At 43.6% G+C, this 144,179-nt stretch overlaps 1 long non-coding RNA gene across 1 annotated transcript; it reads right to left on the reverse strand.

Moving 5' to 3' along the window:
- Positions 1 to 57,605: 57,605 nt before the first annotated feature.
- Positions 57,606 to 110,545, reverse strand: LOC144766684 (uncharacterized). The gene is made up of 3 exons (XR_013597879.1): positions 110,411 to 110,545; positions 96,023 to 96,150; positions 57,606 to 57,874 (listed from the first exon to the last, which is right to left on the reverse strand). It is a non-coding gene; the product is annotated as an uncharacterized LOC144766684 (long non-coding RNA).
- Between the last annotated feature and the right edge of the window lie 33,634 nt (positions 110,546 to 144,179).

Here is a 144,179-nt window from a genome sequence, read left to right on the forward strand (position 1 = left end):
TAACCAAATATAGAGAGTATGATCACACTTACCAGAACCTCAGTAAAGAAAGCCATCGACCTCAGCACCAGGCGCCACAACCTAAGCAGAAGCACAGGTTTTGTGCTTATGAGGCTGATGTATCATGTTGGACCGACTGTAAGGCCATCAGCTGTGGTCAAAATAGTGTGTTTTTTTTTTATTAGCTGCTGAAAAGAGTGCAAAATATGGTGCCATTGCCTTCTTGAAACCACTGCCTCCCTTCAATACCGCCTAAAAGCAAAGTATTGGCGACAAAGGGACTGCCTGGGTCTATACCTGTGTGATTTCATTGATGTGCTGAAAAAAGCAAATTGTAAAAAAAACATCAAATATCTGAGAATTTAGCAGATGACGGCATAAACAAAGTGATAAAGAAAATGCCACAAGCAATGTTCCCTCTAATGTTGTTCTGTCGTTCCTCTGTGTGCAGCAAAGAAGGGTGTCTGTGCACCCCAGCCAAGGTTGCGTGTTCCGACATGCAACAAATCCTTAGGCAACCAAATGCTGTTTATAAGCTACAAAGTGCTTAATGTGTGCTTTGATTTGTTTCCAATTTCCCTTTTAGTCACTATAGGAAGGCAAACATATTTAAATTCATTTGTAGGCTGATCTGATACCTCTAGCAGTCGCTGGACTTGAACAATGGAATATTTAAGATCCACAAGTGTGGAATCCATTGAAGCAATGACATAACTTCATTACTTGTTCTAATTCAGAAAATCTCAAGCTCTGGTACACCCTCTAGGAATGAATAAGGATAATCAACAATTGTCTAGATCACAAAAAAGCAAAAAACAACTGGCTGCTCCCTAGCAAAATGTCCATCAGGAGCAGATAACAAGATTTAACAGGATGTATAAGCAGCCTGAGATGTTATTTCTCACTCACATTCACTTTTTCATGGCTAAATAGTTGCCGATCACAGACAGTAACCACCCTGTCTGTCACTGCAGCTGATCAAACACTACTTGGCCTCAAGTTCTGCCTTTGGTCTAACATGGTGACAATAAAGATTGGTGAAAATAAAAACCTTTCAACACATCCTAATTGATTCCAAAGATTCCTGAAATCACGAAATTGTGGTTTTCTTTTCAACATATACATAGTCTAATATTGTACACTGTTTACAATGGGTAGGTGAACTGTTCTTAGGATGTTGTCGCTTCAAGAATCTCACTGGTTGTTTACTCACACTGTTTAATACAGGACTTTGCCAGAATGTCAGGAGTAGCAGAAGTAACATTACACACCATTTCACCATAATTACATCATACAAAGTGATATTACTTAAGTTATAAATTAATAAATACATTAAAGCTCAATAAATCAACAATGGTTGAGGTAAAAGAGTTGCAGGAGGTATGATTCTAACTCTACATTACGCAGTGAAGCTTGATACTGTACTTTTAGCTTGAGAAAGGCTATAAATGAGCATATTCCTTAGATTAAAAATAAACACTTTCCAGACACACTGTGTTTGTTTCTCAAGCACATTTGCTACATGCTGGGCACACTGATTGAGCATTGGATGCTTTCTAACTCATTCTTATTTATTGTTAAACAGACACACAGCAACAGCCCCTCTCAGATTGTGTGTAATGTGCAAACCAATGGCCATTTCATTGATATTGTTATCTCTGTATAATGCACAATTAATGCACAATCAACATTAGAATCAGGCATTATGCTGGGGCACAGCTATTAATTACGATACCAATTCACTTGCATGTCCTGCTTAGAGGTTTTAACATTATAATGCATGGCCCCACAAGCAAAGGGCGATCTTGCATTTTGCAATAAAATGAAGATAGAACTACCTACATCACAAGCGCAACTATGAACTGGCCTATAGGGCAATCCGAAAGTCCCCGAAGGGCTGGTCAGACAGGTCATTGTTTGGGCCAGTCTTTTGGGCCTGCTTTATGGTGTGGTGGTCGACTTTTTGCCAATGATTTTCCTGATATCAAAAACCATTGCCTGCAGCAAGCTCACATCCATACAGTCTGCTATGCCTTGCAAAACACTTATACAGCATGCCCTAAAAGTTTATCAACTGCCTTAATTCATGAACATGGGTCACAGTTTTAGCTCAGCTCTATTTTCTGTCCCAGTCCAACCCTGAGAGAACCCACCCTTGGTATCGGAAACAAAAATGGCTTTACTTTTAACATCAAACCAATGCTGCTTGAAATACAAATACAATATTGCTGCTTCTATAACTGCCCCATACATCTAAGAAAACTCTAACCCTTTTCTCCTGTGATGTTCTCATTCTTTTTAATGTTTTGGCAGTTAAATACCTTCAGTTATCTTGCATGTAGTCCCTCATTCAGGAAATAAAATTATATTTTTGAAATATATTACTGTTTGCTCTCCCAAAAGCTAACAATATAAACACATACAGTAAAAAAATAATAAGAGGGAGCATGATTGAAATGGCTACAAAGACAGTCTGCACACAGAGGAATGGTTGGGATGTGTTTCAAGTTAGCATTTCACCAGATAATTAGAAGGCTCCCTGCCCTCCCTACTCTTTGTACTGTGTGCGGGTCGCTGACACCTAAGTCAAGGGCAGGGACACTGGAATTATGTGATTGTGCGGCAGATGTGTTTTTTTAACATATTTTGGAATTGCTGCATTTGTCACAATCCATCATCCGCTGCATAATCTGGACTTTTTAACATAAAAAATACGTTTCTAGCTGAAATATTTCGAAAGTTACTAAAAACGCATCAACACACATTGCTGTGCAGTGGAAGGACTGGTCACCTTTCTGTTGCCTATTGCTAAATGTGAGTGTTAAACTGCTACTAATGAGGTGTTAACAAGTGTAAAAGTAACAAATGAATGAGGTAATACTATCACAAAATGTGCAGCAGTATGCCACATAATTTAGCTGTTTGTGCCGTATAATTTAGTCAACTCTGCTGCATGATTTGTCCCCCACCTGTGGCATATTTCCAGTGGCCCTACCAGGAGTTACATTAACACTTTGCTCAGTCCTTCCCATTCAGTGAAGCTCTTTATATTCTTCAGCAGCATCTAAGCGCTTCAGTGCCCTGCTGGGGTTTGGGTAGGCTTCATAAATAACGTCCCATATAATTTCTAGGTAATGTGCTTTCTTTGTGCAGGATTCATGATGGACTGCAGCAAGGGTAACCATCAGGTCTGTTTTCTACAAGGACCATTGTTTTTTTTAAAGTGCCGGCTAGTACAAACATAAGTGAAATCACTTAAAGCCAGTATTTTCTGTCCTTTTCTGTACAACTTCAAATAGAAAATATAAACATAAACACTTTTCAATGTGTTCCAGGCAGAGTTAACAATCCCTTACAAATAATTCAGGTAAACAAAGGCAGAAAAGCCATGTTTCTAATGAGTATATTCAAATTTGTTTACAGTCCTATTTAGTATCATGGCCATACCTTTGCAAACTCTAAAACAGCAAATGGCTGGTATTTTTCTTGTTGAAAGGTGTTGACCCTAACTGCAGCTGCTTATTGCCAACAGCCCTGTTAATATACGCTGCCACTTCACAGCTCTGTTCCTTTCAATGTCTTCTGAAAATAGGATATTTTGTGTTACAGGCCATGCAGATGTGGCAGGAGATAGACCTTGCCTAAGACCCTCTGTGCAGGACCCTTGTGCTAATAGTAAAACAGGCAGTGTAAGTTAAATACACTTGCTGGGTCTCTAGGCACCCTACATATGTGTTCTGCATGCCCAGGCTATTGTGCAGGTTTCTCCCACCACCAGAGTTTGAGCGCCAAGAGAAACACTGCCTTCCATACTGATCGTCATTCTAAAAGACAAGCTTCTAGCAATAGGCAAGCTCTCTCCTAATGCCTTCAATGATCTGCGAGCTTTCAGATGAATTCTGGGCGCTTGGTGAAGGCTATGTGCGTGCGCAACAAGGTGATGAAGTGACGTACCGTCAAATCAAAGAAGTATCAAATACCAAGTTCAATCCAATGTCAAATGTTGACTACAAAAGGTGACCTGCACTAGATCGAACGCTGAGGGAGGAGCTTCGCGCCAAAAACGCTGCTGCCGCTGCTACTGACCAGCGTCCCCGGGAGCTGTTGTTGGAGCCGTTGCTGCAACCGGGAAACTGCCGAGGCCGCAGGAAACCGCTGAGGAATCCGCCGAGGGGGCGCTGCGGGGGTCAGAGCGCTCGGACTGCTCGGGTCGCTCTGATCATCTTGTATGACACTAAGACCCCTAACGCCTTCACACGATCTGCAGGCTGCGAGCGCTGGGGCGCTGGGGTGCTGGAGCCCGCAGCAAGGCGTCACAGAAAAGCTGTTGGAAGCCAGGAACTACGGAGGGTGCTACTGTGAAAACTAAGGTGCAGGTGCAGCTGTGAGCCACTGAGAGCTACTGGGAGACGGGAACCAGCAGCAGTGAGAGTCCTGCATACACCTGAGTTCTCTGGCTTCTGGCTTCTGATACTTGAACTCATGAGCGCTTAAAGCTTGAAGCGCTTGAAGCGCTTGAAGTCTGCTTGAAGTTTGCGACCCGGGTTGGGTTGGGTCGAGTTGAGTGTTTCCCGCGATTAAAGTTCCTACCTGTGAGTACCAGAGGGAGCACTCATTTTTCCTGCGCTTTTTGCTTTGTTATTGGGCTGATACTTTGCCGCAACCTCCCCGCCGCCGCCGCAGTCCGCTCCATCCCCTGTGGCCGCTGAGTGCGTGGGAGGGTGCTTGCCACCGGGACTGCAAGGACTACAGGTCCCAGCCTGCAGTGCGGCCGGAAGCCGCCACCTGAGGAATCGTGCCAGGAGGCATTGCAAATTGGACTCCACTCTGCGTCGTGGGAGCGCCCGGGAAAAGGGGAGGCCGGGTAGGGCCACCCCACTGACATGTACTCCACGACGAGGATTGTGTGTAAAATATCTCCTAGACCTTTGCGGTTATTATAACCACTACTGTCCCAGTTGCCAGACGGGGGTCGGCGTGTGGCTCAGACTAGGTCACTGTTGAATCGCCCAGGCCTCGGCCAGAGTGGTACGTGATTCACTGCATGGAATGTGTGGAGTTTGCGTCTTAACATTTATTTATACACACTGTCAGTCCCCCCCTACTCCGCGTCATTTATAGCGGGGTGGTTAACAATCTTAGGTCATGTTAAATTGCAACCATAATGGTAATGTCTGTAAGGCGACTACGCTCACAGTCAAAAGCAAAAACCGCAGAATCTTTAGTATCCACCAGTCAGTCTGTTGCGAGCAGTCTGAGTCCCCTAAAACCACAAAAAACTATCAGACGCCGTAGACCCGGCGCTCATCTGTCTTTATTGAAATCATACCCATCGGTAAAGTCAATGTTTACAAGTAAAGGAAGGAGCTTTAAGTGTGGAATGGGGCAAAAAAATGGTGATGAAGAGTTGGAGGGGAACTTAATGGAGGGGTCAATGGACTCTGAATTAATAACAGAGATCAGATTGGATGGATACGCGTCAAGTCGGGAGGGACTTTACCCTGTTGTGACTATACTAAAGGTGAATGGGGGAGATTGCAAAGTAGTACACCCTCCATTAGATAGCAGGATAGTTGTACAGCAAGCAGCGAGTGAGGAAAATAAATCTGAAATGGAGGTGGAAGTGGTCCATCAGAGGCCAGAGGTAATAGAATATGTTAAGAGGAAGGGAAGCGAAACTAAGGAAATTGTGCCAAACTCTCCCCTAGCAGACCTAATCACCCTTATTGAGAACGTAGAAGATAAAGTAAACGTCTCATACAGGAGCTTGATGGACTGCTCATTAACAGAAGAAAATGCTGTTTCTCTAAAAATAGAACAACAGAAAGAACAGAATTTGCTAAATGGGCAGACTAAAGCCGAGGACATTACTCTCCCGGACTTAGCCTTCCCACTAGAAAAGAATGCTGAACGAGTAATGCATCTAGCGAAACTGCACTTGCAGGGAGGGGACTCAGAATGTCATTCGATTAAACTACTATCGTCCTCCCATATAGGAACACAAACACATATGCCTATCATGTATAGTAGTACCCCTACAGATTTGTCTATGATTTCGGACTTACATGATCTATCAGGCGTGGAACTTTCAATGACATCTAAAAATGTGGTGGGGATTCCTTTGTACCCCTCGCCGATAAAAGAGATTGTAGGGGCAGATGGGTTAATGAGCACATTCTCTAAATTAGAAAAAATCCTATCCGCAATTCTGTCCCTGATGGAGAAAAGCACTTTAAACTCCGACCATATTCTGAAAGTTCTCACGCCAATCTTAGGTGGGGTCTTGGATCTTAAAAATCATAGACCGGTATGTGTGAACTGTGCTACTTCTACATCTAGTAAAGCATGTCAAACGCTTAACGTATCTCTTAATGTTGATAAAGTCTCAGGGGTAGGGGGACCAAAAGAACTGCAGGCAGATTTTGTAAACTTACCGTCTGTAGGTAAATTAAATTCAAGTCTGTCTAAAGCTAGCTTTAATGCTCCTGTAAAAGCCAAATAAAACCATATTACAACAATTAGATGAAGCGAAAAACATCTTAGAGAGCTCAGCTGTAGGAGAAGTCTCACTAGATACAATCTTAAATATGAGTAAGCAGAAGAAAACTTTACCACAACAACTAGATGAAGCAAATGATATTTCAGAGAGTTCAGCTGAAGGGGAAGATTTACTAGTAAGAAAAGGGTCCATTAAGAATGGTTGTAGGAGGAGGAAAAAAATGATGAAATATCGCAGGTTCCCAAAACGCAAACATAGAAAGTTGCGTTTTGAACCTGTAAGTGAAAAGGAAAATTCTTACATAGCCCCTGTTGACAAAAAGAACAAAACGCCCTTGGGTCATCTGAAATTAAACATGAGTTCTAACCATGAGCAAGCTCTTGGTTCTCAGATGGACAGCATATCTGGTAGGCAGAATGTCTTTCTGGACAATGTTGGGGGGGTCGAAGGTAGTATAGGAGGTGGTAGCAACTTGCATAGTAGTACTGGAAATAAAGTGTCCACGGAAAATAGCTCTGAAATTTGCCCGAGAGTAGAATTAATTGGCGCTGCACTTGACTTGGCTGTGCAAACTCCGCTGACAATGAATCTTGATATAAGTAAAGATGGGGGAGTTATCCGGAGAATGATTCTAACTACTAATAAAAATAAAGGGGGGAATTTACATGATGACTCCCATAGAAGTGTGCAGGATGCTAATCAGGCTAAGATTCCAGTGACATGTGCTGGGCAGGCAAATAGGGCTATTATTTTTATTCCTCTCTTTGATGCCGAGTTAATAACTCTAAATAGAAGTGCTCTCCTAAAAATCATTTCAGAAATAGATGATCTAAAGCTAATCACTAGTAAAGATATAGAACTAGTCCATTTAGATTGGATGGATAAGACATTTGTAACTAAAGCTACTTTTACATCAGGGGTAGTTGCTTCACTTATCTTAGCTAATGCGGATGGCTTTAGGAAAAGAGGAATTGATGTCCTTATTAGTTTAGGTTCATCTGATGCCTCGTTTAAAAACATCAAGGTACCTAGCCATCGGCAAGGGAGTGAATTTTTGGAACATAAGGGAGAGAGTACATACATACAATATGGGGACATAGAAATAACAGTAGGAAGGGCACCAGGTGTAAGATCAATTAAGTTTTTGGCACCGGAGGTCCAAGAGGTCCATAGTACAGACAGAGAAGATGATGCAACAAAATGGAGTTGGATTGCAAGCGCTCTGAATGGGGCAAAAACAACTTCTATAAAAACAATAGCGCGGGGGTAGCCTGCCGTGTACAATTGTCTCATGGAATATGGCAGGGCTAGTAAAAAAAAAACAGAAGCTTAAATCATTGGCCTCCCTAGACCCAAAGATAATTTGCCTCCTAGGGATGAGTTCCAGTTGGAGAACTATTATGTGCACTGTGCTACGGCAAAGAAATCTATGAGGGGGCGTGCAAGGGGTGGATTAGCCATTCTGCTGAGTTGTGATTTAGCATGGGATGCAGTGATAGATATACACCGCTCAAAATGTTGTATGTGTGCTAAGTTGAAGATGGAAATGAATCATAAGGGTTACAGTAGGTCTCTGTTCTTGGTAAATGTGTATATTCCTCCGGGGAAGGCGTCCACCCCATTGATTGACTCCATTTGTTCTTACGTGCATAATTTATGGAGGAGCGAAGACAGAGTGTGTATAATAATGGTCGGTGACTTTAACGCTAAAATAAGTAATAGTTCTATTTTGGTGTTTTCTTATGAGGATTTGGAGGAGGTTTGGTGTATACCAGATTCTGTATTCCCGCCCAATCTAAAAGCCGATAAACGGGGCCTCTCACTTTTGCAAAATCTTAGGGAGCTTGGCCTCGTTTTATTAAATGGTAGATTTGCAGAAGATCTACCAGCAGCACTTACTTTTCATGGGGCTTTTGGCCACTCCCTTCTTGATTACATGGCTGTGTCTTTTCAATTGTTTGGGGCATGCTCGCAATTCAAAGTGGTTCCAACAAAGTTGAGTGACCATGACATTTTGGCGGTAAATCTAGCTATATGTATCGAGAAGCCTGAACTCTGGAATCAGAGGAATGATAATATATCCTATTCTCGAAATAATGGTCGCACTTTTTGGTCATACAAGAACCTTCCGAATTTTCAGTGGGTTTTTAAAAATATTGTACCTGGTCTTGCTCGGGAGAACTTGATTGTGGGGTATGAAAAAGTTATGATTGCAATAAAAGCGCTGGGTAAAAAGCAGCATAGCGGAAGAGGCACCCCCTTAGAAACTCTGCCGAGTGACATTAAAATATTAAATAGAAAGATAAATGAGCTGATTAAAGCCCAATTTAAAGACCCTATAGCACTAAGACAAAAAGAGATATATAGATTAAAACAGGTCCGGAAAAGGAAAGTAGCAGCAGATCGTAGGGCTGCTGAAGATGAAAAATGGGTTAAACTCCGGGAAGTGGCGCTTTCAGGGGACAGCAGGAAATATTGGGCGTTAATAGCCAAATATTGCGATAGTGTAGTAAAATCCCAACCCATGTTAATTCCAGAAGTAGAATGGTCAACTTATATATCTCTATTGTATGCCACAAATACAGGGGCTGAAGATGATGACGGGTACACTAAAATCTCTCAATTGGTAGGTGATGTCAAAGCCCCATCAACGAAGGAAATTGAAGGATATATTAAGGGGGCAAGATATTCTGGGGCAATGGGGCCAGATGATGTCCCCGTGGCCATCATAAAGAATGACTGTGGCGATTGGGCAAAATTATTACAACCACTGTTTGCCCATTGTTACATCCCTTACTCTTGGAAGGGAAGCATTATAGTTCCGCTATATAAAAAGGGCCCAAAAAACTCTCTGGCAAGTTTCAGGCAAATTTCACTTCTAGATGCAACTGGAAAACTATTTGCAAAAAGCATCTTGGTACACCTACAAGAGTCGGTTTTTGGAAATAATCTAATTCCTCTTGAACAATCAGGGTTCCGGAAGAACAGTGGTACGTTAGACAATATATCTATCCTGCAGACCCTGATCGATAAATATCCTGTGGGTCGGAGGTCCCCATTGTATACTGCATTTATTGATTTCTCCACAGCGTTCGATAGGGTGGACCGAGGGACGCTGTGGAGGAAATTGCTTGCTATGGGAATACCCGGGAACTTGTTAAGAGTAATAATAGCACTCCACTCATCAACATGGACTCAAGTCTTGTTAGGAGGGACTCAGGGCCTTTCAAAGAAAATTCCCACTAATAATGGCCTGAAGCAAGGGTGCCTATTAGCCCCATTGCTTTTTTCAATTTATATAAATGATCTACCAAGCCGGTTAGGGGAATGTAAGGGGGATCCTCCACAAGTGGGTGATCTAAAAATAAGCTGTCTGCTATATGCGGACGATGCAATATTAATGGATCTAACCCCAATTGGACTCCAGAGGCGATTAACGGAATTGGTCAGGTATACTAAGGATTATTTTTTAAAGATAAACATTTTGAAGAGCAAAGTGATGATTTTTAGTCATAGTGGCTGTAAGGTTAGACCAAACTTGAAATGGTTTTTAGGAGATGAAAGAATGGAAATAGTAAAATGTTATCAGTACTTAGGAAAATTATTTACAAATAGGTGCTCTGCTAAGAGACATTTGGACCATTGCAAAAGTAAAGCCATCTCGCAAGCATCTGGTATTAATCGCCTTTACTTGCAATGTGGAAAAAGACATTTTTCTCACACTATTGCAGTATATAAAATAAAGATTCCTCCGACTCTAAACTATGCAATTGAAACAATAGATGAAGGTGAGTGGGCAATGTTTGAGAAGGTGGAAGGAAAAATCTGGCGCCAAATATGTAATCTAAATTATTCTGCGCCCATTGCAGCTCTTAGACTTGAATTTGGCCTCCTTTCTACATATGTGCTTTCGATGGCAGCGTGTTTGCGGTGGTGTAAGGCTCTGCAGAATGGGCAGGAGAATCTATTAAGGGCTGCATTGTTTAAGGACATTTTTGTTAATCTGCTAAAGAAAAGTGTAATTTTTAGAAATTATTTAAAATCTTTAAGTATTTTTGATCTTGATTTTGAAGAAGTACTCCGTTTAGATAAATCAGCTCTAAAGCTTATTATTAAAAAATCTATATATATGATCTCAAGTAGAAGAGATCAGCAAACATGTAATGTGAATGGAAGGCTAGATTTCATTATGGGGAGCTTTATTGTAAAAAAACCTCAGCCATATGTATTTTGGAACCTGTATCATGGAGCACGCCGAGTGCTCTTATTATTGAGATTGAACATGCTTCCTTTGAGGATTGTGACAGGTGCTTGGGAGGGTATCCCCAAAAATGAAAGACGCTGTAATTTATGCAATGGCGGTGTACAAGACCTTAATCATGTCCTGATAGTGTGTCCAGCACTCCATCTAATTCGCCGTAAATATTTAAGGCATGGTTTTTTACAGTATAACATTGCAACGGCAGAACAGGCCCGCAATTTTCTTATGTTCCCCCCATCCGAACTGATGTGTTGCAAAATTTTCTGTTTTTTTAAAGAATTTTTAAATGTCTATTAAAAGAAAAAATGAATGGGTATGGGTGAACTGTAGATATTTTAAAAAATATTGCGTGTAATCATTTTTGTATCAGTATTTTATTGAAGCACTATTGGCATTTTGATAGACCGTTAAAAATAATAATACCATTCAACCCTTACTGCTTCAGATCATATTTGTGGGAATGTTATGTGTGTTGCATTACAAAGTACTAGTAAAGCATTTGCACTTTAATTAATGCATTAGCACTTTAGTTAGTACTGTTGAAAATAATTTCTGCTATTTTCGATTCTCTTCTTGACAAGATCATCTCCTAACAAAAAAACTTCTTTAACACCCTTTGTCTTTCGAAATGTTTATCTTTGCTGATAACCGATGATTTTTAGACTAAAAGCCGATTGATATGATGCTTTTGCCCTTCAATGTGACGTACTAGATTACTTACCCTCGCAGTTGAAATTTAGTGAAAATGAGGTATTAACTTTTGTATTTTAACAACTGATGTTTTTAGTAAACCAGATTTACGAGGCTAATTATATTGTATCGATATGTGTAATTGTGAAATTGTTTTTTATCTCTTTGCTTTGTATGAAAAAGCTGTTTTTATTCTGTATTTTATGTGGAATTCCATGGAATTCCAAATCATAATAAAAATAAATTGAATTGAATTGACTACAAAAGGTACAATTTCAGTCAGGAAAGGCAGAGAGCTGGTAAAACGATGAATGAGTAGAAAGACTTGATTTGCTCATAAAGCATTGCAAGTTCCATTAAGAGTTCAACGATGAAGAGGCCATTCGTCTCAGAGTAATAGATGGTTACCTCTCTGATTCCTGTGAAGGAAGTCGAAATACAATGTCGAAGGCCATAAAGTATTGTCTCCAAAGCAAAAGAAGCTGTGTTTTTCATGTGAACTTTCCACATTACAGTGAATGTAGCACCATTGGACAGATATGCAAAGTCTGTGGAAAAGAGAAACATGGCGTGAAAACAAAACGGATGCCAGAACGTTCCAGGTGCAATGCTCTATGCACATCTACAAGGCCAAATGCCAACATCAGTAGCAGTACATAGAAAGTGACCGATGCCAAATTCTTCATAGAAAGGATCATCACCATCGTTGTCAAGTGACAGTGAGAAAGATGGCTGGGCGATGTCAATGCTAACCACTGGATGACGTGCACATGTAGGATTAATTTCTTACAAGGAAGAATGCAGGGTGAAGTAAAGTTGACAACTGAAATTGCAAAATTCATTTGGACAGTGTCCCAAGATCACACTGAAAGTGAATATCACAGACAATGGCACGTCAATAAAACATTATGCCAATGGAAAAGTACAATGAACTGTCTCCAGTGTCTCATTTAACTCAGTCGAAAGCTAAAGTGTTTACTTGGACTGCTTCAAAGCCACTGCAACACAAGGTTCATTCATAGCAACTGTGAAGCATAAAAAGACAAAAGTACTTCATGAGTTCAGGTTTACTGAGCTTCAGTATTGCTGATGACAGGGGGCTGATTTCTCTAAACTACAATTTCAATGCCTATCATGAGATAGTGACTCAGTTTCCTCCTTGTTTCATGGATTAGGAAGAAGCTGTTGAGAAAGAACTTGATACCTTACTAAAGCATAACATAATTGAGCGATCCACTGGTCCAATGCCATGGGTATCACCCATAGGTCTAGTGCCAAAAAAGTTTCGTGGAGGAGCCGTGCACATCTACGTGGATATTCTCCAAGCGCGCAAAGCAATTGAAAGACAACGACATCCAGGTCCTCACACTGCTGACATGATTATGCCGTTGAATGGAACTAAAGTCTTGTCCCATCTGGATTCAAAAAAAGGGTATCTCCAGCTCATTTTGGAAGAGACTTGCAGGTAAATTACTACCTTTTCAACTCATTTTAGTTTATTTAGATACAAAAGGTTACATTTCGGAGTATCATCAGCTGAAGAACATTTTCAGGATGTTATTTATCACATAATCCAACCAGTCTTAAAGCCTTTTAATTACAGTGATGACATACTAGTTTCTCGGGCCACACGAAAGGAACATGGTAAAGCTCTTAAACAAGTGTGTTGTATTAATGCTGATGCAGGTCTCACACTTTAAATGCGACAAAGTGTGAGTTTCATCAAACGAAGCGCAATTTCTTTGTCCATATTTTTTCAGCTGGGGGAATGACTGTGGGTCCAAATAAAGTACAGGCCTCGTAATCAACTTCTACCACCAAGATTAAAATATGTTGAGATCCTTCCTTGGTATGGCAAGTTACTTTCCAAGCTATATACTTGACTTTGCCAATGAAAGTGCCCATTGAGAGACTTAACTAAACAAAATGCCCCATTTCAATGGTCAAGTGAATGTGAACAAAGCTACAAGAAAATCAAACATGCAATTGAGAACGCAACTGAAACAGCATACTTTGATCTGAAATTGCAGACTGAGGTTGTTGTTGATGCAAGCCCCATGAGGTTTTGATGCCATTCCTGCCCAGCACAGTGGACATCCCAATGACCCAAGACACATTGTGGCTTATGCTACCCAAAGTTTGTCAATGACAAATCTTACCTATTCACAACCTGAAAAAGAAAGACTCGCTGTAGTGTGAACATTTTTATGTGTTTCTGTATGGAAAACATTTCACAGTTGTCACATACCACCAAGCATTGCTCACCATTTTGGGCATTCCTAAAGCCAGGATGCTTCTCGCATTAAGAGGTGGGGGTTGCAACTGCAGGGGTATGATTATAAATTTGTGCATAATCCAGGAAAAAATCAAAACCTTGCTGATTACTTCTCACGTGTAGAGCACGCAGAAGGATACAAAGTTCCCCGGGGAAGGAAAGGTTTTTTTCGTTATGGACAGGTAGAGATAGAGTGTACAGTCTACCGCAACGGGCCCCCAAAATCAAAAGTACACATGCGGAAAAGCATGTTTACAAATGCATCCTAATTTGGCTGGCGGTGTCTGATAGACACTGCCAGCCAAATGAGAGCTTTTCCGCCGCGGTTATAATCCGACCGCGGCGGAAAAGCAGCGGACAGAAACCAAGACCCACCAGCCATCGTAATGCGGCGGTGGGTCTTTGGTGACTCCGCAGAGGATTTTCCGCCTCCTCCGGGCCGGAGGTGGCTTCCGCCGGCCCAGAGGAGGTGGAAAATCCTCCATCCTAATCGGCCCCATAGCGTTTAGGTGTGGAACACACCCTGACTGTAGGGCGTCCAGTGTCATCATCGGCTCACTGCTCCTCGTCAGACCGGCGCTGCAATGTCTGACGGAGTGCCAGAAGGCACCCTTTTGACGGAGTTCTTTTGTTCCTTGCCGATGGTGTGTGTGAGTCAAAGGAAGGTGGTGTAGTCAGTGCAGGGTGAGCGAATATTAAAAAGGGGTAACCAGTCCACAATAGGTTTTATTGGCGTGGCTGGTTCCCTGATTAAAAGGGGGTGAGAGGGGAGCCAGAGACTGTGGTGGGATTCAGACCCTAACTCAACCCCCTGGTGTGGTCAACATGTTTCTCGCCTACCGGCGATTCGTCAGGACCAAAACAAAGTACTACACGTGAAGAGGAGTGCTAAAAGGTTCATGCACAAGGTAAGAAGGAAATACAACCTCACTGGGTCGGGTAAGAAGAGGGCCAGGGGTCCTGCTCTAGTTAGGCGACCTAAGAGTCGAAGGAAAAACAAAAGAAAGCAAGTTATACCATATCTCAAGGTGGTTATTATGCATTGAGATAGTGTAAGGTGACTGTTAGGTATATTACTCTCCACACTGTGGGGTACGAGGGCGGAACATGCAGGGAGTTCTTTCATAAAGGTCCTTCATAATCGGTCTGAATATGACACAACTATAATCTTCTCAATGGAGACCTTAGAATGTGGTGAAAATATAAATAGAAAGTATATACAGAATCAATCCTAGCTCTGAAGCTGAATCTATCCATGCAGCACCCAATCCAGGGAGAGAATAAAGAAGACAAAGCAGGGAATCCTTACCCTAAGGAAGAGTAACAAAGGCCTCGCAGTGGGCTCCCGTGAGGCCAGCGCTGTCTGATGGTTACACCTGCGGGATGTCAAAGGGTAGGTATGCAGTTGTAAAAACCAGGACAAAGCGAAAGTCATTAGTGCCTTGTAATGGGGGCTCCCCCTAGGGGGCAGTCCCGGTAACAATCAGTTAAAAACTGCTAAGAGGGCAACAGGGTGGATCCTTAAAGGACCTCCCAGGTGAAGGTGCCTCGTAACATGGAGTTGATAATCTTGTGGGTATGCAGGCAGAGCCTCTGTCTAAATAGGGAGTCTACCCAAGCGCAGGTCACAGTCCGCATGGGGGGCGCCATGGGGCATCTCTCGCTCACCGTCTGTTGGTGCTATAGTTGGAAGCGCCAGGATTCCGCGGTATACCGCGTCAAGCCAAAACCAAGTAAACCCACCAAAACAAAGTCAAACAAAGCAACACAAAGCTCCCATATTAAAGGCTCATGGGCATTAGGGGTACTCAGGGAGGGGTGGAAGCGAGCTCCCTAAAGTCCGGGCCGATGTCCATAGAGTGGCAGGGGTGCGGGGGGCCCCCGAGAGGGCTGTGGACTAACCCCGCACTTAACTGGGTAGCGAGGCTGCCAGGGTTGGAGGCCAGCGACCATGGGGAGGAGAAGACAGGGATAGGACAGAGAAGGAGAGAGGGGGAGAGGGGGAGAGCGCGAGCTTACCTCAGTCTGGGCGCTGAGACGGTGGAGACACCTACCCCTCACGCTCACGGCACCTGGTCAGGGTGCAGAGCCACTGGTGGTGAGTCCCAGTGGTTTCCGCCTATAAGAGGGCTGGCAGGACGTATCTGCATGTGCCACGAGTGCAGTGGCGAACAATACGCGTCATGCACATGCACATGCACACCGGGAAACTAGAGCTCGGTGCAGTGGGGAGGAAAAGGTGGCAACCGTGGCGGCCATGTTGGAGGAGTGCAGTGGTGATTGTCGCGCGTTATGCGCATGCGCACCGGGGGCTCAGGGACTAGAGAGGGTAGCGACTGTGGCGGCCATGTTGGGGGAGTATAGTGGTGATTGTAGCGCGTAATGCGCATGCGCACCGGGCGCCCAGGGACTAGAAAGGTCGGAATTGATGGCGGTCGTGGTAGCCATGTTAGAATAGGTCGCTGTTGTTAGCAATCAATATATTAGTGGACTGTTTGGGGCACATGGGGTGCTCTTTTACCGCGCTGGCTGATCAAATCAAAGGTATGGGGTCCAGGCAGATCACCCCTCATGCAGAGAGGCTGTATGACCGTTGGGTGGAGGTAAAGGAGAATTGTGCTCGCCTATGGTAATCAAGTATGGGTAGAGGGTAAACCAGAACTAGATTGGGGTTCACCTAGACACGGTGGCCCAGGGGACCGCATCGTTGAGTCCTACTGTGTCCAGTTGTAGGCGATGCACCCATCTCTGTTCCAGTTTAAACAGTGCCTGTCTAGTCATGGCAGGTTGGGACTTCTGACGTGTGCCAATACAGTGTAATGGCACCACTTCTAAAGTGGCTGATGCTTATGTTAACTTCATTGTGAAATCCAATACCCCTGCTGCCATATCGATAGGTCTAATAATTGCTGTAACGAGTATTGACAGGGACTTACAAACACTCCGAGACATTATTACACACCAATCATGGTGAAAACAGAGTCAAACTGATCATGATCATTTTGAATACCAGAAATGTAAAAATATGCATGAAGAACTATCAGTTACCCCAGAAGGCATGATTGTTTGAGGGTCAAGAATTGTCATGTCTGAGAGTCAATAAGGTACTAAGCTGGCCCATGAGGGACACTATGGGGTTGTTGCAATGGAACAAGCTGAGTGTGGTTCTCTCGTCTTGATGAAAAGAGATAAAGGCATGTAATTTGTGAAACTGTTTGTCATCTAAAACAACCCCATATCTGTCAAACATGTCTGTCTCCCAAAGCATGCATGGGAGAAGATTGCAATTGATTGCTTTGGACCCCTTGAAAATGGACATTGCCTACAAGTAATTGTTAATGAGTATTCCCATTTTGCCCTTGTGGAAGATCAGTTGTTAACTACTTATGACAGAGTCATTGAGAGATTAGAAAGTTTTTTTACAACATGGGGTGTTCCTTCCATTTTTAAATCTGACAATGGCCCAACATTCAATAGTAAAGAATTGAAAAATGTTCTCACTCATCTAAATGTCAAGCATCATAAAAGCACTCCTCTCTGGTCACACATGAATGCTGTGGACGAGAGATTTATAAGCATCCTCAAGAAGACCATTCAGCACACTGCGCTGGAAAAGCGTGTTCTCAAATCAGTTCTTTGGACTATGTTTCATGCATACAGGTCAAATCCCTATTCTATCATGCATGACAGCCCTGTCACCTTAATGTTTGGGAGAGCCATAGCCACCAAATTGCCACAATGGACAACAGAGAGATCTATTGAAATTGATAAACTTCAAAGTACTGATTCATCTCACAAACGCAAAATGGTCTTCATTTTGTGTTTGTGAGATGAATCAGTACTTTCCAGACAGACGCCACTCAATCAATCAATCAATCAGGGGTTTATAATGCACTGCTACTCACTCGGTCTCAAGGTGCTAAAGGGGGGGCTAATCCGCCTGGGCACTAAGGTTCAGTTGAAGAGCCAGGTCTTGAGATGCTTCCTGAATTAGGTCAGCAATGTGGATTACTGAGGTCGAGAGGCAGGGTGTTCCAGGTCTTGGCGGTGAGGTGGGAGAAGGATCTTCCTCCAGCTCTAGTCTTGTGGATCTGTGGGACAGTGGCCAGGGCCAGTTGGGCAGAGCAGAGGTGTCTGGCTGGTATGTGGAATGAGAGTTGGTGGTTGAGATATGCTGGTCCTGCATTGCGGAGGACTTGGTAGGAACACTCTGTTCAAAAGAGGAGTCCAAGGTACAGCCAAGGCCCATGCAGGTAAGAGCAGTGGGGGATGGGGCTGAGTGTGGGACGGATTTTGACAGACGGCGACGAGGAAAAAATTATTATTTATTTAATTTTCCCTCGTGGTCATCTGGCAAATCCCATTCCCTCCCCCTGGCCCCACAACTCTTACCTGCATGGCCACAGCTGCCAAGTTATCATCAGGCAGAAATGGAAACACAAGTCTCATGCGGCTTTTGATGCTGACCCACTGAGTGTGCTGACTAGTAAAGGACGCATGGTGACTCCTCATCATCCTGGAAAGTCCATTACATGAGATTCTTCGCATTTCAAGCACCTGCTTCAACCTTTGCCAACTCCAGATGTCAGAAATGAACCTTGTTCACCTGAGAATCCAAAGAGCACAATGACTGTACCAATGTCTCTGTCACCAATGCCAGTCCTGGACACAATTGGCGCTACGGAGATTTCTAATAGATATGGGCTAAATTATTATTATTATTATTATTTTTGACATTTATTAAGCGCACAGCTACCCCCAACGGGGGTGTCCCGGCGCTGAGGAATGCAGGACAGAGGGGCAGTTGCTTTTTATATTATTGACTTAGTGGCCTGAAAATAAAAAGGTTTTCAGTTTGCCCCTAAATACCCATATAACTGACTAAAGGAATTATTGAATATAACTTGAACAAGTTATACTTACGTTGCTGTTGTACCTTGAAAAGGAAAGCAAAAAGAGAAGAATAAATACATAAGGTCTAATTTGTATGGCTATCTTAAAGAGAGGAATCAAGTAAAAGCGCAGAAAATACACAGAAACGAATTAAAGAATTACTGCTATTGGCATGACTGCCCTGAAGAAGACCTTCTGGGTTGAAACGTGTTGGCTACGGTCGTTTTTAAGAAGATTTTTTCAATAAAGAAACCAAGACAAAAGAACCTGCTGAAGTCCTGTGCCTTGTTTGTTGTTTACAGTCCTGGACACTTCTCCAATTACTCTGCAGCCTCACCTGACCGGATGTGGGTGGGTGTTTTGAGCGCCAAAACAACTTATTGAAGAGTTGTAATGTATATATCTATTATTGTTACTTTTTTTTAACAAGGTGGGAGATGTATTGTCTTGTGAGTTAGAAATGAAGGGGCCCTCTTGATTCTTGACAGACTCTGTAGAACAGTGACGTAAGTACGTGTGTGTGGCTGATGGAATTCATGAGGTAGAATGCTCAGTAAAATGGTTACACGCTGAGGAATAAAGACATGAAATACCAAGCTCCGTGTGTGGAATGATCACTCACAGGTACATTGGCTGGGTAGGATGCCACCACAAGCAGTGATTTTGAGCTTCACAATCGCCTTCGTCAATGCAATGAATGTAGACACATAACTGTCAAATGGTAAACATTGTTTACCAAGAATCCTTTTCACTGCAGGCTATTACAACATGGTCCTTACAATGACTGCGTTGTAATAACGCATACCATTAACCCGCAAGTCATAACAACGACTTGCGGAGGGTTCAGAAGGTGTTGAATTTAAAATCCAACACCTTCCCTACTGTTGCACAGACTGGAGTTGGAATAGTAAATTATACAATTCCAACATCCAGCGCCCCCCCTCAAGCAAGTTGTTATTTTGACTGGCGGGGTAATGGTATACGTTGTTACAACACAGTCATTGTAACAACCGCATTGTAATAGCATGTGGGGAAAAGGCATGCTTTGTAAAAAGGCATATTCCTGTCAATAGGATTCTCTGTGTGCAGTAACTGGTTCAGTGAATTTCTGTGTCAAAAAAATGATACTATGAGACATTATGAGAACCCAGTTTGCATGTGTATTCCCTCATTTTACTTGAGACTCAGTGATTTACTGACAAAACATATAGGAGAAAGTGACTTTATAGTTAAGTGAAAATGTCAGTTAAAACATAACATTTTAAACTCAAAATCATCGTCTGAAATTGACCAGTTATAGTTAACTAAAATAACTATAACTTGTGATCTCGTCATACACACAGTTGTCATCAATGATGATATTTAAGATGTCATCAGTGATGTTATCAATTATGTCAATTATGTCATAGAACATGTCAGAACTGATGTAACCTGTTAAGTCATAAGAGGTGCATTGTGAGATATCACCTACTACTGTTATTTATTTTTTTCTCAGGAAACGGGGGCTGAGTCCCTGAATCTTAAAAATGGCTGCCAAACATAATTGTTTGATGTGAGGCAGCCAATCATATTTTATCTTTTCATCTGATGGTACTGTGGGACTTCTGCATCTCTAGCTACCTATAAATTCTGGACCCATATGTCTCAAAACAACTCAACGGATTTTCACCAAATCACAAAAAAGCAATCCTTCTCCGTAAAGATATCTGCCAAATTTGGTGTAATTCTATTCCGCCATTTTGGTTTAGCTGCGTCTAGAGTTCCTATGGGATGCCCACAAGCCCCGTTTCATCGGCTCCTGCTTGACAGATCACGCCAAAACTTTCCAGGAAAGAGCTGAGGAAGATAGACCTTATTTTTGGACGGTTCATGAAGCTATGTCAAACGGCGCACTGACTATCAGCAAACCAAAAAATACATTTCCTATGGACTTCTGTGAGTAGTACTCATTGTGCACTTATTTATTACAACAATATGCAACATGTTCAGGACTCCTTCAAGTTATGAAAAGAGCCAAATGATCAGATAAAGTGCATCACGTGAACTGTAAACTTTCAAAAAAAAAACCTTGGGGCTGGAGACAATCCAGCAGTCTTACAGGAGTGATTTAAGAACCATAATTTATGTTTGTAGGGAAAGATATGAATAACTCATAGGCAGAAAGTGATACCAGATGCTCCGAGAAGACTTTTCATTACTAGACACATGGTGAACCTTACTTTAATTTACAGTATGCAAGAATTTGCAGCCAGCGCTTTTGAAATCGCACACATAAATCAGTCAAAAGAATGTTCTAAAGGACTATTCGTCACAGCAAGCTGACAAAAAACTATCCGTTTCATCTTTAGGTCGGCTCTCCCGCGCAGCCGTGAAAAGACTCTGAATTGAGGGGCACTTTGCCATTTATAAATAGTTGCTCCTCCTAGTGAAGAAAATGTTAGCGAGGTGGTCTGCCACAAATCATCTTTCTAAAAGGCCCATGTTTCTCTCCTTAAACTTGGCAAACTGTGCCCCAAGTTAGCAACACATAAATTATGAAAACACTTGCAGGTAACTTTCCTTCAGTGTGTGAACTTTCTAGTTAGCCTTTCCCTGCTGGACCGCAAGCAGCACGTGCCTTGGACAGCCATCCATTTGCATTCCTTTCTAGAGCGCCTTGGCCCCATTCAGAAGCTTTTCTGGCTCCCAGGGTAGGAGTTAACAGCCACATGCATCATTGTAGGAATTTGCGATTCCTAAATTGCGAAAATTAAGGAATTGCAATTTAGGAATCGCAAATTCCTATGCATTAAGAATTCGCAAAAGTTTTTGCGATTTCTTAATTTTCCTTATTTGCGATTCCTTAATAGCGAATCGCAAATAAGGAATCGCTTTACATTGATTCCTATGGGCCTAGAGTCCCATAGGAATCAATGGGAAGGCATTCTCATTTTGCGAATTCGCAATTAAGGAATCACAAAATGAGAATGCAATTTTAAGGGTGCAGGGGGGTCCAAAGGACCCCCCTGCACCCCTGAAATGTCACGTGAGTACATTTTACTCACACACATGTCACAAGGGCATGTGTGTGTGTAAAATATAAGTTTCAAAAATGCATTTTTTTGCATTTTTGAAACTTTTCGCAAATTACCATGAAGGTTTACTTCATGGTAATTTTCCCCTTCCTAATTGCGAATTCGAAAATTAAAAAAAATCATGCATAGCGTTTAAGAAATCGCAAAATTTGCGATTTCTTAAATGCTATCGCAATTTGAGAAATCGCAAAAAATTGTGATTTCTTAAATTGCGAAAAATGAGAAAAAATGATGCATCCCAAAAAAGGTTTTTGCATTCGCAAACGGACAAATTTTGCGATTCGCGCCATTTGCGAATGCAAAAAAGCTTGATGCATGTGGCCATAAGAGAGCTCAGATCGGAATCGTGCTGAGCGCACTGAAATATTCGTTTTCAGGTCTCGGCTCCCTTAGGCGGGGCATCCGAGCCACTGGAGCTTGGCTCGAGCCAGATGACCGGCTCTGGCTCCGCCCCCTAGAAGCCTCAAGCCAAAAATAAGCCAAGCCGAACTGTGAATGACTCCCCCAGCTCTTGGCATGCGCCATTAAGGGAGGGGAGAGGGACTGGAGAGGAAGAAAACCAGATAGAGGAGAGGCAGGGACTGAGGGCAGAGGAAGAGGAAGGGAAGAGGGGATAGACGCATGAGGAAACACAGATAGGAGAGGTTATTTGGGATGAGGGGTGGTGAGAAATGGGAACTGAGAGAAAGAGAAAGGGGAGGAAAAACGGGCCATGGAAGTGGAGTTAGACTGTGACAGCCTAATGTGAAAAGCAGGTAAGGCTGGTGTAGAGTCACTGGTCTAACGAAACTTGATGGGGGCCCCTTGCAAGGTACGTGGAGTGGCCCCATCCGGGCCCATTAAGGAGTTCTCCGTGTAGAGTACTATACTGAGGCACCCCCTGGAACTTGCCCCCCCCCTGCATCGTGTGGGATTCGGGGCTTGTGTTATGCCACTGGGCAGTGTCAGTAGTGCAACATGTTACTAATTGTGACTCCCTTCACTACCAGCCTTTAAAGGGAATCAGCTTGTCACAGCGTGCCCATTTTCATAAATGGGGCAATCCTCACTGCACCCCAGTGCCCCTATCGAACCTCCTCTCTACTACCCTGGCCTGTCACAGCAGGGCAGTGATTGTCCTGGTTCAGCTCGTGCTTTGGCTTTTCAGGGCAAAGATGACCTCTTGGCTAGCTTCTGGCTTGGCTCATCCATTAAATTCTGTGGATCGTCTGCCTTTATCTGTTAAAGAAAGCTTCAGTTGTCTGTAGGTAGGCCTATTGTTTCCAATACATAACATATGATTAGAGGGAGCTTTGGGTCAGCATCTTGCTCTTGATTGAATTGCTTTGTTGTCTGTCTAATTCGGTTGATCATGATTCAATGGCTTTCCATCCTATTCCACCCCAACTTGTTTATTTCCTTGCTCTCTCCCTTTGCATTGTATAACTGCACACTACCCTCTGCACAGTTTCTGTTCATAACCCCACCTCACTCCCCTATGCTTCATGCCACACTACCCAACCGATGTTTAAGGTATTTTCCTGTTCCTACCTTTTTTAACATTTCAATTTACCAGTCTAACAAGGCTATCTGCCATGTAAGAGCAATGCATTCAAAATAGCTGCCATGTATCATGACACATGCACACTAATACAATATGACGCATGCATTCACTTGAAGCTTGGAGGTCAACTTAGATTTGGTTTCATTTAATTGAAAATCCATTCCAAGACTGTTGCTCATACATGCATCTTGACACATTTTCACATACAGGTACAGACAAACATTGTAAAAATCAATAGCTCGGACATTTAAAACACAGATCTACTGGCTTTGCAAATGCTTGTGTCTGTCTGGCTTGATAGCACAGCAACATGCAAGCCCTGTTGTTGAGTGGTGGACTTTTGTTCCTCCCAGAGGAGTATTTCGTTTGGTGTAGCATTCCACCTCCCATGGATGTTGCTACAATTGCGTTGCATAAAGGACTGAGGGTCTTATTTAAATTGGAGACAGAGCATGCTTACCTCCAATATTATGGTCCAAGTGATGAATTTATATGCAGGTGGACCCTAGTTTAGTAAGGGCAGAGACTACTCCACCTCCACAGTGGCCAAACTTCTTCTACAACCCAACGGAGTAAGGGCCGTGAGACAATTGGCCACATGTCCACCCGTCCAATTTAGAGATGGGTGGACAGATGGCAATTTTTTTACTGTCTGTTACCACCAGGCAAACCCTAGCAGTAAGGGGCAGTAAAAAACTAAACATGCTTCCTCACCATGAGAGACTACTCCCATGGGGCATTACCTTTTTTTATTTCCAGAAACAAAAATACAGTTTGAGGTTTTTTTTTCAATAAAAGAAGGTATACAATCAGAAGAACTGACTTGACGGCAGGTTCTTGTAACTGGTAGAAATGTCTGATGACCAGATGGACATTCCTATATTTGGTAGGTGGGTAGTCCATCAGGGTGATGGAATAATTTACTCTGTCGCCCTGACAGGGTCCAATCTGTCTACCAAAATATAAATCATGCCCTATGGCTCAATTTATATGTTGGCGGTTGGACTTTAGGTGTAACAACAGCAGCGACTCCATGTCTGCATGGTTACACTTCTGCGACGGCCTGAGAGAGTAAGTAATGTCAGAAGTTGAACCCTATGTCTACTCACCTAATTTAGATAGGCAGACATACGGGTCAGTTTTCACTGCCTGTCACCGCCAGGAAAATCCTGGCTGTAATGGGCAGTTAAGACTGCCTAATGACCCCCTTGATATAGCTCCTATAGTGGGGGGGGGCACTCTTTTTAAATATTCTGAATTAAAATGCCGCTTACAGTTTTACTTTGGGAAAATATTTTTAAAAAGTTTGCCGGATGGCTCTGTCATGTTGATAGATCCATGTGTCAAACTTAAAAAAACATTTATAGGAGCCACTGTGATGGAGGTTCCTGCCAATGCTTCAGAAACAACAAATTGCTTGGTAGTAATTTCTAAATTTGAAAGACAGATACTCCGTCTCCCTGAAGAAGTAAACTCTGTACGTCAACTATTAAATGAGGCCGCAGGGCCTGATTTAGAGTTCAATGGACAAAAAGATAACGGATATCTCATTCTCCATATTAGAATTACATTATATCTAATGGAACTTGTTCTATGGAGGACGGGATATCCATCACTTGTGACAGGGTAACCGGTCCACCAAACTCTAAATCAGGCTCTAATTTATAACTCAAAAGTGCAATGAGTCATCACACATCAAATTATTTATGTCATATATTCATTGTAATTAGAAATCAGTAATTTTTTGTTTTGTTCTCTTTCACTGCACCAGGTTTTTAAATGTTTTAGTCAGGACATTAGTACCTTTTCCTAGTCTGCCTTCCTTGTTGTTGATGTTTATCATGCTCACTTATCATTTGCATTTGTTTACTATTATTTTTCCATTGTATGCATTTTGATATTTTTTCTCCATATATCTCTTATTCATTTTTCTTCTCCCTCTGTTTTCATATAAAATAAAGCATTGCCAAAGCAAATTTGTCTGACTTTAATGAGCTATTACATGTTACTACAAGCATGAACACATTCTTTCTGTTTTTCTAGTGCATTAAAACCAGTCCTATTAGCTTTGCCAATGCTTATCTTTCTCAGGCTTGAAAATGTCTGCAGCCCATCAGCGGGCTTTGGGGACCTTGGTTTTCCCATCAATATACTTGTGGTGAAATTGTGATTTTCCTTGTTTGGTTTTAGGTAAGTGAAAAAGCTAAATTCTGATAAAAGCACAATGCTTAGATTGTCTGTATACAAAATGAAGAATTTAATTGGCTGTACGCCATTGCCCCTGTGAAGAGAAGCTTCTTGTCATATACCTTCTTCTGGTCTCTCCTCTGGGGCTCTTCCTGCTTGTATTAACCCCAATGTCATGGAATCATTGGTAGTGGCAGAGGGCGTGTTAGAAAAATCTGTCTCTGGGTCCATCTCCTCCCTGCAACAATCCCCAGTTGAGGTAGCAGCTACAGATAGTGTTCTACGGTTTATCAGCTGGAATGTAGCAGGAATTGCCCGAAACCTGGATTCTCCGGTGTGGAACACCTTCATAGATCCCTTCGGGTATGTCTCTTTCAGGAGACTTGGTCCCTGGAACCACGGCATGAGGTTGGTTATACAACCTATTTTGTTCCAGCTGTTCCCTCCCCTTCAGGAAGGGGCCGCCCATCGGGCAGCCTAATTATCTGGGTAAGCATTTCATTGGGCTGCCGGATCGGGCACATAGAGAACAAAAGCCCTGATTTGCAGAGGATAACTATGACAGGGCCTCTTGGAGGTGAGGTTACGTAGTTTTCTACTCCTACTTACGAGATTTACTCAAAATATGGTCTGGGTCCTATTGTTTTTAATGAAACATGGATCCAATATACGAAAAAGGATGGTGTTTTACAGTGGCCACAAAATGGTTCTTTTGAGCCCGATATATTAGATAATTTGGAAACAATTCTATTCAAGAGAAAAGCCCGGCCGGCAATGTTTGACTCTTTTCGCCTATGGCGTAAGGAAGCCAAACAGAAAGAAATTAAGCAAATGAAGAAAGATAAGAAAGAGCAGAGTATGTCGATTCTAAATGACGAAGCTGATCAGGTGATTGAGGTGTCGGAAAGACAACATCGTATGGCAATAGATAGATGTTATCCTGTGTTACCTACTGTATCGAAGAGTAAAATCCCCGATGATGATTCTTTTATGTCCCATTTGTTGACATTACCTCCACCTTATGTATTAGGTGCTAATGCACCGCCATTACAAACTGCTGTTAATCCAGCTGTTTTGGTTCCTGCACAATTGCCTATTCCTGTGATTCCAGCTCCGCCCCCTTTGCCAGCGACATCTGTACCCCAATCTTCTGTGCCTCAGCCTCCTCCGTCTGTCGTTTCCTTTGCTACAGATTCTTCTTCTGTTTTACAGAATACGTTGTCTCCTGTTTTAGTGTCAGATTCCCCTACAGCCCGACAACGTTTAGTCAACACTGTTTCAGGTCTTTTGTCGCCTTTTCTTGGGCCTCTTTACTTTTCTCCTGCGTCGTCTAGGAGACAATCCCGTAGTCAGTTTCCAGATTTGGAAGAACGGACTAAATTAGATTCTCTTGCTCGTAATTGGATTATGAGTAGTGTACAAAGTACGTGATATTTTAGATACTTTTCTGCAATGGAACACGCCCACACAGAGATACGTATTTAATGTTATGTGCAATACTCTGATTAAAGAATGGGGAGATGTGGATCTAGACTCACCTCCTCAGGATTTATTCGACATACAGGATCAATTTGATAAAGGACTTATTGTGGGTCCTGCTGTAGAGCATGCTGTTCAGAAGCTTGTTACTTTTCGATCCGCCTTTTTCTCTCAAAATTCTCTTGAGCCTGATCCCGCGGTTCGTCGTAAGAAGGCACAATATCCGATGCGAGAAGTTCCTCCAATATGGAGAGATGCGGTTGCACAGGCAGGTAATGTTCCTGGTGTCCCTGCTCACTTTTAACGTATATGGGTACATGATCCTTGGAAAAGGTCAGAAGTATTGGCACTTAAACAGTCTTTACCGGACCCTCGTATGAATCCTGCTGGGTATTATAAAGAGCTGTCCCAGACTGTTGACGCCTGTATTATGAATTTGGCAGACATTGATTTACTTATGGGAAATGTTGTCCCACAAGCAATATGGACCAAGATTCGTAGGCAGGATCATGCTGCAGCTTTAGGTGGTGATTGGGCTGCCATGTAATGGCAGCCCAATCATGATTACGGAATTACCTGGAAGAATAATAGACTTGATGAAAACTATGATGCCTGCGGTGCGCGTTAACTGGGATAAGTTAGCGGCATGTAAGCAAAAGCCGGATGAAAGTGTCTCCGACTTCTTTACTCGTTTCGAGGAGACTTTCATTGACCATAGTGTTCAAGACATGAGTACTGAAGGTGGACAGCGATTATTTGTAGACAAATTTGTTTTTAATTTACTTCCAGAATTCTCACATAAATTGAAGCAATCAGAAAGTTTGTGGGCTGTTTCTTCCACTGCCCAGATATTGGCTACTGCTCAATATTATGAGAATAGGGATAAGGAAGATAAGGAGAAAGCGGAGAAAAAGACTAAAGAATTAAAAACAAAGGTCCTTCTGCAACAGGCTTATCCCCCTCGTTCTGCTCAACCTCAATTTCAACAGCCCCCGCAGTTTCAGAGGTTGTTGCAGAAACCGGCACCCTCAGTTCCACGAGTTCCATTAGGTCCTAATCAGTGTGCCTACTGTAAGGAAGATGGTCATTTTAAGAATACTTGTCTGATTTTATTGCAGCGGTATGGTGGACCATTAGCACCACGGGGTCGTGGTGATTCTCGGTCCATATCCAGAGGTAGGGGTCGTGGTGCGTCGACTCAGGAACGACGTCCCTCTCCCCCTCAGGATTCTACAAATTACTTTGATCAGCAGACTTCTCAATCTGCACAATATTACAATGATGACTATTGTCTCGATAATGAGGACGTTGATTTTCATACTAGCTAGGACAAGCATAGGCAAAGTAAGGGAGTCGTATCAGTTCCAGTAGATCAGGAAGGACCTTATGTTAATGTTATGTCATTAGGTGTTACAGAACCATTTCTCTTGGATACTGGTGCAATGAGAAGTTCCATAATGCATCCTAAACTCCCTGGGGCACCTTTGTCTGGCTTAACAAATGTTTCTGTAGGATTCTCTGGCGCCCCAGTTTCAAATCCGGTTTCTTGTCCTTTGCCCATTTCTATTGGTCCATATGACTTGGAAGCTCTGCTTCTTTTAACAACAGGTTGCGGAGAGAATTTATTGGGTTTGGACTTATTGAAACGTTTACATGCTACGCTGTATTGTTCACCCTCTGGTGTGCACCTCACTTTGGGTGATAAATTGACTTCTCCAATGTATGTATCTAAAGAACAGCTACCACCTGAACTGCGTTTACTTCCTGCTACACTTTGGGCTACGGGTCCGAATGATGTTGGCTTATTGCAAATTCCGCCATATGTGATTACCGTTAAACCCAATGTTAAGATGCCACGTGTTCCTCAATATGAAATATCTAGTGATGGTGAGCAAGCTTTGTTGGCCATTGTTCATGATTTGGTTCAGAAAGGTGTGGTTGAAGAGACTAGAGGGAATGTTTGCAATAGCCCTGTTTTACCTATTCTAAAACGTACTGATCCCTCTCAGCCACCTGTGTACCGTTTTGTAATTGATCTTCGAGAGGTCAACAAAATTGTTGTCCCTCAGTGTAACAGTTGCGGGCCCTGCGGGGACAGAAGAGAAGGGCAGAAGTCGGGTTCTTGTTACAACAGGCTTTAATGAGTTCAACAAATGGTCAGAACAAGTCTTTCTGATTAGGGTGGTACGTCGGGGAGAGCGACTTCGGGATTGTCTCCTTCGTCGGTGCTCTACGTACAGAGTCCTCCGATAGCCGGTCTGGCTTCTTCGGGGTTTGGTATCCTCCTGTTCCGTCTTGACTACTCCTCTCCCCACAGACCGTAAGGAAACAAAAAGAAAAGGCAGCGAGTGAGGCGGTTGTCCTACTCGGACCGTTAACACCGGGAAAGGGAGTGAGGAAGTAAACCCACACGTGCTCCGAACTTATGTACAAGTGAGGGGGACGCGGGGGTGCTCAGGGTAGGGAAAACCGGGAACCAGGGACTCCGCTATTTTACAATGGGACCGCCCTTCCGTCCCACCCAGCCTTTGATCTGATTACGCACCTGGGCAAGCCACACACCTCCCCCGGGTGAGTGGCTGGGCGGCTCGTGGAATCGGTGGCCTCCAGGCGTCTCCTCCTCGGACAGGAACTCTCCTCCAGTATGCGACTCCTCCTTCCAACTTGCTTCCGTCTTCCTCCGACCTCTCTCCTCGTCTCCTCTCCAGGTGTACAAGCACACCTCGTCTCTCGGTGCTTCCGCCTTTGATGGTGTTCCGTCATCCTGGAACTCCGCCCACTCATCCACAGCCTGATAGTTAAAAGGCCAGTCCCCGTCACCTTCTCGGCCGGAGGCAGCCTCGGATCCAGCCCCTCGATAGTCCATCTGCTGAGGGATACAGGAGGGGGTATTTGAAGTACGTCTCAGAGTCAATGGTGATTGATCAGGTCCTTTCCCCATAACGGGGATCAAAGTCGGGGGCGCCCCGTTACACTCAGTTTCCTGTTGTGCCAGATATAACTGCTTTGCTTACCATGATTCCTGCTTCAGCGGTCTGGTTTTCGGTTATTGATCTTAAGAATGCTTTCTTCAGCATTCCTATTGCTGAAGAAAGTAGGGATCTCTTTGGCTTCTCTCTCGGAGGCCGAAGCTTCCGGTTTAAGCGTGCACCTCAGGGCTATTGTGAAAGTCCTTCAATATATAGCCAAGCCTTGAAGTCTCAGCTTGACACCTTTTCTTTGCCCTCGGGTGCTACTCTTATCCAATATGTGGATTATTTGTTGATGGCTGCTGATTCAGAAAATGCCTGTAAAACTGCAACTGTGTCGCTCTTACAACATTTGTCTGATTTACACCATAAAGTGTCATCTTCTAAGTTACAATATTGCCGACAAGAAGTTGCCTATTTAGGTCATCTCTTGTCGAAAGAGGGAAGGCGATTGACCCCAGAACCTATTCATGCAATTGCACGGATGCCTGTACTGTCTACACAAAGAGAAGTGCGTGCTTTCTTGGGCATTACCTCTTACTGTAGACAGTGGATTCCAAATTTTTCCCTACTTGCTAAACCTCTGTTGGCACTTACTCTTAAAGATACGCCTCAGCCTCTGCCTTGGACCGATGAATGTCAGAAGAGTTTTTCAGATTTACGTACTGCCTTGTGTTCTTCTCCTGTGTTGGGTACTCCAAATTACAGTAAACCTTTCATGCTTTATGTCCATGAAAGGGAAGGTTGTGCATTATCAGTTCTGACGCAACAATTTGGCGACAAACAAAGACTGTGTGCCTATTTTTCGGCAACATTAGATCCAGTAGCTAAGGCTTTACCTAGTTGCCTCAGAGCAACAGCAGCAGCGGCAATTTCTATTCGTCAATCTGCTGGACTAGTGTTAGATCATACTCTTAATGTTATGGTGCCACACGCAGTAGATACTCTTCTTAACAGGACGAAAACTCAGCACTAAACGAGCGCCCGTTTGTCTGGATATGAGTTGACACTTCTAGCTAGCCATATACACATAAAAAGATGTAATGTTCTGAATCCAGCAACATTGTTGCCTATTTTGGATGCGAACCATGTACAAGATCAGCATGATTGTTTTCTTCGCACTGAAGAAGAAACGAAGGGTCGAATAGATCTAAAGGATACACCACTTGTGGATCCGGATGGGATCCTATGGGTAGATGGGTCTTGTTTCAAACTTCCTAATGGCGAAACCACAGCTGCTTATGCAGTAACGACTTTGTACACAGTGGTAGAAACTGCACGCATTTCGCACAATTCAGCGCAAGCTGCAGAATTGATTGCGTTGACAAGAGCATGTGTGTTGGCGAAAGGGAAAAGAGTGACTGTTTATACTGACAGTCAGTATGCATTTGGCGTTGCCCATAGTTTTGGTTGTTTGTGGAGGGAAAGAGGATTTTTACCTCCCACGGCACCAAGATACAGCATGGTCAGTTGGTAACTGACCTTCTTGAATCACTTGCTTTGCCTACTCAAATAGCGATTGTGAAGTGCAGTGCACATAAAAAGATTACTGATGACGTGGGTCAAGGAAATGCATTTGCAGATGAAATAGCGAGGGAGACAGCGAGGAATGTTGAAAGTCGCATGTATGTTGCGGACCCTGCAAGATGGGTCTCAGAAGGTGGTATGTGTGAAGACACAGTGGAAAGTGTGAAAGCGATTCAGAAGGAGGCCACCGAGAAAGAATTGAGTACGTGGAGAGAGAGTACGGGAATGTTGGATAGTATGGGATGTTGGACGGAATTGTCAGAGCATCAACGATGGTTGTTACCAGATGCGTATGTACTGCCTGTAGTTACTATGGCTCATGGACCAGCCCATATTAATGCAAGAGGTATATGCAAGCTTTTAGCACCAGTATGGCAGAATGAAGGTATTCCTAAATGTGCAGTAAATGTGGTGAAACACTGCATTGTTTGTTTGATGCACAATCCAGGAAAGGGAACTCCAACTCCAGCAGGTCACTTTGCACCCCCTACATACCCATTCGAAGTACTGCAAATAGACTATATCCATATGGAACGCTTCAACAATCTCAAGTATGTCCAGGTGGTGGTTTGTGCCTTTTCCAGATGGATAGAGGCCTACCCCCTAAAGGACAACACTGCCTTGTCCACTGCAAAAATACTTTTGAAAGAATTCATCCCGAGATTTGGTTGGCCGCGCATTGTCTGGATTGACAATGGAAGTGAATTTGTAGGTCAAAATATGCAAAAGGTGTGTGTAGGTTTAGGCATTGGACATAAATTCCATGCGGCAAACCATCCTCAGTCAGCGGGTCTGGTAGAGTGCTATAATGGCACTCTAAAACTTAAATTAGCAAAGATTCAGGCCAGCACAGGCCTTTCTTGGCCTGATGCCTTGCCTTTGGCACTCCTTTCAACTAGAAAGACTGTTCATTCTTGTTTGGGGCTTAGCCCATACGAGATTGTTTTCGGACGCCCAGCTAATGTTTGGGGAGTCCCCAGACCCAAAAAGTACAGCATGTTATTCGTCAACAGGTCCAAAACGCTCTGCTGGAGGCCTCCTCAGATCCCAGACACTCCATCCAGCCTGGGGACTGGGTGTGTCTGAAGAACTTCCAGAGGAAAAAGAACTTGGAACCTCGTTGGGGGCCGCCGAGACAAGTGTTACTCACAACTCGTACAGCTGTCAAAGTCATCGGAAAGAAAAACTGGATCCACGGCGTGCATTGCAAAAGGGTACCATTGCCTTTACCTTATGACCAGTGGGTCCGAGAAGGTGTTGGTGATAGTGAGTGTGACAAGGTACCCAACTTCGTACCATTTAGCAGTGCACGCCTGGATTGGACTAGCTCAGAGGATAAGACGATGACAGGAAGCTGTACCTGTACATTTGAGACTTAACACAAAAGATCCCGAACATTTATTCAAGGACCAGACAATACTTGGAAAGAGACGATACAATCTGAGAAAGAGATTGCCTAAAGACAACTAATTTTGGTTTTCTTTAATTTTGTTTAAAAAGAAATGTTCCTTTTTCCTTTATCCATCAAGTTGCAGGGTCACGGTAGGAGTCTTGAGCTGTGACCTGAATAGTGACTAGGTCAACAGGACTTGCAGTGTCATAGGACGGCTAACAATCACAGCCAAGTGATTAAGGAAGATTATCGTGAGCAACGCCTTTAGAGTAATGGATAGTACAGGGAAAGGAAGTGTTATTAAAATGATGAAGAGAGCTCATTATAAGAAATTATTATTCAGTCGTTGTGGCGTAGCATTATGTATTTTAGTATGTTTATATAGTTTATTAGCATGCATGGGATGGCTTATTCACGTCCTACAGTTAGCACCTGTTCCCACTTCTGTCCCTCTAACTCCCTCTACTACTGTTTCTCCGCATAAATTTTACTCACTCCCAGATCACGAACAAATGAGAAGAATGGAATACCTTAACAATTCGTTCATTCAACTGTTACACCAGCATCAATTGATAGTAAATGTTACTGATTGTTGGATTTGTGGTCTCATACCACATAATACACAGAGAGGAATTCCATATCTAGTCCTCCCATTTTCTTATGAAGGTATCTGGCTATGTTTTCCAATGCATACCAGAACTTACTTCGATATCCTTCTGGTGGATCCTATAATGGTGGAGTGGATTTCAGTCACAGTTCTTTGATAAAGGGTATTGTAACGATGGCAAAGATTGCTGACATTATCAAGATTCCCAAAGATGAGAAGAGAGCATACGATGGGTGGAATATAACTCGTTATACTCTCAGCCTCACTGACAAGGTTAAGCAGCAGAGTTTTATACCAATTTGGGTACTACCCCAAAGAGGTCGTTTGTGCTTGCAAATAAATGGCCGGAATACCAAAACTAAGCAAGAGAGGAGTAATTGCTCCCATACTTATGTCTATACTCCTTCAACTCCTGCACCACTGGTGGCATCTCAAGGTACATATTTTATCTGTCATGACAAAGCTTATACATGGCTTCCCACATACTTCTCGGGAACGTGTTATGTAGCTTTTCTCCTCCCTCCTACATATACTGCTCCTGCTGATTATCATAGGAAAAGTGTTCATAGAGGAGTTGTAGATTCGGAAAATACAGCAGGACAAGAAGGAATGGACTTTCTGAAAGGGTTTCTTCCCTTTTGGGGTCTGATGGTCAATAGCAGAAATATCAGACAGTTGGTCCGCGTGGTTGATGCCACAATCAATGTAACTTCCGGAGCATTAAAGAATTTGACCGCCGAGCTTCAGGCGGATCGACTTATGACTTTACAGAATAGAATGGTTTTAGACATAGTTCTTGCAGATAAAGGAGGAGTCTGTAAACTGATTGGATCTAGTTGTTGCGTTTATATTCCTGACAATGCCCCTACAGTATACCAAGCCATCTCTAAGCTACATGTCATCTCCGAGTCTATTCACCAAGATACTGGAGATTGGTCTGTGATGGGATGGTTTTGGGGACTACTGTCCACTTGGAGATGGAAAGTGCTAACTTTCCTTGGAATGATTTTAGATATCACCGTTTCTTGTTGTCTTTGTCCACAGTGTGGTCCATCCATTTGTGGACTCTGTGCCACGATCTGTGTCTCCAAACCAGTAGCACAGCAGACAAAAACATATTAAGATGATGGTGCAACAACATCTCAATGACCTCATGACCATTGATATCGACTCAGACTAACATGGGTTCCTTTGTGCATTGCCTGAGTATGGCAAAAGGAGGGTCTAAGGTTACGTAGTTTTCGGCCCCGCTTCGCTACAGCCGCCATTTTATGTTTAGCCGCCATTTTATGTTGCCTCACTCAGGCAGCACGGCTAACGCGGTAAAATGGTCTTTCTGCCTTTTCAGCTGCTCCATGTTTTTCTTTCCTTAAAGAACAACCTTTGTCCTTGCGTACGATACTGATGTCAGGGTCTGACCGAGTTCGCAAAGCCATGTCTAGACTGATTAATCCATGTCTTACTCCACTTTTTGGGTCCCACCATTCTTCTCTACTTTATCTTGTTTAACTGGCCTTCACTATTCTCTTCGTGTGTTCTCTTGTTACATAGCCCTTCTTTTGAAGCATTCTACACATGTTTTGCCACCTGCAAAATTGAATTACGGGCACTAGTGTTGATTAACCTGAAGGGAGGAGAGCACACGGGGTCTGAAAGGAGGGTGTGTTTTAGACATCCGATAGCTTGTTTTCGAACTATTCCTATTTGTCAGTTTTGTGTATATTGGGAGTTGTCATTGTAAACTTGTTCTGTATAATAGACTGTGCGCCACGGATTGAAGTGGCAGTCTCTTGAGAACCTACCAGTGTAGTACTTCTTAGATAACTGTACTTAGCTGCAGCTAATAAATCTACTTTTCTACGAGTGTCTCGTGTCTGTCGGTCGAGGCAGGTGAACTCGGAGATCTTAGGCGTGCCCTGCGCCGCCTGGCCCATAAGGTCAGGTTCTCCAGAGGGAGGTCATTGGAAATTTTTAATATCTATGTTAGGGGACCCAATGGGAGTATGTCTTTCCCAACCCTAGTGAGTCTTGAGGAGGAACTTAGAGCATGCAACCCCAATTCATATATTCTGCTAGCAGGGGACTTCAACTGCTCATTCGAGCCGTTGGCGGCTGATGATATCTTGGGCACCCTAGAAGAGGACGTTAGAAGAGGCATCCCACTGCTATCAATTACTCCAATTAAGAGGTGGTCCCAACGGGTAATTCAACTGAATGCTCTTACATTGGAGTATGGGTTAAGAGCAACAAATGGGAGAACGATGTCGGACCGTGGTGGTGCCCATACGTTCAATAGGCCAGATCACTCGTCCAGAATTGACTATATCATGCTGGACCTTAAACTTTGGGCCCACTTGTTGGACATGGTAGTTATACCAACTGTGGATAGCGACCATAATTCTCTCTCACTATCCTTGTCCACCTTTTGGAAGGTGAACAATGTTATACAGGTGCCCCAGTTGCTGAGGCAGACGGGTGAAGTCTGCCCATCGAACTGCGGGAGACGCCTGAAATGGGACAAGGTGGCCATTGATAAGGGAAAAGTGGCAGACATAGGGGTGATTATGTCCGAGGCACTGACTAGCTTGGAGTCAATAACTCAGAGGCCTCAGGAGATATTCTCGCTTTTTTGCCATATAACAAAAACTCTGGGCGACCTTTTTACCATACGTAGTAGAGAAGGTAGGACAACAGGCCGGGCACGTCCCAAGGCCGCTCCAGGATGGTATTCCATTGATTGCCGGAGGACAAAGAGGGAGCTAATTGAAGCAGTCAAAGCAGGGAAAAGTGGGTTAATTAGCACCGCAAGAAAGAACTATAGGGGTGCCATCAGGGAAGCCAAGAAGTGTTGGGAAAATCAGTTCTGGCTCGATCTAAAAGCGGCAAGTGCAGGGAGGGACACCAGAGGTTTCTGGGATCTGGTTAGATCCAGGCATAGGCCTGTTGACTCTCTGATTACATGCAATATCCCCGAGGCCTCCTGGTTTGAACACTTTTCCCTCCTGTATACTTCCTCATCGGAAGAAGGCTCGGGCCTTTTTACTTTACCATCACTGGACCCCCCTGGACTAAACGAGGCTATAGAGTTTACCGCTTTGGAAGTGGAAAAGGCAATCAAATCCCTCGTTCCCAATAAAGCTGCAGGTCCTGATGGCCTACCGGGGGATTTGCTTCGCCTCCACTTTGCGGAATGGGGCATCCTCATTTCATCCCTCCTCAATGCAACTTTTTTGGGTGCCACTGTCCCTGAATCCTGGATGGGGGCTGATGAGGTTGTCCCCATTTTTAAAAAGGGGGAACGGGACAACCCAGGAAACTACCAACCCATAAGCCTAATCGACTCCACACAGAAAGTTGCAGGGAAAGTGGTCCTTGGAAGGGTCCTCCAGTGGGCTGAAGAACATAGAATTTTGTCTGACTATCAAGCAGGCTTTAGAGCAGGCACCGGGACTATCGAACAGTGCTTTCGTCTGGTGCTGCTATACTGGAAGGTAGTCGTACTGGGCAAAGGCAGTCTGTATCTTGCGTTTATCGACTTATGGACTGCCTTTGACCTGGTGCCCCGTGGGCGCCTCTGGAGGGCACTGTTCGATATGGGGATACACCCGCATTTGCTGTCTCTAATTATGAAGCTCCACGCAGAGAATTATGCGCAGGTGCGGTGGGGCAAACAGGCCCAAAAGACTGCCCGCATAACAGTTAATCGAGGTGTCCGTCAGGGATGTGTTCTTGCCCCCACTCTGTTCTCATTATATGTGAACGGAGTGGTGGAGCACCTTTTAAAAAATCCGGCTGATGCCCCATCCCTGGCGGGCAGAAAAGTCCCCACCCTGCTGTTTGCTGACAATACCCTTTTAATTTCCAAATCCCCAGCGGGTTTGCAGAAGCTTCTTGACAGTTTCCAGTCCTTCTGCGACAGCAGGTGGTTAGTAATCAACACTGGAAAAAACACATTTTTGGTCCTGAACCCCCCGAGTAAACTTGGTCGACCGACGAACACCAGTGTTGGACTCAGTAAATTTGGAAAGGGTAAAGGAGTTTGACTATCTGGGTATCCGCCTCACTGACACCATGAGGTGGAATAGTCATCTCCAAAAAATGTTGTTGTGCCATAAACAGGTGGTGGGGGCGCTTATAAAGGAACAGAGGTCTTCCAGTATTAAACCCATTGCCCCGGTCCTAGGTATTTACGCAGCAAGAGGTGTTAGCGCGGCCCTATATGGGGCAGAGTTGTGGGGCTCTCAAAATCTAGACCTGCTTACCTGTTCGGAGAGCAAGTTCTTAAAAGATTTGTTGTGCGTCCCTTATAGCACTCCAACCCTCCCCCTGTTCTTAGACATGGGTTGTCGTGCCATTGCAGATCTGGCCAGATTAAGACCCCTCCTTCTTTGGGCTCGCTTATAGAGGGTTCCTGAACTTCACAGCTATGCCGAGGGACTGGGGGAAATGCTATCCTTGACGGGATGGTCGAAAATAAGGTGGCTCAGGGATGTAAAGCATTTATTGGGTGAGCTGGGTCTCGAAGAAGCTTGGGAGTCTAGATCGGCCCCCCCTAAGCAAGTTCAAAAAAGAGTATATTGGGATTGGGTAGAAGGTAGGAGGAATTCCAGCCCTGACCTATGTAGATCGTCCAGAGATTTTTTATTAGTGAAGGAAGTAGCCCTTCGTGAGGATTATCTGGATGTAATCCTGCTACCTGCAGACAGGGCTCTTTACTTTAAATTTAGGATAGGCTTGCTTCCTTTGGGGGTACTGACTTCCCGTTGGAGGATCCCAGCACAAACCACATCCTTCTGCCCCTTCTGTCCCGATAGGTTAGAATCTGTGCCCCATCTTTTGTTTGAATGCCAAGCTTATAAATGCCCTCGTGACAGGTGGATAAAGCCTTTGTGCAAAATATTGGGTACCAGACAACATAGTGTAGCTTTGAGAATCTTGAAGTCTGATACCCGGCCCCTGTTTGCTTGCGGCATGGCAAAGTTTTTAAGTTGGGCCTGGCGGATTAGGTCAAGAAGGCTTAATTATATTGTTTAATCCTATTTTATCCAAAATTGAAATCTCTTTTAGCCAATCGTTGTTGTTTTATGCACTGTATCTCATCTGACTGTTTTTATAAATTGGTTTTTATCTTGTTAAATTTCCTATCATGTGTATGTAATGCTTTTTAAGATATGCTTTTTATATCCAAATAAAGCCAACTTGACTTGACTTGACTTGTAATTCACTGAAACAAAACTGGCCAGCTTGTGCTGTCTTCTGGGTCAAACTGAAGTGGATAAGGCCTTGCTTTTGTACACATTGGTAAACACACATAATATTGAGTACTAAATATCGACTTGCAGTAATATCGAGTTTAAAATATTGTAATACACAAATATCGACTGTCAGAATAGCGTTGTCAAGAATATCGAGTTTGAGGTAAGTAATATTGTTTTCCAAAATATCAAAATCATTAATATCGTTTGCAAAAATATTGTTGTTTTAGTTAGTTTCATATATTTTAGTGTGTATTTTAAAGGTATGTGTTCTATTTTTTTGTGTATTGCATTTGTTTTTTAATATATGTGTTACATTTTGAAGTTATTATTTTTTTTAACCCCTTCAGTGCTGCGCGAATTTCGCTGCAGTGCTGAAGGGTTTAAAACGGTATTGGCTCATGACGGAAATGTTCCGTCATCAGCACCGGAGCACCGACGCTGATGACGGAACCGTTCCGTCATGAGCATGCAAGGGGTTAAACTACATTTTGTGTTTTAGTTCTGTAGCAGGTTGTGGGTTTATAGGGGAATAGGGTGGGAAGTAATTTAATTATATTAAATTAATTAATATTTTTTATGAATTAATATGTATGCATTTAATATTTTATATTGTTAATTGTGGAAATTAATGTATTAATAATTCACTATTAATTGGTTGTTAATTATTAAGAATTAATTGTTAATTATGTTAATTGTGTAATTTTGTAGGAGTGGGTTGTGGGTTTATAGGGGAGTGGGGTGGGAATTAATTTAATTATTATTAATTAATATTTTTATTAATTACATTCATATTTATGTGTTTTATATTTTTTATTGTTAATCGTGGAAATTAATGTATTATTAATATTATGTATTAATTGGTTGTTAATAATTATGAATGAATTGTTAATTGTGTTAATTGTGTCATTCTTTTAGGAGCGGGCTGTGGGTTTATAGGGGAGTAGGGTGGGAAGTAATTTAATTATAATTAATTAATATGTATTATTAATTAATATTCAAACATTTACAATTTTATAATGTTAACTGTGGTAATTAATTCATTTTTAATTAGTTAATAATTGGTTATTAATATTTAATAATTGATTGTTAACTGTTATTTTTTTAGGAGCGGGTTATGAGTTGGTAGGGGAGTAGGGTGGGAAGTAATTTAATTTGAATACATTTTTAAATATTTATTATATAATATTTATTTAATGTTGTTTAATAGTGTTACAAAAGTGACCCTGCACACCTCAAAAATAGTAAACAAAACAGTTTAAATGCTATTTATGCATATGATCATAATCACTACATTAGTTCTCCCAAGAATTCCAAAGTCAAGTTTCTTCTGTAAGCAGATTCTTTTATTCAAAGTTGATGTTTAAAACCAATAGCCAACGCGTTTCGTCCGTGGCCGGACTTCTTCAGGGCTACATTTAAAACACAAAGAATGTATATATAAGCATATTTACATCAGGAAAAATTTACTCCTTTTAAAAATTATACATACAGTTATTTACAAAATAAGGGCAAGAAAAACCAGACACTTTATAATAAGCAGTATTCAGAGATAGACCTTGGATGTATATTTTCCTTATTCTTTTCTTAGGGAGAACAAAATAACATGACTCGTACTAGGCATATATACAGCACACATATTTACAAAAATGTATATCTGAAAAAAGATTGCAAATCAAGTTTTGACACTTATTTAGCCAGTTTTCGTTTGGCAAATATAATCAGGAAAAATTGAAGAAAATCATTCAATGAACCATGGTGTATCCACGCAGTTATGGTCAATTAATAAAACACAAAATACCTTTTTATCGAACTTTCTATTTGGTACTGCTTCACATTGGTCTTCACACTTGAAATTCAAATATCCTGTGAACGGATATTTGAAATCTTTAGTATTTCATATTATTTCATTGGTAAAGTATTATCACTAACTTGCTTTTCTATCCTACATCATTTTGATGGATCACAAAAGAAAGAACACAATATTGGGCAGTCATTACTAGACATAAACGCATTATCATAGTTAAGTTGATTAACCAAGCTGTGAGAGGCCAAAAAGAAAAATCATCATTGATCACTTACTTCAATAAATAAGGAGATCATATATGAAAGATACACCAAGTTTTCAATTTTTCAAATAAGGAATGGCAATTTGTCAGCCTACAAGAAAAACAGTTTTTTAGAAAATATTTACACATACCCATAGACTTTTATATTCTATTTGCATTAAATTAAGAGAAATTCTGTACATAAGTGATGTTTAATAGTGTTAATTGTGTGAATTAAATTATTAATAATTGTTATCAATTAGCTTGTTAATTGTTATTAAATGAGTAATTAGTTTCTAATAATTATGTTAATTATGTCATGCTTTACTACATTGGTGGTGTCATTTATAGGGGAATATGGTGGGAGGTAAATTATTTTTAATTAATTACTTGTTTATTAATTAGTGCTAATTAATTTGTTGGTGTCGGAATAGTAAGTTATTTGCCTCCGCTTTCCAACACTTTCCCTACTGCTGCACTTGCTGGAGTGGGAATAGTAATTTTTATCTCTCTCATCTATCCACTTTTTTCCCTACTGTTGCACTCCCTGGAGTAGGAATAGTAAATTATTCCCCGCCGCTATCCAACAGTTTCCCTAATGTTGCATTTGCTGTAGTGGGAATAGTAAATAATTCCCCTCCGCTATCCAAAACTTTCCCTACTGTTGCGCTCTCTTGAGTGGGAATTGTAATGTTTACCCTCCGCTAGCCAACACTTTCCCTACTGTTGTACTTGCTGGAGTGGGAATAGTAAATGATTCCCCTCTGCTATACAACACTTTCCCTACTGCTGTACTTGTTGGAGTGGGAATAGTAAATGATTCCCCTCAGCTATCCTACACTTTCCCTACTGTTGCACTCCCTGCAGTGGGAATAGTAATTTTATCCTCTTCGCTATCAAACATTTTCCCTACTGTTGCAGTTAATGTAGTGTAAAATGTGGATTAAAAAAAAAATATATATTGTAATATGTTAATATATATATATATATATATATATATATATATATATTCATAACTTCTAATATGTTTGTAACGTTTTATAATTTATTAAAATAATTATGTATTAATATTATTAAGTAAATATATATTACGTTATATATATATGTGTGTTTAATTTAATTTTACATTATATTTATTACTTATAATTTTAAACATTTTTAAATGAATCTGTTTTTTTAATGATATGTATTATTTAATTTATTTACCTTTTTTTAACATTTACAAAAATACATTTTCTTTTTTTCACAACAAATTTTTTATTGATTGATCAGGTAAAAGCAGACATACAGTCCTCCACAATCAGGAGGTCACTGTAAATTATCAACATACAGATATCATTGTATCCCAATCAAGAAAAGAACATTTCACCCTAACCCCCCACCTCCCACAGCCACCCAGTAGCCCCACTACCCACCCCTTATCCCTCCCTGTACACGCGATCATGTCAAGCTTCCTGTGCATGCTATCTGTATGCTCAGCGCCATGCGTCACGCTAGGCCCGGCGTTCATCACCCACATCCAGATCGTCGTCAGGTTCTGCTGGGGGATCCAGAGTCAAACCCCAGATTTTATAATGCTTCCGGGGGCAACCTCTGGCCTCGAACACTGGACGCTCCAACCCCATAAAATAATCCAGTCCAGCCTTCCACGCACTCGGGGGGGGGGGGGGGCACGCTCATTCTTCCACGCCCGTGCCAAGTCCCGCTTTGCCACCACTAGACCCAATAGCAAGAGATGACGTTTGTAAATATTACCACCTACCCCCTCTAACACATGAAGGAGACCCAGGCGATGGGTGCGGGGGAGATCCCAGCCCAGCACTTCCGACAAACAGCTTCAAACACCATTCCAGAATCTAGTCAAACCAGCACACGACCACACAGTATGAATCAGGGTACCTATCTCAGCTCTACAACGCAGGCACTCTGGGGACCCAATCAGGCCCTCTTTCCATAGTCTCTCCCGTTTATAGTAGGCCCTGTGCAAATATTTAAATTGGATTAGTCGGAGCCGTACCGCAATAGCCGTCCCACGTGGGGACTCCAGCGCCTCCCTCCAGTCATCTTCATCCAGGGGCCCTACGTCCTTTTCCCAGGCGTCCTTCAGTGGGAGCAGGGAGGAGGAACAGTGGGTGACCAGCGTCTGATATATGCGGGACACCTTTTTATCCCCAAGATCACCCATGAAAACCTTCGCCTCCACGGGGCTGAACTCCGGAAGTGACTCCAACCCAATCAGGCTAGGTGCCAATGCGTGATGAAATTGTAGATATCTGAAGAATTGAGTCTTAGGCATGTGGAACTCGTCCCGTAGGTCCTGAAATGACTTAAGTGTCACGCCGGAAAGAACGTCACCAAGTGAGGAGATCCCAATGGAGTCCCATCCGCCAAACCCGGTCAGCGAGGCCAGCGCGGGAAGTCGTCCATTCCGCCACAGCGGGGTCTCCGCCGTCAACCTTCCCCACCAACCCATCCGACGCAGTGCTCGTCTCCAAACTGCAAATACCACTTGCGTGGCGGACGGCAGCCGCCTCTTGAGTCCGGCCGAGTACAGGATAGTATGTAGCGTGGTATTCCCCATCAGTGAGCGCTCCAGCGCATAAGCCGGGTCACCTCTGTCTCCATACCACCATTCGTTTAAGATCAACAGATGAGAGGCCTGGTAATACGAGAGGACGTCCGATGTGGCCAAGCCACCACAATACGTGGAAATAAAGCACGTGCGTAGCGCCACTCTAGCGGCACCCCCTGCCCACAAGAAGCGGCCCAAGGCGGAATTGACCTGCCGGAACCATCGTGGTGCGATTGGGTGCGGGTGGTTCTGCAATTGATAAAGGAGGCGTGGAAGGGCGACCATTTTAAAGATCGCCGACCTGCCATAGATCGTAAGGGGCATACGAGACCAAGTGCTAATGTCCACTTGGACCCTCTCCCACACCGGCAGCATGTTACGCTCCCACGAGATCTTCGCGGACTCGGACAAGAACACTCCGAGATACAATATGCCCCCGGCCGCAGCTCGCAAGGTTGACGCCCACGAGCCCGCGCCCGCCCCGTCACCCAGCACTCACAGGGTGGACTTACTCGGGTTAAGGTAGAGGTCCGATACTTCACCAAAGATACGCATTATCTCCAACACTCGGGGACCCGACCTGTTTAGGTCCTGAGGAAAAAGAGGACGTCGTCCGCATAGAGGGCGATTCTATCGGTAAGGCCCCCCCCATACAAAACCCCGCAGCTGCGCATCAATGCGCACCCATGAGGCGAGAGGCTCCATTAACAATGCAAACAAATATGGAGACAACGGGCAACCCTGGCGGGTCCCCCGGCCGATGGAAAACCTCTCCGAAATCGCTCCAGAGACACGCACAGACGCCGTGATGTCAGTATACAGAAGTCTGATATAGGAGATAAACACCGGGCCCAAATTAAGATGAGGCAGGAGCGCGAACAAGTAGGTTCAACCCACCTAATCGAAGGCCCTGTCTATATCTGCCAAGAGCAGGGCCGCCCGCTCTCCCGTGGCTCTCATCGCGTCTACGGCCGTCTGCGCTCGGCGAATATTGTGCCGTGTCGCTCTACGTGGCATTAAGCCCGCCTGATCCGGGTGGACCAGATCGGCGACATACGGGAGGAGACGGTTCGCCAGCGCTTTAGCCAATAGCTTAGCCTCGATGTTGAGCAATGATATAGGACGGTACGAGTCGTGACGATCAGGGGGCCTACCCGGTTTCTGAAACACCACCACCTCAGCATGGCGCCAGTCAGCCGGCAGCCTACCCACTTCTCGCGCCGCCTCTAGCGCAGTCCTGTAATGGGACCCCAATTGGAGATGGAATGTCTTATAGAACTCACACGGGAAGCCGCTCGGCCAGTGTTGAGCTGTCCCAGAGCATCACCCAGTTCCTCCGCCGTGAGGGGAAGGTCCGACGCCGCTCGAGTCTCAGTGGAGACTGCCCTCGGTGGGAGGTCAGCAATTAATTTGTCGATTGCCGCAGCTGAAAAGCAATCCTTCGGCGCATACTGCTCCGCATATTAGCTGCCAGCGCCGCCGGGTCCATAACTGTAACACCATCCCCATCCGTAAGCCCGGGCAGGGCAAGCGGCTGCTGAGTACGCTGGCATAGTTTGTGGAGCATAGCACAAGACTTGTCTCCCCATTGATATATTCTACTCCGCGTGGCTAACCACGCCTGTCGAGCCTCGTCCAGTAACACCGACGCATAGGACTGCTGCGCCTGCAGAAGCAGCCGCACTGCCGCTGCGCCTTCCTCCTCCTGACAATGTCGCTCCAGAGCCTCCACCCGAGCCGCCGCCCCCACTACAGCTTCCCGACGCCTGCGACGGGCCGCCGCACACCACGAAAGATCAATTCTCTCAGGGTAGGTTTCATGGCTTCCCAGACGACTGTTAGATCTGTGCCTTCCACCAGATTTTCTCGCCAGTAGTTAGCAATCGCACCACGCATGTGTTGCACATAGTCAGCTTGCTGAAGGTGCCATGCGGACATCCTCCACCGGAATGGCTGCCTCGTCCTACGTCGGTCAACCTCCACGGCCACAGGGGAGTGGTCAGACAGTCCCCTAGGCAGGATATTAGATTCCCGCACCCTATCCAGGAATCCACAAGGCACAAATATATAATCTAGCCGGGAGAAGGAACAATGGACGGCAGAGACATATGTGTATTCACGGTCCCTGGCATGCATATGTCGCCAAACATCTGCCCAGCCTAGCCGCTCCACCATGGCACGTAGCCGAGTAGGGGCGGCAGCAGCAGGCGTCCCCTGCAGCCTCCGACGGTCATCATGCATATCCATTACATCATTCTAATCGCCACCTAGTACCGCTAGGGAATCTGGAATTTCAGCCCATACTGCAAACAAACGCTCAGCCAGAGACCACTGCAGGGGGGTGGAGCATAAACACAGCCAAACACAATTGGTTCCGTGCCCACCCTCCCCTGAACAAACACATACCGACCCTGGGGGTCTATCCACTGTCTCTCGTGCATGTAAGCCAGCCTCCGATGGATCAGGATGGCAACACCCCTGGAACCCCTGGAGAACCCCACATGAAAGACTTGTTGGTATCCATACCTTTGCAGGCTTAGCACTTTCGTCCCCATCATGTGAGTTTCTTGTAACAACAAGACATCCGCCGCTTCCCTCTTACCCCACCGCAATATCGCCCCCCTCTTGATCTTGTCCAGCATCCCTCTAACATTCCAACTCAGTATACGTAGTGACTCCCTGGGGAGCCCCGGGGTGGAGGCCTCAGCCATAATCCCACGAGACCCAACACCAGAACGCCCCGCACCAGGCCCAGGCGCACAGCACATCACAGAACAAGGCACCAGTAGTCGCGTGTACCCCCATCCAACCAACCCAAACCCCACCCCCCCCCCCTGCTCCCCAAACGAACCTCTCAACTCCCCATCCCCCGTTCCACGCCCCCCACCCCAATACCTCATAGAACACTGAAGTATCTGTCGCGGTATGGGCAACCTCGGGCCCAAAACAGAGCGCCCAAGGCCAACCATACCAATGAATCCCAATTACCCACTGAACAAAAGAACCCCCCTCCCTATACAACTCCCACTCACGTAGGAGGCAAGTAGCCCCTATATAGGAGCACCCCGAACCCCTCCCCACAACCCCACACAATGGTATAAGAACAAACTAGCCGTGGCAGTATACGCAGCGGTCAATCATCAGCACAGTAGAACACAGCGGTACAGCTCCTCTCAGCTGGAGCTCAGGGCATCCGTAGAAGGGCATAGGTCCCCACAGTCTCTCAGCGGCCCTTTCCAGAGTGATCAGAGTCAGTAGGCGCAGCAGGTGGAGACCCACTGCGAGAAGTAGAGCGCTTCCGTGATCTAGACCTCCTATTCCTTTTGGCTGGGGCATTCTGGTCCCCCCGGTCCTGCGATGGGTCTCTCGAGTGTCCCGGGTTCAAGCGTTCAAGCCAGGTTGAGCATGTGGCCTGACTCTCACCGTTTCATCAGTCCATTTGAAAACGTCCTCCGGTGTATCAAAAAAGTGAGTTCGTGATTGGAAGTCCACCCGTAGGCGGGCCGGGTAGAGCAAGGAGTATTGAATCTTAAGGCCATGAAGTTTCGCCTTGGCGGCAATAAAGGAGTGCCGCTGTTGTTGTACAAGTCTGGTGTAGTCAGGGAAGATCATGATCTTCTGGTTTTCAAAGAGAAGGGAGTCTTTGGCCCTCGCTTCCCGCAATATAGTGTCTCTGTCGTGAAAGTTTAGGATTCTAGCAATCACCGGTCTGGGCCTCTCTCCCACCGGCGGCTTCTGCATCAGGGCCCTATGGGCTCGTTCGATCACGAAACAGCGGGACAGGACATCCGGGGGGAGCCAACTCTCCAACCACTGGAACAAGAACTGTTCCATATTGCCCTTTTCACAACCCTCCGGAAAACCCACAAAGCAAAGGTTGTTTCTGCGCACCCGCCCTTCGGCATCATCCACACGAAGCGCCAGGCCCCTTTGAATGTTTTCCATCGCCGCCATTTTCCGCTTCAGTGTTCCAACATCATCCTCCACCACCGAAATCCTAGATTCGGCCTCTGTGATTCGTGCTACCGCGTTGCGCAGGTCTTGGCGCAATAGGGTCACGTCCGCCCCAACTGCCCCAATCTTGGCATCTAGCATGTCCCTGGACTGGGTTATCGCCGCTATGAGCGCCGTGTTGTCCGGTCCCGACCCCTGGCCACCTGAGGCTCTGGGACCCCCACTCGGTCCCGTAAACTTGTCGATGGGTCCCTGCTTGGCACGCCCCCCCCCCCTGGTCATGGCCGAGGCTCACTCCGGGGCCACTGCTCTCGGAGCGGTCGAGGATCTTCTCGGCGGGGTATCCCACGCCTCCAGTAACGGCCAACGATATTTCACAGGAAGGTCCTCCCCGCCTCAGACCCACACCTCTTGCAGACCGCCTCTGTCCGCCACTGGTGGGGGGCACACGCAGGGTTCCTCAGGGCAAGCCTCTGCGCAACCAGGATCTATCAGGGTCCCTGCTCACTATGGGCTCCACCGCCCCAGGGTGGACGGGTCCGCGACGCAGTCCTCCACTACAGCCCAGGGACGCCGTAGGCCTGCACTCAGTTCCGGCCGTGGACCTAAGAAGACGGCGTGGTTCCAGTCCGGTTACACCTCCCGGTTCACGTGGCTCCAATCTTGACCGTCCACTGCCAGTCACTCGCCTCAGGCTGTCGGGTGTCCCCTACACCTCTATCCAACACCCCAGGGTGGTCTGCCGGTACACCCGCAGTGGGTTCCAGCCCCTCCGCCTATTAGCCAGTCACTTGGGGCCCCCCGAGACACTCAGTGCGCTCACCTCGCCACTGCCGCCAGTATCAACGTGCACGCCAGATTTCAGGCACCACCTCCGGGGAGATCCAAAATAGGGGGGGGGCCCACCGGCCAGGAGATCAGGCAAGGTCAACAGCTCCCGGCCCGGAGAGCGAGCAGGATCTCACCCCGGGGGCCGCAGCACCATCAGTCCCGCTGCTGCTCCGCCCAGGTCTCCCTCGTGCCTCACCTCTGGCAACCGGGGATCGCCGAAATCGAGGCCCCCGCCTCTGGGTCCCAGTGTAGGCCGCAGTCCTCCTCCAGTGCTCCCGTAGTGCCTGCACTCACGCCTCTATTGTGGGGCACGGCCGCGCCCTCACTCTCCGCTACGCAGCCGGTCCAGACCCCAGAGCGCGGGCCCCACCGCCGCCACAGCCAGCCGACTCCGGGAGCTCCCGGCCGGGGATCACCAAAATCGAGGCCCTGGCTGTCCACGCTGTGACTAGGCCCCGGAGCGCTGCCGCCGCTATCTCCGTCACCGAAGGTCCAGGAGCCCAGATTCCCACACCGGCGGGGCACCCCTCGCCAGTCACTACCTCCGCCACAAGTGTGAGTTGGTATGCGGGTCCGGGGGCCAGGATAATTAGTCGGATTTGTAGCAGGCTGGTGGGAGCTCTAGCAAGCCATCTTCGCCCTCGAAGCCACGCCCCCAAAAATAAATATTTTTAACAACAATATTTAAAAAAAAAATTTTACTAATGTTTTTGTACCTACCATTATGTTGATAGGAGATCGATATTTTTGACAACGATATTTTTGTCACAATATGTTTGTAGGTCGACATTTTTGTTGTTGATATTCTGTCAGTAATACGTACACATTCTTGTATTGTTACCTCACTCACTACTGGGCAAAAGGACTTTATTGCATTCCTCCTTGGATTATACTTTACTTTTTAAGCCCCAGTAGATATGGATATTGTTTTTAGGGCTCGGGCCTAGGTCACCACGAAGTGGGGGCGGAGTTTCCGAGCTCTTATGTATTAGAAAAAAAAAGAAGTCTGAAAGGGGTCTGGGCTGCCACATTCCAGAAAGCGCGCATTTTTTGCGTGTGGTATTTTGCCATGTGCATGGTAATTGGTCCAGGCAAGGCTGTGTTTAAGTAAGGCAGCACGCCATAGGACTTAAAAATTTGTCAATGTCCACTTCCTGCATAAAGTGTTCGGACACGCGCAGAAGAATACATAAATCCTCAATTACCAGCTGTCCGAGGTGCCGGTAATTGAAGGCAGATGGTGCTGGGAGCGTGTGCACTGCTGTGTTTTTTTTCCCTTCAGTTCTGTGTGCGCGCATGAACAGCCGGCCAGCAATGTAGAGAATCACATGCATCAGATCTCGTTTTTTTAAACAATTGCGATCGCGAAAGTGATCTCTTTCTGTGCTGCTTGTTTAAACAATTGCGATCGCGAAAGTGATGCTTTCTGTGCTGCTTGTTTTTCGTATGTAATCTTGTTCTTCTACGAACTCGATGGTAGCGGAGTATCCCATCCTCACCCTCTAGGTCACTTCATTAATTTTCCACGAGTCCGCCGTGTCTGGTGGCGAGTGCAGATTGGTAGTGCAGAGTGCAGAGTGGTAGTGCAGAGTGCAGAGTGGTAGTGCAGAGTGGTAGTGCAGTTTGGTAGTGCAGAGTGGTAGTGCAGAGTGCAGAGCGGTAGTGCAGAGCGGTAGTGCAGAGCGGTAGTGCAGAGCGGTAGTGCAGAGCGGTAGTGCAGAGTGGTAGTGCAGATTGGTAGTGCAGAGTGCAGAGTGGTAGTGCAGAGTGCAGAGTGGTAGTGCAGAGTGCAGAGTGGTAGTGCAGAGTGGTAGTGCAGAGTGGTAGTGCAGAGTGGTAGTGCAGAGTGCAGAGTGGTAGTGCAGAGTGCAGAGTGGTAGTGCAGAGTGCAGAGTGGTAATGCAGAGTGCAGAGTGGTAGTGCAGAGTGGTAGTGCAGAGTGGTAGTGGTAGTGCAGATTGAGAGTGCAGAGTGCAGAGTGGTAGTGCAGAGTGGTAGTGCAGAGTGGTAGTGCAGAGTGCAGAGTGGTAGTGCAGAGTGCAGAGTGGTAGTGCAGAGTACAGAGTGGTAGTGCAGAGTGGTAGTGCAGAGTGCAGTTTGCAGATTGGTAGTGCAGGGTGCAGAGTGGTAGTGCAGAGTGGTAGTGCAGAGTGCAGAGTGGTAGTGCAGAGTGCAGAGTGGTAGTGCAGAGTGCAGAGTGGTAGTGCAGAGTGCAGAGTGGTAGTGCAGAGTGGTAGTGCAGAGTGCAGAGTGGTAGTGCAGAGTGCAGAGTGGTAGTGCAGAGTGGTAGTGCAGAGTGGTAGTGCAGAGTGGTAGTGCAGAGTGGTAGTGCAGAGTGGTAGTGCAAGGTGCAGAGTGGTAGTGCAGAGTGCAGAGTGGTAGTGCAGAGTGCAGAGTGGTAGTGCAGAGTGCAGAGTGGTAGTGCAGAGTGGTAGTGCAGAGTGCAGAGTGGTAGTGCAGAGTGGTAGTGCAGAGTGGTAGTGCAGAGTGGTAGTGCAGAGTGCAGAGTGGTAGTGCAGAGTGGTAGTGCAGAGTGGTAGTGCAGAGTGGTAGTGCAGAGTGGTAGTGCAGAGTGGTAGTGCAGAGTGCAGAGTGCAGAGTGCAGAGTGCAGAGTGGTAGTGCAGAGTGCAGAGTGGTAGTCCAGAGTGCAGAGTGGTAGTGCAGAGTGCAGAGTGCAGAGTGCAGAGTGCAGAGTGCAGAGTGGTAGTGCAGAGTGCAGAGTGGTAGTGCAGAGTGCAGAGTGGTAGTGCAGAGTGCAGAGTGGTAGTGCAGAGTGGTAGTGCAGAGTGCAGTTTGGAAGTGCAGAGTGGTAGTGGTAGTGCAGAGTGCAGAGTGGTAGTGCAGAGTGGTAGTGGTAGTGCAGATTGAGAGTGCAGAGTGCAGATTGGTAGTGCAGATTGGTAGTGCAGAGTGGTAGTGCAGAGTGGTAGTGCAGAGTGCAGAGTGGTAGTGCAGAGTGCAGAGTGGTAGTGCAGAGTGAAGAGTGGTAGTGCAGAGTGCAGAGTGGTAGTGCAGAGTGGTAGTGCAGAGTGCAGAGTGGTAGTGCAGAGTGCAGAGTGGTAGTGCAGAGTGCAGAGTGGTAGTGCAGAGTGGTAGTGCAAAGTGGTAGTGCAGAGTGGTAGTGCAGAGTGGTAGTGCAGAGTGGTAGTGCAGATTGGTAGTGCAGAGTGCAGATTGGTAGTGCAGAGTGCAGAGTGGTAGTGCAGAGTGCAGAGTGGTAGTGCAAAGTGCAGAGTGGTAGTGCAGAGTGCAGAGTGGTAGTGCAGAGTGCAGAATGGTAGTGCAGAGTGCAGAGTGGTAGTGCAGAGTGGTAGTGCAGAGTGCAGTTTGGTAGTGCAGAGTGGTAGTGGTAGTGCAGATTGAGAGTGCAGAGTGCAGAGTGGTAGTGCAGAGTGGTAGTGCAGAGTGGTAGTGCAGAGTGGTAGTGCAGAGTGCAGAGTGGTAGTGCAGAGTGCAGAGTGGTAGTGCAGAGTACAGAGTGGTAGTGCAGAGTACAGAGTGGTAGTGCAGAGTGGTAGTGCAGAGTGGTAGTGCAGAGTGCAGTTTGCAGATTGGTACTGCAGGGTGCAGAGTGGTAGTGCAGAGTGCAGAGTGGTAGTGCAGAGTGCAGAGTGGTAGTGCAGAGTGCAGAGTGGTAGTGCAGAATGGTAGTGCAGAGTGCAGAGTGGTAGTGCAGAGTGGTAGTGCAGAGTGCAGAGTGGTAGTGCAGAGTGGTAGTGCAGAGTGGTAGTGCAGAGTGGTAGTGCAGAGTGGTAGTGCAGAGTGGTAGTGCAAGGTGCAGAGTGGTAGTGCAGAGTGCAGAGTGGTAGTGCAGAGTGCAGAGTGGTAGTGCAGAGCGCAGAGTGGTAGTGCAGAGTGCAGAGTGGTAGTGCAGAGTGGTAGTGCAGAGTGGTAGTGCAGAGTGGTAGTGCAGAGTGCAGAGTGGTAGTGCAGAGTGGTAGTGCAGAGTGGTAGTGCAGAGTGGTAGTGCAGAGTGCAGAGTGGTAGTGCAGAGTGCAGAGTGCAGAGTGGTAGTGCAGAGTGGTAGTGCAGAGTGCAGAGTGGTAGTGCAGAGTGCAGAGTGGTAGTGTAGAGTGCAGAGTGGTAGTGCAGAGTGCAGAGTGGTAGTGCAGAGTGGTAGTGCAGAGTGCAGAGTGGTAGTGCAGAGTGCAGAGTGGTAGTGTAGAGTGCAGAGTGGTAGTGCAGAGTGCAGAGTGGTAGTGCAGAGTGGTAGTGCAGAGTGCAGTTTGGTAGTGCAGAGTGGTAGTGGTAGTGCAGAGTGCAGAGTGGTAGTGCAGAGTGGTAGTGGTAGTGCAGATTGAGAGTGCAGAGTGCAGATTGGTAGTGCAGATTGGTAGTGCAGAGTGGTAGTGCAGAGTTGTAGTGCAGAGTGCAGAGTGGTAGTGCAGAGTGCAGAGTGGTAGTGCAGAGTGCAGAGTGGTAGTGCAGAGTGGTAGTGCAGAGTGCAGAGTGGTAGTGCAGAGTGCAGAGTGGTAGTGCAGAGTGCAGAGTGGTAGTGCAGAGTGCAGAGTGGTAGTGCAGAGTGCAGAGTGGTAGTGCAGAGTGGTAGTGCAGAGTGGTAGTGCAGAGTGGTAGTGCAGAGTGGTAGTGCAGAGTGGTAGTGCAGAGTGGTAGTGCAGAGTGCAGATTGGTAGTGCAGAGTGCAGAGTGGTAGTGCAGAGTGCAGAGTGGTAGTGCAAAGTGCAGAGTGGTAGTGCAGAGTGCAGAGTGGTAGTGCAGAGTGGTAGTGCAGAGTGGTAGTGCAGAGTGGTAGTGCAGAGTGCAGAGTGGTAGTGCAGAGTGGTAGTGCAGAGTGCAGAGTGGTAGTGCAGAGTGGTAGTGCAGAGTGCAGAGTGGTAGTGCAGAGTGCAGAGTGGTAGTGCAGAGTGCAGAGTGGTAGTGCAGAGTGGTAGTGTGGAGTGCAGTTGGGTAGTGCAGAGTGGTAGTGGTAGTGCAGATTGAGAGTGCAGAGTGCAGATTGGTAGTGCAGATTGGTAGTGCAGAGTGGTAGTGCAGAGTGGTAGTGCAGAGTGGTAGTGCAGAGTGCAGAGTGGTAGTGCAGAGTGCAGAGTGGTAGTGCAGAGTGCAGAGTGGTAGTGCAGAGTGGTAGTGCAGAGTGGTAGTGCAGATTGAGAGTGCAGTTTGCAGATTGGTAGTGCAGAGTGCAGAGTGGTAGTGCAGAGTGCAGAGTGGTAGTGCAGAGTGCAGAGTGGTAGTGCAGAGTGGTAGTGCAGAGTGCAGCGTGGTAGTGCAGAGTGGTAGTGCAGAGTGCAGAGTGGTAGTGCAGAGTGCAGAGTGGTAGTGCAGAGTGGTAGTGCAGAGTGGTAGTGCAGAGTGGTAGTGCAGAGTGGTAGTGCAGAGTGGTAGTGCTGAGTGGTAGTGCAGAGTGGTAGTGCAGAGTGGTAGTGCAGAGTGGTAGTGCAGAGTGGTAGTGCAGAGTGGTAGTGCAGAGTGCAGAGTGGTAGTGCAGAGTGGTAGTGCAGAGTGCAGAGTGGTAGTGCAGAGTGGTAGTGCAGAGTGCAGAGTGGTAGTGCAGAGTACAGAGTGGTAGTGCAGAGTGCAGAGTGGTAGTGCAGAGTGCAGAGTGCAGAGTGGTAGTGCAGAGTGGTAGTGCAGAGTGCAGAGTGGTAGTGCAGAGTGCAGAGTGGTAGTGCAGAGTGGTAGTGCAGAGTGCAGAGTGGTAGTGCAGAGTGCAGAGTGGTAGTGCAGAGTGGTAGTGCAGAGTGCAGTTTGGTAGTGCAGAGTGGTAGTGGTAGTGCAGAGTGCAGAGTGGTAGTGCAGAGTGGTAGTGGTAGTGCAGATTGAGAGTGCAGAGTGCAGATTGGTAGTGCAGAGTGGTAGTGCAGAGTGGTAGTGCAGAGTGCAGAGTGGTAGTGCAGAGTGCAGAGTGGTAGTGCAGAGTGCAGAGTGGTAGTGCAGAGTGCAGAGTGGTAGTGCAGAGTGGTAGTGCAGAGTGGTAGTGCAGAGTGGTAGTGCAGAGTGGTAGTGCAGAGTGGTAGTGCAGAGTGGTAGTGCAGAGTGGTAGTGCAGATTGGTAGTGCAGAGTGCAGATTAGTAGTGCAGAGTGCAGAGTGGTAGTGCAGAGTGCAGAGTGGTAGTGCAGAGTGCAGAGTGGTAGTGCAGAGTGCAGAGTGGTAGTGCAGAGTGCAGAGTGGTAGTGCAGAGTGCAGAGTGGTAGTGCAGAGTGGTAGTGCAGAGTGCAGAGTGGTAGTGCAGAGTGGTAGTGCAGAGTGCAGAGTGGTAGTGCAGAGTGGTAGTGCAGAGTGCAGAGTGGTAGAGCAGAGTGGTAGTGCAGAGTGCAGAGTGGTAGTGCAGAGTGGTAGTGCAGAGTGCAGAGTGGTAGTGCAGAGTGCAGAGTGGTAGTGCAGAGTGGTAGTGCAGAGTGGTAGTGCAGAGTGGTAGTGTAGAGTGGTAGTGCAGAGTGGTAGTGCAGAGTGGTAGTGCAGAGTGGTAGTGCAGAGTGGTAGTGCAGAGTGGTAGTGCAGAGTGGTAGTGCAGAGTGGTAGTGCAGAGTGGTAGTGCAGATTGGTAGTGCAGAGTGGTAGTACAGAGTGCAGAGTGGTAGTGCAGAGTGCAAGTGCAGAGTGCAGAGTGGTAGTGCAGAGTGGTAGTGCAGAGTGGTAGTGCAGAGTGGTAGTGCAGAGTGGTAGTGCAGAGTGGTAGTGCAGAGTGCAAGTGCAGAGTGCAAGTGCAGAGTGCAAGTGCAAGTGCAGAGTGGTAGTGCAGAGTGGTAGTGCAGAGTGGTAGTGCAGAGTGGTAGTGCAGAGTGGTAGTGCAGAGTGCAAGTGCAGAGTGCAGAGTGGTAGTGCAGAGTGCAGAGTGGTAGTGCAGAGTGGTAGTGCAGAGTGCAAGTGCAGAGTGCAGAGTGGTAGTGCAGAGTGCAAGTGCAGAGTGCAGAGTGGTAGCGCAGAGTGGTAGTGCAGAGCGCAGAGTGGTAGTGCAGAGCGCAGAGCGGTAGTGCAGAGCGCAGAGCGGTAGTGCAGAGCGGTAGTGCAGAGCGCAGAGTGGTAGTGCAGAGTGGTAGTGCAGAGTGGTAGTGCAGAGTGGTAGTGCAGAGTGGTAGTGCAGAGTGGTAGTGCAGAGTGGTAGTGCAGAGTGCAGAGTGGTAGTGCAGAGTGCCTAAAACACATTGCCATTTAAAATGTCATTATCTCTAACTTAAAACAAACCCGAGCCCTAATGCATTCCTAATGCTTGTTTACTATTGTTTGCTGCAGTATTTCACAGCAGTAGAAAAATGCCCTAGTAGTTTTTTAGAGAGAGACTCCGCCGTCTTGGTGTGAATCATTTCTGAGCACCCTCATTGTCTTCTCCACCAATACAAACCAGGTATAGTTAAGGTAATACTTGTCCATATTTGGCAGGAGAACAAAAGCTTAGAAAACATGTGCATTTATACTGTAACACGTATGGCCACAAATAAAAAAAAATAAGATCCTGAACAAATCAAAACAAAAAAAAGAAAATGAAAATAAAGAAAATTGATACAGGAGATAAAAAGTTATGACACAACACAAATATCTGTATGGGAAATAATGGGCCAAAAGCTATGTTCTTTCACTCTAGCAACTATCAAAAACCAAATGTGTGCAGGATATGAAATCCGTACACAACAATTGTTCTCTATAGGATTTTATTTGAAGGGCAATAACAGTAACCAGATGAGCTGGATAAAGTCAGTTACTCGGGTGCTCTAGAATGCCTCTGTTGTCTGATTGTTGCTTCTGTGAGACCATATGTTAAGTGTTTATTTCCACCACATAAAGGAGACAAGAAGGTGGAGCAAACAACTTGGGGTTTCTCAAAACTATTTGTGTATGAATAATTGAGAAACCACTAAGCTCTCCCCACAAGTCATTCCCCTTGGTTCCACCAAGTTAGTTTTAATTGGGAGCAAAACAACCCCATTTGCATATGTATTATCTAGCTCCTCCACACCTTATTGGTGCCACTGTGTATGTTGGCTGACCACTGTGGAACACCGCCACGGATCTGGGGTAGCCTGACTAAACATGAGTGGTTTGGAAGTTCAATCCCAATGTTCTCTGTGTCCCAGACAGTTTGTCAAAAATAACTTAGTGGGTTTTAATCATGAAATCCACCAATCATTATAATATTGATTACAAAATCACTGTGGGCCTGATTTACAAAGGTAAACCTAGACCTGAAGTCTAACGTTAAACCTGAGGTGCAATGGCCCAGTTCACAAAGGAAAACTTCACTATCACCATGACATGAATAGCCAAGCAAAAACTTGCTATTAGTCTTTTTGCAGTCAGGTATGGTTGCCAATGCTTGTATGACGTATCCCCAGTACACTCCAACCCTGGGGCAGCTTCAAAGTATATGTAGGAACGTACCTTCTTCTGTGCAATATCAAGGGAGAGGATATGGTCTCATGGCTAAAGCTGCTGACTTTGGAGCTGGGAAACCAAGGTTTGAGCCTCAGGGTTGACTCCACATCCTGTGATTCTGGGCAGAATTTTGAACTGTATTAATCTCAAACAAGCTTTGAATGCAACCTCCCTGGGGTGCACCAGGGCATCTTCCCATTGCATATCCTCCAAGGCCCCAGATCAGTTTTCCATCTATCTCCGAGGTTTTGGAGGTTATCTGGAGTGTGGTAATTATAGTGCAGTAGAGCTGAGATACCGGCTTATGAATGATTTCAACCCCAATCATGCAGCTTTTAAATGGGTTCTTTAGAATATTTATCCTGGGAATCCATTCTGCCTGGGGGTATGTGTAAATTGAAGGTATTTAAATTGTTGGGTAGGCACAAGGGTATATTCCTATTGTTGTGCATGAAAGGTCTTTACTCCCCCCTTCCAATATGTTTCCCACTGATTCTATGCCAATCAGTGCCCATCTTTGAAAGCCAAAACAGACCTTAACAAATAGGAAAGTTCCTCCTGCTCCACCATCACTTCACCCCCACATAGCAGCCCTTGGGGTCTACCTATTGCTGTTCCACTTTGAAGGGGGATGTTTCAGGCCAATATTGGGACAATGTGAGAACTCTATGTGAGCCCTCTGTTACAGCACAAAAGCTGGTTAATCTTTACACAACATAAAAAAATGATTTTGACAAAGATAACTAATGTGCACTTTGCACATGTCTAGAAAGATTACATCGAAATTGAGAAAAGTTGAAAGTACCAGCACTGAAAAAATGTGTGCTTGGATTTGTGGAAATAGAAGAATTTCAGATACCATGGGACCCATTAGGATGGTGGGCGGCCGACGTAAAACGGGACCACCTGCCATAAGGGCGGCGGTCCCGTGGGGGCCATTAGGATGCACCCGCCACACTGGCGGGTGCATGCCAGATTTTTAACATTGCGGCGGGCGGTGCTGAAAGCACTGCCCGCCGCAATGCTAAAAATGCACATTGTGCACTACAATGCACAAGTCAGAATACAATTCCCTTTGGGCGAATTACCGTAGACTCACAGGTTCTTACAAGCTAACACATAAACTCACCAATATCAAATAATCACAAAGTGTATCAAGGAAGCAATAGACAGACTTTAGAAAATATTAAAAAAGTAAAATACTCTAATAAAAGTACATTAAAGACAATTTATTGACATACATTATATTTTGTTAAAAAATGGGAAACATGTAAAGGACGAAGCATTGTACAATAAATAAAATCAACATTCCAATAAAAAGGAGCAACGGAAAAGGACTAAATTCCAACAAAACTGTTATTCAGAATTTTCCTTAATTTTCTTATTCCAAATTTGCTCCTTTAAGCATCGACGCGTTTCGGCGGTTTATTAAATGTTTGACCGCCTTCATCAGGACAATTGTAATATGTGTTTCCCAATGATTCTGAAAAATTCAAATAAAACCAATCTTAGTTGTTCATAATTACAGCACATTGTTAAAAAAACATAATGTATATACATCTCTCTATATCCATAAACATATACCTAACATTGCTTCCAAGTTACACTAGGCCAACAATACATTTACTAGCATCATAATATACATATACACACACAATCAAGTCAAAAACAAATCAGAAATGGTTTACATCATTTCAGTTGATCACACGGGTGTGTTCCTCGTGATACCTATATCTATATCTAGTACAGCCTATTTTCATACTGCACTATGCTGTAATCACAGAGCCAGCAGTATAGCTGTACATTGATACTATCAATGGGGACACAATGGGGTCTTATCTTGATACAAAAGAGGTGGTTATTGTAACGAACATGATACATCACCTACCTCAATCAAAAAAAATTGCTCAATATATGATAAGGGGTACTCTGCCTCCTTCTCACTTGTAGGCGGTATTCGTCCAGCGAATTATCTTCACACCATTTAAAAACAGACTCGTCCTATATACAATAATTAAACACTTAGTTTAGTAGTAACCGAACCCGATATTTTGTAATGATAACGACTAGTATACAGGTTCCATAATCTAGTAATTCATACGGTCTATAAATTAGACTCTAATCAGGCTATAAGTATAGCCATATATTGACAATATCCTACATAGTGTTCAAGTTACTAGAAATTAGTTCACACTGAATCATCGTTCCATAAGATTACAGGGTCCAATCAATTCTAATTTTACTCTCAAAGGTTCACCCCAGAAATCATGTTTGCACCCCTAAAGAGTGGCAGCTGATTTCATATTTTCCGTCAAGAAGAAATGCACACCTCCTACTTACTCGCTAAAATCTTCTTGTGGGACACTGCGAGATAGTTTCCGAATTTAGTAAGTTACAACTGTAATCTATGGGCAAAGAAGAGTACTGTTACGAGTTATCAGTCCTAAAGATATAAACAGCTCTTACTATTTCTTTCCTTTTTTCCACTCACCCAAATTAGAATTAGTGTCAAACATACACGCGGTGACAATGTAGTCTTTAGCATACACAGTCTCTAAATTTCCAGGACAGAGATCCGCTAGTAAAGGAAAAAGAAATAAATCATATTTAGCTCCTAGACTATATTCATGTTAACGACAAATATTCCATTTATAGAGGAAAGATAGCTTACTTAACAATATATGGTCCCTCGATCCGGGAATCATAAAACGCACGAGGTTCTAACTGCGTGCATTCCCTAGGAGACAAGAAAAACAGACGCGACTCGTATTAGAAAACGACCCGTATTAGAAAACGGTATCCTAAGTCTATTGCGTACCGATTAGAAACCCGTCTCAAGAACCGGCCATCCATGCCTTACCTATTGTTGCATTTGGTAAAAACGTCCCGCGTGTTAGAATATGGTGCTCGAAGTGGCAAACAACAATGTTATACACGCCGCCGGTTTAAATACTTTCCCAGCCCAAAAGGTATACACGGAGTTCCTGTCACATGGCCAAGTGTGATAGTAATCGATGACGGACCACCGAAACGAATGCGCACATCAATATACTCACTTCCTCCCAAACCTAGGCATCTTGTTAACACGATGTTCCGCAAATATCAACTGCAGACATCTGATAAGAATAGAGATAATATTACCTATCATATTTACAAGAAAAAATATATATAGGGCACAGTGTCCACTTTACATATCGTCGCGAAAAATCAACCGAAGATGATATTTACCAATCTCAAAATAATAGATGAGACTAAAATACTTGTTAGAATGCCACGACATTTGTTACTCCTATTTATGGCTCATAGTAGAAAATATTTTTAAACAAATAAGTCAAATCTTTTTGAAAATAGTGATCCTTCTATATATGGGCATATCTCAATGTGTAACATGCTTTTTTAATAATTGAGTTACAGACTGTATCACAAAATGTACAAGTGAGATCTTAAGATATATAAATAAAATCTCGCTATCCCATATAGATATATTATATCCTACTGATCACAGCAGATAAGGCCGAACCCGAGAAGGGAGATTCAAAATGGTGGTAATCATCAGAAAAACATTTCATTCCAACAGGATTCTATCGGATCTGAGATTGAAACTACAGCCTGGTTAGACAGCTCCAATAATGCGGTCCCATTCTTCTCTCGAATTAAGATCCCTTTTAACCGTATCGAGATAGGAAATGTACCATTGTTCTCTCTCCTTTCTTCTGGAGACAATGTTACCACCTCTTTTGCCTATTTTAATCTTTTCCAAAATAAACCAGCTAAATTCTGATTCACTATGTCCCTTCTCTAAAAAGTGGGCCACAATAGGAGCAGTAATCTTTTTTGTCTTGCTGGCCGATCTGTGTTCCTGAAACCTCGTGCGTACCTCTCTTCCTGTCTCTCCTACATAGGAGAGGCCGCACGGACATCTAAGTAAATAGATAAAATTTTACTTTTACAGTTATTATGTGTCTTACATTTCACTATCATGGTATTACACACAATTTCTGATCCTACAATACATTGAGCACAGATATTACATGTACCACATCTAGTTGTTCCAATCACCTTTGTGCCATCTATTGTCCTTTGGTTGTCCACAGACTCATCTTTGTATGTATGGACTAATAGATCACGCAAGTTTTTGTTCTTTTTGAATGCGAACAACGGTTTTTCTAGGGCTAGTTCTTCCTCATGATTTAAAATGTGCCTATGTTTATTCACCACATTTTTGATCTGATTACTTATATTGGAGAATTTACTTACAAACACAACTTTATTCAGGGAACCCTTTTCTTTTGTTACATTTTGGACTAAGGCCTCACGGTCATAAAACCTCGCTCTCTTCATAGAATGAGAGAGGAGTTTTTTTGGGTATCCCCTCTCTTTAAATTTTGTTTTTAGGGTTTCCGCGTGTTTATAGTAATCATTGATATCAGAGCAGTTTCTCCGGAGACGGAGGAACTGGCTGAAAGGGATACTCTCCCTTTGTGATTTGGGGTGAAAACTGGAAAAATGCAACAATTTGTTTTTAGCCATTGGTTTAGTGAACAATTCGACTGCCAACACTCCACTGCAGTTTTTGATACATATATCTAGGAAGTCAACTTTGATAGTGCTATATGTAGATGTAAACCTCAAATTAGGGTCTCCTAGGTTGATCCAAAGGAGGAACTCATCAAGAAGTTCTGTGGAGCCTTCCCAGATAAAGAAAATGTCGTCAATGTAGCGGTACCAGCCCGCTACATTTTCGTAGAAAGGCGCCATTTCGTTATCAATGTGTTTAGCCTCAAAGTTGCCAACATATAGGCAAGCTAAACTAGGGGCACAGGTGGCCCCCATGCTGGTCCCCTTAAGTTGCCTGAAGTATTCATTCCTGAATAAGAACACATTGTTGGTCAAAATGAGTTTCACACAGTTGACTATAAATTCATGATTAGCACCGCCCAGATCATGGTCTGACAGAAGTTTAACTATCACCTCAATTGTATCCATCTGTGGTATGTTCGTATAAAGAGACTCAATGTCCAGTGTAACCAGACACTGAGTCTCTTCACAGAACAGGATACCCTCAACCATAGAAATAATATGTGCTGAGTCTCGCACATATGATTTTAAGCTGCACACAAGGGGTCTCAAAAAGTGATCAACATATTTGCTGACTGGTTCTAACAATGAGTCGATGCTACTCACGATAGGTCGCATAGGTGGGTCTCTTCTATCCTTATGAACTTTAGTTAAGCCATTAATGGCTGTTGTTTTAGGTTCCAGATTGTTCATAAAGCGAAATTCATCTTCACAGATGGACCCTGCCTCCCTAGCCTCTGTTAATAGTTCTAGGCATTCTTTTGCCACTCTCTTAAGGCTCAATTCAGTGGTACGGGCATAGTGTTCACCCACATCAAGTAACCTGAGCATCCTCTGCTCATAGTCACCCGTGTCGAAGACCACCACCCCACCCCCCTTATCGGCTGGCTTGATAGTGAGGGATCCGTCTTCCTTTAATCTATTCAGGGCTTCTCTCTCTATTTTGGTGATATTGTAGGAATGACATTTCTTATCTTTTTCCAGCAATTTATGGATACCGCTCTCTACGGCGGTCTCAAATGCTTCTATATTCTTGTTAACCATGCTCAAAGTAGGTGTGAAATTAGACTTGGGTTTTAACCCGGAAACATTAATCCGGTCTCTGCATTCCCTATTCTCAAAGAATCGTTTAAGTCTAATTTTCCTAAAAAAGGAACGCAGGTCCTTTTCTAACTGAAATTTATCTAAGTGGGTCGATGGAACAAAGCTAAAACATCTACTTAAGATCCCTATCTCTACATCACTGAGAGCCTTACAAGATAAATTGATTACTGGTAATTTGCTGGTTTCCAGTATTTCTTGTTCCGGGTACTCAGGTAATCCTGTTGAGGAGGTCCCTGGTTGTAATTCTGCTGGGGAGGTCCCTGATGGTAATCCTGTTGGGGAGGTCCCTGGTTGTAATTCTGCTGGGGAGGTCCCTGATGGTAGTTCTGTTGGGGAGGTCCCTGATTGTAGCTCTGTTGAGGATGTCCCTGATTGTAGCGCTGTTGCCTGCCTCGATTGAAGTGGCCCTGTCCTCGATTCCCATTGTAATTTTGACCCCTCCTTGGGCGTGGTTCTAAAAAAAAACCCTGATCATATCCATTTTTACCAGTATCAGTACATCCTTCTTCCGAGCTAGAACATGATGAATTAGAGAAAGTGACCTGCTTAGTCCCCCCTCTGGAGTATATTTGCCTATTTGCAGGTCGCTCCCAGCTCCCGTTATATTTATTCTGGAAATAGTTTTCTTTAAGAAATGGATAGACCCTCTCTTCTGCATATTGCTCAATGTCTCTTTTCAGTTTGTTAGTTTTTTTGTTGAGCAAATATGTGCTATATCCCTCAATATCTCTATTGATATCGGCCAGTTTCTTTTTGGCCTCTTCGAGAGCCGGACAGTTTTTAAGTTCAATTTCTAGTTTATCAATTTCCTCTTTTTCAAGGATTATTAGACCTTGGGCTGTTTCGATAATTAAGAGCATCCAATCTCTACTACATCTATTCGAGATTAATGCCCAGGTTTCAAGAAACTTTCTATTTTCAGTGAAGAAACCCGGTTCATTACGAACCTGTAGCCCAATGGGAATGGTCCCAGAAGTAACATACTCGACTAAAAAGTCTGCATGGGCTTCAGTTCTAATGAGCTTTTTCTTCAGATTCACTAGTTTACCCCAGTTTTCCCCATTACTAGAGGCAACTGTGATTCTGTTTCCACTTTTGGTGCTTATAATACGATGTAGTTGGTCATCATTAAACCCAAAGGTTTTAATTTGATCCATTGGAGATAAATAGCTCTCCTTTTGCAACATTTTTACTCACAGGCAGCAAAGGAACTCTCCAGTCCAAACGGACCGTGCATAGAATCTCTAATAAAAGAGAGAGGGACCCCAAGACCAAAGGGATAGGGTTCCACAATTGACACAAGTCAGAATACAATTCCCTTTGGGCGAATTACCGTAGACTCACAACATGACAGTCACCTTGTGTTGCCTGCCACGTTGTACAGTAAAGTGCAGGTACCCCCCATGTGCACCCCCCAAACCCCCCGGAGTCCCTGGGGGCCTGCAATGGGCCCCCACAAGACATTCCCGCATGCTTTTCCGTGGCGGCCTTGCCGCCATGGAAAAACATGTCCCCGCACACACCCTAATATGGATGGCGGTGTGTAACAGACACCGCCACCATATGAATCCCTTTTCCGCCCGGTCAACTCCTTGATCGGGCGGAAAAGCGGCGGACGGTCTTTCCGTCAGTCGTGGTCCCCCCGCCATAGTAATGTGGCCGGGGGAAATGGGTGGCGGGCGGGGAAGGATGTCGGGCGGATCGCCACCGCCCACATGGCGGTGGCGATCCACCCAACATCCTAATGGGGCCCTATGTGTTTGACATGTTTTTGAATTAATTCATTTAATTATTTTAACAGAATCATAATGAAATAGTTTTAATTAAAATGTTTGCTATAATGTGAACTAATGAAGAAGTTTATTGTAAATAAGTCTCACACACAAATGTGCTAATGTGAATGATGAAACTAGCATCTTTAGTTTCTTTATTGTAATGCACTGTAGCAAAAATGAAAGTGGTGGAAAATGAATATGCAATGTCATATATGAAGGAAACTTTCAGCAATAATGCTTAATACAATTAGGGCCGTAGAGTTATTAAAGCGATGTTTTTGTATTACATTTGAGAATATTTTACTTGAGTGCATTTGATTTTTTTTTAGTAGTAGGCCATACTTAGAGTTGAACGTTTCCATGCAATAATCATTGATCAAGGTTATGATTCTTTCACTATCGATTATTAAATTTCATTATGTTTGAACTTAGTTATGAGTTTATTTTACTAAATAAGAAATGCTAACTTTAAATGCATGAAATCGCCTTTTCCCGTTGGGTTCACATTTTCCAATAGTTAATGAACTTTTGTTATGTTTCCTCAAATCTTGCTAATTCTGTTCTGTTTATGCAACATTCTTTAATAAACAAGACACTTTTTCAGTACTTTACTGTGTGTGAATTGGTGGCAACTTGACCTCTCAACATAAGCCATGAAGAGAAACAAAGTAAATAAGCTCTTTGTCAACTAACCTGTGAGGATACAATGGACAGTCAGTTCTCATGAGCACCTTGGGAAAATATATTGAAGTATCAATTTTTTACCTAGTGAATGGACGGATGGGCACATGACTATCAGATCATATTATGGCTGCAGCAGATGTGACAAATGGACGATCTGGAGTATAAAAAGTAACTCTCGTAGGAGGGAGGGGGCTCCCTTCTATTCCATTTGCCTCCAGCCTCCCTGTCGGACTATTTTTACATGGCACTTGCCTTTTTCCCTTTCCTGATGTACTTGCCTTTTGGACGATTTGGAGCTGTCTAGTGAGAAACCAGACCTGAACTTTCCTGATTATTGGTGCTCTCCTCTTGCCCATGATCCAGTTTGCCCAGCTAAGAGAACACTTTTGAAATCATCCTCCTGCCTTTATTGGTGGTAGGAAGCCTCATTTCAAACCATTCTCTTATGGATTCCTGTATTGAGCTATAGATTTACTCTAACTAAATGTACTGTTTGATATTACATGTTGTGAGACTCATGACACAACTGCTTAAAATGTTACCTAATTGCATGAGTCTTTTATTAATTTGGTCTAAATGTTTTTTCCATAGCAGCTGTGCAAGATTTGATTAGTAATTCATTATATAGATAATCATAGATTGTTTTCATAGTATCAGGTTCTACTACTCCAATGTTTCATAGCCATTGCAGAATTGCTGGTCTTTATGATTTTTATTAGACTGAACTTTTTCAGAAGGTTTGGTCTCCCTGTCTCCATCTTTTACATTTATAGGATGGTCCTGAAGGTGGTGTATTTGAATTTGATCACTAATATGTGAGTTGGCTATTGACTAATTGGTCCTCATTCGGTGGCCAACAGTTCAACACCTTACTTCTTACTCTTCACTATGACCAACAAGATCTATCGAAGGACATATGCCTCTGAGGGTAATTCAGGATCAGATTAATATGACTGAAACTAATTATTGTTAAAAATATTTTGTTTGGGCTGAGAACAGATTAAAACCCTTCTGCTGTAACAGATCTTGGTAGCAAAGTAATGGTTGAGTCTATGACGTAAGGAGATAGCGTGCCCAAAGATAGATTTCCCTGTCCAGTCCAAAAAGTCACAAATCTCATGGTTTGGTAGAAGAGTTGTTCGAGTACTGATGGATTTCGATGATTTGTGGCAGCATAGGAGTGTGAGTGTTGATAAGGATGCACGTTGCAAATGCTTTGGCTTAGATTGCAGTGTTTTTATGGCTGTGCGATGTTATGCAAAGTTGAAAATGTTTTGTGCATCATATCGCTTAATGCAAAAAAGTTGAATTTGTTATCGTGTCCGTTTGTGGCCTATGATCCCAGAACCAACGCATCTAAGTGGTGGCCTCAGTGTAGTAGAGACACTGAGTAAAGTTGTCTGCTGTGTTGTGGTGTTTGTCGTGAGACGTAGTCAACAACATCTCATGGAAAGGGACTTTCCTTTTCAGCAGTGGTCTGTGCAGGTAAGTGCGGTGACCGAGGTGGGGGATGTCGACAGACGACAGATTCAGATATATTTAGTTTTCCCTATTCCATCGCCCTCTCGAGTCAGTCCCTTCCGCCCCCTCCACACCACACCGCCCAACTGCGCTTGCTTGCCGCTGTTCGTTTTGTATGTTAGTGGTAAATGGTCAGTACAGTCGATTTCTAGTGCAAAAGGGAATAACTTTATCAATTGGAGTGAGACTTCACCGGTCGAGGTCTCATTTGAAGTAAATGAGAAAAATAGGTATAGAAATAAGGGGGCACATGTGCAATCGTTATTAGAGGTCGCAAACGGAGAATCGAACCACTTGCGACTGCTACAACTGCTTCTGCAATGTACAAACCCTATTTTGCGAGTCAGTGACCTATTACCAACTAAAACTACGGCTTCTCACAATTTAGCCTCCAACTTAATTAAATTAAGCTTTGCTGCTTTCTAGAAGCCAAATCAAACAAACAGTGACATAGTCAACTTGTCTTTCTTGCCAATCCTTGATGTTTTTTGGTATTGGTTTTGCAAGCGTATCACAAGTATTGGCAACACCAATAACAGCAGGGGACCATCTCAGAGTTAAAGAAAATAAAGTTCTAAAATTGCAGAACATCATTTTTATACTGCCAAGAAAGCCGTGATTGTGTGTAAATGCAACATGTCAGACAATTTGGAAGTTTATAAAATAACCTTCTAAGATATCCTGCCACTGCTATTGACGTTGCCAGTACTGGTGCATTGCATTGCTGTGCCAATAGTTGTGGCCTGCCATCTTGGGTCATTATAATCCATACATCACATGGAACATGCTTGGCGCCTTGTAAGTATGGAAAATAACTTCCCTACATCATTGGCCACCACTGTTGGCTTTGCCAATACTGGCGCAATTGTACAAGCATCGGCCAAGTCAACAGTGGCAGTAGAAAGTTGTTTGTAAGTTGTAGAAAGTTGTGTGTAAGTTGAGCATGGGGGGTAGGGCAGTGAGATAGACCCTGAGCTGAAGCTGTGTTTGGTGTCACAGAAACTGAGGTAGAAGCAAGGGGGATGGTGAGGAATGCAGAGTTTAACAAGGGAGCCAATGAGGATGAGTGTGGAATTGGTCTGGGGGGAGGAGTGTAGCGGGGTGTAATTAAAAAGAAACAGCTTGAGAGAAAAAGAGAGGAGGAGAACATGGAATTTTGGTGCAGAAAAACAAGCCAAGAGGAAAATTGTCAGCTGTGAAATGATACTTTCCATCAGTCAAAAAGTAGGGTGAAACCATAATGCTTCAGGAGCAGTAAAACAGGAGACTGGGGAAGAAACCCATTGAATCAGTGGCATAGAATTGAAATAAATAATGCATCCAATTATGACCATGAGCAGCCCTAAGCCCACTGTAAGCATGTTATATTAATGGTTGAAATGATGTCTCTGACTGAAAGCAAAAGCTGCATGTACTGAGATCACAAAAAAGTTCTAACTCATAAGAAAGATAGTAAGTAGTGAGAAATGATCCGTCGAACATTGATAACTAGCATTACTTGTATTTTCACGTTGAGTAGTGCCTTTATATGTAGGAGGTCACAACAAAGCCCTTTAATAAGTGCACTGAAAATAAACTAAATCAAACTATTCATCATTAAGCTTTTTTTAAATGTTTCAATTTCACCAACATATTGAGTATTTTAAATAACAAACTGGCCATTGTCCTCGGTCACAATTATTTAAATTTCTGCATTCCATAGTTACATAGCACACATTTAAAGTGCAAGACATTTTGAGTTAATTTTAATGACAGCCAAAGTGTCCATCATTCGAGTTCCCATAATTTATTCCAGCGTACATTAAGAACACAAAACATTCAGAAAAGAGGCAAACTTTTTTATGCATGAATCATTCTTCTTTAAATTGAAAGCGGCACCTTAAATGCAGAACAGTACAATTTTGTCTAAGAGCACTCATAAATTCTGCATCACTAAATTGAGGTAAATGGGATCACAATTGACCCATGCATTTTTGAAGTTCAAGATATCTGACCATTACTCTAAAAGGTGCTTTTGCAAAAACATTCTAGTGCTCAATTACAATTGGCAGTTTGTAAAGTATTCAGTGCAAGTACAGTTCTGTAACAGATATTTCTCATGCTCTTATGCCTATTTTTAAATGTGGAATGCGACATACTTCTGAAGAGTTAGCATTTTTTTTTCAAAGTAAAAGGCAGCTACACAGTACTCCTGAAAATGTTCAAGTTTTCATACTTCTCATGAGATAGTTTGTAAATGTAGACTTATGAACATATTCTGGGAAAACATTGTTTTACAGGTGATGATGCAAGTAAAACAAATGGTCAAAAGTAGAAGCAGAGACAGTTGGGCCTGTTTACAAGTGGCCCAGTTAATTCTGACCTGGGAGTAAACCCCTGTGTATGCATGGCTCGAAATTACGAGTTTGGCTGTATTTAAAGCACCCAATAAGTAGCCAATGTGTTAAAAACCTTAAATACCTCAGCTGTTGTTAAATTTCGGATGTCAAACCTGCTGAAATTTAACAGGGGAAACAGTACAGCATTTACTGTACGTTGTTGATGTTGGTGCTTTAAACGCCAAAATCCATGTTATTCCCCATAAACTTGTAATAGGTGTTATTTATCATGCACAATAAATACTGTATCTGATAGTCTATAATTTTATTTTATGTATGGCCCCAAAATCATCTTTCCCTGCTTTCAACTGATACGCAGGGGCATAGGACTAATGGGTGAGCCATACATAACACAGCCTCTCCTACCCGTCCCAAATTATAGAAAAGCTTACCTGCAAACCCTAATCAACCATGACACCTTCTCTGACTCCCTTTCCTCTCCTGCAACTGTGATTTCTGCTGTCATTCAAAGCAGACAAGCAGCACAGCACTGAGAGGCTCTTAGAGATCCCTGTCAAACTGGCCTGGATGGCATTTATGACATCACAACAGTGGGTAAACAATGTTGTCATCAACTGTTGATATGTCATAGCAGTGAGTTGTGACATTTAGAAACTCAAATAAATGAAAGAGGATGTCTATGAGAGCCATACCTAACAATAATAGTCATAGTTGTATGAGACAAATATTTGTTTAGTTTTCATTGCATTATGTTAAAGTTAGCAATACAGTAAAATGTTTAGACTTACTTTTCCACTTTCCATTGTTTTGGTGGTGTACTAATTTTCTGGTATAGCTTTCTTTTCTCCCTTTTTGCAGTAAAATATTTTGTTACTTTTTTTGTATTAGAAATATAAAGTAGCAGTTAGATAACAAAATATGGTTTAGTTACCTTTATTTTATATGTAATGCTAATTTTAAACTTACTTAAGTAAATTCATATGTTTTTAAAAATGTACAACTACCTCGGTGATGCTGGAGTGCTTTTTTTCTCGTATAGTGTGACTGGCTTCATTCTTCGTTACTCATGGTGCAGGCACAGTGTGCACTTGGCATCTCTTTTATGTATAGTAATTTATTACTATTTCATATTGGCATGATTGGTTAAACATTTTCATTTGCATATTATTGGTTTTCTTATTCTGGTTTTCATTTTGTTTATTTTCCTTATAAGCTAAATGCTAATTTATGTGTAATGTTTGCATTAAACTTTTTTCGATTGAGATTGTTTTTATATCAGTGTTAAACGTTTTTGTGTTCAATACTTTTAAAGTTATATTTTATATTATTTCATATAGAATAGACAATGCTATTTTTTATTGCGTTACATTGGCTAGGAGTTAAAAGGATAGTTGTCTGTATTTTAACTTATTATGTTTTTTTAATACTTGTAATTAAATTGTTCTTTTTAATATTTGTATATTTTACATAGACACCAGTAAAAGTAATAATTTGATTACTCAGTATTTGTGAGACAAAATATTTGTATCACAATATTTTTGTGGTCAATATTTCTTAGTACAACCCAAGTAGAGGAGACATAGGTATGCTGGGTTCCATGGCATATTTATGGCAACTCTTGGCCGATTATATGCATCACTGACACTGAAGCCCTTTGGTGGGTAATTTGCGACCAACAGTGAGTATGTTTGGAAAGATCGGGCTTGTCGGTGACCTTGTGGTAGTCATTCTTGTCATATTGTGGACATTTCTGTGTCGATGATGCTCACCACTCATGTAATGCTGGACTTCACATAAAGGGTATAATGGCAGCCTTTCTTGTTAACCCATTGCAACTGGGGTGGGTAGTTATGTCATCAGCCACAATACGTACCGTGGCATGTGTTTTCCATAAAGCAGTTTGGACATGCTGAAACGACAACAACATGTCTAAGGCCTTCTATTTATAAACAAAAAAAGCCTGCATTAGTTAGGTGCTGAGTACTATATTTACTGTCATGTGATATACCAATCACTACAAGTGACTTTAAATATTAAAGTATAAATGTAACATTATTTGCATCTAGTCATGTTTATACATGAATTAAAAGCAGTTGGAACAAAACACATATCGAGCAAAGTGCTTTCCAGGCATGAGCCCGGTCTGTGTGGAATAGCAATGCCCTTTTGTGTCATAAAATATGCAGCAGTCCTTGCTGTCATTTCCTATCAGTGTCCACAACGCAAATGGAGGTTTGAAGCGTAGTTCCATTTCTGTACATACAACAACATGAGACCAACTAACCTCCTCTGGGATATGATTCAGGTCTGAAATGCTAGCAGGTATTAAAAGGCACTGAACACTGAAATAGCACTTGACTACCTGGAATAGCTGAGGTTTTTTAATAGGAAGAAACAGTTGTTTAGCGCTGGGCCATTTTTGATGGGAGGTCCAAAAACCATGGCAAAAACACTCGCAAATCCTAATGGTCTGAATCAGGAATCTTATGTTGGTAGTCAGACTCTGCAGTCTAGTTTTATACACAGAGTTTGCACAAAACCTTACATTTGTCTCTCTGATCGTCACCCTGTTGGAGCATGTACTAAACTGTACATGTGTTTTGTTGAAATAGTGTTAAGAATTGTGGGGGCATATTTACAAAAAGATGTCGGATTGTAGTGCTATGTCAAATTTAGCAACGCAGCGCTCTGACATTTTTGAATGCATGGATGTGCCGTATTCATAAGTATATGGCGCACCCCTGTGTTTCCCCTAGCACTGGTGCAAAAAAATCTGCCTAGTGCCGCGTAGGCATCCTGCCGCCATGTTGCAAGGGTGCCTGTGTTGCAGGGGCAATTTGTTATGTGCAGGGGCACCTTCCTGCACATAAACAATCAAAAATTTCGATTTGCCCTTTCTATGTGTGCTGTAAAATGCAGCTCACAGAGCAAAAAAATGACAGGAAATTAAAAAAGAATCCTCATATTGCCACCCTAGGACCAGGTATTCCCTGGCCTTGGTTTCTGGCACCGCCTCAGCCTTCTAAATATGGGCAGCATAAAAAATCAATAGGTGTTGCAGTGGAACACCCACTGCAACACCCGTTGCTCGACCCTTTGCAACAGAGGACTTTGGCAGAAATGGGCATATTTACAAGGTGACGCTCAGTGGTGATAGAGTTTATTTAGAGTTTGGCCAGATGTGTCCCGTCGCAGTATTACAGGTGCCATAGCCTATAATGCACTTGTAATACAGCGGACAGGTCTTCTGCACAATTGAGACAGAGCACCCCCTCTGCCAATTCGTAATAGGCCATAATATTTGTTGTGAAGTGCCTCCACTCTATCCATTCTTTATATTTAAATTGAAGTATTTTTTCAACACCACTGTTCAGTTTGCGTGCATCAGTGTAGTAGGAAATGCTTTAGATGGAACTTTAAGATTGTATTCTATGTAATGTCATGGGTTCCTTATGTATTTCTTTGAATTACTTAGAGTGTTCTGTGCTCGAGGTTCGTTCAGTGACTGCAGTTACTGAACAAACTCCGGGTCGATTGGACGCTCATGACTGTGGGTGAATACCTTTGGAATAAACTTCACATTCTTCAACTTTAAAGAACTATTTGACTTATTACAATTTGGCGATGATTCGGGATCAACTTTATTCACCCACCGACCCACGCAAGGATTATTATTATTTTTTTTTTATTGTGTTATTCTACGAGTTTCTCAAGGGTCTTTTACGAAGTCAGCTCAAGGACACCACATTTTTCCTATGCCAGTATCGACTATTTTTCAAGGAGATGTCGAAGAGTGGTTGGATTACGGTAGGATTACTGTCTGTGGTGTGACATGCTGCCTTTGTATTATAACTCGGACTTAGAATAACTTTACCTTACTTCAAGAAATTTGTTCATTCTATGAAGGCACTTTATGGTGAGGAGTTGCACTATTCAATACGTTCTTCTGTGTGGAGAAATCCTTAGGAACGAAGAAATTGCGGTATCAAGGATCGCAGAGGAAAATCATCAATGGTGATTGAGTGGTCTATGTTAACCGTTGCTGTTGAATGGATGTGCATTTTTTAAAACACTGGCAAAGCATTCTTCATACCTGTGTTCGTACTTTCAGCTTTCGACACAACGGGATTCCGGAATCTGCCTCTGTCCTGAGAATTCTGGGATTGCTAGGTATTTGACATAAGACGTTTGATAAGCGCTAGTGTTCATTCTTCGTGCCGCGAACCACCCCCTGCTGGCCAATCAGGTGATAGACAATGGAATGTTTATGTTAAAGCTATTGCTAAATTAAAAATACAGTTTGATGAGTCACCTAATATTATGCTAGAGAGACATAATTTTTATAAGTGCAAACAAAAAGAAGATGAGAAGGTGGAAGAATATGTGGTAGAGTTAAGAGATTTGGCAATTTCTAGCGATGTTGGTCCTCTATTAGATAATTATATTAAAGACCAGCTCGGCTCGTATTTAATTGTGCTTCTTCAAAGATTAAAGAAGGAATTCTCAGTTGTAAGAACACTCTCAGAGGTCATTGACCCTGCCTTGAGTATTGAAAGGTCTGTTTTATCAACTAAAGCAATGATGTCAGAAACTACTTCTAAGGTAAATTGGGTCACTGAAGGTAGCGAAGATGAGGGTTTGTATGCAGTTGTGTCCAAAGACAAAGTGGCAAAGCCCGCTCAACAAAAAGGTCAAAACTTTTGCTTCAGATGTGGCTCGAAATTTCATATTGGCAATTTTAAAGGTTGTCCAGCCTTAAGTAAACATTGCTCTGTGTGAAAGAAAGTTGGCCATTTCCAAAAAGTTTGCAGGTTTCAAAAGGAAACTATAAAAGTTAACAATGTAGATTGGGATGAATGTTCAGAATCCATCGACAATTTGTTGATAACCTAGATACTAGAGAAGAAGAGATAAAAGGTCCTATGTGTTCCTCGACTATCAATGGAGTTGAATTACAAGTGATGGCGGACTCTGGCTCGCCCATCACTATTCTTCGTGATTCTACTTTCTATGAAAAATGGGGAAAAGAAATGGTTCTTTTGGAAACGGATGTCAACCCAAAAGCATTCGGAGAGAAGGACATTGAAATGCTGGGGTTTTTCATGGGTAACTTAGAAGTGTTAGAAAGATCCATCTGTACGAAAATATATGTAGCAATAAAAGGGAAAAATATAGTGGGATGGAAAGATCTGGCCATAATGGGGTTATATTTAGTGCCGGGAGATGAAAACCCCATAAGAGCTAGAGAGTTACCTATGTGTTGTATTGAAGATACAAAAATTGATCGTGTAGATCTTTTAAAGGAATTAAAAAATGTTTTTAGTGACATGGTTGGGCTTGTTAAAGGAGTAGAACATAAGATTAGATTGCTTCCTGATGCTACTCCGGTTGCACATAAGGTGCGTAATGTACCGTTAAGTGTGGGAACGGAGCTAAAGAAAATGTTGGATGATTAAAAGTAGGCATGTTTTATTGCCAGGGGGAAAAAGAACTCACAGCAATTTCTTCAGGGCGTGGGTCAATCACTCCACCCTGCACCAATTTATGTCTATTTTAGTGTTCCGGGATATAGCCCCACATAAGCATACCTTTACCCTTATGCACATGTGAGTGTGTGCCTGTTCACTGTCTCACTGGCTCTAGCAGTCTTTGCCACCATCAATCGTGACCGTGTCGGTGTCAAGAAATTGGAGTGAGTTCTTGTTCCCCCTGGCAATAAAACATGTCAGCTTTTAAATGAGCAGACACACAGCACTGAATAAAATTGAACAGCTAGTGTGATCTAGCTCGGTTTTAACTGGGATGGGCGGAGCTATGGTCTGGACCCCGCAGTCCCAATTTCTGGGTTGACTCTGCCGCACACTAAGACTAATTGTCTGGTGCATAGCCCTATTTGACACCACACCCAAGCACCTTGTCCATTTCTGTTTTCTTTCACTCACTTTAACAGTTTTTATGGGTTGGTGGTTACTGATGATGAGAACCTGAGGATGCAGGCGGGTACCTTCCTGCTCACTCCCATGGTGTTACTTCCGTGAGGCACCACCAACTCCCGCTCACATTTTTTCCTCATTCTCACAGTAGTTTTGTGTATTTGTGGCGTGATTGCATCACATGAGGGGTTGGGTACGACTGAGGGAGACACTAGTTACAACCAACGCATCAGAGATTTTTATTTTTTATTTTATATTTTTAAATGGTGACCCGCATCCTAATAGCACAGATGGTATGTGACTAACCGCTGGCCCAACAGATTTTCTTGAGATATCAGAACAGATTGGTTAGGATTTGAGCAATAGATTCACCGCGTGAACAGGTCCTGTGTTAAATCTATTTCAGCCAAGCCTTTGAGTAAGTTGTAACGTAACTTAACGTAAATCAGTCTTTATTTCGGCATTGCACCATAAAAGACAGAAAGGAAGGAAAAATATTACAAGTACAAAATTATACATGATAATCGCCAATAAATTAATATTATCATTTTTCTCCATGTTCATTAAAACAATAAAACATTCAAAGCCTTTAAATTTTTTAAATTAGACTAACACATCTTCACATGAGGATTTAAAATAACATACCCCATGCATATCCTGGACAAACTGTATAAATACTATTTTTCCTGACTTTAATCATCAAATATAGGGAGCAAGCTCTAGATCTTTAAGTTTTAAAGTGCTTGTGGGTATTTTTTTCCAGTATTACTGTTGGTTGTTCTAGGAGTTATGATCAGCTGAGGCAGTTGGGAGGAACTTCTTCCTAATACACCATGTTGTGAACAAAATATTTTAACACTGCAAATACAGTATGCTGACTTGTGTCTGTATGGAGTATTAGCGAGGCCTCTATGTAAGTCAAGACCTTCTCATTGGCAATCATATGTACTGCAACACACCTCCAAAGAAAAAAATGGAGGAAGGGAATCACATTAACAATACCAACATAAAGAAACAAATGTAAAATAAATTTAAATAAATCACAGTTCAGCTTACATTTATTTTAGTAATTGTGTTAGAATATATTTTTAAGTAAAATAACTAAGTAGAATATTAAAAGGTATGTATTGCAAGAATAATAAAAAAATCTTTACAGTACAATAAGAAATCATAATAATTAAAACAATGGTCCATTCATCTACATGACCTAGTTTAATAAACTAAGATTATTCTTGAGGTCTGGAGTTTTTGTGCGAATTGATCACAGACCATGCATTGGACTATTTTCTGAAGAGATTTTTGTCCTTGATAGACGAGACTCTTTTAGACAATATGTTTCTAACCACAGCCACAGATTTTGTAAACCCAGCAAATTAAATGAAGTTGCTAGTAGTTTCTGAGGGCTTGAGGTGTTGAATATTTCCAGTCATGTGAAATGGCTTAGTAATTTAATGTTACAATGTTTCATTTTGTGCATTAGTTTAATAAATGATAGGTATAGTGTGATTAACTGGTTTCAAATCCCACATTCAAGCCTGACCTGATTTTGGGAAGAATTGGAGGGAGACATAAGATGTTCCTGTCTCTTTTTTGCAATTATTGTGTTAAAAGAAGGCGGTATCACTTGGAGGTCCAGCTTGGATGTAGTTTAAAGCTGGGTCTAGTTTTAGTAATATTAAGAAAAGATTAATGAGAAGAGCCCTGTAGTTTGATGTATGTCAGTTTGAATGCATGCAGCAGGGCATTTGTTTTAGTCTTCAGGATGACTTTAAATGCTGGAAGGAGCTGCAGTGAGCAAACGTTATCTTTAGATAATTGTATGATCTTACAGTTTCAACCTTTCTCTTACTGATTAACCAGACCCCTATTTTTATCATTTTGTGACCTATGATCATAATTTTAGTTTTCTCCAAGTTGATCTCTAAATTGTTGTTTATACGAAGGATAACCAATTCATCCAGTAATCGCTGTAAATTAATCAGGTTCCTATTAATGGCAAGTTATCATCCACAACCAGGATACAACCTGTTTGAGTCCTTTTGTGGTGTCGATTTTTTGGACTATCACTCCATGAATACCAATTTCTGTTCTTACATATATCTCCATGTATAAGAGCTGTATAACTTTCAGTATTTAGATAATTTTGACCCCAGAAGGTGTCTTGATACTGTGTTAAAGATGGTTATGGTTGTGTGACTGACTGTATTCGTAATCTATGGGTGAGTGAGTGGTTTTGTGAGTTGCTGTATGAGTGAGTCAGTGGGTGTATGAGTGGCTCTGTGGATTAGTGGTTGTGTGAGTATTTCAATGGGTATGTGAGTGGTTGTGTGTAAGTGGGTGTATGAGAGGTTGTATAGGGGTGCGAGTGGGTGTGTGAGTGGTTCTGTTTATGATGTCCTCAGTATTGTCATCAGTGATGTAATTTGATATGTCATCAGTGATACCACTGACCATGTCATGAGTGATGTAATATGTGAGGTCATAAGCAGTGCATTGCAGGGGTGTAAGTTATAGTTACCTCAGGTAACTATAACTGCTGGATTTCTCTGGTTTTGAAAGAGTGAAATCTGAGCCTAACTATAACGTCTCTGTAACCTTTGTTTTTTTAAGTGTATTGCTAAGTTTTTGTAACTCTATTCCCAACTATAACACCCCTGTAACCTTTGTTTTTTAGTGAATTTCTATGTTTTTAAAACTTGGTAATCCTAACTGTAACCTGACACCAGGCTGTGTAGGCCTGTTAGTTGGTCTGTGTGTGCCTTTGTACCTGTGTGAGTGTGTGTGGTGTGTCTGTTTGTGTCGGTCTGTGAGTGTATATATATATATATATATATATATATATATATATATATATATATATATATATATATTCACTGAAAAAACCATAGGTTATAGACCATATATAGTTAGAAATTAGCATTTACAAAACCTTGAAAATTCACTGAAAAAACCATAGGTTATAGACCATATATAGTTAGGAATTAGCATTTAGAAAACCTTATTTTACTCACACAAAACCATTGAAATTCCATATATAGTTAGTTGCACTAACTATATATCGCGCACCCGCAATCCACTGCTGATGATGTCACATATTACATCATTCATGACATGGTCAGTGACATCACTGGTGACATCACTGATGACATCTCAAATGACATCACTGATGACATCATCTAGTGTCTGTGTGTTTTTGTAAAGTTTAAATACGTTTTACATATTGAAGAATGACTGGATGTATGGAAGACTGAGTGTGTGTGTGGCTGGCTGGGAGGTGTGTGACTCTGTGCATATCAATGTGTACTTGTATCAGTGATTGTATAAGAGAGTAAGTATGTGTTAGTATATGTGTGAAAAGTATGGTGTTCTGTGTTTAACTATAGATGAGGAAATCGAAGTGTGATTGATTCTTCACAGGACTGACTAGGTGTATGAGTGCATATGATAGTGTTCTAATAATAACTGACTGTATGTATGAGTAATTGTATGGGTGAATGAGTGAATGTGTGTGTAGACGTACGAATCAGTGAGTGCGTATGTAGTAACTGGTATTGGTGTGTCATGATGTCATCAGTGATGTCATTTGAGATGTCATCAGTGATGTCATTTCAGATGTCATTAGTGATGTCATCAGTGATGTCACTGAAGTATGGTGTTCTGTGTTTAACTGTATAGATGAAGAAATGGAAGTGTGATTGATTCTTTACAGGACTGACTTGGTGTGTGAGTAACTCCATGGATGAGTGGCAGTGTGTGACTGTCTGCATAGGTGTATGAGTGCATATGATAGTGTTGTAATAATAAGTGACTGTATGTATGAGTCATTGTATGGGTGAATGAGTGAATGTTTGTGTAGACGTAGGAATCAGTGAGTGCGTATGTAGTAACTGGTATTGGTGTGTCATGATGTCATCAGTGATGTCATTTGAGATGTCATCAGTGATGTCATTTGAGATGTCATCAGTGATGTCATCAGTGATGTCACTGACCATGTCATGAATGATGTAATATGTGACATCATCAGCAGTGGATTGCGGGTGCGCGATATATAGTTAGTGCAACTAACTATATATGGAATTTCAATGGTTTTGTGTGAGTAAAATAAGGTTTTCTAAATGCTAATTCCTAACTATATATGGTCTATAACCTATGGTTTTTTCAGTGAATTTTCAAGGTTTTGTAAATGCTAATTCCTAACTATATATGGTCTATAACCTATGGTTTTTTCAGTGAATTTCATTGGTTTTTTAACAGCTAATATCTGTAGCTGTAAAATGTATTCTTCTTTAAATCCAAAAATATATTTTATATGTTTATGAATAATTTTTTTTTAAAATATTTTTTTTTCTTCGTTCCCGCTTCGCGAATCGGGAAGCTTCCCGTTAGCTGACCTTGATGCCGCGAAATAGACCGCGAGCCGGTAAACGTTTCTTTACCGCAAGTGCCGCGTTAGAAAACAACATCGTGACGCCTCCTGTCCGCATGACGTTTCACGTTGTCGCGTGATACGTCATATGACGTGCTACGTTAGCGAACTGGTACGCGAAGCGAGTCGCAAAGCGCAGGTTTCTGGAAGCAAACCGGGAGGCCCTGCAAAGCGCTTAACGTAAACACAGCAAGTCATGTGACTTGGTAATAACACTTTTCATTGGTTCATTTCACTTTTGGTTTCCTAATGATGTAAGACTAGGTCATATAATCTAAAATGAACACTTTTCATTGGTTGAGAACTCTTGTTTTTCCCAAATGATGAAAATCCCTCCTTCTTTCCTCACTCTGACTTTCATCATTGTGAGAGAAAGACCCTTTGTGATCACTGAGCAATGGCTTCTTTAGTAGCTTCAGCTGGTGCTTCCCCACCTCCTCCACCACATCCAAGGAAGAGTGGACCACCTGCTCAAGTTATAATTCAGCAAGAAGAGGAAGAAGAGGAAGACGAGGAAGAGCAGGAAGAGAGGCAGTTTTTGCCTGAGGAACCCAGGACGTCTCACCGGAAAGAAAACTTCATTTGGCAATTTTTTAAAATTCCCAAAGGTCAGAAAAAAGTAAATGCAAGATACGTAACTTGCCTTATATGTCAAGATAGACTGTCCAGAGGAACCGAGAAAAAATACAGTTTCGGAAACTACACAATGCATCGCCATATGACTAGGTGGCATCCTAACAACTACAGTGCTGCACAGTTTCGGAACGACCTAGATAATCTCCCTATTATGGCCAGAAGATCTGTTGTACCGGAAGTAACGGGACCAGAGGGCAGGGAGATGGTGCCAAATATACAAATGAGATTTGGTGAAGTAAAACACATCTGCGTATTTTGCGATGGATTCATTTGCTACGGAGAAAGAAGCATCACTCTGATCAACAGAGCTATTGACTATCATATGCAAGTTTGTACGAAACGCCCAAAATGATAAATACTTTTTTTTTGTTTTGTTGCTCCTGTTGAGCCCTTTACAATGAATCGTTTTCATTGCCCCCTCCAAGAAAAACCCCAAAAAATATAAAACTGTTCAGAAAAATTCAAAAAAAGTAAAAAAATGTTCTGAAAAATAATAAAAAAAATATAAAACAACAAAAACAATAAAAAAAAAGTTATTTTCAGAACTACCTCCCCGTTATTAAAAAATTGGTACAATATTTGGAACTGTGCCAACCTCTATTTCTCTTAGTTCGCTTCCCAGTTCGCTCGCCGGTACGCGAACCGGAAGCGAACCAAAAAACAGTAAGTATAAGGGAAGGAAACAGACACTTATGTTAAAAGAAAGACAGCTATAGGGGAGTAAACTAGAGATACTATTACCCGTAATCCACTGCTGATGATGTCACATATTACATCATTCATGACATGCTCAGTGACATCATCAGCAGAGGATTGCGGGTTTTTTGGCAACGTGCCTTATCCACGGTTTAATAACGCTGCCTTTTGCTTTATATAAGTTTTCAAATTGTATGAAATATATACCAATAGGTCGTTATGAACCTTTAGGTAGTGCTTTTCTTCATGAGGTCTGGTCGCTTCCATACACATACAGATGTTTCAAAGATGATCAAGAAGTTTATCTGAATGGAGAGGAATGCACTGAGACGCCAGATCATTCACTAATGTGTAGGCACATACAGTTACACGGTTCATGCAACAAACACCGACCAAATATGGCTTGCGTGTTGCAAGGCACGCCAGTTCCTGCTATCATCCCCACGTTCAAGTTGTTGGAAAATGGTAGTTATTTGATGCTCAATAATGAAGATTGTTCCGAATTAATTAAAAGTATTCCTTTTATCGTAACAGTAAGTGAACGGGTTATTTGCTGCAGAAATGTTCTATTTCCTCCCACACATGAACATAGGGAGTTTTCAATCTGGCCACAAATACCAACCTTGGGAGAGATTTCAACGGCATGGCAAGAATAAGAGCTCTTTTGTCTCAGAGAGAGGTGGCCTTGAGTTCGGCCCGTGAAACTTTCGTGCTTCACATAGCGAACACCCGTACAGAGGTGCAGACCCTTTTCAATTCAGATTTGCCTTTCAATTTCAGCAATATAGTTCGGACTATCTTTAACGCATCCTCCACAAAGGCCCTGGCGCACTTTTTTAAAGTTGTTACCAGTGGTCTTGTGACTTCATTTGAGAAAATCTTTGGAGTCATCCCTGCTTTCTTTCATTCTATTTTCTCCACTCTGCTTCGTGGATTGGCATTTTTACTTGCATTACCAGCGGACGCTCTTGTGCTTTTTTACATTTTTAAATATGGATGTCCCTCCTATGCAACCTCCCACCCTGCAGCTGCTGACACTGTTCCGCAATCGCATGCTAGAATATTATGGCACAATGCCGTTGGCGATATTAAGCACGGCATATGGATTATATTTTCGATTCTCCTACTTCACCTGTGTCCAGCCTGTATTTCACTGCCTGACCTGTGATTTCGATTGGGCCATTGATTTGTGTCTCTGCGGACCGGTTTCTCCTGACGTCGACTTTAATCAGCTGATGACTCCTATCATTACTCACGAGTTGGTTTGTCCTGGCGAAAGGATTATGGCTGTGGCATTGATGCATGGACTAATTGGTCCCTGGAATTTACTGGCGGCAGCACAGTCTTTCTTGGAACAGAGCTTTCTTGAAAACCCACCGAGCTGTCCTCTGATGGTGATAGAGGATCCGGTGCTGGGAGAGCACGTATGTTCTTTTCCGCTTTTAAATTGGATGGCTGAACTGTTTTCGGATGAAGACGGTGACTTCCTATTGGAGGCTGTTGCAGCTTATTTTGCATACACAGTTATGTCATAGACCTTTTTCATGTTTGATATGCTGAGTACTAGCATTTCATTGACAATTCATTGACTTATTTGTCAAGTTTTTATTATTTACCTTGCCTATTGGCTTAAGACTCGATAAAGTACTTGGCTGTTTTATTTTTCTTTAGCATTAAATTTTCCTAGTTTTTAATGCTTTACCTTGCGGACCGTCCACATATAAACTTGCAATCTGCTCTCATGAGATGGCACTTCTATTATCTTATTCAGTTCGTTTCCGGATCATGGGGAGGTGTCATCTAGGTCCTGGATATCTTTACACCGTGTTAAGTTAGCATGGGCTCATTACCGGTTTAAACGCCATTTTTCCTTTTTTGCAACTTCTGCACACGACACTTAGTTGTTGCTTTAGCTTTCCACCTAGTAGTTCATCGTGGTTTACATGAGAATAATATGTTATTGCTCTACTATCTGCTTTGCTTCTTAAACTATATCTGTACAGCGAGTGCTAAAGTTTCAAGAACAACACGATACAGAATTGTTATGAGGTCTGATCTCCACGACTTCATACTCATAACATAAGTGCAACTTCTGCCAATTCTGGGCATGAGGCGGGTTTTATATTGCTTTGCCGAACACACATACACAACAGTTGATGCGGTTCACATGAAGAGAGAGCTGGTGTATGCTGATGTGATTCCTTCAAATCTAAGACACTAAAGTATGGGCACGCCCTAAACCAACACAAAGAGACCTTCTTAGCAAATAATATAATATGTGTATTAGGGAGGGTGAGATATAAGCAGCCGCGGGCCGTGGAGGGAGTTACGGTGAGGCAGGGAGGCGGGGAGGGGGAGAAGCAGGGTGGAGCCCTCTCTACCCTGCCCCTCCCCCTCCCCGCCTCCCTGCCCCACCGTAACTCCCTCCACGGCCCGCGGCTGCTTATAAGTGTTGCTAACTCTTATTCATTTACAGCATGTTAACATACTGTCACCATTCGCTTTTTATGTACTAGTAACTATGCTGGTAATTTTGCTACTGATAATATGTGTACTTGTATTCTCCACCCTGCTTCTCCCCCTCCCCGCCTCCCTGCCTCACCGTAACTCCCTTCACGGCCCGCGGCTGCTTATAAGTGTTGCTAACTCTTATTCATTTACAGCATGTTAACATACTATCACCATTCGCTTTTTATGTACTAGTAACTATGCTGGTAATTTTGCTACTGATAATATGTGTACTTGTATTATCTAAGATACTACGCCTGAGAAGACGGCATTAGTAAATAAACATTTCAAATACACATGTGTTCTTCTTAACTCCATGTTCTGGTTTCTAAGAAATATATAACGACCGACTGTTCATGAGTTCCACGTATCCTGAGGTACTATAAGTTCATATTCTGGATTGTCTAAACATTGAGAGTTTGTTATATCCAATGTGACACTGTACCTAGCTTGCTAAGGAGTTTTTGATTACTAACGTGAGTTTTGGGACACCCTAATTCGCCGAGGTTCCAATCCTCTGTCCACAGTTCTGTGTGAGAACAGAAACCCTGCGACAGGGGCACCCCCGACCCTTGCTGGAGCTTCATCACACTTGCGATACAACTCCAGCAATGCGCCACCTTTACGGCACAGATACATCACGCATCTGTGCTGTTTTTGCCCCATGATGCGCCGCATTGTAAATGCAGCACACCATAGGTGATGGAACAGCGGCACAGAATGACTAACACATCCCTGGTGATGCGCCAGTCATCATAAATGTATCCCTATGCTTCTTATCTTGTTAGAGATGAACCGCCATATGTATCATCAAAGTTTTTTGCATTTCCTAAATAGCGAACTTTAAGGAATAAATAGCGATTCTTTACCATTCCTAGTTTGGGATTAGCTATTTGCTAATTACAAATTACCCATTCATTTCCTTCATTTCCATAGGGCGGTTGGACTCACTTTTAGCTCGAACGGCTGAATGGATTTCCACGAAACTTGGCAAAATTGTAGGGACTGGTAGCCCGATGTGCCTTTGCTATGTCTCAAGATATATGCTCCAGTGGTTTTTACGAAAATTAACTTTGAAAAATATATATTGGGCTACATTGGCCTATATATATGTTGGAGCCCAAATGTAGCCCAATGTAGCCCAATGAAGCCCAATGTAGCCCAATGTAGCCCAAAGATGGCCGCCAGACACACAAAAAAACAAATGTAGCCCAAATATCAGCCAGATGTAGCCCAACTATAGCCCAGTGACAGAATGACCAATCAGCTTCGCAAACCTCCGTTACGCGAAGCGGAGCGTTGTTACAGATATATATCTTTTTTTGAACGTTAATTTCTCAAAATCCACTGGAGCACATATATTGAGACCTAGCAAAGGCACATCGGGCTACCAGTCCCTAATATTTTGCCAAGTTTCGTGCAAATCCATTCAGCCGTTCGATTATTATTATTATTATTTTTTTTGCCCCGCGGGGCCCTTTTAAAACCTCCACATCAAACCTAGGGGGTCAGCGAGGATCTACTATGCCCCCTTATGGTTATTTCCCCCTTTGTTTTGGCCTCCTCTTGTCTCTCGATCCTACCGAGAGACAAGATGGCGGCCGCTACGGACTTTTTGGAATGTTGACAGACGCCAGAGAACCAATCAGCTTCGCTTCACAAAGCTCCGTTGCGCGAAAAGTACGCGTCCTGGGACGCTGCCCGGTCCGCTGTTACAGATATATATCTTTTTTTAAACGTTAATTTCTCAAAATCCACTGGAGCACATATATTGAGACCTACAAAAGGCACATCGGGCTACCAGTCCCTACAATTTTGCCAAGTTTCGTGCAAATCCATTCAGCCGTTCGGGCTAAAAGTGAGGCCAACCGCCCTATGGAAAACTCAATGTTAAAAACACGTTTTGGGACCCCCCTTTTTTCTCGGCCCCCCCTTGACGAACCCCCCCCAAATTTTCAAGGGCTGCTCAGAAACAAAATGTGCCATTTTCCTGAAAATTTCAGCCAATTCCGTCCACAAACGCCAAAGTTATTAGACATAGAATTTTCAAAAATCCCATAGAGAAAAAATCCTAACTATATATACCTACTGGCGACCGCCAGTAGGTAATATATATATATATATATATATATATATATAGCTATATATATATATCTATATCTGCTCCAGAAGCACCCCCGTCACCAGGGAAGGAAGCGGGTCGCGTGGTCAGTTGTAAGAAATTAGTTTATTGCACAAACAGGACACGTTTCGACGAATGTGCCTTTTTCCCCTGTATCAACACATATATGAATATATATATATAGCTATATATATATATAAATATATATATATACACACACACTCACACACATATTACCTACTTGCAGTGACCAATAGGTAGTTATAGTTAAGACCATAGTAAAAGCGTTTTTTTTTACTGGCCTATAATTTGGCCGAGTTTGATGAATCTTCAGGATTTTTTTTTACAAAAGTGTCAAGTTGTGTTGTGTTGTGAATGGAAATTTTCAGGGCGATCTGTCAAGCGGATGCTGAGAAAAAGGGGGGGGGGGTGAAAAAAAGTGTGTTTTCCATATTAATTCCAACAGTGGCTGGGAACACGACTATAGCCTGAACCACTGGACGGAATGACGCCTAATACTGGTATGTGATGAATCAAAAGCCTATCTATTTGGGTGCTATTCTAAGGAGAAAAGCACCTAAAATAGAGATGCGGTTTGGTAACCTGTGCCTGTCATGGATAGGATTTACCATTTCCTGATAAGAGTCTGATTGTGATTTGCACAGTACGGGTGGGGGTGTAAACTCTGCACTCCTAATTACCAGTACCGAGCAGTAACACCCAACCAGTATTGCGCAACTATATGTTAAAGCTCATGGAACATGTAGGTCGCCCACAGATTGAAGATTATTCAGCTACAGATCTGGGTTCCCATGAGGAGCAGGGTCAAGACTGATTTGCATATGGCCAGGTCTGAACTGGGGTGGCGAAGTGAGCTAAAGAATGATGATGGATTCAACCCAGATCTGTGACTAGGAATGAGTGTCTGAAAAGTTTCAGCGCTCCGACCATCATCTCCTTGTGTTTGCTTTGTCCGCCCCAAGTTGGCAGGGTATGCACAGATGTGGGTCCCTTGCTCACTTTGCCACTGGATTCAAGTTAGCCTGGCTGATGAGGAGTGTTACACCAAGCAATAAACAAGTAATAAGGACCAAGGGGAATTTTAAAGACCAAGCTCCAATATGTTCCCTATAGATTTATAACAACATGTATATCGGAGGGTCTAACACAAAATTTTACGCACAATATATCCTAAAAAAGTCCCCTAAGACAACCTCAAACTATGTGTATCTGACAAGGGTCATCCCCACAGTGGTCAGAGAAGGATGCCCATCAGTCACCACACGGAACCGCTAAGTATGAGCGCAAAATCCGCTACGCTCGCGGATTTCGCGAATTTTCGGTAAATCCGCGATCCGCGAACTCTCGCGAATTGACCGAAAATTCGCAATCCGCGAGCGGCGGATTCCGAGGCCAAAAGTTCAAGCCTTCCTGGCCTGTTGTTGTAACTGATTTACGATGGCGCCGGCAAGCTGCCTGCGCCATCGTAAAATAGTTACTAAATTAGCTTCAACAGGAAGCTCTAATAGATAAAATCAAGCAGGCGCTCGTGCATCTGCTTTATTTTATCTATTCGAGCTTCCTGTTGAAGCTAATTTAGTAACTATTTTAGGATGGCGCTGGCAGCTTGCCGGCGCCATCGTAAATAGTAACAACAGGCCGGGCAGGTCTTCTTGAATAAATATGAAGGGCAGGGTCATTCTGGCACGATGGTCCTGGCACAAAAATTAAACCTCAAACGGAAGCACTTACAGATATCAAGTAAGCACGTGCCCTAGTTGTAGCTTAAATTCAGTGACTCATTCATAGGCCCAAAAAACTATTGTGAGCGTTGTCAAGGCTGGGCAGCTGTGCCCTCTTCCCAAATATACCATCGAAAATCAGCTGTGATGCTGGACAGAGGCCTTTGCATCCTTGACTTTCACGAGCGCAATCCTCGTGCTGTTCCTGTGGCCAGGAGCTTCTGTATCTTCATCTGCTGCTCTGATCGGCCTCTGACCTTTTATACAAACAAGAGGCATGTGCACTCGCATGGAAGCCCCGTCCGTTTGGCCCCGCCCACACACACGCGGTGGGCACCGTCTTCCCGCCATTTACCCACTATGATAGCTCACTTAAGGGACCCCTGCGCCCTTCGGCGCTATTGCATAGTAACACACACCTGATCGCTGTAGACAACTCTCTGGCACTTTAGGCAGCTGTAGTGTAATAAAAGCACTATACATTTACCCAACGAGGTAGCACTTACTGATTATCCAGTACAAAGTACTCCAGCTGAGTAGCGGTATGGCACAAAACGGTGGCGTCTTCTTGAATAAATATGAAGGGCAGGGTACTTTCTGGCACTGATCGGTCTCTGACCTTTTCTACACACAAGAGGCATGTGCACTCGCATGGAAGCCCCGCCCCAAATCCGCCGATCCGCAAAATCCGCGGATTTTGCGGATCCACGATCCGTGAATACGCAAATCCGCGAATCGTGGATCCACAAAATCCGCCCATGCTTAGGAACCGCCCTTCATCATTTGGGATTCCGCAAGACCACCTCTGGGATAGCCAATCAACTATCACGGTCGGGGGTCCAGATGTTAAAAAGGAACTCCACCGCCGGTCAGTAAGGTCTAACTGTGGTCTTGCTACTCAAGTTCTGAGGATTTAAATATCAAAACGGAGGGACTGATGTTGCAGTGCTCGAAAAGTGTAGGAAAATTTGATAAATAAGTGATAATAAAATAGGATGGGGGGGTTACTCATAACTTTATTCTGGTGTTACCCACCCTCCCGGTGTTAAAAAGTAGTCAGTGACAGTCCCAAATTTATAGACTGTCTGAATGTTCTATGTGGTCAACATGTTTCAGCAATTTAGTGACAGGTTTGTCATTGCTTTCTTCAGGACCATATTAACTGATAGCTACTGCAAATAGTAATTGTGAAAACAAATATGTGCTCAAAACAAAAGTAGATACAGAGATCACCTGATATCACTAGGTGTTCTGCTCCCTCTTTTCAAGTTCTGCATACTTGTAAGAGGTATGGACCTCACCCCACCTGGCCACGGCTCAGGGAAAGGGGAAGCACCGCGTCCAAGCCGATCGGGGAGGACGCTCGGCTTGGACGCCGATTTTGAAGTTCTGATGTATAGAGCGGTACTCGAAACGTTGCATTTTGAAGGCTTGTGAATAAATAACCTGCCTGGATATCGTGGGGTCTGTCTCTTCTTTCGCCGCGTAAGTGGAGGTCTGAAGATTTTGGTGATATTATTGCGGATGCTGGCTGTCTCCGCTGGCAGTACCCCCTCCTCGACAAGCGGCTTTTGCTTTTTACAACCAAAACTCGTCACGAATTCCAAGGAGGAATACCATAGCAAAAAGCTCCCTGACACTGGATTGCAAAGACCGACGTACACACTACGAGAGCCGTGGGTGGCTAGTTTGAATACCGGCTACTACGGATCACTGAGTGGGCGCGGTCTGCATCATCAAGTCATTTCAGGTGAGGAGGCAGCGATTATCTTCAGGCAGCGCGGAAACGCGTAAGGCCCCATTGGATTGCCTATTTACGATCACCAACTTCTTGGACATAAAACTTCAAAATATCACCATCTGGCAGCATTGCGAGAGTCCATGGCAGCCAGTCTGGAAACGGAGCGGGAGGCGGCGGCGGTTGCATTGTTTGCACAAGTGCCTCGAGGAGTGGGCAGCAGACAAATACCAGTCAGCGCCGCCACAGCGGTTAACCAGGATGCCAAAAAATTGTTAAGCTTGCTGGAAAAGAAATCTCAGGCCGAGATTACCAAATGGTGGGAGCACAAATCTCTCACCAAATATGAGGAAGTCGGGCGGGTCCCCAGAGGGCTACGAATCATGCTGGCCCCGAGTTTTTTGGATCCCAACCCCAATATGCTGCGTGAGTGGGGCGAACTAAATCTTGGAGCTTGGAGCAAAACTGGTACCAGGATGCTTGTTTGTTTCCAGTCCAGGGAAGATTTGGCCTTACAGTTCGGGCTAGGCTATTCCCATGAGGACAGGGTCAGGACTGGTTTGCATAGGGCTGGATCTGAACTGAGGTGGCAAAGTGAACTAAAGAATGAGATGGATTCAACCCAGATCTGTGACTGGGGGTGAGTATCTGAAAAGTTTCTTCACGCCTTCCATCATCTCCTTGTGTTTGCTTTGTTCTCCCTAAGTTTGTAGATTATGCCCAGACATGGGTCACTTGCTCATTTTGCCACTGGATTCGAGTTAGCCTGGCTGATGAGGGGTGTTACCCCCGAAACCGGTCCAAGGGTTCTTGTTTCTGGTCCAGGAAAGACCTGGCTTGGCAGTTCGGGCTGGACTGCTCCCATCAGGAACATAGTCAAGACTGATTTACATATGGCTGGGTCTGAACCGGGGTGGTGAAGTGAGCTAAGGAACGATGACTGATTCAACCCAGATCTATGACTGGGGGTGGGTGTCTGAAAAGTTTCAGTGCTCCGTACATCATTTCCTTTTGTTTGCCTAACTAACATACATCAGAAAAAAACACGTCTACACATCATAGAAAATAAATTCCTAAAGAAATAACACTGCAATGTGAACATGTAAAATCAAATGTGTAAAATACATTATTGACATTGTTATTGCACACAAATATAAATTCATAAACATCTCTTATTTATTTATTTAAATTTGTGTAGCAGTGCACAGCTACCCCCAAGGGTGTCCCGGCGCCGACAGAGAACAGCAGAGGGTGGAGAGGCCTATTAGCTAAAACCATATTTTGCGGATCTGCGGATAGACGGAAAGGAAAGGTTGTAGGTGGAGGGGCAGTGGAAGAGAATTCCAAAGAGTCGGGCCAAGGTAAGAGAAGGAGCGCCCTCCCATACGAGAAAGTCTAACTCTCGGAACTCTGAATTTCTCTTGAGTAGAGGATCTGAGAGTACGGGGGGACGTAGGGGCAGGCCAGCTGTTGCACAAAGTCAGGGGCCTTAGCATGCTTAATGGGAAACATGTACGTAAGGGCCTTAAACTTGACCCGTTTCTCCACTGAAAGCCAGTAGAGATCGACCAGCAACCTGGACGTTGAGGCAGTTTTGGGAGCTCGGCAAAGTAGTCTAGCAGCAGAGTTTTGTACTCGCTGCAGTTTATGTGCTATCTCTTTGTTGACACCCAAATAGAGAATATTCCCGTAGTCTAGCCTAGAAGTCACCAGGGCCTGGACCACGGTACGTTGTGCATTAGATGGAAGCATCCACACGATCTTTCTCAACCATTTCAGAATGGTGAAGCAGGTGGTGGCAATCTTGGTGGCTTGCTGACGCATGGAAAGAGAATCATCCATAATTAAACCAAGGTTGCGCACCTGTGTGGAAGGCTGAGGTAGCATACCCATTTCTGGTGGCCAATGCTGAGGGCCCCAGAGACCACGGTCCTTGCCAAGGATCAGAACCTCGGTTTTATCGCCGTTAAGTTTTAGAAAGTTGGCGTTCATCCAAACCATAACTTTGCTGAGGCCTGATCTAAGTGCCAAGGGCTTGGATTGTTTGTCAGCTGAAAGAGAGAAGAGGAACTGGGTGTCATCAGCGTATGAGAAAAGCGACAGCTCTGATTCCTCCACTAAAGCTGCCAGCGGTCTAATGTAAATGTTGAACAATAGGGGACTGAGAGTTGAACCCTGGGGAACCCCATACGGCGAGGGCTGAGGTTTGGATTTAGAGGTAGATGAGAAGACCCGAAAGGTGCGATCAGAGAGGAACGAGCTAAGCCAGGTCAAGGCGGTCCCAGTAACACCGGAAAGTTGGAGGGCCTTTATGAGCACGGTATGAGAGACTGGTATGAGAGACCGTATCAAAGGCCGCACTTAGGTCAAGCAGCACTAAGGCCATGGTCTTCCCCTCATCGATGTTGTGTTGTAATGCTTCTGTAACCCCAAGCAGAGTGGACTCGGTAGAATAACCGGTCCTGAAGCCGGATTGGGTGGGATGCAGCAATCCATTTGTCTCTATAAATGTGGACAAATGTCCATTAATGTGTCTCGCAAGGATCTTTGAGAGAGCAGGTAGAAGAGAGATTGGACGAAAATTGGAGCGAAGGGCAGGATCAGCATTCGATTTTTTTTAACAATGGGACAACCATTGCATGCTTCTAGCCTAAAAGAACAGTGGAAGTCGTTAGAGATGTGTTAAGCAATTGAAGAACGTGATTGAGAGAGGGTGGGTCAATTGTTGCAAGACTGCAATGGGCAGTAGATCACAGGGAGATCCCGATTTAATATGACTAAGATGATGTGTAATTGCCACCATGTCCAAAAGTGGCCAGGATTCAATGGTGGGCACATTTATCAAGTCAGTGTGATTTTCAGGTGCCATGACAGGACAATCAGCAGGCACAGTGGGTAAAGGAGAAGAAGCAGGGGTGGTGCTGACCAGTGAAGAATAGATGGTTTTCACTTTATTTACAAAGAATTGTGTGAGGTCTTCACATTGTGTAGAATTAACGTTGGGAGGGGGTTGTATGGTGGTTGAGACAGATAAATCCTTGACCATATTAAACAAGGTTTTAGGACAGTTTTTAGCCTGTAGAATAGATGTGGAAACATAGTTAGCACATGCAGCCCGATAAAGGGAGTGATAGGCCTGTTTGCTTGTATTATAGGCAAGTTTGGCTTTGGCTGTGTAGCTCTTGCTCCAAATCCTGTCTCTGATTATTGTATAAGCACTAAAACACAATTAATAAAAGATAAGCTAGTTATGGGTTATAAAACAGTCAGCATTAGTTTCTGTTTCTTTCTGGTTGACTCTTCTATCAGTTTCAGTTGGTTGGAAACACATTCCTTGATATTCTCCAATTCAAGCGCTTATTCTCTCTTTTGCTTTAATGATTTTCTTTCACCCTTACATACACCCTTTTATACATGCATTAATAACCCTACTGTTGTGAGATATGAAGTTGCAACACTCATTTACCTTGTAAACACCACATTCCTTTGCATGAAGAATGTCTAACACTAAAGAGTTTTGTATAATCATAACCCTTACTGCAGTTAGTTCAGAGTTAATTTGAGTCAAATCTCCAGATGAATTTACATAATGTGCCATGTTTTGATTGTCTCTTCTGACTCTTCTGCATCAATCAATGACTATTTTCACATCATTCATAGCAACATCTATCGGTGGAATAACAAAATGTCTAATACTACCTGTCCAAATCTACGCTTCGCTATTTTCAAACTAACTGCATCATCCACTCCACTCACATGATAGACTCTAGGAAATACCAAAGTAAGATCCAACCCAATTATGCAGCAGATTGAAATAAGCAGATTTACCACACATAATAAATGCCTCTCAGTAGTGGCTCTACACCAACCAAGAAATCACCATTTACAACATAACTTTTCCCACATTCCCCCCCCCCCCACATTATCAACTTTTATCATTCGTGTAGGTTCACAACACACCATGCATATCACATCCTTTCTCTCATTTTCCATTCTCAATCTTGGATGCAAATTTAACAATTGGAATTCTTCGTCAGCCTAATCTGCTCTCTTATCTTTCTCTCTTCTCTCCATTCTCTCACAATTTTAACTCTCCTCTGATTGTATTCTTTATTAACCTCATGCTCTTCATTACACAAACCACATACATGCTCCAGGTTAGTATTTTTTATTTTCTGCCTAACTTGTGCAATTGTATTAAGAAAATGATCTTATTTAAGACCCTTATTAACATCTTCATCTTCGGAGGTAGAGATATTCCAGCGAGATGCTGAAATCTGAAAAGTATGGAGACAAAAACTAATTTTCTGTTAAACATACTTACAAACACATTACACAACACACTATAAGAAATCGTTAGCTGTAAAGAAGTAGAGCCTTCACCTGAAGAAGACGGTAGTTACAAAAGTGCATACGTTGCTGTTTTAACAATTCATTATCCCAATATCTTCAATCCACATTTTAGCATACATATTATCATTAAATCCGCTAGCTAAACTTTTCTTTTGTGTCAGTGTGTTATCTATTTCTTCCTAATGTACTGTAGTTATATCCCACCAACAGGTCAATTAAGATCACTAGTATCATTAGTAGAATGATTAGATTAATAAGTTTGCAACATCTACTATAGGCCATCTTCAATTGAGACTAAAAGCTAAATTTATCGTAAAACTCCCTAAATTAACAATTTTGTTTTTTAAACAATAATGAGCATTTTTCTTTTCCTGCTATTTCATTAAAAACAATAACCAATGATATCAAAGTTCAAATGAAAGATATTTTTTTTTCACTTCATTATAGTTCATGCCCTTAAAAGATGTTAATTGTTCTTCTTTTAAGCTACTCAATTTTAATTCACAATTTAGTTTTTCCATTCTTTAATAGTCCTAATTTTTTAAGATGTCTGGATTGGCTGTTCATGTACAGCTGTGTACAGGATGAATGGTTTGTGTAGTAGAGGTGTGTCCACCTAATGGGGATTTATGTGCTGGAGGGGGTGGGCACTATGTGAAGTGTTGTGCGCAAGGCACCGGCTGTGCATGGTAGGAGCTTCATCACTTAGAGGATGTGAATGTCTAGAGGGACTGGGTTCTCTGTCAAGAGTGTGAAGGCTGTGTGTACTGGGGTTTGACCACCTAAGGGGCTTGCTTGCCTGGGAGAAGAGTTCTGTACATTGTGAAGACTATATAGTAGTAGCCTGGTCACCTAAAGGGGCTTGAGTATCTCAATGGAGTTGGCTCTCCGTGAACAGTTGAGTTTAAGGCAAACACTGTGCATAGTGGCAGCTTGACCACCTAAGGGGGCTTGAGTCTCTAGAGTGACTAGGCTCTCTGCAAAAAGTTGTGCACAAAGCAAAGTCTATGGGCCTAATTACGAGTCTGGCAGTCCAAAGACTGTCAGACTCGTGAAGTGCAGTAGTGGCGGTCCGGCCACCACCACACTGGTGGTCTGAAAGCCCCATTATGAGTTGGGCAGCCAGTGCACCTCCACAGCCGCCACAGAACTGCCATTCCCTGGCGGTTCCGCAGCAGTGATGGCCTCAGGTCTTTCCTCCATGAAAAGGCTGGTGGTCTTGATGTTGCCCATGTGCATGGGGAGGCATGCAGGGGAGTACAACCTGTGCCCCCCTGTGTGCATGCACCCCAGTTCCTGCAGGGCATGAACCTTACAGTCCATGCAGTGCAGAAACTTTTTTTCGCATTCCCATTTTGGTGCTCATTTTCAGAGGCACCTCTGTGGGACCGCCGAAAAAAGCCAGTCAGACATGAGGAAACTCAGAATCTGGTGAGCCCATAGGTTTTGCAGTGCAGGAGTGGGCCACCAGCATGGCGGTCCACTCCTGCACCGCCAAACTCATAATCAGGCTCTATGCGTAGTAGGGACTTCACCACATAAGGGGGCTTGGTTGTCTCCAGGGAATGGGTTCTCTATGAAGAGGGCAAATATTGTGCATAGTGAGAGCTTAACCAAACTCACTCCTGACAGCAAAGACCCATTAGTTAGCCAAGCCCCTTCTACGTATTGACTTTGCCTTGTAAAGAAATCTTTATTGAGAGCTCACTCCTTCCAGACATCCAAGCCCAATGAAGTGGCCAAATTCCTGCAACATGCATTCTTTCACCTATACTGAACTCTTTGCAGGTAACTGACCACTAGAGCAAATAAAATAGACCTTTGCTCTGTATATAATCATAAACAGACCAGTCTCTTTACACACATACACTCACTGAATCTCACTGAAGCTCTCTTAGAGCAGAATGCAGCTACACACTGAGATTAAAATATTTGTCCTTGTTACGCCAGTATCAGCGAGGTGTAGGTTTTTGTGCAAATCCATGTGTGGAAGTCTTTCTAAGTATGGATTTCCTTAATAACGTGTGGTGGAAGTAAAGAAATGCTCATTCACCACCCATGGAACACCCCATTGATGCAAAGTAATGGAAAGTAGTGCATGGCACTGCATTGAGTTACTTTTGGTTACAAACCAGCAGTGGCTGCTCCTAGGAGGCACCAGGGCGGCGACCCTCTGCCACTACTGCTCAGCATAGTACAGCTTTTATATGAAAACAAACTATATCACAGATCGTTTGGCTGCATGTAAAAGCTGTAATGTCAGGTTAGCAGCAGAAGAGGGCTCCACTACCTGTTTTGCACATGTGTCAGGTGAGAGCTCTTACAGCCCAGCCTCATGCAGTGCAGCATGTCAGATAATGAAGCTTCAGGGCTTGTCAATCTCACACCCTCTTGCTCTATCAGAAGGGGGAACCTTTAACCCTATTGCAGCTTCTGCTTGGGTGAAAGCTCGTGGGTCTGCCTCTGGCTGCTGCAGAGAGATGGGAGAGTCAGAAATCGTGGGCCTTCCTCAGGTACGTTCTCTGAATGAAAGTCTGTGTTTCTCTGTGTGCTGGTGATTGCTTGTGTATGAGTGTATTTGTGTGCATGCCTGCAACTATGTGTGTATGTATGCATGCCTGCATGTGTGCGTTGTGAAAGTCTGGGCATGGTTGGCAAGGCCCGAGGCTGGGTAATCGATAGTTCGTTTAGGCCCCAACATAATGCACCAGCTGCTATTGGAAAATGCATCACTTTCTTGTGCTTCTTCAAATAAGCAATGTCAGTAATGTGCCACTTATCCAGGAACTACCGCTTGAATCATGTAAGTACTGCCATTGTATAAATCGCTTTTAGTAAAAAGAATTTCACTTGATCATATAGCATGTTACTCTATTTGTTTTTTTTGTATCTCGCCGACGTCAGATCTGGTCTTTTGTGGTGTATTAGTTGAAACTAAAATGTATGGCACTGAAACTTCTACCTTTGACAGGAATGTGATTTATAATGTGAAATGTGTGTTTTTGTTAGTTATTTATTTATTGTATTTATTTGATGAGTTTTATATAGAGCTGGCTAGACCCGAAGGTATCAAAGCGCTTTACATAAAGAAAAAGCGAGTTGCAAGTTACAAAATTTCACATAAATTACAGAATGATTACAAAGTCAAGACAGGAGTTACTAGCAAACACAAAAGTTAAGATCCAAAAAGACCAAGAGGGCTAGAAGTTCACAGGGGGGAGACAGTAGCGGGGAAAGACATAAAGACATATGTCCGAAGTCCGGCTGGGTAAGTGATGGCCACAGCGGTGCGCCGGAGCCAATCTCCCCTATAGCTGTTGGTGCAGCTCCACCGGGAATCGGCCATGTGGTTCCGGTTCCGCCGGGTTAGAATGATGATCATGAAGTGACCGAAAGTCTTTAGTCCAGAAATGGGGGGGTGGAGAGGATGAGGATGACATGATAGGAAAGGGTATGATGCGTGGCTGCCATCTTACATTAGCGTCACTCCTGTATGTTGCTCCTCTTCTATAGCGAGTGCCAAGTCAGGGTCAGGCATCTCTCGTCTTGGGCACCATGTCGAAGTCAGGCAGGGCTTATCTAGATGTCTGCGCTGTCATCTTAGCTTAGGAAATATAAGAAAGTAGACGTCATAACGTAGGAACGTGATTTTACGGAACAACACACTTTGGTAGCGAAGAATGGAGAAAGAATGTACAGGTAAGACGATTATATAGATTATTTAATTGAATATATTGAGCATAACATGATGAAAATTTAATAGGCCATATTCTGAGCCTTGCATGTTTCATAAGTATCTAAAAAATAATGAGCACGAACATATCGGAATATAGAGGTGAACGGGGACTTCATAAATTTAAATAAGTTAAATAAACTAAGATAAGTTTAAATATTTAATTTACTTAATTTGCGATGTAGTGATATGCAAAGTAAGTTCTTGCGAAGTAATTGCATTTTAAAGTGAATTAGAAGCAGATGCAAAGTAAAAGCATGCGAAGTAGAAAAATGCGTAGTAACGTCATATGCTAAGTAAAAATCGCACACTAATGGTATGAGCAATAATGGTATGCGAAGTAACAACACATATTTCACAGGCTAAACTCTTCCTTGCAGGGGTGGCCGCTCAGAATGGCAGTCTGTATTCCCCGCTGGCCGTGGCCACGAGGACTCAGGCGGGTGCTATCAGCCGCGCATTCAATCCGTTCGCGCAGAGCACTTACTTCTTCTCCGCTTCTTACCATTGTTATTCTCATTCAGCAGAGGGGTACCACACTGCTGATCATGAGGAGCGGCGGCCCCCATGGCAGACTCAAACGAATGTGCCAGCTTCCGTGATGGCAGTCGTTTCCAGATGATTGCGGGCAGGCAGGTTCTCCCCGATGGCAGTCATTCCACTACAGTGGGATAAATCGGCCGTGCTGTACCTTGGGGAGGGAACGGAGGCTCCGTAGATAGTCAGAACTGGAATCAGCGATATTGTGGCTCCTATCACACAACCTCCAGGTGCAGGCTCGAAAATTCACCAAGCGCCATTTTGGTTTACGGTCTCCTTGGCTCAGGAGTATTTTGGCTTGTTTTTTGACTCAGCACTGATTAATGGAGGTGAAGTTGGGTTCTGCTAGAGCCGCAGACATTCCAATTTCAGGGATTGCGCTTCTGGTGGGTTTTAGGTAAGCATGGGCGGATTTCGCGGATCCACGAATTTGCGGATCGTGGATCCGCAAAATCCGTGAATTTGCGGATTCACGGATTTTGCGGATTTTTTTGATGGGGGGGTGTCTTCCATGCGAGTTCACATGCCTCTTGTGTGAATAAAAGGTCAGAGAAAGATCAGAGCAGCAGATGAAGATAAAGAAGCTCCTGGTCACAGGAACAGCACGAGGATTGCGCTCATGAAAGTCAAGGTTGCAAAGGCCTCTATCCAGCATCACAGCTGATTTTCAACTGTAGATTTGGGAAGAAGGCACACCTGCCCAGCCTCGACGACGCTCACGATTGTTTTTGGGCTGATGAATGCGTCACTGAATTGAGCTTCAACTAGTTCCAGCGACCATATGTGTGTTACTATGCAATCGCGCCGAAGGGCGCAGGGGTCCCTTGAGTGAGCTGTCCATCATAGTGGGTAAATGGCGGGAAGACGGTGCACACCAAACGGGCATGGCTTCCATGCTAGTTCACATGCCTCTTGTGTGAATAAAAGGTCAGAGAAAGATCAGAGCAGCAGATGAAGATAAAGACGCTCCTGGTCACAGGAACAGCACGAGGATTGCGCTCGTGAAAGTCAAGGATGCAAAGGCCTCTATCCAGCATCACAGCTGATTTTCGACGGTAGATTTGGGAAGAAGGCACACCTGCCCAGCCTCGACGACGCTCACGATTGTTTTTGGGCTGATGAATGCGTCACTGAATTGAGCTTTAACTAGTTCCAGCGACCATGTGTGTGTTACTATGCAATCGCACCGATGTGCGCAGGGGTCCCTTGAGTGAGCTGTCCATCATCCTGTAACTATTTTAGGATGGCGCCGGCAACCTGCCAGCGCCATCCTAAAATAGTTACTAAATTAGCTTCATCAGGAAGCACTAATAGATAAAATAAAGCAGGTGCTCGAGCACCTGCTTTATCTTATCTATTAGTGCTTCCTGTTGAAGCTAACTTACTAACTATTTTAGGATGGCGCTGGCAGCTTGCCGGCGCCATCCTAAAATAGTTACAACAACTTCAAGCTTGAAGGCTTGAACTTTTGCCCCCCGGATCCGCCGCTCGCGAATTTGCGGATTTTTGGTAAATTCGCGTGAGTTCGCGGATTGCGGATTTACCGAAAATCCGCAAAATCCGCGAGCGAAACGGATTTTGCGCTCACACTTAGTTTTAAGTGCGGCAGTACGCCACTCTGGCTTTTTTGCATGAGCTCACCGCGGAGCATCAGCTCCAAGCGGCCATCATATTTAAGCTCCACCCAGGTTGGCCCCAGTTATAGCTGCTGGCTCGAATGATTCCACTCCACGGTGGCATGTTAAGAACTTGAACACATTTACATAATTTGTGATTTCTCACCTTATCTCGCTACGCCGTATCCATTCATCATAAAGTTTAATCATTTTAAAAAGGTTGGTCTGAGTCAAACGGTGATCCAGCTGGGCAAACGTGCTGCTGCTTGGATGGATATTTGTGCTGCCGGATCAGTGTTCATTTAGGTTTTTCTGAAGCTGTAATTTCAGTCTCCATCCTCAAAGATAGTTGTATTTCTGCTATGTGTTTGTCTGGATTGGTTGCAAGAGGCTGTGACTGCCTCCCCTTGTCCCGACTGAAGTACGTACTTATGCTTGTAAGATACAAGCTCCAAAACCACAGAATGGAAAGTTGATGTCACAAATATGGTCCACGTGGAGGTTACAGGGGAGATGGGGCCACCTGGCAGTTATGCTATCACTGATCTGTTGTTCTGTCTAAATAATGTCATGTTATCCTAAAGCAGTCCCTGCCCATCCAAGAGCTGAGATAAAGTATCCCAAAGAGTCTGCCTCACTCAGGCACACTAGATTTAAAGGATATGGAACTGCTGTCTCATGAGAAAGACCTCTCAGGTGTCCTCGGTCCATGCAGGGTTGACTCACCAACGGTTCCAGCGTTCTCCGAGGCCGGGCTTTGCTCCGCCGCAGCACCAGCAGCAAAGGGCCGGGCCTTGCTCCACCTGCTCCCCGGCCGGGCTTGGCTCCGCCGGGTCCCACCCACCACCAGTGACGCCCTGAGCAGCGCCAGGAGGCGCATAAAGGCAGCCCCAGTGCAGAGTCCAGTGGGGTTGACTCACCAACGGTTCCAGCGTTCTCCGAGGCCAGGCTTTGCTCCGCCGCAGCACCAGCAGCAAAGGGCCGGGCCTTGCTCCGCCTGCTCCTCGGCCGGGCTTGGCTCTGCCGGGACCCACCCACCACCAGTGACGCCCTGAGCAGCGCCAGGAGGCGCATAAAGGCGGCGCCAGTGCAGAGTCCAGTGGGGTTGACTCACCAACGGTTCCAGTGTTCTCCGAGGCCGGGCTTTGCTCCACTGCAGCACCAGCAGCAAAGGGCCGGGCCTTGCTCCACCTGCTCCCCGGCCGGGCTTGGCTCCCCCGGGTCCCTCCCACCACCAGTGACGCCCTGAGCAGCGCCAGGAGGCGCATAAAGGCAGCGCCAGTGCAGAGTCCAGTGGGGTTGACTCACCAACGGGTCCAGCGTTCTCCGAGGCCGGGCTTTGCTCCGCCGCAGCACCAGCAGCAAAGGGCCGGGCCTTGCTCCGCCTGCTCCCCGGCCGGGCTTGGCTCCGCCGGGTCCCTCCCACCACCAGTGACGCCCTGAGCAGCGCCAGGAGGTGCATAAAGGCAGCGCCAGTGCAGAGTCCAGTGGGGTTGACTCACCAGCGGTTCCAGCATTCTCCGAGGCCGGGCTTTGCTCCGCCACAGCACCAGCAGCAAAGGGCCGGGCCTTGCTCCGCCTGCTCCCCGGCTGGGCTTGGCTCCGCCGGGTCCCTCCCACAACCAGTGACGCCCTGAGCAGCGCCAGGAGGCGCATAAAGGCAGCGCCAGTGCAGAGTCCAGTGGGTTTGACTCACCAACGGTTCCAGCGTTCTCCGAGGCCGGGCTTTGCTCCGCCGCAGCACCAGCAGCAAAGGGCCGAGCCTTGCTCCGCCTGCTCCCCGGCCGGGCTTGACTCCGCCGGGTCCCTTCCACCACCAGTGACGCCCTGAGCAGCGCCAGGAGGCGCATAAAGGCAGCGCCAGTGCAGAGTCCAGTGGGGTTGACTCACCAACGGTTCCAGCGTTCTCCGAGGCCGGGCTTTGCTCCGCCGCAGCACCAGCAGCAAAGGGCCGGGCCTTGCTCCGCCTGCTCCCCGGCCGGGCTTGGCTCCCCCGGGTCCCTCCCACCACCAGTGACGCCCTGAGCAGCGCCAGGAGGCGCATAAAGGCAGCGCCAGTGCAGAGTCCAGTGGGGTTGACTCACCAACGGTTCCAGCGTTCTCCGAGGCCGGGCTTTGCTCCGCCACAGCACCAGCAGCAAGGGCCCGGGCCTTGCTCCGCCTGCTCCCCGGCTGGGCTTGGCTCCGCCGGGTCCCTCCCACCACCAGTGACGCCCTGAGCAGCGCCAGGAGGCGCATAAAGGCAGCGCCAGTCCTTCTTCCCGCGGGACGCGCGCGGGCGCGCGCCGGGTGAAGCCCGGGACAAGGGCGGGGCCGTCTGCGGCCGTCAGAGGCCAGAGGAGGCCGGGCTGGGCCATGGACTTTGGCTTCCTTTTCTCTGGACCCTTCCAATCTGTGAGGTATATACTCTAAAATTCTAACTTTTATGTATTGTGGTCCCTTTTGGATGCACTTGACCTAGAAGTAGTTTTCCTGGGTGTTTTTTATTTGTTACATTAGTCTCTGTGTATATATCTTGAAGTGCCTCAGGTTCCTTAAAATGTCGAAACTCAGGTCGTCAAAAATACCGACTGACACCAGGACAATGGATAACTATCTAGTCAAGGTGGTTAGCAAAATTAATAAAGAAAGGCGACTTTCATTAAATAGGGTAAGCCCTATGGCTTCTCCTACAAGTCCGAAATTCCCTCTAGTTTCCCCACTCCCGGTGGATAGTGGCAATGAAGATCCGATTGTAATTACTATTAATGATATATCCCCAATAGAGTTACAGGAAGAGCGGGAAGAATTAGCCGATTTTTCTCGGTGTTCGACCCCAATAACCTCTCCCAGGCCTTCGCCTGCCCCATCGCCTACACGAAGAGCTGTGAGGGCATGTAGGAAGGCACCTGTAAAGCGGGCGGGGGCCAGGAAATCAAAAAAGACAGGGACCATATCCACCAGTTCAGGGTGTGCAACTGAACCCACAAATAATGCTGAGTTGGTTAATCTGCTCCCTGCTCATATTGAGTTATTGGCAAGTATTATTGAATCTAAATTCGAACTTTAGATTAAACCTCTTGTAGTAAAATTAGACCAGGTTACACAAGAGGTTTCTAGATTAGGGGACCTTCTAAATTCACACATAACCCTGACCAAAACACACAAGTGCAACAATGCTGGCAATAATGTAATGAGGGCTGTAGGTAGCTCCAGTAAAGGGGGGAATAGGATTACGGACACTACACAAACTATATCAGTTACTCAACCACCAATGGCATCAGACCCCATATCACTTCCACCATTAGCACCAGTAATTCAACCACCACCACCACCGAATCCGGGCAGCCAGAATATAACAGCCTGGGGGGAACAATGGAGGGAGAAACATGCCCAAGAGAAGAACTACAGTTAATCTCCCTCCAGAGTGCGTCCCATACACAGTTGTATTAACAAACGTCCCTGAGGTTGATTCTTATCTCACTGACCCTAGGCTAGAAACACATGCCGCCCTAAAAAATAAATCATTAGCGTGGTTGAACAGGAATTGTGGTTTTCCATTTGCTTTTTCAAATGACATAATTTCTACACGAAGAGTCAGTTGGATAGGTAATTCTAGGAAGAATACTGGGGGGGCTGTATTATTATAAATTTCAAGCACCCGCAACATGTTGCCAGAGTCCTACTTAGAGCAGCTTCCTTACCATAGGGTATAACATCGTATGCGCACAGCCTCTTGGGTTTTTCTATAACCATCTAATTAACACCCAGTCTTCACAACCTGACCAGTCCAAGTTCTCTGTCTTTGTAAAGAGACGGGGAGTTGCATGTCCTGCGCCAAATGTTTTTCAACCTCCAAATACTCTGGATCCTTACTGTTATCAGTTGGCTAGCCCGTACAATCAATTTGATTAAGCCCTATCACTATCCAATCGTTACACCCCTTTAGCCTAACTGGAGGAAAACGATTGACGTCCAATTGAACCTAGAATTAAATCTCAGCCTCCATCATCTACTTTCAGAATTGCAACCTGGAATATTGCCGGGATTAAGGCTAAGGCGGGAAGTGATGTGTGGATTAATTCATTAAAAACTTTTTACATTATTGTTTTACAAGAGACTTGGGATCAGTTTAATAGCTTTTCTTTGAATGGATACAGTCATTTTTGCATCCCAGCAACCAGTAGTGCCGCAGGTAGAGCGAAGGGCGGCTTACTAAGTCTATTTAAACTTGATATAAAAGGCACTTTTTTGCAGTGTAACTCAGGATGTGAGAACTGTCTAATTGTTGAACTTTCTACCCAGGATAAAGCCAAGATCTTATTTATAAATTGTTATAACTCTAATGCTAATGAGTGCACCGGTTATAATTTGGATGTTCTGGATAAATTTTTGTCAGTCTACAGTGTAAATGTAAATACTTTTGAAATATTATTCCTTGGGGATTTTAATATTCACCCATGCACCCTACCATGTATTAGTCTTGAGGTAGATGGCCCTCCTTATTCTTCATCCATCCATCTGGAACATACTAGACGGGGGAGTGTCTAGAAAATTTCCTGGCTAGATGGAATTTATATGAGTCCGGTGACGGGGACGGCAAAAACAGGCCCCCTACATTTAAGGGAATAGATGATGGTATTATCATTGACTACATTTGTATGTCTTCTTTTTTGTTGTGCAAGGTTTTAACCTATAATACTGAGGTCTCGGCTTTTAGTGACCATAACCCAGTGTTTATGGAAATAATGCCTACGGACTTACTTTCAATGAAAACGGTGACACACAGAGGTGGTCTAAATGTGACCGTTAAGGATCAAGGACGTAGGCTAAAATGGACAATTATAGTCCCTGAAACTTTTTTGAAAGAGGTACTGCATAAAGTCGAGGATGAAGTAGAAATATGCTTAGCAAAACGGGTGCTAAATAAAGAAGTGGTCCTTGCTTTTGATAATATATGTATTGCAATTAATTACAGTCTACTTGCCGGCCCAAGACAGAAGCCGCTTCAGGGCAAGAAGTGGTTTAACAAAATATGCTCCAAGGCACACAGAGAATTACTTAGAGCCCTGAAGGCTATTCCAAAAGATAGTGCCAAAATAGCTAGTTTAAGAAAGGCTTATAAAAAAGCTATCCTAGAAAGAAAAAAGGAGCTGAAAGATGATGCTTGGGCCCAATTACTCGACCCAGATACCCTAAAAAATAGTGGATTATTCTGGAAAATTGTAAACCAACCATTATTCTCGGGGGTGAGAATTCCTCACTCGAGGCTAATATTCCAGATGAGGGCTGGATAAAACATTTTGGAAAAATATACTCTGACCCTAGTAATGATTTTCTAAGGAGAGATACCACTTTTATCGTCGAGGGCCATGCTGTAACCTTTGAGGCTGCAGAAGTGGAAAGGGCGATAGACCTGACCCTGAAAAACAAGGCCCCAGGACCCGATGGGGTCCCTGCAGATGTTTTTAAATGTGCTCCAAAATTTTGGTCAAAGATGTTGTGTAACGTTTTTAACGCTCTAACCCATGACAATATACCGGCCTCATGGAAACAATCAATCATCATTCCAGTTTACAAGAAGGGTAACAGGCAGGACCCCTCCTGCTATAGACCCATCTCTCTAATTGACTCTTCTGTTAAAATACTGGGACGGGTCATTTTGTCTAAATTGAATGAATGGGTGAACGAGAGAGGGATCCTATCAAATGTCCAATATGGGTTTAGACTAAAGAGGAGCACATTAGATCAAGGTCTTAACTTACATCTGCTAGTGGATAAATACACTAAGGCCAAGGAGGGGTCCATGTACTTGGGGTTCATGGACCTCTCGTCAGCTTTTGACCTTGTAAACCGGTCAAAATTGTGGCAAATTCTACTCGACGTGGGTCTTGATAGGGCCCTAGTTAATCTTCTGGCGGACCTACATTCTGGGCTATTAGCTTCGGTCAGGGTCACTTCGGAGGGCCGCTGTACTAGTCATTTTAACTCAGAAAGAGGGGTCAGGCAAGGGTGCATCCTGGCCCCCTTTTTATTTATGATTTACATAAATGCCCTGGAACCCGTTCTAAAGGAGGCCTGACATTCCGCGTGTAGGAGTACTTGGTATTCCAGTTCTCCTATACGCGGATGATGCTGTCCTACTTTTGCGGACTGGGGTCAGTCTACAACGACTTTTGGACGTCTTCAAGAACTTTATGGGTTCCCTGGACCTTAAAATAAATGTTAAGAAGTCCCAAATTATGATAATGATAATGGGTAGGTGTTCCAGGAAGAGGTACTCTAAAACTTTTATTTGTGGAAAAGAAGAACTCTGTAGAGTACCCACTTTCCCATATCTGGGGATCACTTTCGATGAGAGAGGAAACTGGGGACCTCAGTTAAAAAACAGAAATATTTCCCTGGCAAGATCCTCTTCTGCTCTTCAGGGTTTCTCGAGAAAATTGGGGGCCAGACCAATAGTAACAATAATGAAAATTTATAAAGCAAAGTGTCTTGCAGTGGCTACGTACGGTAGTTCAATCTGGGGGTATAGCTCCCCGGATTGTTTACAGATTACCGAGAACACATTTCTGAGATCTGTTCTCTCTGTGCCACAGTCTACCCCGTCATATACAACCCATACTGAACTGGGAGTAGGTTTTATTTCAGATTTGATAAAAAATATCCCCCCTATTAGCATGGCTGAAGATATGGTTGAATCAGGAAATTCCCCTAAACCACATCATTCTGAAAGACTGTTTACAGCTAGATAGATATAATAAAATTCAGTGGTTGGCATATATCAAAAATAGCTTTGCCAAATTAGGGAGACCTGAGCTTTTTTCCTCACCAGAGTTGATAACATCAAAGGACATTGCACTAATTAAGGGTGCAATGGGTGAAATGCTAACTCTGGAGAGAGAACAAATGGAATTAAAAAAAAACACTGTGAGGGCTAATATCAATATATCTACCCAAGTAGGTCCTGAAATGTATTTAAAAGTTGTAAATCGATCGTATCATAGGTTCCTCCTAACTCGATTCCGATTTAATTTGATTTATTTGAACCTAGGTTATTTCCCAAATTGGAGTACCCCCGAAAATGCAATGCCGTGTTCTTGTGATAATTTTTCCACCCAGAACACAATGCATTTTTTGATGTTCTGTGGTCATTACACGGCATTAAGGGGGAAAATTTTGATCCCCATTGTAAAGGAGGCTGGGTTTATTCAAGTTAGGCCAGCTCTTCTGTTCCTACAATTATTGCAGACCCCTAGGATCATGTTTCACGTTACCAGCTTTTCAGTGGGTGCTGTTAGGATTAAGAGCAGGAATATGATTAATAACTCCTAAATGTTGTACTGTATTATGTTTACACAATGATAATGTTTACAGAATGAAAATGAGTTGTGGGTACCTATAATGTTTGATATTTTGTATCTTTTTTAGCATGACCTCATTTTATGAACTTTTATGAACTTTTAAAGGAAATTTTTAAATTTTTGACATGCTTTTTACTGTGTATAACTAACTCTGATTTTATCTTGTATATTTTCCGTATTGTAGTATATGTAAACTTTGTATAGTATTATTGTCTATGATATTGATTTATCGAAATAAAGTATTTTGACTGACTGACTCACCTTAATGTTTTGCTGTGCAGTTTGGGGCTTGGATTCATATTTATCTGACTATAAAGTCAGAACTGCAGGTCCCACCATGCAGAGCCACATCATGTAGGGGATGTGTTACTTATGCAAGGAACTGTGAAACTTGAGAACTTTCCTATGGAGGAAAATAATTCCAGCATCATGGCTGCCATGACAATTATGTCACACCACGGGCTCTGGTATTTTAGCATTATCATTGTGAATGTCAGGTCTTATTTCACATTCAACATTGTATGTATGGGCAAGTAAGCTCAAACATGCAAAGTAGGTACCATTCAATAATGCAGCATGTGCAGTGGCACTGGCGTCTAGAGGTCTAAAGTGCCTCCTAATCACAGCCATTTTTACTGCCTTAACTGGGAATGGTGGTGTATTTTCCTTGCTTGCTTTAGGGACCATGTTACACCAGCTACTCACTGTGCCCGAAGAAAACAGAAGTGATCGAAGGTGGTCACATTTTGCCTTCTATTTGGAGATCTCGAGCTATCCATCTCAGGGATTACCAGGTTATCTAGTTTATTTTTTTTCCTGGGGCTTGAATACCTGCATGCCACTTAGCATGGTCACGCACGACCTAGACCTGGGCACTGTCACCTCCAGCTGCGGCCTGCCTGGGGCGCTGGTAATTGACTCAACTCTGCACCTAGGGAGTTAGGAGAGGAAGCGGCTTCCTATTGTTATGGAGTGCTCCTGGTGACACAGCGACCCTGCGGTGTGCCGTCCACACGTGGCTCACAGGGAGACTTCAGCGATAGGCCTCTGTGCTTGTGCCAAAAGGGGGACTAGGTGGACCTAGAGAACTCAGCCTCCCTTTTCTATTTTCCCAAGTTTACTTGGAACACTGACTGTTCTTATTGACAGACGCTTGATAGAGTATGAAGAAACCAAATTATGTAACCACTGTCACACATATATTGTGAGCCTGTGTACTGTACTCAGTGTCAGTGGACGGGGAATAGTTTGTTTTCATGATGCACAGTGTCAATGCTTCTCTGAAGACAGTAGTGAGCATTATCTCCCAAATGACGCCTTAGAAAACTGTAGCTCAAGTTGGAATGCCACCATTCACAATCTCCTTGGAAGAACTGGGCTTGGTTGCTCGCTGCAATACATGTTTTTCTTTCTTCTCACCACTTTCAAATTTCACCAGCCACCACTGCTTTGGGTTATTTGACATTTGGCAGGCTGCACTCCTTTCTGCTAGGGCTGCAGAGGGATGTTTTCTGTGGTCCTGGTAGGCCACAGCCTGCAACATTTAGAAATCTCTGTCTGCTTACTGCTACAGTTGCTTCTCTGAAAGCACAGTAAGTTTGTTGAGAAACCACCTTCTTTTATGTGGCCACTCTCCAAATAATTTTGCTTTTTTTAAAAACAAATTCACAAAGGAGCTTGCTTTTGAAAATAAAAATATTACTGCTTTAAAACCCTGAGAATTTTCTCCCACGGTGTGGGGGGTAATGTTTAATTTGTATCTGTTCAGGACAATCATGCTATATCTGGTGGGAACAAATATAAAAAGGTATAAAAAGGTATAAAAAGGTATATTTGAGCACGCACTCTAAATAGAGCAAATGCTCTATGCGACATAGACCTACAGCCATCTTAACCCATGTGCATGCTAGGCAGTTGCCTGGGGGACCCACGATCATAGGGGCCCCGTGCAGGCCAGAATTTAACACACATTTTCCGTTAAACACTTTTATTCCTGTGAGTGGTTATGTAGGCAGGGCACAGTTCACCGCTCTGCTCAGGGGCCTATAATGCTGTTAAGAATGCCATGGCCATATGTCCGAGGAGACTTCAGTCTAAGGTTTTCACTCCCGGAGCCAGCGAGGGCACAGCCGGTGGAAACATGATGGACTACCTGACCCTGCCTAGAACGAGCAGACCGTATCCTGTTCACCAAGCTCAATGTACTCCACTTGGTACCAACAGTCGCAAACCACTTTCGCAGTTTTCTAGCACTTCATAGGATCACTGTGCTAATCTTGCACTTACAAAGTATAATGGAATAAAGGGCATTTGAGGTGGCATGGCACAAATAATCCCTAGTAAATAAGAATTAAATATTTCAGGATTATTTATTACTTAATATATAGAGACATGTTAAACACTGGTGTATGCGTTTAGCTGTCTCCAGACAGCTACCTAAGCATACAATTATTTACTTTAAATTGCTGGTAATTAGTTTTAATTACTTTTAAGTGGCATTGAATGACCAAATTATGCGGCATAGTACGTAAATGATGTAGAAATTAAAGGCACATTATACAGCAATGATATGCAAATTGTGCTGCATATTATGTGACCAAAAGCAAATTAGGCAACACATTATCTAGAATTATTGTCCATCCATTTTGGATTTTTGACACACGTACACAAAAGGGATTCAGGTCAGGAGCTGCAAAATACATAGCTTTTTTAAGAACGAAAAGTATCAACCTTCAGCAAGTTCAATTCGAAATATTATTCGCCAACAAATAGTCATTTTGCATTGATAGGAGCACAAGCACTCCATTGTGCTCGCATTGCCTTTTTTACATTACATTTAGCAAGAAGCAAGGCTACGTGTAAACATTTATAATAAAAATTGTGTCTAAATTATTCAAAGCAGAGGTTTTCTACCTGTTGTGGGAGGACCACTAGGGGTACGCGAAGCTTAGAAAATGCTTAGAAAATGTATAATATTAACAGATTACTAAAGTGTACATAAATAAAAAAAAGTGAAATTTAAAAGTTCTGTAAATGTGAAGAAATTTGAAATGTGAGGCTACATATTGAGTTTGTATGGACAATGTGTGGCCTCAATTGAATTTAGAAAAGCTCCAACCTTCCCATTAAAATGTACATTTTAAATTATTTTTATATTTGTTTATGAGTTAAATAAAATTAATAATTTTTATATTTGTTTGATGAATACTTGTATCTGTGTTTTTTTAGTATTGTTTTGTGGTTCAAATAAACGAAAATGCTAATATAGTGGTACTTGGCTTCCAGTAATGACTCTGTGTGGGTCCCTGGAGTCTAATAATAATTCAGGGGGGGGCAGGGGGGGTCCTTGGGTTCCAGTAGTGATAATGGGGATGTCCATAGATGTCAACAAGTTAAGAACCACTGATTCAGAGCATTACAGCCACCCCCTAATTATCTCTTCAGTTTTGGGTTTACTTTGTGTTAGACTGTAGGGCCTCTAAAAGCATCTCTCCTAGAGCGTTGCAGACAATAGTCCGAGGACCCTTTTGTAGTAGCAGCTATTTTAACCAGGGATGTGGTTATGATGAATGTGTGACTTGTGGCACTGTAGGAAGTCACTGGAGTGCTATGTAACTGAATATGTTTCATTTAAATATGATTGTCTAGGTCGAATATATTAGTCCAAGCTCCATTCAAGTGAATAAGAACCGGCTTGTGAGGATTAAATGGGTTTGAGGGTCAGTGGTAAATCACCTAATACACACAAAGTTGTAATAGGCCAGTGTGCCTAAGAATGCCTTTAAAAATTGCCTGCATGCCCTATACAGCAATATGCTCCTTGGAGTGCATGAAAAAAGTCCCCATGTCCTGTTGAAGATATCCAACATAAAGAGAGACAGAGAAAAAGAGAAAAAGAGAAAGAGAGAGAGAGAGAGAGAGAGAGAGAGAGAGAGAGAGAGAGAGAGAGAGAGAGAGAGAATTGATAACGGTGTGTGTGTGGGTGTATGTGTGTGCATGTATGAGTGTGTGTGCGTGTGTCTGAGTTTGTGCGCCTGTGCCTGTGTGTGAGTTTTAAAGTGACCCTTCCAGAAGAATAATGATTAAATCAAGGAGATGAACACATGATATTATTACTCTAAAACCCAGAAATGAAAGATAAACGCATTTCAATAAACGCCGTGCTGTTCATTTCGAGTCTATTGCCCTTGATATTTAATATTATGTTGTTGGCTGTCATTTGGAGGTATACAGTGGTACCTGCTAATGTTGTATGCTAATTATATCTTGGGGTTTTAATTCATACAGCAAATAATTACAGAAATAACCTCAGTTTGCTCAGGTATCTAAATACAGCACAGTTCGTCATCGATACTAATAAATATGCATGTTAGGATCTTATGTATGGTATGTCGTCTATTTTGTATGCTCTAATAGCCTCATGTCTGGTTTTATTTGGCTTAGTACTTACATTAAAAATTGTCCATAGTTGTGTACACTTACTAGAGCTTAGTGGCTACTTCAGTTTGGCTAATCGGGGTCACGGCTCTCTGAATAACGACCCGTGCTGTTCTAGATAAAACAAATGCCTCAATGAAAAACTTGCTCATAACGTATCGATGTCTAGCGAAATGTAATACGCTTCTCACTCACTATGCGTCTTTTGGTGTCCGTCCACCTCTGTATTACCGGCCGGTAGAACTCGAGGCGCATCTTAGGAGTCCTTTTAAATTCAGTGTTAGAACGTATGAGGTTACTTTCCTAAATGTGGCTTTGTGTGAGACCTACAGCTGGGTGTAAAGAGAAAGATAGAAAGCGGACTCAAATGGCATCACCATCTTCGTTGGTTGTACGTGCGCTAAAAACGATTATAATTTTACACCCTACAGCTATGTTTAATATGAGGGGAAAGATCACACTAAGATGGCATTGTCCTCGTTAGGAATTATGGAGATGCTAAAATGCTTATAATTATATCTAAACTGCACATAGCCAATTCCCTGGTAAAAGAAGGAAGAAACAAGTTGCGGAAGTGAAGTATTTGCATGCTGGTATTGCGCATGTGTTAAAGAGACTGCCATCTTTTGGTCAGGCAAAATAAGCAGTCAACAGCGGGACACCAAAAAAGAGTGCAATCAGCCAGCCAATCCCACAACAAACAAGCATTTCTTAATGCAATAGGACTCGTATTTACGCGAGTCCTATTGCATTGGAAATGGGAGGGTGGGGGTCCAGGAAGGCACGAACAGGAGTGAGGGGGCATGGGGGGGGGGGGGGTGAAAAGTCACGGACTGCGGGAGGGGGTGGGGGAGGGAATACAGGGCAAAAAATAGTTTTTGAGTAAAGGGGTCAATAGCCAGGGAAGGTTATGAATGACAACATGGCCGTCAGGAGGAGGGACAAAGAAGTTGAAAACAAATCAAAATGCTGCATTTATGATTGAAGCCAATAAGAAATAAGGCTGGAATGTGGGCAGAGCTTCCCCCACTATTCTGTATACACCATCTCTCGACGAGACAGCGCATGCGCTGCCTAGCCGAGACATAAAATCAAAGGCCCATATGTACAAAGCTATTTAGCATTTCTTACCAGACCGAATCTCATTTTCAGGCTGTAAAGAAATGCTAAATAATTTTTCCATATGTCCTCCTTAGAAATCGCATTTTGCTATTACCAAAATAGGAAATCACAGATAGGGATTTCCTATTTGCGATTTCCTAAGCACATGTACAAAGCATTTCCTAAATGAGAAATTGGCATTTAGGCTATTATCATTGAATCCAACCATGTGCAAAATTAAAAAAAGGCACTCAAAACTGCAGTTTTGACAGTGCCATAGAGAGCACACTCGCCCCTAGGGCAATCGAAGCTCTTTACACGTGCACCACTTTCTTTTTTTGGATTTTAAGGGGGGCCTTAGACCCGTAGGTATCCTTAGTTTTGCATTTCCTAAATATCTATTTTCTATTAGGAAATCAAAAATTTGGAAATGCAAACCCATTTTCACCTTTGGGCCATAGGCCAATAGGAAGGAATGCTTTTCCACGTCCTAAATAGTGATTTCACAATAGCAGTTGGACACTGTAGGAATCGCTATTAGGAAATCGCAATTTTAGTACATTCCATTTTGCATTTCCTAAATAGCGATTTCTTAGTATTTGCTTTTTAGGAAATGGAAAATGTACGTTTTGTACATAGGGGCTGTGAGAAAGTGGCTCCATATATACTGGACAATAAGGCAGTACAGTGTGTATAGAGTCCACAAACCCCAAAGGTATAACAGAGGTTAAAGTCAGAACTGACCTTACTCGCCAGAGTGGTAGCTTGATCGAGCAGTAAGGCAGTACCAGAGGATAGTGTAAAGCATTTGTTGTACACACTCAGTCAGCAAAAGGTTTTACACACTCAAGAACTGAACTCCAGGCAATTGTTGTTATATCCTCAGATATAGTTGTTTCATTTTTAGAACCAACAGTTATAGAAATATACGTTTCGAGGTACGAGTACTCTCATGTAAATACTTTGCAGAGGAGCAATGAGTGTGTACACACAATAATTATAGGATAGCTAATAAGCAATACAGTTCTGAAACACTCTAGCATTGAGCTCAATGGGTTTTTGTATTGTAATTGCATTTATCGCTCGCTTGTTGACGCATGCTATTCAGGGAGCCTATAAAGGATTAGTGGTGCATTAATATGGTAAAATAAGAGGTAATTTCAGTGGTCAATTCAGGTAAATTCAGTCTCCTAGGGCCAGCACTGGGGGCTTAACTCAAAACAGGTAGGTAAATGAGTTTCAGTATTTCGTACGATTTTTAAAGATTATTTGCAGTTTTCAAAAGTAGACACTTTGAAGAAATTTCATAGAAAAGCAGACAATGGGTTCCTATGGAGAAAATACAGGTTACTAGTAAACCCGCTAGGAATTACTTTTGCCGTTCAGTTCTGGGCTGAAAGGTACAGTACTGGCTTTTCTCCTGATCACAGGTGAGTATTTTCGAATTCGGACTTTGGCTGATTTTATAGGAATATTTTCAGTTTTCAAAAGCTCACACTTAGAAAATTTTCGAGTCAAAATGGGTCAATGTTATCCAATGGCAGGTAAGTGAATTACCGGTTTCAAAAGCTCACACTTAGAAAATTTTCGAGTCAAAATGGGTCAATGTTATCCAATGGCAGGTAAGTGAATTACCGGTTTCCAGGTGACCACTTGGTTGGTGAAGATAGGGTTCTGGGCGTAGACTCAGGGGTCCCCCAGGGTCAGGTGAGTCCAGTTAGTTCAGTCCCAGCGGCACAGGGGCGGCCGGGTGCAGAAGTAGGTAGGCCCAATGTTATCCAATGAGGGAAGGGGGGTCTTCGGTTGGTGGCTGCTGGCTAGCAGGCCACGCGGCTTTGGGAGCTGGGCTCCTGGTCACTTGCTCTGGGCAAGGGGGGAAGTAGGGTAGGGTAAAGAGGTCATAGCCAGCGGCACTCGGGCGGCTGGGTGCAGGGTGCTTTTGAGCCGTCGGGCGCTCAATGTTATCCAATGAGGATGTTGAAAAAGGAACAAAGGCTGCAGGCTCGGGGACGGTGACTCTCCAGGGGCTACCAGCACTTCGAGAGGTAAGTTGGGATGATAGAGCACAGGTAGGTACCCCAAAGGGAGGCACAGGGGGCCGCAGGGCGCCGGGTACAGGGGTGTCTTTGGGGGTCGGAAAAGCTTACCCTCGGCTGGTCGCAGTTGGGGTAGCCCCAGGTTCTGAGTCTGCAGGGGTCGGTCTGGTTCGTCGAGGAGGGTCTTTGGGCACTGGACTTTGGGTCCCAGTCGCCGGGGGACATCCTCGTGGTCTTGGTTCGGGTTGGCCCGGCCCGGGCTCGGCTGGTGCAGAGTGGCTGGTCCGGAGCTTCCTGGTGAGCACCAGGTGGGGTGTTGCAGCAGAGCCTCTGCTGATGGGAGTCCCAATTTTTGAGAGGGTCAAGGCAGGCAGGTCCTCTGGGTGTCCCAAGGTTGCTGTCCGCGGAGGTCGCCGGGATTAGGCAGGAGCAGGTTCCAGGAGCAACAAGCCGGTAGGGCTGGGGCCAAGTCAGTTGTTGTTGTCCTGTTGTTAGCAACTGCACGGCGGGTCTTCTTCTTCTTGATCTTCTTACTTCTTTTGATATCGGGATCGGAGGAAGGAAGGTTCAGAGAGCCACTACATTTTAAACTTAGGGGCGTTACAGGTAGGGCAAGGGCAGGGACCAATGGGTCCCTGTCCTGGGGTGAGGACACCCTCTAGCCTGCTTCTCTCCTGTGGGAGGGGGGCAGGAGCCTGGCTGGGATTGGGCAGAGCTCCCCACCTGCAAGATGGCCGGAGCCTGGGTCGTGCTTCACCTCACCTCCTACACCTGAGGGGTGGAGTTGGCAAAGGTTGGCACACCCTCCTTCCTGACATAGTTTTTCCTGCCAGTCTTCCAGCCAGAGTGGGGGTAGAACGGGTAGGGGGCCAGTTGCTGGGTACAGCAAATGGTCTGGAGAAGCTCTCAGAGGCGGTATGCCTTTGAAGCTTCCCCCTGTTCATCCAGGGGGAGGAGACATAGCACCTCGCCCAGGATGTGCATTGTTGCAGGCCCAGGAGAGCGGGGGGCTCTCCACCCAGGGTCCAGCAACATGTCTGCTGTGTGGCATCCTCTGCAGCCACTCAGCCCAGACGTGGATTATAGGTTCGGGTTTTGGAGGGCATCTCTAAGATGCCCTCTCGTGCTTCTTACATTAAATCCCACATTGGCATCAGTGCGGGTTTAATGTGCTGAGAAGTTTGGTATCAAACTTGTCAGTCTTCAGTGTAGCCATTATGGTGCTGTGGAGTTCGTAATGACAACCTCCCAGCACCATATACTCTTAAATGGCATCACTGCACTTACAGTGCCCAGGAATGGCCCTAGTTACTGTAGGGGCACAGGGCTCATGCACCTGTGCCCTCACCTCCGGCATAGGGCACCCAGCTAGAGGGGTGACTGAAGTGTGCCAGGGCAGTGGGGTCTGGGGGCATGGCACCTAGGGATGTGTCACAAAAAGGGATGATGGACGGAGCGTTTGAGCAAATCAAACACTCACCCCCAGTCAACTGATCTGGGTTTAATCCATCACCATTCTTTAGCCCACTCAGCCACCCCATTTCAGACATGGCCATATGCAAATCAGTCTGACCCTGTGCCTCATGGGAACAGTCCAGCCCGAACTGCCAAGCCATGTCTTCCATGGACCGGAAACAAGCATCCTGGGACCGGTTTCGGATTCATAATCCTCATCAGCCAGGCTATCTTGAATCCAGTGGCCAAGTGAGCAAGGGATGTGTGCCATGTCGACTCTCGTTTTAGTTCTGTACTTAGGCACTCAGCCTGCAAAGGCAGTGTGTGGGTGCCAGGGTACAGGGCCCCTGAGGGTGGCACAATAAGTGCTGCAGCCCTCAAGGGTCTTCTCTGGTCACCAGGCCCTGGGTACCTAGGGTACCATTTACTAGGGGCTGACAGGTGGCCAGAGATGCCAATTGGGTATTTTGTTTCAGCATAGCTTTTCTTTTTAGGGAAGGAACACAGGCCCTGGATACCTGATTGGCAGGGACCCAGGAGACACTCAGTCAAAGCACATCAGCAGTTCAGAAAAAAGCGGGGGCATACCAAGGCAAGAAAGATGGCACTTTCTCACAGGGGCCATAATGGTCCGTAAGGTAAAAGTTTTTGGGGATTTATTCATTCACATTTTAGTACCTATGCTTTTGTTTCCTGGATGGATGCATTTAGGCCCATATGTCTGTACTGGGGTGAATGTATGACATTGTTCTGCATTCTGTCCATCACCTGTTGTTTTTGCTTTTGTCACCACGAGTGGGACAGGTATGCTCAGATGTGAGTCCCGTGCTCTCCATGCCACTGGAATCAAGCTATCCAGGCTGATGAGAGCTGAAAAGATCGAAACCGGTCCTTGGATGCTTGTTTCCAGTCCAGGGAGGACCTGGCTTGGCAGTTCGGGCTGGACTGTTCCCATGGGGCACAGGGTCAAGACTGATTTGCATATGGCTGAGTTCAAACTGGAAAGGCATGGTGAGCAAAAAAACAATGGATTTAGGCCCAGATGTCTGTACTGGGGTGAATGTATGACATTGTTCTGCATTCTGTCCATCACCTGTTGTTTTTGCTTTTGTCACCCCGAGTGGAACGGGTATGCTCAGATGTGAGTCCTGTGCTCTCCATGCCACTGGAATCAAGCTATCCAGGCTGATGAGGGCTGAAAGCCCGAAACCGGCCCTTGGATGCTTGTTTCCAGTCCAGGGAGGACCTGGCTTGGCAGTTCGGGCTGGACTGTTCCCATGGGGCACAAGGTCAAGACTGATTTGCATATGGCTGTGTTCAAACTGGAAAGGCATGGTGAGCAGAATGTTCTAAACTATCCGGGCAAAATTGTTTGGTTGTGTGATGTATCCTGCCTTCAGCTATTGCAATACATTTTTAAGCCTACAGCAATTGCAAAAATGTTTGATCTTTTTGCATAAAACACAATCTTTCTTTGTTACAATCTGCAAATTATGAGGTAGAGATTGTCATATGTGAAGCGTTTATCAAATTCATATTTACATTGAAAACAATATCATTTTTCTGGTGATCCTAAGTATAACAGCCAATATCCCTATTATTTGTAACAATGGTGACACTTTGAACACCATCCTCAATGCCTCCATCGACTCAGCCAGATTCATAGCCACCTGGAAACATGCCACCATCATGCCACTTCTTTAAAAAACATCCACTGATCCATCAATTGTTACCATTGACAGACCAATCTCCTTCCTCCTTCCATACCCGGCAAAGGTCTTAGAGAAACTAATCAGCTAACGCGTCACCAACCACCAGCTCCTTGACACCACATGGTCTGGAATCAGGCCCCAAAACAGCATTCATCGCAGTCACAGAAAATAGCTGCATGCTTCTTGACAGAGGAGAAATGGCAATCTCAATTTTCCTGGACCTCCCTTTGACACTGTCTTGCAGAGATGTATGACGTTACAATGCATACTTTTACAACGCCTACCTTTACATCGCAAGTTTTACAACGCATACCATTACAACGCATAGTGCTTTTGGGCGCTGGATAGTGAATAGTTTAATTTACTATTCCAACTCCAGTCCCCGTGGATAGTAGGGAAGGTGTTGGATAGTACATTAAACCTATTCCCTATTCTAGAGCGCCCCCCCCAGCGCAATGCGTTGTAATGGTTTGCGTTGTAAAAGTTGCGTCGTAAAGGGACTGCGTGGTAAAAGTTGCGTTGTAAAGGATGTTTACCTCTCACAACTCATCCTCATCAGGCGTGTACACAAGATTGGCATCCAAGGACCAGCTCTCCATTGGATTTGCTCCTTCTTAATAAAGCCTTCCTAAGCCTTGCACATTACTCCTCAGAAGCGCGCAAACTTATCTCAAGAGCCTCAAAATTCATTGCTCAATTCCACCCTCTTCAAAGCATACATGCTCCATCTAGCCAACGTCATTCGGGCACACTACATCAACATTCCTCTCTTATGCAGGTGACACACAACTCATACTCTCCCACTCAGACAAGACCCCCAACACAAGAAAGAAATTCACTGCCTACATGACCGAAGTTGTTAACTGGATGAAAGCCAAGACGGGAGTAGGGATCTTAGGCAAGAACACCTCCTCATGGGAGTATAACAGGTGTTCAATGGAACTATGGATCCACACACACAACCACAATCCTTGCCCGGAAATTTAGAATAATAACCAACAGCAAACTGGACATAACCGCACAAGCCAATGCCATCACTGCATCCTGTTTCCTCAAACTGAAGATGCTGAGGAAGATCTTCAAATGGTTCCCAAGCGACAATAGAAAACCATCACTCACCCCCCTAGTCACCACCAACTTGGACTTTGGGAACACCCTCTATGTCAGGATCACCAAGAAGCAAGTCACTTGAAGACTACGAACCATCCAGAACTCAGCAGCCAGACTCATCCTCAACCTTTTCACCAAACTCACATCACACCAAACCTCGGGGAACTTCACTGGCTATTGATACACAAACAATTCAAACTCCTCACACACCCATTTAAGGCACTACACAACTAATACCTCACCTACCTGAATGGTCGCATCTCCTTCCCTCAACCACCCAGACACCTCAACTCCACAGGACTTATACTCACACACATCCCACACAATCACAGAATCAGATCAGGAGGACGGGCATTCCCTTACATCCCTTCTAAAGCGTGGAACGATCTCCCACTCCACATCTGAGTTTTCTCTTCTCTTGTTGAATTCCACAAGAAGCTGAAGGTCTGACAATTCAATTAACCAAACTACCATAGGCAGAGCCAGACACACACACATGCTCAGGGCCAGGATGCCCTTGCGGGTGTTAGTGCTCTTTAGAAATACATGTAACATAACATACCATAACATAGCATAACATAATATACCATAGCATAACATAACAACACAGATAAGGCTAGTTTGCTGTTTCTTACCTGAACCGCCCCTTGGTATTTTAATGCAAGATTACCTTTAATTTACCACTACATGTTAAATTGATACCTCATATTAAGTTTACAATGTAACATTACATGCCACTGCTCATAGTTTTTTTTTGCATTAGCAGTTCAGCATTCAACTTTCACTATCCTCTGTAATGTACCCTCTATTGACATATAGATCTGTACATTGAAACAAATAAATGCTAATTTCCAAACAAAAATGTAAATAAAGAACATGAGTGCATCCAGTAATGCCTACAGCGTGAACCTATTCATTACATGCATAGCGGATATAAGGTTACCAGGCTGTTATGCGATATGAGAAAAAGGGAGAACATACTTTGCTGTGATGGTATTAATGAGTTGGATGTCAGCGGAGCTCTGAACCCGAATGATCATTCATGATTTCAATCAGCTGAAATGTTTCTTTATAGATTGTGGGTGTATTATTTTGCTTAATTAATCTGGTGAAACATGTCTTCAACAATCAGCTGAGCATACGAATTTAAGTGTACCTACGCCCAATTGTTCAGGTCACCCAAGGATGCTTGGTTGGGGATTCAGAAATTGTGTTACAGCAAGTTGAGTACATCAGCTAGAAAGGAAGTGATTTTTTTTTTATTGGTGGTGAAATCTTTCTCAAACTATCATGAAAGTGGTTTGTGATGCTGATGCAGTTAAGTAGAAGAAATTGTAACACTATGCTCGTAATTCTTTGCACAAGTGAACATTTCTATGGATGGTCATCAAATCAAGTCTCTAATTACACACAGGATCTTCTCTAAGGGAGTATGTTGATAAGTTTGGGACCTTTGTTTCTTGGTACAGGTGAAGATGTGCCTTGCACTGTCAGTGATTAGGGAACAGATATTGTTTGCATGAATGAAAGTAGATCTGGTGTTGAGAAGGATGCCACCAAAGGCAGAGAGAGACCCAGAGTTGTACACACGTGAGTCAATGATGGGTGTGGGGGCTGGCTATAAATTCATAAAATAATGAAGGCATTTCCAAATGAATTGGTGCAGCTAACGTTTAGTAAGTGTGGATGGTAGATGAGCTAGGCAGTATCTGGCTATATAGTGGTGGCCCCAGGTGAAAAATGACCGCAGAGTTCAAATCAGAAGTAAAACAATTAAATCAAATGCACAACCCATGGACAGTTCTCAGGGTGTTTTGTTGTTTTAGCTTCTGATGATCAAATGTGACCCAGTCTCCGTGACGAATTCACATGGTCATGCCATCATCAATCAACAGGCATACTAGACTAGAACTTGTACCTTGTGACTGAAGTAATCTTCGGGACGACTTCGAGGACTTTGTCCCTGGCTCCAGTGACTCCTGCTCTGTATTTTGAATTCAGCTTGTTGAAGGTTGCTGGGTTTTCATGATTCTCTTCTGCAATTACCTTTTGAGAAAGGCGAGTTATGTTTAAGGTGTGACAAATAGCCCATGGGGTTGTTTCAGTAATTGGTAGAGTCCTTGGGATCATGGCAGAAGGGAAATGTACCTTAAAGTGACATGGTTGCCAAACCCATTCTGGAGTGTACACGGTGAGGTATTTGTGCTTTTAACGTTAAATAAAATGAGAGTCAGGATCTTGATTTGCAGGTTCAGGCTCCCCTGCCCTTCTACTTTTTTTGAAAGTACTCTTTTACCAGCAGTTCTGGGATGAACATCTGCAGAAAGACATGGGAGTGTGCTGTGAATGGGTGACATGCTGTCACCTTCTTTTCAAGATCCTTGACAGATAACTACTGTTGCTTGTTTCAATGCACTAGAGTCGTGCTTGGCTGTTGAGAAATTCATGGAACAGGCTATTCTCTTTCGATCCCATCACCTTTGCTACTGTTACATTTTTCTTAGAGAGTTACACCTGTCATAATCCTTTTGGTATGCTGGTAGTGGAGATTGTTAAGGTCCATTTTAGACCTCTAACCTTACACCTGAAAGAGGAGGCTTCGGGAAGGAGTAGGCTGCAATTGTTAATATATCAACCGATTTGTGTTTTTATGGAAAACTGAGCGTTGCTGGCAGCTGACTCCTCTGACTTCACTTTAGGATTCAAGCTTATTCGTATGTGTCTATGCTCCCTTTTGTCATTTGCAGGTCACTACGGCTCAGGAAAGCAAGCAATACACAACTGATACCTCCTGAGATTATACTGAGTCTCAGTTTAAAAAATATGTGAAAATGGGCATTTCTTTTTGGTCCAGCGCAAACCTGTAGTCAGAAACTGCAGCGGTGTCACTTGTCACTTGTCTAGTCTCAATTTGCATCCAAAATTCTCAACAAAGGGATGCAGTTTCTTACTGTCACTTTGGGTTGGTCGCCTGCATGTGCAATTCCGTTTTAACACAGTGGGTGTGGTGTCACTGCATCAAGGTGTCAAGCCACTTGCTGCAATTCACGTGTCCTGTAATTTTCCCAATCAAAGAAAATAAACCAGCCATTGTTGTTAGTGGTTTTCAGATCCCTCAAGGGGGCGGGAGGGTGTACATCCCCCAAAATATTATTCAAGGTGAAGTGAAATGCAAATGCCAGGCAGAAACCAGAGAACGGCACTCCCTTTGTCAGTAAGTCCGGCTCCCCGCTCTATTTATATTTTCCTTGGCTACAAATTATTCCTGGAGTCCAGGAAGCATTCCAGAGCTCCTGAGAGGGGCAAATTAAAGCATCCCAATCCTCACCTGCTCCACTTTTTCAACAACGTACCTCTCAAAATGAACCCTCCTTTGTGATGACAACGTAATTGCAGTCCCTAACAAGGAATGCTTTCACGAGATTGTTTGTGCTCATTCTGAAAATATGTCTTTTCAGGAATTGTGGTCCTGCCAGAGTCTTGAGTAGCAATCCTTTTTGGATTGTGGTACGGTTGACAAGGGGGAAGAAGTCTTCCCTTTCCAAAGCTGTGCCTCCGTTTGTCTCCAATCTTTGGCCTAGGAAAACACTCATTCGACTTCTGACCTTTCTATTCCCAAAAAGGAGGTGATTTGCAGCTAACAGCTCATTATGTCTACCCTGTGTACGATTAGTAAACAGTGTGGCCGAGAGGAGGCAGGACATGGATAGCTAGGGCGTTTACACCCTTTGAAAATCCCCTAGCAGAAATCCTTTCCAGTTGACACCATGGACTACCAAATTGAAAGCAGCCCCCAAAACAATGGTATGTTCCAAGCCGGTCCAACAGTCACACATTGCCTATACCTATGAAGGGGTAGATTGGGGCATTATACACCCTTCTGGCCCCACTTAACTGTGAGATATGTCCTGTAGGCAGCAGTTTTTTTGCCATTTTATGTGCCACAGATAGAGACTGAAATTGAGATGCCCAGCGATGAAGAAGACGCCAGAAACACGATTGGAAAGGGACGGATGTTCCTTCTCCAGTGGTAGACGCTCCAAAAAGGATACCTGCTCGAGGAATGTAGCTGAATCCTTCAAAAAGGCTGCGTTCAGCACAAACCTCAACCAGATGTCCCGAATATCCACATAAAAGGATGTATGACTTTACAACGCATGCTTTTACATCGCATGCTTTTACAACGCGGTTTTTACAACGCATACCATTACAACGCATAATGCTTTTAGGCGCTGGATAGTGAATTGTTTAATTTACTATTCCAACTCCAGTCCCCGTGGATAGTAGGGAAGATGTTGGATGGTACATTAAACACATTCCCTATCCTAGAGCGCCCCCCAGCGCAATGCGTTGTAATGGTTTGCGTTGTAAAAGTTGCGTCGTAAAGGCACTGCGTGGTAAAAGTTGCGTTGTAAAGGATGTTTCCCACATAAAATATTGAACATACAATGAATTTCAATTAATTTAAATAGACCTTATTTACATAGAAGTGGCTATTCAATAATACGACATGGAACTTGCCCATCTGCACTCTTGTACTAGAGACACTGTGAGTCGAAGGTACACTATCGGAATTAGAGAATGGGAGCACGTCCCACAACAAGGCAAGTTGTAGAGAGGAGGGAAAATGTGGAAAAATAGAAAATAGGCCATCCTGTCATTGTGTGGGATTAAGGGTGGCTTTAACACAAAAACAGTTATAGATTTCAGTGGGAGTGAAACAAAAAGAGCACGCACTTGCAATCTAACTCTTCGTATGTGCGTCGACATGTTGCCCTTTTCTGTTCACCACCACTGAATAAAAACTTGAGAACTGTTCAAATAAACAAGTTATAAACAGGTTATATTCATCCAGTGCATTAAATTAAACTGATTAAAGATGTTATCTTAAATGTGTTCCAATAATTTCATGCATTATCATTTTATGCCTTACTGAATGTTTACTTTAGAAATTCTGTAACGCTTCCATACTTTAAGTGATAAAGGGCAAACCAATTAGTGTCAGCCCAAGAAGCTGAAAGGAATTTGCTTTCACGTTGTCAAATTAATGTTTGGATAATACAGAGAAAAAATATCTGTAGCCACTAAAATAATATTGCTCAATTGTTCTTATAAAGGGCATGCTGTTGGCAGCCTCTTACATTTATTTATTTGTAATTGGACAGCTCCATTGTTCAAGTTAACAAGCCACACCTTAACATTATCTATATGCTTTTCCTCTGCTACCCATAAGAACCAAATGAGTGTAGCCCACTATGCTTAGCAGTCCTGTGTTATACCTGTCGGCCTTAGGGTGCTCTTCCACCAAACCTTTTGCCTTCCCCCTCTTATTTTGCTGAATTAGATTTTCTTGCCTTAGTGCCTTAGGACTCTGTGCACTTTACCACTGCTAACTGCTTGTGCCCACTCCCTAAAACATGCTAAAATTGGCTTACACCTGACTAACATATAACTTATAAGTCCCTAGTGAAGTGGAATACATGTAAATTAAATGCTACAAGTAGGCCATCAGCCCTAGGTGGCCCTTAGGACAGAGTGCACTGTAAATAAAAGTTTGGACATGTAATTTAAAATTTTACAGGACTTGGTAGTGAGATACTCCTAAATTTGTTTTTCACTACTATGAGGCCTACTCCCATATCATATGATTGAGTTCCCTTATTACCTGTAATAAGTGCTAACTTTTGATAGGGAAAAGGTAAACGTTTCATGTTTGGAGTCTGAGAAACTGTAATTAAAAATCGGCTTTAATGGTAAAATCAGATTTTATGTTGCAATTTTGAAAATGCAACTATTAGAAAGTTGGCATTTTCCGGAGCTATTTGGTGCCTGCAGCCTGTTCCTGGGTCAATGACCGGGTGTAGTTAGCAGTTAAACTTTGTTTATTCCACCCAAACAGCCACAAAATAGATGTATTAGGTGTGTCTGAATGGGCCACCAACTGGCAGGATGGGGGCTGAGCTGGGCACAGTGTCAGTTACAACTGAGTAGGCTGTGCTCTGCCTTCACACATAAGAACTTGTCACTTCTTCATTGTTCATGCAGACAACCAGGATCCAGGATATGGGAAACAGGAAACTTCAAAAACTTAAAAGGGAATTCTCTAGAAACGTCTCCTACTTCAAAGAAGGCACAAGGTATAAATATAGGACCCACCCTTCAGTTCATTTTCTGGACCTATGTAAGGACACTCAGAGTACTGCCTACTGCTGTGGCCTGCTGTGGACTCCACAATACTGCTTTTCTGCACCTGGAAAGTCTGCTTTGCTGCCTGGAGCCTTACTTGAATCCTCAGAGGCCTGCCCTGCTGCTTGAGCCCTGTTCCACTGCTTATCCAGGACTATCAGAGTGACTCCAATCGCCAGTTGGCTAGACTCCTGATCAGAGCCTCAGGGACAGAAAAGGCTCCAACCATCTTGAACCTGCACTTGAACACACGTGGTGCCCTTACAGTCCTAGACCATTGGTGGTGGTGTTAAAGGTGCCCAGATGGCCAAAGTCCACAACTTGAAATGTTTTAGCTAAAAATGCTCGGAGAACAGAAAGAAGACCGTGACCAACCTGCTTGTCTATCCACCCAAGGTGCATTGTCAGTTGGCCTGACTTTGTGACAGCTCCCGCTGCGTTCTTCTCCGCAGCATCAATCCTATCCAGCAGTCCTTAACCAAAGGGCTATCTTGTGTAACTCTTGCTGGCTACATCCTCCAGCCTCATCCAGCTGGAGTTTTTCGACTTCCAAAAAAGAGAGGAAGGAACATATTTATGAGCAATTTGCATTGCTCTTGACCCACGCAACATAGTGCAAGAGTGACACAAATTAAAAATGAGATTTAACGAATCACGCAAAGCCACCTTGAAAGGCCCTGAGTGGCTTCATAAATCTTGAGTAATGCAATGCAGTGAAAATCTATGTGTTGCATTACTCTGCACCAGGGAGGCATTTCCATGGGCATTTCATGGGTGTCTCCAAGCAACACCCATGGATTTTAATGCATTCCTAGATTTATCAGAAGTGGCAGATCTGGGAATGTGCCAAAAACCCACGCCTCCCCAGGTGAGGCGTAACAAGGAGAAATATGTTTCTTTTTCCTTGTTTTTTCCTCTTTCTATGTGTACTGAATTCTGAAGCACACATAGAATGAGCAAAACTCCTCAGTGGATTGTTTTTGTGCAGGAATGTGCCCCTTCCTATACAAAAGCAATCCTCATGTCTTGGTGCATGGGGGCCTCTGTTGGTGCTTGGCAAGGAAAAGGGTGCCAGCACAGGTGGAATGGCAGGAATATTGGCTTTAATATATCACATTCCTGCCCTTACCCTGTCATGCAGTGCAGCACAACAAGCTATTTGTCATATATTTCGCGCAACAAGCATAATAAGGCTACAGAGACAAAGAGTGTGTACAGTTAAAATACATTTAAAACAGGTGATCCTGTGGCAGGAACTCCAGGCCGTTATTTTGTGACTATAGTCATAGGTTCCCATGAAGAACTTCCAGACCCAAGTGGAATGGGAAGGTGGGAGGGGCATGGACGTAGATTCGAGGTGGGGCCTGGGGTGTGATACCTACCCAAATGCATTCAATTCAATTCTTTATTTATGTTTTGTGCACATAAAACAAGACAAGACAACAAATATGAAACACATTAATGCTGCTCATTAAAATACATTTAAGGACATTTGTACAGATATCCACATTTCCATGTATTAGCAAATTGAAGGCAGATTGATGTAAGTTCATAAAACCCTTAAAAAATATTTAAAACTTTCATGCAAATCACTTCAATTTTTGGATGAACAAGGATTCCGTTGCTGCGATAGCAGACCTGAATGCACACAAGTATAAACTCATAGAACTGCTAAAAAAATGTTTATTTTGTGCTGCTGCAGCTGATTTTATATTATTCTTTAAAAACATTGACCTTAAAAAGTGGCAGTGCTGAAGGGTCAATGCGGGACAACTCAAGAGCAAGTAATTAAGATCCTGGATCCCCGACTTCCACAGGTTACACTCTTTCCATGTTTCTCCAGAAAAGGACCAGTCTGCTGTTAGCACCTTTAGTGGAAGTGAGTTTTTTGGACCTGGCCCTTTTTGTAGGGTTATGCCCAAACATGTGCCTTCCTCTGTCATTTTTCTGACCCTCGTTATGTTGGCTTTAGGACTCTGGGCACTTTACCACTGCTAATCTCTCCTTTAAAACATGGGATGATTGGTTTACACCTGGTTGGCATATTTAGTTTACATGTAAACTGGTATCCTATTTACCCAGGGCCTGTAATGTAAATGCTACTATTGGGCACTGCTTGTGCCACCCACAGATATAGCCTTGCAAATCTGTCTCAAACTGCCACTGCAGGGCCTGCATGCAGTTTACAGCCACTTTAATTTGACATTTAAAACTACTTACCAAGCCTTAAACTCCCCTTTTACTACATATAGGTCAACCCTAAGGTAGTCCTATAGGCAGGGTGCAGTGTACGTAAAAGATAGGACATTTGCCTTTATCATGTGGTATGTCTTGGCAGTAACAAAAAGCCTATTTTGCAAAAGGAAGTAGCATTGCCATGTTAGAATAGTAGCAATAAATCCTGCTTACTGTTGTAGGTTGATTTTACATTACTATTTTAGAAATGCCACTTTTAGAAAGTGGCCATTTCTCTGTGTTTATGACTCTTTTTGCTTTGCAGCCTGACTCCAATCTAAATCTGGGCCTGGGCAACAGCTACACTTTGTGCATACTTTCTAGATAGCCATCACACAGGAAGGGTTGGTTGTAACAGGGTTACATCTGAATTCATCTGCATACTGCATTGCCTTCGTGAGCTGGTATAATGAGGAAGGTTCACACTTTAAATTTGTATAGGCTGTGTCCTGCCCTCACATAGAGGAATGATTGCCCCCCTACTGATGTCTCGAGCCAGGGCTGGGGTTGAAAGGGAGTGTTGTGCACTTCTAAGGTTTCCTTTCAAATTCCCCCTTGAACAAAGACAATTTTGAGTATGAGTACAGGGACTCTGACCCCATATTTTCCGAGCAGTTTAGATCTGAAACTGATTCCCTGTCAGAAGGACTCCTGTGCTGCATAAAGGACTCATCTGGACTGCTTTTCTTTTGTTGCCCTGCTGCCTGCCAACTGCTTTGCTGTTCACAGGACTCAACTGGACTGTTTTGCTGCTTGTTGCCCTGTCTGCTGCTCCCTGACGCTGGCTATACGCATTGCACATTGCCATAGGACTGCTGGGCCTTCAGGAGCAACCACCATTAAGCTATCTGCCCTATGTGCTGGCCTGCTGCCTGTAATCCTTCTTTGAGCCCAAGTGTTCTCTCAGGAGCCCAGCGCATTGGGACCACTGTATACTCCCCGACTTTATAAGAACATCGCATATTGAGCGCTTTATACATACCCAGTGCTGCATTCCTTTTTTTTAATTTTGAAAATGCAACTATTAGAAAGTTGGCATTTTCCGGAGCTATTTGGTGCCTGCAGCCTGTTCCTGGGTCAATGACCGGGTGTAGTTAGCAGTTAAACTTTGTTTATTCCACCCAAACAGCCACAAAATAGATGTATTAGGTGTGTCTGAATGGGCCACCAACTGGCAGGATGGGGGCTGAGCTGGGCACAGTGTCAGTTACAACTGAGTAGGCTGTGCTCTGCCTTCACACATAAGAACTTGTCACTTCTTCATTGTTCATGCAGACAACCAGGATCCAGGATATGGGAAACAGGAAACTTCAAAAACTTAAAAGGGAATTCTCTAGAAACGTCTCCTACTTCAAAGAAGGCACAAGGTATAAATATAGGACCCACCCTTCAGTTCATTTTCTGGACCTATGTAAGGACACTCAGAGTACTGCCTACTGCTGTGGCCTGCTGTGGACTCCACAATACTGCTTTTCTGCACCTGGAAAGTCTGCTTTGCTGCCTGGAGCCTTACTTGAATCCTCAGAGGCCTGCCCTGCTGCTTGAGCCCTGTTCCACTGCTTATCCAGGACTATCTGAGTGACTCCAATCGCCAGTTGGCTAGACTCCTGATCAGAGCCTCAGGGACAGAAAAGGCTCCAACCATCTTGAACCTGCACTTGAACACACGTGGTGCCCTTACAGTCCTAGACCATTGGTGGTGGTGTTAAAGGTGCCCAGATGGCCAAAGTCCACAACTTGAAATGTTTTAGCTAAAAATGCTTGGAGAACAGAAAGAAGACCGTGACCAACCTGCTTGTCTATCCACCCAAGGTGCATTGTCAGTTGGCCTGACTTTGTGACAGCTCCCGCTGCGTTCTTCTCCGCAGCATCAATCCTATCCAGCAGTCCTTAACCAAAGGGCTATCTTGTGTAACTCTTGTTGGCTACATCCTCCAGCCTCATCCAGCTGGAGTTTTTCGACTTCCAAAAAAGAGAGGAAGGAACATATTTATGAGCAATTTGCATTGCTCTTGACCCACGCAACATAGTGCAAGAGTGACACAAATTAAAAATGAGATTTAACGAATCACGCAAAGCCACCTTGAAAGGCCCTGAGTGGCTTCATAAATCTTGAGTAATGCAATGCAGTGAAAATCTATGTGTTGCATTACTCTGCACCAGGGAGGCATTTCCATGGGCATTTCATGGGTGTCTCCAAGCAACACCCATGGATTTTAATGCATTCCTAGATTTATCAGAAGTGGCAGATCTGGGAATGTGCCAAAAACCCACGCCTCCCCAGGTGAGGCGTAACAAGGAGAAATATGTTTCTTTTTCCTTGTTTTTTCCTCTTTCTATGTGTACTGAATTCTGAAGCACACATAGAATGAGCAAAACTCCTCAGTGGATTGTTTTTGTGCAGGAATGTGCCCCTTCCTATACAAAAGCAATCCTCATGTCATGGTGCATGGGGGCCTCTGTTGGTGCTTGGCAAGGAAAAGGGTGCCAGCACAGGTGGAATGGCAGGAATATTGGCTTTAATATATCACATTCATGCCCTTACCCTGTCATGCAGTGCAGCACAACAAGCTATTTGTCATATATTTCGCGCAACAAACATAATAAGGCTACAGAGACAAAGAGTGTGTACAGTTAAAATACATTTAAAACAGGTGATCCTGTGGCAGGAACTCCAGGCCGTTATTTTGTGACCAAAGTCATAGGTTCCCATGAAGAACTTCCAGACCCAAGTGGAATGGGAAGGTGGGAGGGGCATGGACGTAGATTCGAGGTGGGGCCTGGGGTGTGATACCTACCCAAATGCATTCAATTCAATTCTTTATTTATGTTTTGTGCACATAAAACAAGACAAGACAACAAATATGAAACACATTAATGCTGCTCATTAAAATACATTTAAGGACATTTGTACAGATATCCACATTTCCATGTATTAGCAAATTGAAGGCAGATTGATGTAAGTTCATAAAACCCTTAAAAAATATTTAAAACTTTCATGCAAATCACTTCAATTTTTGGATGAACAAGGATTCCGTTGCTGCGATAGCAGACCTGAATGCACACAAGTATAAACTCATAGAACTGCTAAAAAAATGTTTATTTTGTGCTGCTGCAGCTGATTTTATATTATTCTTTAAAAACATTGACCTTAAAAAGTGGCAGTGCTGAAGGGTCAATGCGGGACAACTCAAGAGCAAGTAATTAAGATCCTGGATCCCCGACTTCCACAGGTTACACTCTTTCCATGTTTCTCCAGAAAAGGACCAGTCTGCTGTTAGCACCTTTAGTGGAAGTGAGTTTTTTGGACCTGGCCCTTTTTGTAGGGTTATGCCCAAACATGTGCCTTCCTCTGTCATTTTTCTGACCCTCGTTATGTTGGCTTTAGGACTCTGGGCACTTTACCACTGCTAATCTCTCCTTTAAAACATGGGATGATTGGTTTACACCTGGTTGGCATATTTAGTTTACATGTAAACTGGTATCCTATTTACCCAGGGCCTGTAATGTAAATGCTACTATTGGGCACTGCTTGTGCCACCCACAGATATAGCCTTGCAAATCTGTCTCAAACTGCCACTGCAGGGCCTGCATGCAGTTTACAGCCACTTTAATTTGACATTTAAAACTACTTACCAAGCCTTAAACTCCCCTTTTACTACATATAGGTCAACCCTAAGGTAGTCCTATAGGCAGGGTGCAGTGTACGTAAAAGATAGGACATTTGCCTTTATCATGTGGTATGTCTTGGCAGTAACAAAAAGCCTATTTTGCAAAAGGAAGTAGCATTGCCATGTTAGAATAGTAGCAATAAATCCTGCTTACTGTTGTAGGTTGATTTTACATTACTATTTTAGAAATGCCACTTTTAGAAAGTGGCCATTTCTCTGTGTTTATGACTCTTTTTGCTTTGCAGCCTGACTCCAATCTAAATCTGGGCCTGGGCAACAGCTACACTTTGTGCATACTTTCTAGATAGCCATCACACAGGAAGGGTTGGTTGTAACAGGGTTACATCTGAATTCATCTGCATACTGCATTGCCTTCGTGAGCTGGTATAATGAGGAAGGTTCACACTTTAAATTTGTATAGGCTGTGTCCTGCCCTCACATAGAGGAATGATTGCCCCCCTACTGATGTCTCGAGCCAGGGCTGGGGTTGAAAGGGAGTGTTGTGCACTTCTAAGGTTTCCTTTCAAATTCCCCCTTGAACAAAGACAATTTTGAGTATGAGTACAGGGACTCTGACCCCATATTTTCCGAGCAGTTTAGATCTGAAACTGATTCCCTGTCAGAAGGACTCCTGTGCTGCATAAAGGACTCATCTGGACTGCTTTTCTTTTGTTGCCCTGCTGCCTGCCAACTGCTTTGCTGTTCACAGGACTCAACTGGACTGTTTTGCTGCTTGTTGCCCTGTCTGCTGCTCCCTGACGCTGGCTATACGCATTGCACATTGCCATAGGACTGCTGGGCCTTCAGGAGCAACCACCATTAAGCTATCTGCCCTATGTGCTGGCCTGCTGCCTGTAATCCTTCTTTGAGCCCAAGTGTTCTCTCAGGAGCCCAGCGCATTGGGACCACTGTATACTCCCCGACTTTATAAGAACATCGCATATTGAGCGCTTTATACATACCCAGTGCTGCATTCCTTTTTTTTAAAGAGTGCCAGAGCCTCTCTTCCCCCAAAAAGATGGAGCAGTGAGGCCATCATGTGAGGCCCTGTGCCCCTCCATGTTACATGCATCCTTGAAGAAGGGGTCCCCAGGGAGAACAGCGTGCCACATTCCTTGATTCATTGCCCAGGAAACCAGCACGTCCCTCGAGCCAGCGAGCTCTCATATTCCATATTGACTTCCGGACTGCAGAGACTGCCTCGATGAGGCAAGTACAGCATGGTCCGCCTGATCCGGCCAGAAGGGACTCTTCTGGTTTTCTGTTCTCACCGGCGGTGGGAGAGCACCCTGTTTGGCTTCTCTGAAGAGGGGTTAGGCTGTCCTGTGCTTGTACTTGGGCAGCCCTGTTGTCATCAATGAGGCCCGGGGTCACGCTCCAACCCAACTTCAGCCCCACGTGGGGGGCGCCTAACAGGCACTGTGGCCTTGGAGAGCAGTGCAGCCGTCCTGCTACTCCTCCATGGTAGGCTCTACCGCCCTAGGGGACTGCCACTATCTTCAGCAGCTGCATTGAACACTCATGGGCAGCTGCACATGGTATTTCAGCACTGGGGGGACCGGACAAGGTCTCCTCATGCCATTGCCTACATTGTTGCCTGCATTAAATGTATCTAGGGCGCCGGTTCCTTGTATTTACACATGACGGGGAAGTCTTTGATGGAGGCCTCCAGTCTGAACCTGGTTTTCTTTGGACAACCATACATTACTGTATTAGTTGCAATAGGCATGCAGGTGCTTCAGTGCCCAATATTCCTGTGATTGTGTACAGTATACGCTGTAATAAGAGCACAGGTGCACTGTGTCATATGTTGTAACTGTAATTCATGTGTTTTGCCTCTGGACCAGGTTGCATTACTCGTGCTTATGTGTGGTTCATGTACTGGTGGCAACATATGTTGATTTTTGTGGTTTCCCTAACCTAAACCTGTTGCATGTCATGTCCTGATGTTATAATGTATGTCATTTTGATTCTTTTATTGTCAGGCTAATGAGTAATGACTCATGATTTGCATAGTATGCCCAGTATTTATGATTCCAGTAATTTTTCTCTATGTTATGTACAATATATTTTATATAATCCAGTGTGGAGTCTCTTTGGTGGTGCATTAATTGAGTTGTTGTATGAGTGTTGCGCAAGCGCTTTACACAATGCTTCTGATGATAAGCCCGACTGCTCTGCGCCAAGCTACCAGAGACGAAGCACAGGTTATCTGTGGTGTGTAACTTACTTATACTGACTAGAGTGGTGGCTTCTTTCTGGCATAGGTGCATACCATAGCTAACCAGAACCCCATTTCTAACAGAGTTTCCAGAAACATCAAAGACCATGGTCCAATTTCCAAGTCAGGTACTGCTGAGCTACTTTGGCACAACAGGAGGAAATCACTACCTCCAGTACATAGTGTCTAAAAAATAACTAGTAGAACTAGAGGCATCCTTTAAATAGTTTAGCGCCAGGTCAATGTCCCAGAAGAATCTATATTTCCCCTGCTGTGAACCATAAATTTCAAGATTGATAAAGCCCCTCATAGAATCCTTTTTACTATGCTCAAGTTGAAAGCTCCACCAGCACATAGGAGCTTATCAAACCAAATTCCAACCTTAATGCAGATGTCGAAACAGACAAATTAAAATTACAGTTTACTTAAAATTTGCCCCTCCATTTTCTCTAGAAAATGCCACTTTGCCACATTAATTAATTTGATGGCATATAGTAGACTAGGAGGAATTTTCACCCTAAACATTTATAGCAGATGAATAAAATGTCTCTGCCCCATCGTGTTATAGGATGTTAGTAACCCATTGGCATGCAAAGGGGCCTTAGAGGAGCAATGTTCAATATAGGATTTTCCAGTGTGTTACCTGAGACAATTTTTCCTAGATAAGGATATGAATTTATGACCTCCAGATTTTCTATACCAAAACCCTAGTCACAGTTAGGGGTCTCCTTGGCCTTTCTACATTTTAGGATTAAGACTTTTCTGTTTGAAACACTGACCTTCAAGTAATGAGGGGTGGCAAACTGCTGTAAAGAATCTAGCCTGTTACTCCAGCCCTTGGGAGTTAGGTCCAAGATGGCAATATCATCTGCATACATCAATCAAGGGAAAGGACACCCACCTATCTTAGGAGCATCTCCCTTGTTAATTGCTTGGCAATTGGAGCGGTCTGAAACATACAATAGGAAAAGTAAAGGATGCAACCCTGTTTCAGATCATTGTTAGTTGGACTTATTAAGGATAGTCCTCGATCCCTGCCTAGCAGCAGTTGACAACATGTAGAGTAGTGGCGAGTAATTATTAGTGAAAGCAGAATATCTGGCATCCCTAGCTTCTTTAGATGTTCCCCTTTTGTTGGACAGTCTACCCCGTCGAAAGCGGTAAATAAATCTATCAATGCCAAATATACATTGAGCCCTCAGATTGAAGTATACATTTCCGCTTTGAGTTGGAGCAATAATATGTTATCAAGTGTACAGTGTATCTTTCTAAAACCCGCTTGTTCAATTGGGAGTATGCTTTCCTCTTCAACCCACTTAGTGAGATGTTCCAATATGCTCCTTACAAATATTTTCCCTACTGTGTTCAGAAATGCTATGTGGTGATAATTGCCAGGGAGATATGTCTTAGGCACATTTTATGTAGTGGAATTAAAATGCTTCCAGATGAAGGGGGGGGAGGTAACAGCATACTGATAACAGTTCGAAAAGAGGGGAGTATGATAAGAGGTCCACAGAGAGGGCTCCTTTCTGATAACAGTGATGGGCACTTCATCCGGGCCCATTGCCCCTGAATACCTCATTACCATAATCAAACCCTGAATCTCTTTCATAGAGGGGGAACAAAATACTGGGTGAGAAGAAGAAGGTCAATAAAGGGAGTATGAAACCACAGAGAACTGGTGTGTCTGAGTAAAGTTCCCCTAGGCTCTTTAAGATGCTTTGTTTATTGGAACTGGGAGGGACTTTAGTGCTACAGCAATTAGAAATAATTTCCCAGTATCTTTTGTTATCTTTACAAGAGGCTGCTTCTCTTAGCCGCACCCTATTATAATCTTTCTTTTATTTATTTAAAGAGCATTTAATTTGTGTCTTCTCCTTTTCAGAAGATTGAATAGTTTACTTTGTTTGGAGGAAAAGGCCAGATATTGGATTCTTACAAATCTCGCAGTTTAGAAAAATAAACAGGGTAGGATGTGCTCTCTGTCGGGGCGGGAAGGGGGAGGGGTAAATCGGTTATTGTTCAGGCGGTAACCAAAGTTTTTAAACAAATCTCTTGCTTAATTAGTAGTGTAGTGTAGTTCCTATTATCCCAATAGGCTCTGCGCATTGGAATAATACCTTCAATAGTATAGGCCTAGACCAGACGTTAACTAGGTCTACTACTGTCGATATTAGACTTAAAGTTTTGGGTTTGCCAGCTAGCTCAGAGTTCACTAGAAACTTTCTCGAATAGGCAAGGAGGAGTTGAACCTCCCTGGATAGACAAGAAGGGATTTAGTTTCTGACAACCATAGAACATGACAACTTTGCTCTCCCATAATCAAGAGTGTATCTCGAGAGTCGTGTGAACAAAAGGCAATTTATTTTACTCAGTCAGTACGTGCATTCTTAGTCTCATCAGATTGTAGAGAAAAGGAAGAGACGGGCGTGTTCAATAAAAGATGTTATTTATTGATCAGTCTCTTTTCTCATACAAGAGAAATGGATCGATATTATCGCAATACTTATGGTTAAGTAAAGTGCATACATTAAAAGCAGAAGTATAAAATAATACTGTAAAAACATTTATATGGTTTCTAAGCCATATGAAGGTTTAAAATGGATAAAATATATTACATACACATATACATTTGACTAATCGTACTCAACTGGTGTTTCTAGCTACGCCTACCCCGTGTACCTGACCTAAGTCTAATACGTGGGCGGGGATAGAAAGTTACAGTTTAAGTTAAGTTTGTTTTTGCCAAGTGACTGACTAAAGAATTCTCTGCGAGGGGTTATTCAGTTCTGTACCTGGAATCTAGGATGGATGAGGGATGGTATCTCTCGTCTCTGGTCTCGATATTCCAAGCTGCCTGCGAGGGCTGCTCGGAAGCGCCGGAGCTGGATTTCTCGGCAGGAGAAAGGCAGCGTGTCGTTCTCAGCGCATCAGGAAGGCGGGGCTGCGCCAGCGGGGTCTGCTCTGCTCTGGGCTTCGGCAAGTCTGGCTGCTCCGATCTCGTCACCACCGTGTGTGTTTGCATAGGGCAATATCGGTAATATTTATACCTTTAAGGTGCCGAGATTGACGTAAGGATGGACATAGATACGTCAATAAGGATGTCATACGACTTGGTCGTTAGCACATTCTTTTGCTGAAGTTCTCGAGGAAATCAAAACAATGGCCGCAGGGTTTTTCCCAGGTTGCCATAGGTTTGATTTGTTTTGAGAACTCCGTATGCCTTATCAGGGGCTGGAGGAATATCGCTTGTCTAATTAGATGGCAAGCGTTATGACCTAATCAGATAACACGTTACTGTGCCGTAGTGTGGCTTTATCAGATAACGGTTCCTGCATCATGGGGGTTTTCTGCCTCATGGGCTGACTGCTAGTTAACTTGTTAACCAGAATAGGGTCAGGAATAGGGGGATCGATACAGAACCTATAGGAATACATCACACCCACTCCACGCTAACTATGGACATATTTACTAATCTATGCTTAGTAAAACATACTGTAGAGTATCGTGTATACCTTACCACCCCAAAATACATAAAATGCATTTTGAATTTATCAAATATATGGAAAAATGCAGTCATATGTATAGTATGCACTCAAGCTGTAGAATAATGCTAAAGTAATTACGCATTTGTATACATTATTGCTATTTGGTATATGAGAATTTACACATGAAATGGCTCTTAATACAGAAAAAAGGTTCGAGACCATTCCATCACAGAATAAAATATTTATGAACATACCAGCGGGCAGCTAATGTCTATAAAGTGTCAAAAAATAGAAATTTTAGTTCTCTAAGAATAGTTCTCACTTTAAGCAGAAGATAAATGTCCCGAAAAATTTGTAAAAATATTCTGGGGCTGCTGAAAAAATTGCTGTCCGTGAACTGGAGGAAAATATTGTTCATGTGACTTTATTATGAAAGTTGAAGGCCAAATTCAGGGTGTTGGGAACGCCGTGTGCGAGCTTGCTCAAAAGTCTCTATTTCTGCTCTAGTGAGAACATCATATCATTTAGGCTTTCGAAAAAGCTGTCAACAGCTTCCTGGGAAAGTTCCACTAACTCGGAAAAAGGTGTGACCATGCATTCGTGCGCATGATTGTCTCCATTGACATTTTGAATAGGATTGCTGACAGAAGGTCGTACCTGATCGATGCTGCTTTCATCTTGAACTTCACTACCCCTTAATCGTAGTGGTGAAGCTTCCACGAATGCCGTCATCAGGGTTGGCAGCCGTTGAGGGCAGCACAAAGCATGAGCCTTGATTGGACTCAACAATGTCTCTGCATCCATTGGCGCATCCGATTGTAGCGTCAGACAGGTGTCTAACACGCATTCTTCTCCGCATAGCAGGCACCTTAATACAGGTAAAACACATCGTTGCCACATTGGTCGAAATGATAGAAACCAAGTCATGTTCAGGTCTCTAAGCCGGGATAGTCCCAGGATTTTTGATATCCGGTCCCGGTATCCAATGGCTAGGATTGTTTCTTCCCTTGTCGCAGGTGTTCTGTCTGTGACACGGTTTGCCATAACGAAATATAAGGACTAGGAATAGGATTCCTGCAATCAGTCCCAAAATGAGGGGAAGTCCGCCAAAAATCGAGTGGAAAAATACCCAGTATGGCTTTGAATGGTGTTAATGCCATCGAAAATACTGTCTTAAATACCTTTGAGACTCCACTGGCATCAGAAATATTTAAGATTTCATTCAGGATTTCTGCGAAATGTATGGGGGAATTAGTTGATAACAATGAATGTATCTCTGCAGTCGTCCTTGCGACTTGGAGATCATACGTTTCTTTCGATGACGTGAGCCTTGTCGGCGTCTGAAGAAGCACAGTTTTCATTCTGCTTAAAGTATCTATTCGAATAGAAGTAATTTTCAAGTTGGGCCATGCCCTTGCCTCCCTGTCTGGAAAGGAGCTGGGGAACAATAAGCGTCCACAGCACTTGACCTTCGCATTCGTAGTTACGAGATAAGGAGTCCCGGGCATAAGACTACAACATCTGCGGTCTACAATTAGAATGTAACTCCCATTATAGAGTCTTTGAAAGAATGGTTCTATCTCTGTAGCAGGTGTGCCTAGCTGGTGACATGAAAGGTTATTTGAGTTCCCTTCACAGGCTCCATGCAAACTAATTCCGTTACACAGAAGTGTACCGCTTAGTGACATCGCACAATTATTGCCACTAAGAAACACTTTCTGTCCTTTGTTACTGACACATGCATGTGAATAGGGCAAGTTCCATGTTGTTTTAATGTACCCTTTCCCCAATTTTTCGTACATGCCAGCCTGTATATATTTTTGGCAGTATTGAAACCTGAAGGTTGATATTGGAATATTAATTATCCCGTGTATTATCCATTCACTGACAGGTCGTTTTGACATTGTCACTGGTAATCTTTCGAGTTTCTCAATGCTCAGGATTGTATAATCAGCACCCTTTTGTGCCATACTGATTTGTCTATCAGTAAGGTTAAAGATATGGAATAGTGACGTTGTGTTGATTAAACGCCAAGGCACATAGCCTGAACGCAGATTTTGTAACGTCCAGCCAAGCTGTACAATAGAACGCAATTGAGACTGACCGTGTTGTAACAACAGTAAGTCTTGCGATAATATGTCGATTGCTGAAGACACAATGCTGTCCAGAGAAAAAATTCTGGAGGACAGAGTCATTAACCCATTGTCCACTACAGAAAGTGATTTTTCCAAATTAATACGGTCAATTTCCCGTATTCTCTCTGCTGTTTCAATTTGAGTCACCTTCCAGGCCTCATTGTATGCTGCATATACAGAGGCTGCTATGAAACGCTTTTGACGCTGTTTGCGTGGTCCCATAATGAAATCGCGCAAGTCAGCACCATCAGTAAGTAAAGTTAGGTGTTGCTTAATTTCTGCCAGTGTGGAAGTTTGTAGCCATTGAAGGCACAGTTTGCCCACACTGTAGGTGGTTATTATCCCTGGGTGTTGTCTTTGAGGATATCTAGGGTCTGGCCTGGTCATTTTGAACCCCTGTGTTTTGTTCAGGAATCTGTCTTGACAGTTATTAGTATCTGTGGGCCAGATCAACCACTGTTTCCAATCAGGATGTGTTCTGTTTTGGTGTAATACATAGTTTACGTCTATCTCTTCATCTGTAGAGCTATTGCTGTTCATTGTTGGTTTTGGAATAGACGGTTTATTTAAGTCTTTGATTTTGGCTAGGCCAAGACAGGTAGTTTGTTGAACAGTGTCATTTAAAAATATAATTTGTTCTGGGATCATGCAGGCTCTAAACAATGATTCTATACCTTGTACTTGCCATTCTTTTGTGCCCCAAAGTCTTTTCAATTCAACATTTTTGTCCCAATAATCAAAACCAAAAGTATTCATTTGTTCAAAGAATGAGTCTGAATATATCAATTACGTGTTTGTTATCATGGTCTTTGTCCCTGTCTTATTTGACAATTTGAAATAAAATGTTTCATCATTACTTATGTTAAAACCTGAAAAATATGAATATTTGTCGTAAACGGTTCTTGAGCTTCCTTTTGGAGGGGTTGCACAATGTTCCCATTGATTATAATTTAAAACATTTCTAGGTTGTGCAGATCTATGTAAAAAATGGTTACCATAGTGGTTGTAGCAATACATACTATCAGAATTTGTAGAACCCTGCAAATAATCATGTTTGGTAAATTTAGCAGACATTACTAAGTCAGACATCATGTTATTTATACTTTCGAAGTCCCAATCATCAGCGAATGAGCTTGGTTTGACAAAGTCACTCAACGAGATCTTGATTTGGTGTGGATATTTCAGGATTTCGACCGGACCATAAATTTCGTAGTCAGTGTTGTCCCATGCTACCCCACCCGGTATAGGATTGGCTGTGAAGTTGACTGAAAAAAGTTCTCTTTTCTCGACGTGTGAAGATGTGTGTGGCTTGAGGATCAAGTTGATTTTCTGACTTGCTGTGTCCATTTTAGCATATTTTCCCTCAATGAAGCGTCCCAATGTTAGTATCATGATGAGCCAAAGTATGAGGATAAATGCACCAAAACCCACCCAAAATTCAATCCATGGAGAAATTAGATATGTTTCTTTCAGTTGTTTCAAAAGTTCTTTAGCTCTATCTTTAAAGGTTTTTGATGATGGCTGTGTCTTTGATTCACTGAAGCCTTCAGAGGAATCATCGAAGTTTATGAAGTAGCCGGATGCAGTTCTGTCAATTGTTCCAATTGCTTCAGGATTATTGTTTCTTGCATATTCGTCTATTACTTCATTGTAGGTTGGTGTGTCTCTGCTAAATGTTTTTATTTGGGTTTTCAGAGGTTTAAGTTCCATTGCATTGTTGCATAGTCCTTGTTGTTCTTCTGTAGGCGTTTCGAATGTGATTAGCCTCTTTGTTAGGACCTCTGTACTGGTAGCAAACCTTGGTGTTCTGCTACTTATTGGGAGTCCACTTGGCCTACTATTTGTTATCGGCCACATGATTGTGGTTTTACCAAGTCGATGGATACAACTCGGTTCTCCTTTTTACCAGCAAGCGGCGGTAGTACAACTGATCTTGTCCCGTTGATAGACAAGACAGGAACTGCTTTTCTGTAAGAAGGCCCAAATTCCTTCTTTACCGCGATCTTTTCTCTGACTAGATCCCCGACTTTTGGAATCCAGACAGGTCTTGCTGGGACAGGTGGTGGTTCTTCAGTGGTTGTTGGCTGCTGTTTCAACTTTATGTTGCTCAGGTCTTTTCTTGTTTTGTTTAATTCCTGCAAAATAGCCAAACGATCTTTGATATCAAAGCTCTTTTCCTTCACCACTGAAGTTTGACTATCAAGGTCAGAGATTAACATCCTAGTTCCAAATAATAATTCGTACGGACTGAATCCCTTCAGAGAATTTCTTGGCAAGTTATTTAGACTACATTGGACACTTATTAGATGTTTGACCCACCCAGCTCCTGAACCTAATATCCTTTCCGTTATAGATTGCTTTATGCCTTGGTTTTTTCTTTACACCATCCCGTATCCCTCAGGAAGGAAGTGAGAAGATTCCCGCTGTGCTATGCTCATTTGGCGATGTTTCCCAACAGGCTGGAGGGCTAGAGTGAAACAATGGTCAAACGTAGCATGCTCTTAGCGTATATGCCATTTAGGCTCGCAAATCTTGTATAATAGTCCAGACGTCAGCCGAGTGCTGGTGATCTACATTATAAGTGGAAACTAGCCTGTATATGTTAATCGCAAGCCTTGCTTTTTACTGTTGATTTTTTCTGGAGTGAAACGACACGGTATTACACCGTTTCTCTCACCACTGCGATTCCTGTTGCAGTTTGGGCAGTTTTTTACAAACATGGTATGATGCAGGCTCATGCCTGGCCACCAGTACCTTGATTGTAATTCTTCCAGAGAATTTTTTAGTTTGAGGTGTCTGAGACCCTCGCCCATATGTGCGTCTGCGATTAACAAGTTTCTCCTGTCCATGTTTGGAATCACTCTATCCCCCACTCCAGGGATTCGAGCAAAAGGGACGGAGTTTGCATCGATTATGTATGTATAATTGAGTGGATAGTTGATCGGTAGCGCTGAGCAGTCGCCTTTTAATGACGTTTTCACCGCCAGTACTGTTTCACCGTCAATATATTTTAATGTACGCTTTTTTCGAACTACGGAAGCCGATTTAGTTGCTACCGCTGTGGCTGTCTCAGCCAATGAATTCCCTGCAACGTGAACGCCATCACGCTGATGACTCAGTGAGTGTGTCACGTGAGTCTTTGGTAGTTCTTTTTGTAAAAGAGCTATTTGTTCCCAAAGCAGTTTCTGCTTTATTGTTGCATCTGTGTCATCTTTGTAACCGTTTTGAATCCATGTCTGCAAATCGTTGTTATATGATTTGACGCAGTAATATGAATCGGACACTATAAGTGTCGGGAATTCGCGATCCGCATTATCTAGCGCCATTTTCAATGCCATTATTTCAGTCTGTTGTTCTGAATTAGTTTCTACTGAGTGTGTTTTTGTTAATAGAGGTCTTAGTTTACCTCCGCGCCACACTTCTTTTGTAATCTCACATGTGGGGTTGTATGCTTGTTCTCCCCAAACGGAGGGTTGAGCATGTCCGTCTGTATAGATTACACAGGCGTACTGTCGTAATGGCAGAATGTCGGTTGGCAGAGGGAATGTTTTTTCATATTCTAGATTTTTTAATTCTTTTAATTCTGGGTCAAAATAGTAGTACACTTTGTCCGTTGTAATTGAATTCACCCATTGTATCCACTTTGGATTCAATGCTGTTGTTGGTAAATTACACGGTGTTGTTAGTGCCTCAAAGGCTGATTCTGCTGTTCTGACTGTGATATGTCTACCGTCAGCTTTATCTTTTTCTCTAGCTATTGCGGTTTGAACTGCATGAACAATGTTTTCTTTAATACTGAACTTCTTTTCAGCTTCTGTGTACAAGTGTGATTTGAATGCAATTGGTACCTTTTCTCCCTCATTAGAGGTCAGGTATGTGAACCCGCATCTTCCTGGGATGACTCGAATCACAAGATTGCGTGTGTTATCACGTGTTTCTAATTTTGTTTTAATTAGCATATCTGTTTGTAAGGATCTCAGAATTTCTGTGTGTATTTGAGTCCAATTGGTTCTTTTAAAATCTGGTTTTATTAGATCATAAAGGGGTTTGACCCTTTCTGCGTAATTTGCAATGTATGTTCTTCCGAAATTTAGGAAGCCTAGAATTGACTGTAGGTTTTTTAGTGTTCTAGGTGCTTGGAGTACGGCACATTTCTCTAGAAAATTGTCAGCCAGGCTTTTGCCTTCACTTGATAATTCGTATCCTAAGAACAGGACTGTCAGATGGGCAATTCTGGATTTTTTAAAGTTGAATTTGTAACCCTCTGCTGCGAACCCAAGTATTATGGTGTTCACTCTCTTCAAGTGAGTCTCCAAGTCATCATCTGTTAAGTATATGTCGTCGACATAAGATAATGCTTCGTCATCATATGTTTGTAGTAATTCTGTTACTCTCGCTGAGAATACTCCCGGGCTGTTCTTGTACCCCTGGGCTAACCAACAGAATTGTTTTTGAGTGCCATTTATTGAGAACGCAGACAAATATCTGCTCTCTGGTGCTATGTTTTGACAAAAGAATCCATTAGATATGTCTAATGTTGTTTTGTATTTTTTGCGCACTATGTTATTCATTAGTGCAGCACTATGCGAATTTTGCACTGCAAAAGTTTTGCAACATGAGTTAAGGTGTCGGTAATCCAAAACTAGACGGTATGAATTGTCTGGTTTGGAGACCGGAAACAAAGGGTTGTTCATTTGTGAGGTGCAAGTTTCAATCACCCCCTGGTATTCTAGCTGATCTAGGATTTCTTTTACCTGTTTTTTAGCTTCTTGCTTAATTGGGTACTGCCTTTGTGCAGTAGGTTGTGATTTTAACTGGATTTTGTGAGGAGGAGAGTCCTCATCCCATCCTACATGATTTTTATATAAAACAGGAGCTTGAGCCACTGCCCACTTTCTAGCAAGTGTGTATTTTTTATGAATTGGGATATGATTTGAGAAGGCAGGCATAATTATATCTTCGCCATGAGGGCACTCCCTGACAAACTCTGGTGGCCAGTCTTTTTCAGCTAGAAGGATGTCATAGCCCTTGGAGAGATTATCCCAAAATAGTCCCCTTATTTTTCTAGTCTTATCCCCCTCTATACGTAATGTTATTTCATATATTTTGTGAGGTTTGCTAACTCTGGTGTCTGCAGTTTCCACTTGAAGATATTCATTCGTGTCCACTGTCTCCAGATGATTCATAAGGACTTTGCGAGCTATGCTCACTTCTGCTGCGCTGTCTAGCATTGTCTGAGCCCATTCTCCGTTTTTCAGTTGTGTCCTCAGTATTCTCGGCATTGTTTACTACCTTGATACTGGCTACCTTCTTTTTTGGAAATTGTAATTTCTTTTTTAGCTGAGCAGGTTCCTTGTCTTTGGACTTGGCGCGCTCTTCTCTTTGTTCTGATCGTCCTCTTCTTTCCGATTTCTGCGAGGAAGTCTGAAAAGATTGAGAGGGACGTGTATCAATGTCTTGATATCTATCAGGCTTCTTTAGATTATCCCTATTTCTAAGGTTATATCTTTTCCCAGATGGGTCACTCTGAGGTGACCTGTGTCTTTGGTTCGGAGATTTTTCTCTTCGCCTAGGAGACCTTCCTCTGGACTGGAATTTCTTTTCTTTAGGATTGGATTGTTTGTTTCCATCCCAGCTCTTTTTCTGTGATGTTGAATTAATATTAAAAAATATTTTTTCAGGACTTTCAATCAGTTGTGGTTTTACTGGTATTCCACCTAAACTATCTCTACCTAGTTCCTCATAGGATTTTTCTATGATTCTGGCAATTTCAGCTGGTTGGTCTGCTATATCTGTCTCCTTTAACCTCTGGCGGATCGCCACGTTTGCTGCTTCTCCCTTTATGTTGGCTAGTAATATAGCCGAGACCTGCTTGAAGTCTTTCAGTAATTTCATACCAAGAGTTAAAGCGGGTTCTGGACCGTATTCGTCTTGAATTTGTTTTAGCACATCTGGTATTACCGAGATGGATGGAACACCGTGCGTTTTTGTGTAAATGGAAGCAAAGACTGTACCCCAAGTGTCACAGTCCTCCAAGTGTGGTGCGATTCCCATTGGAAGACAGATAGTCAGAATCCTGTGTTTTTCTAACGGGGTGGTGTCTGGAAACACCGCCTCTATTTGGGTGATTTTTTGTGCCAACCAGAATGGTATTTGTTCCCGTTTAGCCGGTACTTTACCTAGGCAGGACTGTATGTTCTGTGGTGTAATTTTATTTGTGTTCCCCTGCTGAGGGGTCAGCTGTGGAATTTTAATTGCTGGTTGTATTGTTGAAGTCCGCATCACATATTGGACTAATTGTCTGTGTATTTTTATTAATTGTTTTAGCTGTGTTAAAAGCTCTGCTGCAGACATCCCGTCGATGTCTGGATGTGGTGTGTATCCGGCTAGGACCGGCCACGTTGCTCCTGGTCTACCTAAAGGACCGAGCCTGGTGATGTGATTATTATGTTTTAGGGCGCCATCAAATAAGAGCAGGTGCTCTTGAAATTTGAGTGGTACTTCCACCTCCTCGAAAGGAGTGTACGTTTCAGGAGGTTCCTCTATTTTGTAATAGTGGAAGTACTTTGTTACAGCATTTGCTGCTGGAAAATGTATCCATGAATATTATACCT

Source organism: Lissotriton helveticus, chromosome 7, assembly GCF_964261635.1.
Source record: "Lissotriton helveticus chromosome 7, aLisHel1.1, whole genome shotgun sequence".
NCBI classification, from domain to species: domain Eukaryota; kingdom Metazoa; phylum Chordata; class Amphibia; order Caudata; family Salamandridae; genus Lissotriton; species Lissotriton helveticus.